The sequence below is a fragment of the Xenopus laevis genome, chromosome 7L (assembly GCF_017654675.1).
Source record: "Xenopus laevis strain J_2021 chromosome 7L, Xenopus_laevis_v10.1, whole genome shotgun sequence".
Lineage (NCBI taxonomy): Eukaryota > Metazoa > Chordata > Amphibia > Anura > Pipidae > Xenopus > Xenopus laevis.
Genome location: NC_054383.1, coordinates 111,290,396 through 111,434,574, shown reverse-complemented (window position 1 = coordinate 111,434,574; position 144,179 = coordinate 111,290,396). Strand labels below are relative to the sequence as shown.

The window sequence follows — 144,179 nt, the reverse complement described above, 5'->3', positions numbered from 1 at the left end:
TTAAGTTAGATTATTTTTCCATGTCTCCCCCCCCTTAATACAATGGAACCCTTTGTGAAATCTTCGACAGTTGCAGAAACATAATGCTGTCACAGCGAGACCTCCATGGTGCTGCTTCCTCCTGCCGTTAGCTCATTATAGTTAATGTATTTTAATAGGATGAAAGAGCTTGATGTAAATGGTTTAAAAATGACTAATGAATAAAGTTACATTTTATTTCTTTAGAAGAGTTATTATACATATTTACGTATAAAGGAAAACATGGAGGAAAATTAATCATCAATTAATACAACAGCAGAACTACTAGGGCTGATTTTTTTTTTTTTTTTGCCTGGTACCGTTTTGCCATTGGTGAAATATTTCATGAATCCAGTCTGTGCCTCTAGTTAGGAATGGCAAAAGTGCGATTTACTTGGTGCTACATGTACAGAGATAGATAGATAGATAGATAGATAGATAGATAGATAGATAGATAGATAGATAGATAGATAGATAGATAATGATAGATAGATAGATAGATAGATAGATAGATAGATAGATAATGATAGATAGATAGATAGATAGATAGATAGATAATGATAGATAGATATACATCTATTTAGCCTCTTTGTTTTCATAGAAATAAGTAATGGCCATGAAATAGGCCAAATGGTTAGAAGCAAGATGGCCCACTGACACCTCAGCCCACCGAGAGTTCTACTGTTATCCCGGTGGGCCATTCCAACACTGGAGTGAGAAGTCCCCAAAATATCAGAGAAAGGGGTTGAGCACAGTCACTTCTTTCAGGCTGCTACCGAGTCTACACAAAGTACAATAACCACTTTGGCTTGACCAAATTCACCCAGTCACCCAACCCAGGCTTGGTCTTCACTGGAACCTTCCATCCTAGGGCTTTTGATCTATTCCTCCATCTTGCTAAAGTGCTGTATTTCCCCTCTAGAGGGCAAAACAATATGGCACTGATGGAATATTATGTGCAAATAATATATCGTCTCTTTAATGGAAGATAAATGGAAGAAAAACCTAATAGGGAATATATCTCCTTTAAGTTGTGTTAGCGTTCTTATGCATTCTATGCATTCTTAATTACAGCCTAATGTGTTTCTTCATCATAAGCATTGTTCTACTGTTTCTTTCAGTAAATCCAGATGTACAAATGTGCATAGTCAGGGGGCATGTACAATAATGAAATCTGATTTTACCAAGTTACTGAGCAGAGTTCTATGAATAATGCAGCTCTAGCTCTAGCCACATGTATATTCTAAAGCATTTCTGTGCTCTCATTACACACCGGCACACACTGAGTCACTTCTAACCTGCACTAGCCATAAAGCAGCCTTAGATAAAGCAAAAACAGATGCATTGCTTGCTATGTATTTGCAGCTCATGTATTGAGGCTCTTCGCTGGCCCATCTTAGTCTTTAGCATTGGCTTTGTAACCCCTTTCCGTTAGCCTCCAACAAGTGGAGGCCTCTTCATCAACAGTCTCATTTTAGGGGTTTTAGAGGTTTTTGAAACCACAACTAAACTCACTTTCTCTAAAAACGTGAATGTCATGCAATTTATTAAAATATCTAAATTGATAAAAGCTTGAAAGAAAAACAGCACTGAACAATCCAACATAAAAAAATCTGAGTACCATTAAAAATTTGAGTTTTTCAGACAAATCTGGAAACCTCAGAATTGATTAAGTACATAATTGATTAAGTACAGCTCCCACTGACTTCTATAAGACCTCGACAACTTTTACCGGGCAAATCTTTGTATTAGAGTTTTTCGTGGCTTTACACTTAATAATACTCGAATTTTTAAAACTTTTAAGAAAAATGAAAACCATCAATATTTAGCGATTCGTGGAAAACGTAGAAGTTCGATTGTTAGTCAATCGGCTCCTTAGAGTCAAATAATACAGAAGGCAAGCTTTAGCAGCTAAACTAATATGATTGCATTCAACATATGCACTTGTCTCTGGGACATGCAGGAGAATAGTCATTATAAATTTTCCCTGAAAAAAAATGAAAACTGAAAAGTGCCAACATGAGTGAGACTCATCAGTCCTGGAAGAATATGTACATAGACATATCCTAGGGAAGAGCAGACTTTGAAGGGCCCAACTCCTTGTTTAGACAGGGCTACATGAACAATGGGACAGGTGGAGGTGCTGCAGAGATCCAGAGTCATATTTATGAGCAGGTCCTGTGGACCTATTTCTGTGATGATGAGCCAGTGTGTTATGAAGTATGGTGTTCTTTCCAATATTTAAAAAATGTAAACCTGGACTTTTTGGTGTTTTGTTGAGCTACCACAATCTTTTAGGTGTTTACAAGCCTAACTGGGGTGATGAGGAGCAAATAAAGATGTTCCAAAGATGCTATAGAAACAATACTTACAGTATCCGTAGCCTGCACACAGAACATACTGGTTACAATAAATAACTTCACCTGTCCATTCCTAATTTTTCATGACAGGTGCAATATATATATATATATATATGTATATTTGTAGTGTGTGATTAGTTGGGGTGTGGCAAATGGTCAGGCTGCACCACTTATCTAAAGGAACCTAAACCCAACATTTAACACCGGATGCCTTTTTTTTCGTTTTGTGTGTAGAGTCACAATCTCCTCCTTGAATGTATATATTACAGTCTTTCTCAAACTTTTTATTGGGGTGGTTTATCAATTTTTTACCCCATTATACACCAAATTTAACTGATATTTTCTATTGTTGGACACTATCAAGGTGGGGGCTCATCCTAAAACAGGCCACACATACTCAGATCTGCTTGCTTGGCAACGTTGCCTAATGAGCTGACTCACACAATGGGCCCAATAGGGCTGATCATACAATGGGATTACAGAGACCTATTGGACATGGACATCAACATGTCAATGCTGCCCTGGCCCTATGCAATTTTCAAACCTGCCCAGTCTGGGCAGGCCCTTCAGAAGCTGATGGGGCTAACTTGGCAGCTAATATCCGCCAGTGTATGGCCATATTAAGTTGCATGTTATCCCATTTTAGATTCTTGATCCATGGGTCTAATGATTCAAGTCAGGCTTGGTAGTTTGGTATTCTTGTAAGTAGTCGAAAACAAAGAACAATTCAGTATTTTCTGTAAGGTAATTGATTGTATACTCTGTTTTGTTGCATAATAACTCATTCCCATATTTTAATTGCAGTTAGTGTCTTGTATGACTGTATGAAATCTTAGGAATTAATTTCTGTACATTATCATAAACCAGAAATCCCCATCTCCAACCTTTTTATACCCGTGAGACACATTCAAATGTAAAAAAGAGTTGGGGATCAAAACAAGCATGAAATAAGTTTCTGCGGGTGCCAAATAAGAGCTGTGATTGCCTATTTGGTCATCCCTACATGGACTGACTCTGTTTGACAGTACACCTGTTTTTTTATGCAACCAAAACTTGCCTCCAATTAAAATAAGCACTTGTTTTTAGACCACTGGGAGCAACATCCAAGGGGTTGGTGAGAAAAATGTTGCCCCACAGTATATTGTCAGTATATATATTCTGCAAGGATTTAAAACGATCTTCCAATCTACTACTATGAAATCTTTTCATTCTGCCCTCTCTTATTTCAATGAATACAGTTTGTCACTCTCAAGGTCATTTATGAAGCCGGATACAGCAATTGGTGCATGTGGGAGCTATTAACCCCTTGCTGGCACTGCACTAATGATGAGCCAAAAGCTCCGATGACATTACAGCACCCATCCAGTTTATGACAGTGACGACTGCTGAGCAGCCACAAATACGACATGTTCCCCTGTGAGCAGTGCGTAGTGGCATAATCGCTGTGCCAAAGGGACAGAGGAGATGACAAGCATATATGTCATTATTGTTCAAAAGGTTACATAAGCCATTGATTTCTGAACTGGAAATATCCCTACCCAGAATTGTGAATCAATATTTACGTAGAAGTTGGACTAAAGTAACAATAGCAAACGTATTAATGTATCTGAGTGCAAGTTTCCCCGCAGCCCCAGGCATATATAAATTAACCCGATTGAACCATAGCTGAATACAATGGAAATTAGCAGCTTTCAGATTTAAAGGCATATTTACTAACCAGACGCAATGTGCCTATTGCAATTTTCAGAAACAAATTGCCATGTTTTTGCCCTCAATTCCAGCATCATTGCGGCCATGATCTGGTGCGATGGAGTGAGATCGACTATTGAACCCACTACGAGAATTATAGAATCCTACACTTACACTCGACTTACATTTGTAAGGAACGCCAGTCGGCGCTCCTTTGGCGCCATTGGCATTGGCAAGATGGCGGTGCCCAGGCTACACACATGGCACGTTCTGACGCCAATGCATCGAAACGTGCGCAGCGTCATGATGTTGGTGCATCAAACTTGGGCAGCGTCATGATGCTGGCGCGTCAGCACGTGACGCATGACATCATCACGCTCGTTTTGGTGTGAAAATCTGCCTATAAAAGACACCAGAGCCTTGCAGACCTTGCCCAATTATAGATTCAACTTATTGTGTTCCTGGGTGTGTTATACTACTTCTGACCTTGATTCCTGATCTTGACCTTGGCCTGTTATATTGACTAAGAACCTTGCTGCCTGAACTGACCTTTGCCTGGATTGACTACTCTACTTCTGAACCTCTTGGGTACCGTGAGCTGTGTTTGGAACCTGCTGCTTCCTTCTTGGTCCGCAACTCCTATCGGTGCCTTCGGGCCCTGACAACACTCGACTAAGAAGCAGGATAGAAGCATTGATGCTCAGTGCAACTTTACTGAAGCACAAACAGTATGCTTGGGTGCAAGTGTTTTTAATGAATAGAAATCATAAAGGAACTAGCTTTATACATGTCCATCAAGAGTAGAAGGGTGCTATCTCCAGCATCATCTAGTTTGCTCCAGCAATGGTCATTTCAGCAAATCATGGAGGTTAATTTACTAACAGAAAACACATTTGCACTAAACTGGTTAGAGGGATGGAAGATTTAAATGATAAGGGTAGACTGTGTCAAGTTTGGAGTTGTTTTCTCTCGAGACAAGACACTTGCAAGGGGACATGATTACTCTTTACAAGTACATTACGGGATATTGTAGACAGATAACGGGGGACCTTTTTTCCCATAAAAAGGATCAATGCACCAGAGGCCACCCATTTAGATTAGAGGAACAGCATTTTCATTTGAAGCAATGTAGGTTGTTCTTCATGGTGAGGACACTGAGTTGAATGATGATGTGATGATGCTGATTCTATTAATGCTTTTAAGAGGGGTTTGGATGTTTTCAAAGGTACCAAAATCTACAATTAGTATAGATATTGGTATATATAGCTTATGTAGGTGTATGGAGGGGTCGGTGGGAGTGTGTGTATGGATATGTACTGTATGTATGGGTGTTTTGATCCTTTTCAAACCAACTTAACCATGTAACTATTTAACTAGTGCAGCAACCAGTCGCAACCAATCAAACGATTAACTTAATTATATTTCCTGCATTGGCTTGTCAAAGCTCCTTAGAATGGATCTCCATCTGAATGTTGTCCTACAGCAGAAGCTATTAAAAGCTAATCGCTGATTGGTTGCTATGCATTACTGCCCAGGCACAAATCTGCTAGTAAATGAGTTTATTGTCATTTCAATTCCAACCCTGAGCTTGCAGTTGCACCTCCTGCGTTATAATCCCTGACATCTTTGCTGTGACTCAAGGTTGACCTGACGAAGGGAAGTGCAAACCGCCCAAAATGTTGCTCTGTACTTGGAGAGGAAAAAATAAAGGATCCTTTGTACATGAAGCACTGCCAATCACTTCTACTCCATCCAGTTTTCCATTTTAGACAGGTCCTAAGAGTTACTCTCATTTATTCAGGGGTGTATTTTGATAGCTGCTACTTAATACCATTCTTCTTTTTTGTATAGTGCCACCCTGCTATGCAGCAATACTCTGCAGGGAATCTATATTCATCCAGATCAGTCCCTGACCCTGTGGAGCTTACAGTCTAATTTCCTACATAACACATGCTAAGGTCAATATCATCAGAAGCCAATTAACCTCCCAGTATGGCTTAATTGCTAATTCAAAATAGTGGATTCGGTGCATCCCTATTATTAACTGAACAGAGTCTGTATATCTGGGCAGACTCACTTTTTGTATGTTTGTGACATCGCAGTGAATATACAGGTCACATTAAACACAGCCCCACTCTTTATCACAGGTGACTATGGGATGGGGATACAAATCATGGGCTTATGAAATACAGAATTCAATAAGGGCACAATTAAAAGGGCGATTCACCTTTAAGTTAACTTTTAGTATGTTATAGAATGGCTAATTCTAAGCAAATTTTTAGTTTCCCTTTATTTTTAATTTTTTGTAGTTTTTGAATGATTTGCCTTCTTCTTCTGACTCTTTCCAGCTTTCAAACGGGGGTCACAGACCCTAAAAACAAATGTAAGGCCACACATTTATTATTATTACTACTTTTGATTATTAGTCTTTCTGTTCAGTCCCTCTCCTTTTCATATTGCAGCCTCTCATTCAAATACATTCTTGGTTGCTAGGGTAGTTCAGACCCTAGCAACCAGATTGCTGAAACTGCAAACTGGAGAGCTGCTGAATACAAAGCTAAATTACCCAAAAACCACAAATAATAAAAAATGAAAACCGAATGCAAATTGTCTCAGAATATCTGTCTCTACATCATACTAAAAGTTAATTTTAAATGTGAGCAACCTCTTTAAACAGAGGCTGAATTTTATATTATACCTATGTAGATAATATTCACCAGAACCATATCTCAACAGTCATTTTTGTAGAGATTCTATGAAACATGTAGTCTCACAGTGGCTGTCTAAATTCTAGACAGCTCTCCTATATGTTCAAATGAAACTATTTCTGGTTATAGCCTTAGTTGATACAGAACTAAGTCAAGCCCTACTCATCACAAGCAAATACATTTATATGCCCCAGTCCAGAAGGACCAAGCATGGGTAGTTTCAATTTTACCTGCTTAGCATGAGAAACAACAAATGTCATTGTTTTTTGATTAAAACAATAGGCATAAATCATATTCAGCATATTGAAGACCTGTTCATTGTGCTAATGTTGAACAAGGGGGGTATACTGCCCCTTGAATGTCAAATCCTTCTTAAAAATAGTTACCCTTTAATGTAAAATGCCATATTGTTAGGTAATCTATATTAACGAATAGCGTACCGAATCCGAACCGAGGGGGAATAAGAACCATGCAGAGTGTGGTTAAAAAATGTTTGACTTCTTTGTTTGTGTAATGAAAAGTCGTGTTTTTATGGATTCGTATTCGGTTCAACCTGGCACTTGGACCCGGCCAAATCCAAATCCTTCTAAATAAGACTGAATCTCGAACCGAATCCTAGATTCGGTCTATCCCTGATCTATATAATACATAACCCATCATCTGATGTTCTTCTAAGGAAACTGCATTTATTTTTTTTCGGAATAAAGACCTTCTTTGGCAAACTCCCACCTGTGTTTTCTTAATATCACTGTGTTCCACGGTGACTAATTGCCTCAATCACTGTAACATTCAGCACATTAGCGATCGCTTGCCTCCCAATACTCTGTTATTTGCTGATGAATATCCTTGGGGTTCTAAATCATTCCCCACAGAGGACTGTTTTCAGTCATTTGTTTTATTGTGTTTGTGTGCACTGCGGGGAAGCGACTCAAGAACAACTGCTGTCACAGCACAAGATGCACTCAGCACCCATCTAGCAGAACATTAACTCCACCGGGGGGACAATAGACTTATCAGAGGAACAAGAGGACGTAACAATATGTGCTGGGAGAAGGACAGAAATTTATTATCACATTTATTATGTTTTCAGCATGTCCTCGGATGTATTTTATAGTATACCCCACAAACAGCTGGGACTGAGAATTCTTTTATCACACATTTCAGTGAGATGTTAAGGCATGTTAAAGGGGTGGTTCATCTTGACGTTAACATTTGGTATGTTATAGAATGGATAATTCTCAGCAACTTTTCAATTGGCCTTCGTTTTTTTTTTATTTATTGTTTTTGAATGATTTGCCTTCTTCTGCTGACTCATCCCAGCTTTCTTCACTGGCCTCATTTAAAAACAAATGGCTACAAATGTATTGTTATTGCTACTTTTTTTTACTTTCTATTCAGGCCCTCTCCTATTCATTTTCCAAGCTTTTATTCAAATCAGTGCATGGTTGCTAGAGTAATTTGGAGCCTAGCAACCAGATCGCTGAAATTGCAAACTGGAGAGCTGCTATAACTTAAGAACCACAAATAATGAAAACCAATTGCAAATTGTTTTAGAATACTCTCCACGTCATACTAAAAGTTAATTTAAAGGTGAGCACCCCTTTTTAAAGTTAGCTATGAAATCCTGATGGCAATCACTGTAATTGATAGGAGATACAGTTTATTGCATGTTGCCTATTGATCAATAAGGAAGAGGAATAGCTGGCTGGAGATCACACTCCCAAAACCTCAAGGTTTAACCCTTGAGAGATACTTGCATCAATGTATATCGTCCGTGGTGCTTACTGAAAAGCTAAATCCATCCCTAGAAGGAGTGTGTTGGCAGCAAATGCCAAAGGATTTGTAATAATGCGCAGTTCATACTATTATGGGTCCTTAAAGGCACTCCAACCTCAAGTATTTTCTTAGCACAACTGTTTAGTAGAATGGAATGCAGAAGTTGACTTATCAATGTAACATAATCAATGGCATGTCTTGTAGCAGTTGTTTCCAAAACTGTGGGGCCCAGAGCAGGGGGCCAGCCTAAAGACCACTATGAAAATTATTTGGGATCCATGGCAATGCTATTGCTCTGCAGAGAAAAGTTCAGTTTCTCTAATTTTGTGCAAATGCAATACGCAAAGTGCAAGGTTTAGAAGCAAATCTCTATGCCTTATGTTTTTTTACCCATAATGCAGAATTCTAGCATGATATAGAGAGTGATATTCTGAGACAATTTGCAATTTAATTTTTTATTATTTTTAGTTTTTGAGTTATTTCGCTTTTTATTCAGCAGCTCTCCCGTTTGCAATTTCAGAAATCTGGTTGCTAGTATCCAAAGGACCCTAGCAACCATGCATTGATTTGAATAAGAGACTGGAATATGAATAGGAGAGAGCCTGAATAGAAAGATGAGTAATAAAAAGTAGCAATAATAATACCTTTGTAGCCGTACAGAGCATTTGTTTTTTAAGATGGGGTCAGTGACCAGGCCCGGATTTGTGGAAAGTCCACCTAGGCCTAGGGCGGCTTGATTTTAGGGGGGCGGCATGCTGCCCAACCACATCCACATTGGTTCAAAAACACTGGGGATGCGCTGGAGATACAATAATTTTTTAAATTTCCTGTGCGCCAATCCCCATTAGTGATGGGCGAATTTATTCGACAGACGCAATTTTGTGGCGAATCCCGCAATTCCCCACAGCGAATAAATTTGCGAAACCGCCACAAAAATTCTCCAAATTGTCGTAAATTTTTCGCTGTTTCGCGAATTTCCCGTGAATTTTTTCAGCGAAGCGAAACGCCCCAAATTCGCCCATCACTAATCCCCATTGCTCCTGCCCAGATGATGAAAATTTTCACAAATAAAGGGGAGGGGAGACGAACGGCAGTGGGCCTAGGGGCGCCAATGATGTAAATCCGGCCCTGTCAGTGACCCCCATTTGAAAGCTGAAAGGTGTCAGAAGAATTAGGCAAATAATTAAAAAAACTATTAAGAACTAAAAACATGAAGGCCAGTTGAAAAGTTGCTTAGAATTGGCCATTCAAATGTAAATCACCCCTTTAATGGCGGAGAAACGGATGGATTAATATCCTTTTTAAAACCCCATTGCCTTGCTTTTGTCTATACAGTATGTTCCTTCCCTACATTTTGTTCATAGAGAGCAATATTACTTGAGTTATTTACTTTCTATTCAGGAACTCTCCAGTTTCAGCAATCCGGTTCCTAGGGTCCACATTACCCTAGCAACCATGCACATACTGTATTTGGTTAAGTGGCTGGAATATGAATAGGAGAGGCCTGAATAGAAAGAGAAGTAATAAAAAAGTAGTGATAACAATAAATTTGTAGCCTGCAGAGCATTTGTTTTAGATGGGGTCAGTGACCCCCATTTGAAATCTTAAAAGAGTCAGAAGAAGGAAGCAAATAATTTAAAAAACTTTTAAAAAATAAATAGTGAAACCCAATTGAAAAGTTGCTTAGAACTGGTCATTCTATAACGGGGATCCCCAACCTTTTTTTTTTACCTGTGAGCCACATTCAAATGTAAAATGATTTGGGGAGCAACACAAGCATTCAAACGTTTGTGGGGATGCTAATTTTGGGCGGTGATTGACTACTGCAGGCCCTATGGAGACTGACAGCCTACAGGAGGCTCTGTTTGGCCGTTCACCGGGTTTTTATGCAACTAAAACTTGTTTCTAAGCCAGGAATTTAAAAAAAACACCTGCTTTGAGGTCACTCGGAGCAACATCCATGGGGTTGGGGAACAACATGTTGCTCAGGAGCCACTGGTTGGGGATCACTGTTCTATAACATACTTAAAAATAACTTAAAGGTGAACCACCCCTCACAAAGACATCGACTGGCTCCCATGTAGATGTGAATAAAAAAAAACTACAAAACATGGCTTTAATATTGAGTAGACCCAGAGGTGCTCTAAGACTTGGCACAGTGTACTAAATGGGCAATTGCCTGAAATACGTAATACATTAAACATATGGGCGCTGCCAGCATCAAGCAGCATGTCAGATCAATGCCTTTACAAGGCCAAGCGTGGTTGTTCCTTGCAGTCATGCTCAGTGTTCTGTAGAGGGAAGGCTAATGCAGTGCCGTTACAGTGTGTCCTAATTATGTACCTTAATGAAGTGTAAACTGAATTAACACTGACTGCTCTACGCAGCGTTGTATAGTTAATTAATAAAGTCTTAGCGGATTCATGGGGATAATGAAAAATGTCTCTCTTTTAGGAGCTAAAATGCAAGAGAGAACAGGGCTCATTTATCACAATGGCACGATGCAAAACTGCTCCGGAAAGGCTCTTGCACTGAATTGAGGACAGAGTCAGGGAGGCAGTTTGCCTTAATCATTGGTGTCCAGGAGCTTAATGATCTATTATATTTAATATTTATTATTACCCTTTATCTCTAAAACACCCTCCTATTCTGCTTCGCTGCATAGTGTAATCGTGAGCCTTCAGCTGCTGCCCAGGTAGAACTTAAACTTCCCTCCCATATTAAATTCAGCTTCATCAGAAACCAATGAACTTTCTGTTATGTCTTTAGATCAGCCAAGGTAATCTCATGCAGACCTTATAGAGATAGAGCCTTGCTCAAACTCAAGAGATGGGAGACAGCAATGCTAACCACTGAGCCACACTGTCCCCCACAGACAGGAATACTGGGGTTCATTCACGTGCCAGCCTTTATACTTCTGTAGTGCAGCTACAACAATTGGACAGACTACAGGTATAGGATCCATTATCTCGAAATCCGTAATCCAGAAAGCTCTGAATTGCAGGAAGGCCGTCTCTCATAGACTCCATTTTATCCAAATAATCTAAATTTTTAAGAATGATTTCCTTTTTCTCTGTAATAATAAAACAGTACCTTGCACTTGATCCCAACTAAGATGCAATTAATCCTTATTGGAAGCAAAATAATCCTTCTGGGTTGATTTAATGTTTACATGATTTTCTTGTAGACTTAAGGTATGAAGATCCAAGTTACAAAAAGATCCCTTATCCGGAAAACCCCAAGTCCCGAGCATTCTGGATAACAGGTCCCATACCTGTACTAAATAACAGCAGTCTCACAGCATAAGCGTTATACACATATACACAACAATATAGCTTGGCTGTGCTCCCTATAATAGGCTTCTTTTAATGGGCAGGATAGAGGTTGGGTGCATAGTAATTAGTATTTCTCTGGTTGCTAGGGTTCCATTTACCTTAGCAACCAGGCAGACTGAAACATAAAAGATAATATTAAGGTAATATGTTTAGGATAAAAAAAAGTGTCTTCATTATGGACATATTAAATCTTTTGAGTATGCTTGGCACAACACCAAGGGAATAGCGACTTTTCGCTAGCAATACTTCTTCAGTTCGAGCATTTTATATCGAAGATTCGCTAGAGTTCGTTTTCGCCTAGCCAAAAGTCGCTAGTGATCTTATGCTTAGGTCAGTTTGAATAGGGCGGGTACATTACAGTTGTATGGACGTCTTTATTAGAGATGTTGGTGCAAATGCTTGAAGTGGCCACTGTTTATTACAAATGTAATGTGGAATCTTAATAAAGACAAAAGAGATCATATAATGCCCTAGACATGAGCCCGCTGTAAAATAAATATTCCATGGCCCTCATTTTCTGGGGAAAAATGTTAACCCAAGTTAAGTTAGGACTTTTGCAGGCAAAATCCCTCTTACAAAAGGAAAAGTCGCCAGCGTTTTTTCAACTTTAATGCATTTTCGGCAGATATGATATAAGTGACGTAAGATTGAGGAAGATCGAGCTTCATTTTAGCAGTTCGCCTGGTCTGAGGCGGTGAAGTCAACTCTGGCGAAAGAGGTAACGTTTATTAGTAAAATCTAAATTTGCGGAGCAACGACCATTCGCCTGAGCGGAAAGTCATTTGGCGAAAGAGTGTGAACGAATGCTAGTGACGGTCTCTTTCACTAGTGAATTGTCATCTTCGCCTGTAAGTGAATTGTCGATGTCCCTGCGGATGTGATTTCTGGCAAAAAGTCGCTAGTGTTAGCCACTTCGCCCTTTAGTAAATCTGCCCCATGGATGGGATTCAATTCAAGGAGATAAGTTTTTATGAATTACATCTCAAATTGAATCTTGTCCATGACTTTTCACGTCATAAACCTTTTTCACACTGAATTCAATCTGGCCCAATGTGTCCAATACCTGTACATGAATTAACTGTGTCCCAAAATCCATGTGGTGTGCAAGACCAAGGGCCCAAATTTAAGGAAAATTCCTAGAGAGGGCCTATATATGCTATCTCAGTAAAACACATTAATCCTGCTATTCTGCCCTGTTTATATTTATTCGTATACAGTAAGTGGCATGGGCCTTACTAGTTGCTCTGACGAGCATTTGAAATAACCTATAATAAAACAGCAGAGTCCAACAAACAAACTACAAACTATTGTTACTAATGGATGCTGGAAATTGTAGTACATGAAATGCTGGAGGGCAGCCTTTTATAAGGCAAATTGCAACTGGTTAAGCACACAGGACAGACATGTTTCTCCTCATCAGCTGAACAAATATAATTGCAGCCTGACGCTACATTCTCCCTAAGGAGCAGTAAATTTAAGCATCAGTTAATAAATCTGTTTTAATGTGCACAGACCCTTGTGCTGAGAGCGGAAAGTTTTAGCCGGATGAAAAACATGGTTAGGTAAGTGATAGATGAGGGTTTTGCTTCTCTCCAGGTGTTAATGCTGGTTTGATTTATACATTTATTTTACTGGGCAGCTGAGAGGGGGGCAGGGCAATTAAAGACTATTTTTGCTGTTTTGAAAGCTAAGACAGTAAATGCCTAAGAAAATGTATCCTAGTACAGGTATGGGACCTGTTATCCAGAGTCCTAGGGATTTCCGGATAACGGATCTTTCCTTAATTTGGATCTTCATACTACTAGAAAATCATGTAAACATTAAATAAACCCAATAGGCTGGTTTTGCTTCAAATAAGGATTACTTATAACTTAGTTGGGATCAAGTACAAGGTACTGTTTTATTATTAAAGAGAAAAAGGAAATAATTTTTAAAAATTTGGATTAGGTGCTATTAGGTGGAACCAGGTTTGCATTGATACAGCATACAAGCCAGAAGCCCACCCTGGCAATGGCCAGTCATGCTCTATTGCAACTCAAATCTCCTTTTATTTTCCTAGTTAGCAGCCCACTATGAATCGTGACTGTGGGCAGGGGTGTAACTACAGAGGAAGCAGACCCTGCGGTTGCAAGGGGCCTAGGAGTGTAGGGGGTTCAGTGAGGCCCTAATTAATGAGCAATTTTAATATATCTTGGTAGAATAGGCCAACTAACAGGCCCGGATTTGCGGCAAGGCCGCATAGGCCCGGGCCTAGGGCGGCAAAAATAGGGGCGGCATGCCGCCCAGCCGCATTATGGGGACGTTCGCGTCCCCATTCAACTACATAAGCTGCGCCAGCGTTTTTTCGCCTGCGTGCTGGGAAGGCGGGCGCTAGGACCGCGCGGCCACCTGGTCGGACCGCGCGGCCTAGGGGCGGCCGGAGAGGAAATCCAGCACTGCCAACTAATCAATATTTTGGAGCCCTAAATTGAATTTGTTGTGGGGCCCAGTAACATCTACGCCACTGACTGTGGGACCATTGGTTGTTAAGTAAACACCATTAGGCACCCCTTCTACCAATCACTACTTCGGTCAGTAAAAAGAAAGCAGCTGCTCACAAACCCGATAACACCATAATTAACCCGATAACACCATAATTCAATAGCACGAATGTCCCCAGAGCCAGAAAGTCCTGAAACATACACTGAATGGCATAGCATCGGACAACTGAAGCAATTATATCTTACATGGTATAAGGGAAGCTATGAGTTCACAAAATACATAGATGAAGATGAAGATGCATAACAAAGAAGAAGAGCCAGGCAGCCTAGTTCATTCCCGTGCCTCATGCTGCATGCAGGTGGCTGTGGGAAAACGGCGAGGGTTGGGCAGAAGATAAGGGCAAACCAGGTAATTATCATTTTGGTCAGGGGTGAACAAGGACCTTGTGAGGCGATTGTCTAAATAAGCAAAATAATTATCAATGATTCATCCTCTCATTCAGGCTGGTGTTTACAATGCTGTTCCAATTGCTCTTTTAAAGGAGAAGGAAAGGTTAAAAACTAAGTAAGCTTTATCAGAGAGGTCTATATAAATACACCAGTAAACCCTCAAAGTAATGCTGCTCTGAGTTCTCTGTCAAACAAAATATGCCATTTCTTTCCTTCTATTGTGTATACATGGGCTTTTACATTAGACTTCCTTCTTTGAGCTTAAACTTCCATGGCACGGGCTTGAGCATGCTCAGTTTGCTCCTCTCCCCCTCCCTCCTGGCTACTCCCCACCCTGCTGTAATCTGAGCCCAGACCTGTGAGTGAACAGGGAAAGACTCAGGCAGGAAGTTATGTCAGTTAAGCTTATATGGCAGCTGCTATCCTAAACAAACAGAGAGCTTCTAGAGCCGTTTGCTCAGGTATTTTAAAGCATTCTACAGAATAAATATAGTGTTCCAGCTTGCACTATACTGGCTAATCTATGGGTAATAAACTACCTCAGTAGCTTTCCTTCTCCTTTAAATAAACCCAATAGGCTGGTTTTGCTTCCAAGATAATTATACAGTAGAACCCCCATTTAACGTTTTTCAAGGGACCAGAATAAAATCATTTAAAATCAGGGAAAATGTAAAATCAGGGAAATGTATTATGCATAATATATAGGCAGGACCATCAAAAAACAATGTAAAGTGAGGGAAAACTTCAAATCAGGGGATGTAAAATTGAGGTTTTTACTGTATCTTAGTCTGGATCAAGTACTGTTTTATTATTACAGAGAAAAAGGAAATCATTTTTACAAATTTGCAATATTAGGATAAAATTAAGTCTATGGGAGATGGACTTTCCATAATTCTGAGCTTTCTGGATAACGGGTTTCCAGATAACAGATCCCATGCCTGTAGATTTATTCTAGTACACAGATAGGTAGTGGGCAGGGCAGGCTATTCTGCATATATATTTATTTGCATGTGTGTGTTTATTCATATGAGAGAGGGAGCTGCCATATTGATTGAAACAAAAACAAAATCTCATACCTTGGGGACTCTTCCTCCTCTAACCCCTAGCAACTAATCAGGAATTTGCTTTCATATTAGGCGGTTTGTAACAAATCCCTCATAAGTAGCTATTTTTATGCTCTTTTCTGTTCCATCCATATGCTCTGCTATTTGAATGCCAATGTTTAATTTCTCTCTTTATTTGAATAGCTTTCTACAGCAGCCTGCCAACACTCTGTGCCCTATTATAAAAGTCTTTCTGCATAATGTGTTACAGTGTAAGACAATGCTACGCTGTGCAGCAATGCTGATTAGACAGGTTTCTGTTGCTGGTCTATATTAGTTCATCCCCAACTGTGTGAGGGATGATGCATGTTGCATTTCTTTCTCGACACACTCAGTTGGATTCCTCTGCCTGCACTGTTTTCTGCTCTACAGTTATCCCTATACGTCCAGCCCTAAAGTATATTAGCAGTTTGCTTTACAGGGGACGTAAATAAAATATCAAAGTTTGCATAATGAAAGCACTTTTAAAGAGGTTGTTTACTTTTTAATTAACTTTTAGTATGACGTAGAGAGATATTGCAATTGGTTTTCATTTTTTATTATTTTAGGGATTTTTGTTATTTAGCTTTTTATTCAACAGCTCTCCAGGTTGCAATTTCAGCAATCTGATTGCTAGGGTCCAAATGACCCTAGCAAACACACAGGGGCAGATTTACTAAGGGTCGGATTTCGAAGTACAAAAAACTTCGAAATTCGACCATCGAATTAAAAAACTTTGAATTTGAATTCGACGTTTTTTTCAACAAATTTGGCAATCCTGCGGTCGAATAAAAATCGTTTGATTAAATCGTTCTGATTGAATGATTCAAACGATTTTTAACGATTGATCGAAGGATTTCTATTCGACCAAAAAAAACCTTCGAAAAGTGCTGTGGAAGGTCCCCACAGGCTAACATTGCACTTCAGTAGCTTTAATTTGGCGAAATATGAAGTCAAAGTTTTTTTTAAAGAGACAGTACTTCGATTATCGAATGGTCGAATAGTCGAACAATTTTTACTTCGAATCGTTCAAATTGAAGTCGAAGTACCCAAAAATTTACTTCGAAATTCGAACTTTTTGACATTCGAACCATTCACTCGAGCTTAGTAACTCTGCCCCCACATTGATTTGAGTAAGAGTCTGGAATAGAAATAGGAGAGGGTCTGAATAGAAATATCTGTAATAAAAAGTAACAATAGGGGGCCGATTCACTAACTTCGAGTGAAGGATTCGAAGTAAAAAAACTTCGAATTTCGAAGTGTTTTTTTGGGCTACTTTGACCATCGAATGGGCTACTTCGACCTTCGACTACGACTTTGACTTCGAATCGAAGGATTCGAACTAAAAATCGTTCGACTATTCGACCATTCGATAGTCGAAGTACTGTCTCTTTAAAAAAAACTTCGACCCCCTAGTTCGCCATCTAAAAGCTACCGAACTCAATGTTAGCCTATGGGGAAGGTCCCCATAGGCTTTCCTAAGTTTTTTTGATCGAAGGATATTCCTTCGATCGTTGGATTAAAATCCTTCGAATCGAACGATTCGAAGGATTTAATCGTTCGATCGAAGGAATAATCCTTCAATCATTCGATCGTACTATCTGCGCTAAATCCTTCGACTTCGATATTCGAAGTCGAAGGATTTTAATTCACAGTCGAATATCAAGGGTTAATTAACCCTCGATATTCGACCCTTGGTGAATCGGCCCCCAAATGTGTAGCCTTACAGAGCATTTGTTTTTTAGATTGAGGTTAGTGACTCCCATTTGAAAGCTTAAAAGAGAGAAGAAAAATGCAATTGTTAAAAAAACTATACAAAATAAAAAAAATGAAGGCCCATAGAAAAGTTGCTTAGAATTAGCCATTCTATAACATACTAAGGGTCTGGCCAAACGAGCAGATTCGGGGAGATTAGTCGTCCCAGTGACAAATCTCCTGTTCTTCGGGCGACAATCTTCCCAAACTGTCTACCCCAGGCACATGCGGCGCTTCTTTTTCCAAAGTCTCCCGAAGTTTCCTCGTGAGGCAACTTCGGGGGGAAGGCAGTTAAGGCCGGAATGGTAATTTGCCAAAAGAAATATCAAAGGTTCTGTCAGAAGCTCCTTATGTTTCAATTAAAAAGCCAGTAAAGCAAAGTAAACTGGACAGTTTTGCAGATACAGTGCATATGGTGCAGTTATGTTGCCCAGAATAGCTGCATTTTTGCTCTAATATACATGTCACATAAAATTTAGATGAACGTTACTTCAGCAGACCTTATCTCGCATTCAAGATGCCCATGAAAAAGTCATTTGCTGAGGCAGCACTTGCAGCCCTGCACTATGCATCTTTAATAAGTGGGTTTCCTTTTAATAAATTCAGGTATTGGCTCTTCCAAAGTTCTGACAAGCTTCGAGATTCTTCTCACTGACCATTAAAGCAAGGAAAAAGATAGCCAATCTAAACATGGCTAAAGTGCTGGGTTTGTAGGGAAATTTAAAGAGCAGCTTTAGTTAAATTACAAAGCAGAGGTTTTCTATAATATAATTCATATCTATATCAGATACTTCCCTAATAATTCTTTCTTACCTCCTTGGGAAGTGCAAATTCACACAACTCTCCTCCCCAAACTGAGTTGCCTTCAATAAATAAGGTAGTATACCCACTTTTGGACCTGGTTTCTCTATTGTACTGAATCTTATTTGCACTGTATGCCTTATACAGGTATGGGATCCGTTATCTGGAAACCCATCATCCTGAAAGCTCAGAATTATGGGAAAGCCATCTCTCATAGATTCCAATTTAATCAAATAATTCACATTTTAAAAAAATATTTAATTTTTCACTGTAATAATAAAACAGGACCTTTTTCCTCAATCCCAACTAAGATGCAATTAATCCTTACTGGAGGCAAAATAACGCCATTGGTTTTATTTGAAATTTAAATTACAGGAGACTAAAGGTATAGAGATCCAAATTACAGAAAGATACCTTATCTGGAAAACACCAAATGTAAAATGGCTGTAAAATGTTTTTGTGACTCCTTTATATTATGTTATTGTTTAACTTTGAACATCTAGGGCATTTTCCCTTTGTAGTCTATGGCTGATTTAGGGTGTATAAAGATTAAAAGGCAGATTTATCAACATTCTCATTTTAGTGGTTTAAACTCTCTCTAAAATCACAAATGCCTTGTGATTTATTAAAAGATCTGAATAGAAAAATCAGGAATGAAAAAGAAAATGCTGAATGATAAGATAAAAAGTTATTTTGACAAACCTAGCATAAAAAAAAATCAGAAAACCTCTAAAACGCTGAATGACTATAAAAAGGTCTGATAGGATCAGAGCAGCTCCCATTGACTTCTATAGGACCTCTGGTTAGTTTTTGTTGTGTCAAATGTTTCGATTTTTAAATAAAACAAATCACAATTTTGTAGAGAAAAGACAATCTGATTCTTGAAAAAAATAGAAACGTGAATGTTGGTAAGTAGGCCCCAGATGCCCAGGATTGCGTTGCATCAGAAAAATAATTGTTCCACTAAGAGATAGAACTAATAAATATTTTTTATTGCAAAAGGAGAATGTAAACCTTTTTAAAAAAAATGAAGGGGTTTCTGAATTCCCCTTGACTATTAGGTTGCATGTTTATAGCTATTAAAGTTCCCCTTAAAGTGAAAATAAACTCGACTTATATGGATAGAATATGCGGTGGAAAAAAATATCATAGCCCCGCTCTTGCTTTTCCGCTGCTGCGAGTATTATGTATGGAGCTTCCGCTTCTAAGAACAGAGTGTTTCTTCACTCCTTACTTCTTCCCTGGTTATCTATTAAGTAGAACATGGCTCTTGGGTATACATCTTGTTTATTACACATCTTTACAATATGCTTTCCTCTGGCCGTGCGTCTCTTTTGTGCCGTTCCACAGAATATAATGTCTTTGTGCCTCACTGTCATGCAAATGAGCTAGCAAGAAGAGAGGAAGGTGAAGTGCGAGCCATGTGAAGCAAGCAGAGTGATGTGCTAATAATGGTATGCTTTATGTATGTGTATGCAAGCATGAAACAGTCCATGCAAATCTATACATTCCCAAAAAAAGCAGAACAGCAGCATTGCCACTGATTCCCTCATCTCTCTGATGCCACACAACAGCTTCACTCAGATTTTAATTGTGTATCTGCTAGGCTTAGAGATTTCTCAAACAGCGTACGCAGTATTCAGAAGGAAAAATTCAGGCACTAGAAATTGTATGTGCCCCCCTCTTTTTTTTTAAACTTCATCTGGTTGGTTTATTAAAGGAGCATTAGTGATGGATTGAATTTTTATAGTCACATTGTTTGATATTCTGACACAATTCAGCAAAAAATTTTGCATTCATTAAAGATACTTGTATCAAAAGGTGCTCCTTGCACTCCTGCATAGTTTCACTCGCTACCTCTTGATTCATCAAGCCTCCTCTTATGAATGGGTACAGTGCGTCTATTGACACACGGGACCCTTAGAGCCATCTTCGAAGGTGCCAGTAGTTCTAGAATACCCTAGTGGAGTATGTCAATGGAAGCAGTGCACTTGCATCTGAAGAATACAGAGTGCTAAAATCCGAGTAATGCATTCAGAACACCTCTATGAGGAACAAATTGCTTCTGCTACTGGAGGTATGGGGTAATTAAGCCCCCCGGCCTAGGGAAACTCATTTTTGGAAAACAAAAATGCCTCCACCAGCACAATGATGCTTGCTCCTGATGCAAGCAGTTATTTTGGTGCACAAGCTCTGTTATTTTGCATAGATAGATGCCCTTTAAGGTTATTTTGCATAGATAGGTGCCCCTTAAGGCTTATGGCACATGGTCACAAATGTATTTATAATAATAATGCAGAAATGCAGAATCTCAAAATAAGTTACCCAAAAAAGTTAGCCCAAAAATAATCTAATAGTAAGAGGTAAAAAATCACACTTTACACTTCAGTACACATATTAAGTAGAAAGTAATTAGAAAAAGTCTTTATATCTGGTGAACTATCTGAAACCAACTGAACTGAAAAAAAGTGTTGGAAGGTGAACAACCCCTTTACTGTGCCAGCTGTGTGAGTCCCCAGTGAAAGACCCACCAAAGGCAGGATATTGGAGAGGTACAAGTGTGTGGCCCCTTTATGAGGACAGGTCATGTGCGTGAGCCTGCTACATGTTAACAACTGTCTTTGTTCAAGGAGAGGTACTTTGGGGAAGAAAATGTTGTTTGGGGAATAAAGAGCACTTGGGGAAGAGACATATTGCCAGGGACTGGTCTGTGCAATTCTATTTCCTAGTGGCGTTCCTCTGAGGTGTATTTCTCAGATTGCAGCAGGCATGCTAGGTTTAAGTGAGTGTGATCCTGATCTAAAGGAGTGTTCCAAGAAAGAATTACAACAACAAAAAACCTCAATATTAGAAAAATTCAAGATGGGGTCCTTTTTTTGCTGTGATTTCCCAAATTGCAATAAAAATTGTAATCTTGAATTTAAATAAAATTTATAAAATTCATTATGATAAATGTTATCATAACCATTTGTACATGTTGCCTCAAGCATTTTCACACTCGATCAGTTTGTTTTTCAGCTTCTCTCATCCTTGACAACAGAAGATCTTTCAGCTACTGCATTTTGCCATAAACTTGGTGTGGGCAATTTGCTGACTATTCTGAGAACAAAACATGAAATCCACAGCAAAGTGTCAGTTAGCAGAGAGCGTACCGGTTGATTCATTCTAAGAAAGTATTTCTCCTGAAGGCACGTACGGGAGAGAGCAATGCACATAGAGGTATTACAGAGCTTTAATGGTCTGACGTTTTGTCACTTTCTCTTCCTCACTTATAAATAATCTCTCTCTTTATACAGACTTAAATAGGGATGTCTCGTTCTCTGTTACACATGTCACTGTTTTCCCTTTTCAGTCTCATATTCCTGTTTAAGTGTAAAGTCCCTTTCATTCCATGGTATTTTATTTGTAGCAGTGGAAACCCTTGATCTTATATATACAGTGAGAGAGTTTGTCTTGATTCATGAAAAAATATTATTTTATTTTAAAGGTACAGTACGTATAATAACTAATCACTGCTGGTTTGAACACCACCATTTGTCTTTATCCACTCAGAGAATTTAGCCACTGACATCAATGCAATAAGTAGCTGTTCCTTTAAATGAGTCATATCTCCTACCTGTAATTAATGCCCATTCCTGTTATGGTGTCCCTGAGGAATCCCTTGTTCTGGGCAAAATGCAAATTAGGACTATGACTTTGGGATTTGTGGATGGTATTTATTGATTTACTTGCAGTTTTGGTGAGACCTGCTGTGGGTCTATGTCCTATTTGATCAGCGTTTTTTTAACATGTAATATAATAAGTTATATTCTTGAGTGGGTTCCTGAGTTTATTAACGACCTCAAGCTTACTTTCTTTTGTAAATAATCCTAGTATGATCTTCCAGCTGTAAATAACATAAAACCCATGTTTTGCTCTTATAAGTCCAAGGGTTCATGAGTTTTAAAAAAATTAGGGGAAGATAGGTCATACAGTATGCTTTTTTTCTAGGTAAAATTTAGCATTTTGCTCACTAGTTAAAGGTGTAGTTCACCTTTAACGAGATACTGACACTAGAAAGTATACATTTTTTACATCTAGCTTTATATTGGCCTTCCATGCTACTTATAATTTTGCTATAAAGTATTTGCCCGATGCTTTTTCATTACCTATCTGACTTCCTGTGTTTGTCTATGAGGGGGCTGCCATATTTGTTTAGCAGGAGTCCGTTAGCATTAGAAACTTTAACTGATGGGACAATCAGGTTGGCAAAACAGTCAGGTTTAGGAAATTCAACTAACAATAACTTACATAAACAGACTTCTCAGCAAAAAACGATCAATATGACCTATAGGTAACTTTAAATGTACATTCATATTTTAAAAAGTAGTTTTTTAGTGTCAGTATCACTTCAAGTTAACCTTTAATATGTTATAGACTGGCTTTTCAACTGGTCTAAATTTTTTCTTTTTTATAGTTTTTGAATAATAAAAAAACATATTTTCACATGCAGGAAAACCTTCTGTGAAAGATTAATCATTTTTTTTAAAAGCAATTCCTGACAACGGTTGGGAAAATTTAAGAAGAAAAGGTTTTTTTTCCCTTTGACATTTGATCACTCTACCTCGTAATTTTTAATGATGAGATTTACAGACTATAGCTGATTTACATTGGTCAGGTGACTTCATGCAGCAACCCTTTTGGCTATTCACAAATGAATCACTGGTAGTGATGGGTGAATAAATTCTCCAGGCGCGAATTTGAGGCGAATTTCCACGTTTTGCCGCCGGTGAATGAATTTATGAAACTGCTGGCCTCCAAAAATTTTGGACACGTGTCAGAAAAGTCGCACACGTCAAAACGGATGACCGTTGACTTTAACGCCAGCGTCAAAATTGACGAGAGTGTCAGTATTGATGCGGGTGTCGAAATTCGTGCGGGCGTCAAAATTTTCTTTTAGCAAATTTTTCGTTGTTTCACAAATATCGCAGGAAATTCGCAAATTTTCCGGTGAAGCGAAACGGGACAAATTTGCCCATCACTAATCACTGGTACACAATGGAAGCTCATGTGGCTCATATGGTGTTATAGTGCTGGCTAATCTTGTAGAAAGCTTTCATCCCTAAATGTAGAGATCTGTCTGTGTATTGTGACTATTCTAATGGCACCTTTGGGTCCGTGACACAAAAATACCTCTGAGCTGTTCCCGTTTTGGATTTCATTTTTAGGAACCTGATCTTTCAATTAGTTGAAAAGTGTCAGAATCAGAGCATTTCTGTGAATCAATAATCTTTTCAATCAGTGCTATTTGCCCTTAAATATTTCTCATGGGTGTGATCATTGCCTGAATACAAGGACAGGGAATTTTTTCTGATAACAACGCCTCTATGTCATACTACTGGGCGATCCCAAAAATGATGACATCACAACAATGTTCCGTTCTACACTGCAAAATGCAGACGCGTGAAGACTGAGCTATATATTAGACCTCAACACTCTAAAAATATTGGGCTGTATTCATCAACACAACTGGTTTGACTATTTTTACCTTTCCGTGGATGTGGATGAAATAATATTATGTATTGTTTGTTTGTGTCTGATGCACACGGGGAGGCACATTTATCAAGGGTCGAATTTTAGGTGGCGATTAGTCGAATTCGAGTTCTTAAAAGGCCAGAGTATAATAAATCTCTAAATTCTAATTTTCACTTCGACCCAAAATAAATGTAAACAATGTAAAATTTAAATGAACATTTCTGTCTCGAGACTCATGTTTGTTTCCGCCTGTTTTTAATTAGATTGAAATGAGATTGAGGGGCACATTTACTTAGGGTCGAATATCGAGGGTTAATTAACCCTCGTTATTCGACTGTCGAAGTTAAATCCTTCGACTTCGAATATCGAAGTTGAAGGATTTACCACAATTCGAAGGAAAAATAGTTCAATCGAACGATTAAATCCTTAGAATCTAATGTTTCGAAGGATTTTAATCCATCGATCAAACAAAATTCCTTCAATCAAAAAAAGCTTAGAAAGCCTATGGGGACCTTCCCCATAGGCTAACATTGAGGTTCGGTAGATTTTACTTGGCGAAGTAGGGGGTAGAATTTTTTTTAAAGAGACAGTACTTCGACTATTGAATGGTCGAATAGTCGAACGATTTTTAGTTCGAATCGTTCGATTCGAAGTCGAAGTTGTAGTCGAAGGTCAAAGTAGCCAATTCGATGGTCGAAGTAGCCCAAAAATCGAAATTCAAAGTATTTTTTCTTTTATTCCTTCACTCGAGCTAAGTAAATGTGCTCCTGAGTGTTTACATGCAGGTCAGAAGGGTTGTTCACCTTTAAATTAACTTTTAGTATGATATAGACAGTGACATTTTGAGACAATTTGTAATTGGTTTTCATCTTTTATTATTTGTGGGGTTTTTTTTTTAGTTATTTAGCGTTTTATTCAGCAGCTCTCCAGTTTGCAATTTCAGTAATCTGTTTGCTAGCAACCATGCATTGATTTGAATAAGAGATTGGAATATGACGAGAAGAGGAACTGAATAGAAAGATGGGGTCAGTGACCCCTATTTGGAAGCTGGAAAGGGTCAGAACAATTAGACAAATAATTCAAAAACTATAAAAAATAAATAATGAAGACCAATTGAAAAGTTGCTTAGAATGAACCATTCTATAACATACTAAAAGTTAACTTAAAGGTGAACCACACCTACTCTGGTAAGGGTTCCTAATTGTTACTAGTCAGAGATATTAGGAGCATCTTTGGTCTGTTTAGGGATACTGAAAATAGGGTGATTCAAAAGAAGAAGCAACAGCAGATAATCTGACCCCAAAGACGAAGCTCAATGCCATAGAAAAAAACATTATTGATAAAATATTTTGATGTGACCTCTTCATTTACTTTTACATGCCATCCTTGTAGCCAACATTTTCTAAAGAGACATAATAGGCACTTAGGTTACAGTCAAGCTGCTGCCCATTTTGTGCCAAAACTTCTAGTAACTAAAATAAATGTTTAATGAATGAATATAGTTTTGAAATATTTAATGTTACAAGTGTTCTACCTCAGCGTGACACATACTCTACTTGTTCCTGCTACAACTAACTGGCTCATGCTGCCTGCCAGCTTTGTATTCCAGTGTCTGACTCATGCTGCTGTCTGTTTGCTACATAAGGGGAATCATAGACCGACTCATGCTCCTTTATTCTAATAATATGGCACTAGTGCAGTCATGTGACTAATACTGCATCACACGTGCCTGTACATAGGCTGTAGAGACCCAAGAATGGCTAAAGAGGGCCCTTAAATTCCCTCTGGTTATCAGCAGAAGTGATAAAAGTCAGAGAGTAATTATGCAGAGCGATGCTTCATTGGAAATGCCACCTGCATTTTCAGTTAAATGGACTGTTCAACTTAAAATGGACTTTTAGTATGATGTAGACAGTGACGGAACTAGGTGGGGCCCTGGTGCGGGCCATGCAGCCGGGCCCCGCCCCCACCCTCGTCCGTGCGGCTGCAGCCGACTCCAGTGGGCGTGTGACTACTGGGGGGCCCTGTGGGGGTGCGGGCCCTGGCCCAATTGCACCCCCTGTTCCCCCGGTAGTTACGCCACTGGATGTAGAGAGTGATATTCCAAAGAAAAAAAAATTGTAATTGGTTTTCATTTATTTAGCTTTTTATTCAGCAGCTCTACAGTTTGCAAAATATGGGTGGTAGGGTCCAAATTACTCAAAGCAGAAAGAAAGGTTTAAACTAAGTAAGCCTAACTAGAAAGGTCACCTCAATTTACCAGTAAACCCTCAAAGTAGTGCTGCTCTGAGTCCTCTGTCAAAAGAAACACTGCATTTCTTTCCTTCTATTGTGTACACATGGGGGCAAATTCACTAAGATGCGAAGTTGCGCCAGGCGCAACTTCGCCGCACTTCGCCGCACTTCGCCGCACTTCGCCAGGCGTAGTTTCGCCAGGGCTCCGCAAATTCACTAAAATCCAAAGTTTCGCACAGGGGTAGCGTAAGGTTGCGGAGTTGCGCTAGCGTTGATTCGCTATATAAAGCGAAGTTACGCTAGTGAAGGCTAATTTGCATACGGCGCGAAATTCAAATTTCAATGGAGGAACACGTATCTGCAGTACAAATGCCTGGGAAACCTTCAAATCAGCAAATAAAAATTTTATTTTGCCCTACACATGTGCCCACTGTCTAGGTAAGTTGCCATGAGTCAGGAAATGTAGGGGGGAGGAAGGGGAGCCCCAAAAAATTTTCGATCTTTTTCAGCCTATCACCCGTCATGTAGAAAACACGCCAGCGTTTTTTGGGACTTAGAAAAAATGTTGACTTTTTTTGAAACAATCCCTATCTACTCTATTGCGCTTCGCCAGGTCTGAGGTGGCGAAGGAAGTCTAGCGTAAAAGGTAGTGTTCGCTACACTGCGCAAGTTAGTGAATTTGCGTAGTTTCGTCGCTAGTGAAATTCGCCTGGCGTAAGGTTGTGAAGTAACACTAGCGAAACTACGCCAGCGTTCGTTAGTGAATTTGCGCAGTAGCGAAAATGCCAAACGCTAGCGAATTAACGCTAGCGTTCGGCGCTTCGCGGCTTAGTGAATTTGCCCCACGGGCTTCTGTATCAGACTTCCTGTTTTCAACTTAAACCTCCTTGCCCTAGGCGTGAGCATGCTCAGTTTGCTCCTCTCTCCCTCTCCCTCCCTTCTCTGCTGTAATCTGAGCCCAGAGCTGGGAGAGACTCAGGCAGGAAGTGATGTCACACCAAGCTAATACTGCAGCTGCTATCCTAAGCAAACAGAGAGCTTCTAGAGCTTTTTACTCAGGTATGGTAAAACATTATACAGAATAAATATAGCATCCTAGCTTGCACTATTGCAGCTAATCTAATGGCAATAAAATGCCTCCATAGCTCTCCTTCTCCTTTAATTATTATTATATGAATAAGAGACTAGAATTTTAAGAGAAAGATGAGTAATAAAAAGTAGCAATAACAATACATTTCTCCTCATGTACCAGTACCCATATGCTTAGGGGCCAATTTGTGACTGCTTGAGCCCTTTAGAAACTTTGCGTGAGTTAGGGCTCTTACACATGAGCGTTTTTACCTGCGCTCCCCTGCGTTCCGTTTTTCGGCGTTCAGCCGCAGGGGAGCGCAGGAATAGACGCATTTCATTATTTCAAATGGGGCTGTACTCACACAGGCGCGTGTAAGCGCTGAACACAGGAAAAATGCAGCATGTTGCGTCTCAACCTGTGTTCGGCGCCTACATGCGCCTGTGTGAGTACAGCCCCATTTGAAATAATGAAATGCGTCTATTCCTGCGCTCCCCTGCGGCTGAACGCCGAAAAACGGAACGCAGGGGAGCGCAGGTAAAAACGCTTATGTGTAAGAGCCCTAACTCACGCAAAGTTTCTAAAGGGCTCAAGCAGTCACAAATTGGCCCCTAAGCATATGGGTACTGGTACATGAGGAGATGCCCATGATAAATCTCACTAACACAGGCGACTGATCTCCTTCAAATTCTTTCCCTCTGGCAATAATTTAAAATGCTGTTAGGAAAACCTATGCAGCATTGTGTTTTTTGGGAGGTGCCCAAAGATTCTGCGTGGTTTGAGTTTGGTTGGGTTCACCCCGAATAATGTCATGTCTAGAACTATTCTGCATTCAGTCTTTACTAGTTCCACTTAGAAATACATAGAAAATAGAAATGAAAGCACCTTTTTTTTAAAACAGAACAACACATCATCACGAATTATCCATCAGAAAATTAGGTTGGTCTATAATATAAGCTGATGCTTCAGGGCTGATTATTAAATTCTGATGCTAATTGCACTGGTTTCTGTGCTGCCGTGTAGTAATTATCTGTATTAATTACTAATCAGCCTTATATTGTGACATTTCTATTCTATGGGGCATATTTATCAAGGGTTGAATTTCAAATTGAAAAAACTTTGAAATTCTAATTCAAAAAGACCAACCGAAATAAAGTCAAAGGTTTTTTTTTTTTGATTGAATAGGTCGGTTTTCGATCAAATTAGTTTGTATTCGGCCTAATTCAAATCGTACCAATCAAAGTAATAACTTCGATTCAAAGTTTTCCCCAAAAAAACTTTGATTTTTCAAAGTCCACCAATTTACTCCAAATAGGTTCTAGCCCCATAGGCTAAACAGCAATTCGCAGGTTTTATATGGCGAATTTTTAAAGGGACAGTACATGATAAATTTCGATATTCAAATTTTTTTCAAATTGGAATCGAATTTGGACAATTCCCTAGTCGAAGTATACTAAAATTGGCTCTGTCCCTATGTGTACTGTATATTGTGAGTGGGTCCCTTAGCTCAGTAAGTGACAGCAGCACAGAGCATGTGCAGTGAATCAGCAGAAAAGAAGAATGGGAGCTACTGGGGCATCTTTGGGGGCACAGATCTTTACTGCTAAAGGGTCATAGTTGCCTTGGGCTGGTACAGAAACCCAAAACATAATGTACACCATTTTTAGCTACTTCTTTAGTTAAGCTTTAGTTCTCCTTTAATTAATATATCAGCGATGTGCATGACGCAAAAACTGTCCTTGGCTATGACTGCGTATGTTCCCTTTAACATCAACTTCCACAGTACTCCCACACAATAGTGCCTGCTGCTATCATGTCACTTTCATTAAGTGCCACAAAATAATTGAGCTCAAATGTGCCTCGTTACTACACTATCTTATATAACAGCACCCTGACCTGATGCCACATTCACCATTATTATATTATTCAAGAAGCTAGCTTTGGTATTTTAAGTGATCATCTCAAAAAATTAAAGTCTGCTGACTATTAAGTTAGTGAAGTATTTCATACTTTTGTTGGTGTATAGAATTTATATTTATATGCACCAATGTGCACAGTTTAGTTACTATAAATTAGACAGTGAGAAAACATTTGACTTTTAAATACATTTTTAGCTTAATGAAGACTCTGATTTTGCAATATTTGCAGTTCGGTAGCTTTTTGTTCAACGGCTCTCTAGTTAAACATTTCAGCAGCTATCTGGTTGCTAGGGTGCTGTTTACCAGGGACTGTTTTGAATTCTGAAAGATGAACTGGACAGAAAAATAAGCAGCTAAATGTAAAAGTTGTAGCCTTAAAATTGGTGTTTTGGGCTGCCCTGGCCAGTGACCCCCATTAGAAAGCTATAAAAAGGCAGAAAAAAACTATAAAAAAGGACAAATTAAAAGGTTGCTAAGAATAGGGGATTCTATAACATGTTAAAATTTGCCGTAATGGCGAAATACCTCTTTCATATTCATACATGTCATGAGGTTCCTGTACTGAAGAGCTTACAATCTATTAGTAAGAGGATACAGACAGAAACAAAATGGGGAGTGTGTAGGTCAAGGGGGTGAGGAAGATTAGCACAGTGCTTCCTACTTCCTTATAGCAGATCATTTTCTCACTAATTAGACTATAATGCATATTTTGACCAATCCGGTTCTATGTCGATTATGACTGATTTAATGTTTAAATATTTTTTTTAGCAGACTCAAGGCATAGAGATCCAAATTATGAAAATATCTGTTATCCAGAAAATCCCATTTCCCAAGCATTCTAGACAGTAGTGATGTGCTGGCCGGCCCGATACCCGTGGGACCTGCAGGTTCGGGCCAACCTCAACAAACACTTTTTGGGTTGAGCTCTTCTACCAGCTCTCCCCGCCCACGACCTTACACTGTCGATTTTCCGTTTCCGGCACTCTCTTTTATAGAGATGTCGCGAACTGTTCGCCGGCGAACTTGTTCGCGCGAACATCGGGTGTTCGCGCTCGCCGGAAGTTCGCGAACGTCGCGCGACGTTCGCCATTTTGGGTTCGCCATTGTTGGCGCTTTTTTTTGCCCTCTCACCCCAGACCAGCAGGTACATGGCAGCCAATCAGGAAGCTCTCCCCTGGACCACTCCCCTTCCCTATAAAAACCGAAGCCCTGCAGCGTTTTTTCACTCTGCCTGTGTGTGCTGAAGAGATAGTGTAGGGAGAGAGCTGCTGCCTGTTAGTGATTTCAGGGACAGTTGAAAGTTTGCTGGCTAGTAATCGTTTTGATACTGCTCTGTTATTGGAGGGACAGAAGTCTGCAGGGGTTTGAGGGACATTTTAGCTTAGGTAGCTTTGCTGGCTAGTAATCTACCTTCTACTGCAGTGCTCTGTATGTAGCTGCAGTGGGCAGCTGTCCTGCTTCTGATCTCATCTGCTGACTGCTGCAATAACAGTAGTCCTTGTAAGGACTGCTTTTATTTATTTTTTTGTTGTTTTACTACTACTACTACTACTACTATAAGAGCCCAGTGCTATTAGTCTAGCAGTGTTGGGGAGTGGGACTGGTGTGCTAATCTGCTGCTCCTAGTAGTTCAGCAGCACCAACTTTAATTTTTTTTTTTTAATATTCATTTTTTTTTTATTTTACTTTTTTTATTTTACTACCGCTGTAGTAGTGTATAAGTTGACCTTTTAGGCATTATTTGCCCTGTAGGCATTATTTGCACAGTGTTTTCTTCAACCCGCCATCTAGCTGTGTGAGCTTGTTCACATTTTGTCTAAATATCCATAATATTACCGTCTCCAGAAAAAACACCGGAGTGACTTTTTTCAAGCAGCCATAATATATTTTACGTAATCCGTATCCACCGCTGTATTAGTGTATACGTTGACCTTGTAGGCATTATTTGCACAGTGTTTTCTTCAACCCGCCATCTAGCTGTGTGACCTTGTTCACATTCTGTCTAAATATCCATAATATTACCGTCTCCAGAAAAAACACCGGAGTGACTTTTTTCAAGCAGCCATAATATATTTTACGTAATCCGTATCCACCGCTGTAGTAGTGTATACGTTGACCTTGTAGGCATTATTTGCACAGTGTTTTCTTCAACCCGCCATCTAGCTGTGTGACCTTGTTCACATTCTGTCTAAATATCCATAATATTACCGTCTCCAGAAAAAACACCGGAGTGACTTTTTTCAAGCAGCCATAATATATTTTACGTAATCCGTATCCACCGCTGTAGTAGTGTATACGTTGACCTTGTAGGCATTATTTGCACACTGTTTTCTTCAACCCGCCATCTAGCTGTGTGAGCTTGTTCACATTTTGTCTAAATATTGATAATATTATCGTCTCTAGAAAAACCACTTGAGTTACTTTTTTTCAAGCAGCATTCATATATTTTACGTAATCCGTATCCACCGCTGTAGTAGTGTATACGTTGACCTTGTAGGCATTATTTGCCCAGTTTTTTTGGCCGCAGCCACTGAAGCACAGAGGCCAGAAAAAATATGCCATATAAATGCTGAAAATAGTCATTTTTTGCCATACGTTGACTCAACGTATATGGCAAAAAATGACTATTTTCAGCATTTATATGGCATATTTTTTCTGGCAACTGTGCTTCAGTGGCTGCGACCAAAAAAACTGGGCAAACAATGCCTACAAGGTCAACGTATGGCAAAAAATGACTATTTTCAGCATTTATATGGCATATTTTTTCTGGCAACTGTGCTTCAGTGGCTGCAACCAAAAAAACTGGGCAAACAATGTCTACAAGGTCAACGTATGGCGAAAAATGACTATTTTCAGCATTTATATGGCATATTTTTTCTGGCAACTGTGCTTCAGTGGCTGCGTCCAAAAAAACTGGGCAAACAATGCCTACAAGGTCAACGTATGGCAGTTGTTTAAAGAGAACAGTAGATTACTAGCCAGCAAAGCTACCTAAGCTAAAATGTCCCTCAAATCCCTGCAGACTTCTGTCCCTCCAATACAGAGCAGTATCAAGCAGATTACTAGCCAGCAAACTTACTATCATCTGTCCCTGAAATCACTAACAGCTCTCCCCCTACACTATCTCTTCCAAGCACACACAGGCAGATTTTTCAGATACATTTTTGCCCTTGATCCCCCTCTGGCATGCCACTGTCCAGGTCGTTGCACCCTTTAAACAACTTTAAAATCATTTTTCTGGCCAGAAATTTTTTTTTTAGATGTTAAAGTTCGCCTTCCCATTGAAGTCTATGGGGTTCGCGAACCGTTCGCGAACCGCTCGCGTTTTTGCGCAAGTTCGCGAATATGTTCGCGAACTTTTTTTCCGACGTTCGCTACATCCCTACTCTTTTATACAGATATGGGATCTTTTATCAGGAAGCCTGTTATCTGGAAACCTGTTATCCAGAAAGCTCGGAATTACGAAAATGTTGCCTCCCATATACCCCATTTTAAAAATTACAGACCTTGTTCTCTGTAATAATAAAACAGTAGCTTGCACTTGATCCCAACTAAGATATAATTAATCCTTATTGGAAGCAAAACCAGCCTATAGAGGTTATTTAATATTGACATGACTGTCTAGTAGGCTTAAGCTACAAAAATCCAAATTATGGGAAGATCCATTATCCAGAAAACTCCAGGTCCTGAGCATTCTGGATAACAGATCCCATACCTATCCCTCTATATATAAAGGGGAGGTGGCGGGTGGGGGCAGGTGTCGGGAGGGAGGGGTGCAGGTCAAGTTTTTCTCAACGCGCACATTGATACTGGACAGGTATTGGACCTGTTATTCAGAATGCTCAAGACCTGGGGTTTTCTGGAAAATGAATCTTTCTGCAATTTAGATCTGCATGCATTAAGTCTACTAAAAAAAAATGATATAAACATGGAATAAACCCAATAAGGATTAATTATATCTTAGTTGGGATCAAGTACAGGGTACTTTTTTATCATTACAGAGAAAAAGGAAATAATATTTTAAAAATTGGAATTATCTGATTAAAATGGACTCTACAAGAGATGGCTTCCGGTAATTCATAGTTTTTTTTTTTGGATACCGGATAACGGATTCCATACCTGTACAATCAACAGAAACAAGAATATCATATAGAAGACCTCATGCTGAACTGTGAAGGTCTAGAGTTAGACCTAAAAAATGATAGGATTTTCAGAGACACCAACCAAATGGAATGATTAAATCCCATATTAAGGGAAGCAGGAGTCACAGCAACACACATAGGCATGGAAGTGCCTCTAAAAATCTCAGGAGGGTTCAATGATAATGATGCAAAATAATGTACAACCAACAGCAGGAACCTCTGCCTGTCACTTGCCCTTGTCCTTCACCATTGACTTGTATAGAACTGTACTGTTTTCACTTTCAGTCTGGGCCTTGCAGTTCTTCCCATAATACAGGAACCCTATTTCTTCATATTACACAGACTCTAATAGTCTATATGATCCGTATAGGCTTATCTGTTGTTTTCTTTATCCTGGGGACATTATTAACACACACTATTTAAATTGCAATCCATGGCTGTAAGATGGAATAGTATAATTAGGCTGTAAACTCTTTAGAACAGAACTGATCTATTTATGTTTTCTCTATATTTCACATTAGGGTTGTTCACCTTAAAATAACTAGTTGTTGTCAGACAGATCACCTGTAAGACAGATCACAGTGTAAAGTGTCCTTTTTCACCTTCTAAAGCAGCTCTGGGAGGAGGGGGTCGCAGACCCTGTAAACTGTTCTAAATTGATACATTTCTTATCTTTGTCACTGCGGAACAGAATATGTGGGTTTCATTAAAAGCAGCTGTTAGAATTGATACAATAGTTGCTAATACTCCACAGATGCTGCTGAGAAATGTATCAACTAAATGTTGCAAAATTGTAACCGTCTGAGTCTGAATTACTGAGCTGCCAGACTCAAACACCAGAGACACTAACATTACACTTTAAGGGGCAGATCAAAGGTCGAGGTGAATTTTTGAACAAAAAAATTAGAATTTCGAGCATTTTTTGTGTACTTTGACTAGGGAACAGTCCAAATTTGATTTGAATTTGAAAAAAATCGAAATTTATCATGTACTGTCTCTTTAAAAATTCGACTTTGACCATTTGCCATCAAAAACCTGCCGAATTGCTGGTTTAGCCTATGCGGGATCTCCTAGAACCTATTTGGAGTCAACTGGTGGACTTTGAAAAATCAAAATTTTTTTGGTAAAAACTTTGAATCAAATTCGATCGAATGCGCTATTCCTTCGATTTGTACGATTCAAATTCGGTCAAATATGGACCTATTCGATTGAAAATGGACCTATTCGACCACAAAAAAACTTTGACTTTATTTTGGTTGGTCTTTTTGAATTCGAATTTCGAAGTTTTTTCCATTTCGAAATTTGACCATTGATAAATATGCTCTTTAAAAATTCAACTTCGACTATTCGCCATCGAAAACCTGCTGAATTGCTGTTTTAGCCTATGGGGGACCTCCTAGACTATTTGGAGTCAATTGTGGACTTTGAAAAATCGAATTCGATCAAATGCGCTATTCCTTCGGTTTGTACGATTAAGAAGACGGACCTATTCGATCGAAAACGGACCTATTCGACCAAAAAAAAAACTCGACTTAGTTTCGGTCGGTCTTTTTGAATTCGTATTTCAAAGTTTTTGAAATTCGAAATTCGACCCTTGATAAATATGCCCCTAGATTTTGGAAAAACTGTAAAAAAAAATAATAATAGAAAGTAATTGAAAAACGTCTTTATTTCTGGGAAACAATCTGAAAAAAGTGTATGGAAGGTGAACACCCCCTTTAAATGTCTTTGCCTTCTATTGTCTATTCCCTGGGTGCTGCATTTCCCTAACTGGAACATTGTACAGAATATATTAGATACACACACACACATACAGGCAGGTTTGAGATATCACATTATACAGTTGATGGGGGTCAGGATTATTATAGAAAGAGCACACAGTGGGTTTCGCGGGATTGTAGATGGGAACATACTGTCATTATTCACTCGGGTTGATTCATTCATGAGTTGACTCCCAACGAGTGCGGGAGAGACAGATGCTTTAGTCAAATGATGGCTGTTAGTTTTCCAAGGCAATGTGTAATTCAGAAACATGTGTTGCTCTGGCTTCTCCTTAAATGTAAAGAAACACAAGATGCGCATTTGTATGCTAGGAGCTAATGAGCAGAAAATATTTCATATGATAAGGGAACATTTTTTTTTCTGAAAGGGAGCAGTTCTTGGAGTATAATTAAATCAAATAAAAAATGATTGATAGAGAGGCGGAATATATATAATAAAGTAACTACCATATACTGACCCACACTGTAATGAACCACACGCATTTAATTTCCATAATTACACCTTCTAGTTCATATTTTTCATCTAGACACACACTCCACAAACTACACAAAGTGCATCCTGCCATGAAACCAAGTACTTATCTCTGTGGGACTGGTTTAATAACAGAGGCTCTAAATTCAAGCAAAGCAGTTACAAAAAGAAACAGATTTTTTGCTTTAATTTTCAACCTTGAATTAGGCTGATCAAAACGGATTGCTGGCTGGTTGCTATAGGGAGCTAGCTAGTTAGGAAATCAGAATGAGCATTCTCCAAACAGGTTGTGGGTGGGTGGTCTGAATTATATCCTCAGAGCTACCCTGCCATTGACATCAGCATTCTCATATTCCTCTTACTTCTAATGGGCATTGCTTATATATATAAATATCGATATATGTGCCTGTGCCTACACCATCCTCTCCACTGACGTTAAAATGGGGTGGGGTGAACGATGGTATTAGTGATGTGCAGGCCGGCCCAAAACCTGCAGGGCTTGAGGGTATACCCAAGGGTCAGGCCAACTTCCCCACAGCTTTCATGGACTTCACTTTACCATGTGCCCACCCTGCCTGCGAACTTCCTACGTCCCGCTTCCACCACCAGTCGTTGGTTTTTATAACTTCACGCCTGTGTGCCCTGCCCCTTCTGTGACATCAGAGAAATGTGGGTGGGTCAGATGAAGATCTATAAATACTGAGGTTTACCAGATTAGGTTCAGGTCCAGGTAATTAATGGCTGAGTTAGGGTTGGGTACAGGTCAACTTTTCCTTGACCCACATATAAGCAGGTTGTATATACGTAGCATGCTGGTTGGTTTTGGGTTTGTAAAGTGCTGTGTGTATTTGCACCCGTGCAAGTTAACTATGTTAGTAAATCAGCCTCTATATCTACCCATGTGCCACTAATGCATATCCTAAAATAGAAAGCCTGCGCCTTTTTCTTTTGCCATCTGGGATAGGTGCAAAAGTTGGTCAGTAACTCTGGGTTCAGTTGGTTTTGGGACTTCAGTGTCCCAGAATCCATTCCACACTCTCTCTGCCTTCTTCAACTTGAGCACTAATAGTTCTTATGCATTGTTCTGGTAATAACCCAAATTGCAAGTAATTCACCCTAAAAACACAGTGCGGAATTCACAAAAGTGTTGGTAAAGGAAAACTTAATAAAAATGACATAATTGCGCCATATAATTCACATCATTTTGTCATTTTTCCGCCTCTATGGACAACTTTTCTTGAGAATTGGCTATAGCCACACCATTTTTATATACATTTTTACGACAAAATGTCTCTGCCATAATGAAAATGTTATGGAAATTAATTTGGGTGAAGGTTGCATAGAAACATTTTTTAGGGCAAAAATTTAATTTGCGCAAACATTGTTTACCGTTTACACCACATTTGTTAAAATTTGGTGGCATTTCATCAAATCCATAAAATAAGAAACCTGTAAATTTGTTGTACTTGCGCCACTACAATTTGGAAACCTACATTTTTCAGCATTCCCCATAGTTTTGGTCATTGTATAAGGCTTTTTGCAGCCCTACATGTGATTTAACTGAGACTGCACAATTATTTTTAAACTATTAATCCACAAATTTATGAAGGCGTATAATATATATTATACATTAGACACACTGAAAATGACTGCATTATTTTGCATGACATGAGATCTGGTGGTTTAAAGTCAATAGAACAAATTTGTGAGGCAAACCAAAGCATGAAAAGTGGTACAAAACGGTGTGTAAAAGCAACAGCATTAGTGATGGGCGTATCTGTGCCGTTTCACTTCGCCTAAAACTTTGAAAATTTTTCGGCAAAATTTCGCCAAACCGCAAGAATTCGCAAAGCGCATTGAAGTCAATTGGCGTCAAAATAATTTTGATGCGAGCAACAATTTTTATGCTTGCGACTGTTTGGTCCAAATGTGTCCTGGGTGCCGAACGCACTAGAATTTTACACTTGGCTGCCCGTTTGCAGAAAATCACTAGACAGGTTTATAAATATTCATGATGCTGCACTGTGATGATGGAAACTATATTCTAATGGTACTACTATCTTTATACAGTCTTACTCAGTAGAAGGGGAGTTTTTTAAGTTAACTTTTAATATGGTATAAAATCATACTTTTTTTAACTATTTGCCTTCTCCATCTGACTCTTTCCAGTTTCCAAATGCTCTGTAAGGCTACAAATGTATTTCTATTTTTACTTCTCATTTCTATTCAGGCTCTCTACTATTCATATTCCAAATCTCTTATTCAAACCAGTGCATGGTTGCTAGGGTAATTATGCTGAAATTGCAAACTGGTGAGCTGCCGAATAAAAAGCGTAATAACTCAAAAAACAATAATAAAAAAATTAAAACTAATTGTCAAACAAATTGTCTCAGAATATCACTTTCATCATACTAAAATGTATTTAAAGCTGAACAGCCCTTTAAATGCAAGAAGATATATGAAGAATTCCAGTTACTGTACAAGCACTTTTCTGGAGAGTTCACCAGCCAGCCAATCAGCAAATGTAAAGGCCAGTGGGCCGAACTTGAAGTCCTGAAGCCACGAAAAGACCCAAAGTCATGAAAAGAGCCGAACTTGAAGTCCTGAAGCTGCGGAAAGACCCAAAGTCATGGAAATAGCCGAACTTGAAGTCCTGAAGCCATGAAAAGACCCAAAGTCATGAAAAGAGCCAAACTTGAAGTCCTGAAGCTGCGGAAAGACCCAAAGTCACGGAAATAGATGAACTTGAAGTCCTGAAGCCATGAAAAGACCCAAAGTCATGAAAAGAGCCGAACTTGAAGTCTTGAATTCTTGAAAAGACCTGAAGTCATGAAAAGAGCCGAACTAAAGTCCTGAAGCCACGGAAAGACCCAAAGTCACGAAAAGAGCCGAACTTGAAGTCCTGAAGTTGCAGAAAGATCAGGAAAAAAGCTGAACTTGAAATCCTGAAGCCGCAGAAAGACCCAAACTCGCGAAAAGAGCCGAACTTGAAGTCCTGAAGCCATGAGTTCAGTTCTACTGAACACTTATGTGTCTTTTTTTTTGTTTTTTTAAAGCCCTAGCCACAAATGTATTATTTTAATACTCTACAAGCCCCTGCCACCAATGTTTTTTTTAACTTGTAAGGGGGGCCCTGGCGCCAACATTTTTTTATTAACTTATGGGGGGCCCTGACCACCACTGACTTTTGAAAAACTTTTATGGGGGCCCTGACCATCAATGGCTTTTTATAACTTGTGCGACGGGGGGGGGGGGTTTATCGTTTTTAGCTCTGATGTCTGTGTGGTCTTTTAACTGTTGTGTAGAGTGGGCGGGATCTCGGGTGTGGAAGCTTCACAGCCTGCAGGCTTCCCCCACTACTTTGCTATTTTAAGGGATTTAGCAAAACTTTGAGGGCTGGGGTGGACAAGGCCCAGGGTGCCCCAAATATTGCAAGCAGCACAAGTCCAAGTTGGTCACATTTTAATTTTATTTGCAAAAGTTCACTCATCTATAGATGCTTCTCTATACTATGCACCTTGTGTCACACCACCGGGGGCTTCCACATTTCTGCCTAAGGTGTAAAGTAAGCGAGTGCTTCCTTGTGGTGCTATTGCCAAAGCATCTGCAAGTCTATCTGATTTGCTTGATCATTGCTTGAAATAATGCGATTGGAACCTCAACTGACATCAGCAAAGCACTAAAGAAACTTGCATGTGATTTACCAATGTGGGCAGTCATTTGTTTGCTTATTCGTCTGTTGCAGCTCAGTCCATTTGTTTATCCCTCTGGTCTGGTACAATGAGAACCCTGCGGCGCCTCTGGACAATCAGCCCTGCAGAGTAACTGAGGGTTCATTATGTTGAGTAGCTAACAAGATTGAGGAAAGTACTACTGTAGGCACATGTTTTGCCAGTTTGGGTTTGGCGCTTCCTATTCTAAACAATGCAACCCAGTTTAAATATAGTTCAAAAGTTCTGTCGATATACAGATGCACATATATATACGTATTCTTCATCATGCCATTGAAGATACATTAATGCTGAAAGACAAGGTTATTTCTAGCACGTTACATCACAATATGCAAGCATGCCGTGCAGAGTAGGCAGTATGGATTAATGTCACAGTGTTGGCTCCGCGTGCTCACCCTGGAACATTATCTACAGAAAAATGCAATGAGCTTCATCCATCTAAGGGATAAGCTGGAGAACTTCTCATTTTTAGGCCAAGCAAATGGTGAAACACAAAGCTATTAATATGCTGCAAAGAAAAGCATGCGCTGAGCAAATAACATATTATACAGCTTTCCATGCAGTTTTGCTTGAATCCCCTAAAATAGCAAAGTAGTGTGGGAAGCCTGCAGGCTGTGAAGCTTCCACATATTGTCATGTAAAGGAAAAGTGATCCCATGTTATAAATGAACTTTATCTGATGTACTTAATGTACCCATTAATCAATAGTGTGATGGCATCTCTTTCTGTGTGCATAGATCATTCATAGGGGCAAATTCACTAAGATTCGTAGTTGCGCCAGGCGTAACTTCGCCACACTTCGCCAGGCGTAGTTTCGCCAGCGCTCCGCAAATTCACTAAAATCCGAAGTTGCGCACAGGGGTAGCGTAAGGTTGCGAAGTTGCGCTAGCGTTGATTCGCTAAGCGAAGCGAAGTTACGCTAGCGATGGTTAATTTGCATACGGCGCCAAATTCAAATTTCAATGGAGGAATATGTAGCAGCACTACAAATGCCTGGGAAACCTTTAAAGCATCAAATAACATTTTTATTTTGCCCTACACATGTGCCCACTGTATAGTTAAGTTGCCATGAGTTAGGAAATGTAGGGGGGAAGGAGGGGAGCCCCAAAAAAAATTTCGATATTTTTCAGCCTATCACCCATAATATAGAAAAAACACCAGCGTTTTTTGGGACTTAGACAATGCGCGTGTTAGTGAATTTGCGTAGTTACGTCCATTGCGCAAATTCGCCAGGCGTAAGGGTGCGAAGTAACACTAGCGAAGATACTCCAGCGTTAGGCGCTTCGGAGCTTAGTGAATTTGCCCCATATTGTCCCTATTACCTTCAGGGCCAGATTTATACATAGGGCACCCCTCAGTTAGGACAAATTGTCTTCCCCCCTTTCCCCCTTACCACCCCCATTTCATATGTGAGGTCAAGGATGCACAAGTCTTACCTCATTGGGTCTGGAGCATGTGGTTTGGCAAATGGGAGATTTAAAGAACTAGCGAATCTCCCACATGTCCCCATTGCTTCCAATCACATAGCGAAGAAGGCTTGGGTCTTTGTGGCCTTTACAAAAACTGTGCCTGAATGCCTTTCTTGCAGTCCATAAGCCATATTTGTACACTTCACATTCATTTAATGGGAAATAGATTGAATGTTTACATATATTGGGAGGCTTTTGAACTCTATTTATGATCTCAAGAGCAAAACGCTAAAATGGAGGCAGAGCTGAGTTTGCTTTGGGGATTAGGGTAACTGTCGCCTTGCTCTCTGTGTGCCAGCTGAGAAGACTAGAGTTTTCACAGTATTTTCAAGATAAATGTAGATCCAGGTATAGAACTTGTTATCCAGAATGCTCAGGACCTGGGATTTTCTGGATAACAGATATTTCCATAATGTGGTTCTTCATACCTAGAAAATCATGTAAACATCAAATAGATTCACCCGCTATACGGCGCTCACCAAAGGATTCACATGAGGGTCTGATGAAGTGCCGGGAGAGTTAGGGCACGGAACGCATAGATTTCTTTTCCAACCACTGCCTATGTTCACTTGGTGTGCACAATAAAGCCACATTTCTACTAAGCAACATACGTCTCATGTGAATCCTTTGGTGAGCGCCGTACAGCGGGTGAATCTTAGTGCAAGTGTAACTCCGGACTGAAGAGAGCTGCTACTGGAAGGGGAGACGCTGCTCTGCTGCACGGATGAGCTCTGATTAAACATCAAATAGACCCAATAGACTGTGTTTTCTTTCAATAAGGATTAATTATATCTTAGTTTAGAAAAAATACAAGGTACTGTTTTATTATTACAGAGAAAAAAAAATCATTTGTAAAAATTTGGATCATTTGGATACAATGGAGTCTATGGGAGACGGCCTTTCCGTAACTCGGGTTTCCGGATAACAGATCCCATACCTGTATTTCAGTAGATACAGCCTGCAACAGGGGCGACGTTCTGGAGGGTCCTTGGGCATTTCAGGAAAGCTGAAACCCAATCCAATGGGAAATGATTTAACTGAGGCATGTCCAACTTGGCAGCTGTTGGGGAACTACATCTTCCAACATTCCACCAACAGTTGAAAAAATTCAATTTCAAGGTTAACTACCAACAACCTTTAGCATAAGCTTTTTATTCACAATGCAAATCATGGGATTCTAGCACATCCAAAGCTGCCTGGCTCCATCCACGTGTTATCGGAACCCTGTATTAAAGGGTAATAGGTTCATGCATTTCAATTCCACACTGATATTACATAATGTGCATTTGAATCCACCATTATACAGTTATGGACTATGACAAAGCTGGCGAGCATATGAATAACAAAGAGCCTGCTTGAAAAGAGCTCTGAGTGCACAAGGCAAAAAAAAAGAATTAAATTGCATGTAGAGCTTGCTGATGGCATTCCTTAGCCCCCAAGCCCTGCTGACAATTATTGTGATGACTTTGATATTATATGGAGATACTGTTATAGGATTTGTCATCCCCTCTGGTTCTGCTAAAGACACTTCTCGCAGGGAGCTCTCCCTAAATATGCCCAGGCCCAGCTTTCTTATATTGAGCTGATACTTGCAATTAAGGTTAACCTTTTGAATTCTGAAACAGTCACCCATACTTTATCATCTGGTTTTAGAGTGGCGAGGGTTTTTACTGGAGGTCCCAAGGGTCTGGAGGGAGGAGGCAGATAAAATTACAAAAGGACATATTCTGTGTAATTATTTTTATATGTTCAGTATAGATACATCAGGGATGTCTAGCCTGCAGCCGTCTTTAGCTGTCAGTGGGATTTGGGACGTGCAGTTCAACAGCTTGAGGGCAGCAGGTTGGACATGGCTGATTAATGTCATTTTTTCCCCTTCCCAGCTTTTTATACTTTGTCAGGGCCTCCCTTGTTATCCAGCTCTAGCTCTACACATTTATTCATCTGTAATGCAATACAGCACATTTGAAATAATCCAAAATAGCACATTTGTACCAATATATCAGGTTTAAATGTGTAAAATGGATCTCATATAGGGGTACATTGGTAGGATTAATGGCAGGCACTATGCCCATTTGCTTTACTTCAGTGTTAATCTCCTCTTATTATTGACAAATAATGGTACAAATGGTTGCCATCATTTACTATACCCAGAGGACGCAATCCACCATATCTAGCCCCCCCACTTATCCTCTTGTTACATATGAACCAACTAATCCTTTTTAAGATCTGTCCTCCATATCTCTATCAATTCTACAGGTATCCGACTGACTGTGCCTCATCCCCAGGGAAATCTCCCCTGTCCCTTGAAGGTCATGATTGCTTGGGAACAATGTGATATTTTTCAGGAAAATATTTTGCCATTGTACTGTCCAACGTATTTATTTAATATATTGCTTGGCTGAGAGACAATTCTACAGTATAAGGTATAAAAATGTACATAGCATTACAATTATTTGAAAAATGTAACTTTAAATCAACCTACATTATCTGCTGTCTTTCACAAAACATACTGGAAAATGCAAAAAAAAAAAAAAACAGTTGGGGCCAATGCCTTGCTGCTGATATCTGTCAAGCTCACTCAGGTTCCAATTAAAGCAGATATTGGATAATGGGCCCAGGGCAATATCCAGGCCTGTCAGTCGCAGATAAATAATATCTGAATTTATCCAGGTCTCAGCAGAGTCAGAATACACCCTCCACATCCTCCAAAATATCAAGGTGTTAAAGCTGCGCCATGCACCACACTGGGGGCACAATCATGCACCCACTGGGTATTTCCAGCCATGTGCCTGTCTATAGTGGAGAACTGTAGTAAAAGCTTTTTCTCATGAAGATGATGGGCACTTGTGTCTATATTTCTACATGTATTTATGCCACAAAGATGCATTTCTAAGCCGCTTGTCCTACTAATCTGGCCACAAAAGCCCCAGTATCAACTTTAGGCTGTAATTTTGGCTTCAGATGTATCCCCCACATAGGGTTGCCACCTTTTCTGGAAAAAAATACCGGCCTTCCTATATTCTTGCCATTTTTTTCTATTAATAACTTTGGCATCATACATCATTTTGACCGGCCAGGACGATTAAATACTGGCCAGGTGGTAACCCTACCCCCATATCTTACTTACAATATGACCCAGTCTTGGGGTGCCTTAGTCCCAGGCCTTACATTACTGAAGCATTATTCTAATTACAACCCAAGGGAAACTTTTTCCACTGCTCTTCCCTATTAAACCAACCTCAGTAAAGGTACAAAAGAGCTGCTAATGTTAACATGGCACCCCTCTCCCAGCGATCTCTGTTCTTACACCCTGATGTCTCCACTCCTGGTCCAATCCCTATGATAAAAACTAAAGCCCTTAGAATGCCATTCTCTCCTCTAGAACCACCATATCTCCTATTATAGGCCTTCCATGTGCAATGTTCAAAGGCAGAAGTTAATAGCAGCATGAACACTGTGTACATGAATATGTGCAATGTGGTTGTTGTAGTGCAGTCCTTATGATTTATTATGGCACTCACAAAATGTATTTATTTTTTCATTTCTACCAAAACTTTTCCAATTGCCTTTTGAGTCTTTAGAATACCATTTCTGGTGGTGTTACCTTCAAATCACGCAGGTGTCTTATGAAGCTACTGAAACGCAAGGCATTTACTAAAGCATTACAATGATGCACAACCAATCCCTGTGTATAATAATATAATAACATAATAATCCACTGTATAAAGCAGAAAGAAATATATAACGAAGATTTGTTTCTTCTCATATTCAAGTTTTACTAACCTACTTTTATAGCCAAGGACTAAGCTTGATATCAAAACCACCCAAAATTTTAATGACATTTATTCTACTGGAACAGTCTCAGCCACCTGCCAAGTTCATTCTTTTCTTATTAGGGAGGGTCTTTAAAACAAAATGTAATTTCACTGTGCAATCATGCATTCTTATAAAACATGCCATGTACAAGCCAGACAAGCTGTTTAGCTCGTTCTGTGGGTAAGCTTGGGTTTCATTTTTCTGCAGTTTATATGTGTCACACACAAGGCCTCATTTACAAAATATCAAACTGGGGAAACCTGCAGGAGCTTATCTTTTTGATATTTTTCCTCTTCATCTAAACTTTCCCAACTGGAATTACTCAAACATAATTCATGTCAGTTCCTGTACATATTAACTAAACTTTTGTATGGTATAGAATGTCCTACTGTTCATAACAACTTATCAGTTAGTATTCTTTTTTTTATAGTTTATTAATTATTAGATATTATTATTTATAGCGTCTGCTTCTTTCAAGCTTTCAAATATGGCTCATTGACCCCTGGCAGCCATAAAACTATTGCTCCAGAGGCTACAATGTTATTGTCAGGCCCATATTCGTGGTGAGGCCACAAAGGCCTCGCCTAGGGCGGCAGAAAATTAGGGGCGGCATGCTGCCCAGCTGGTTTTTGGGGACCTGTATGTCCCCATTCTACTCCTGCACACCCGGGCGAGGGGAGGGGGTAGTGCAGGATGGCGTTAGGACAGTGCGGCCGGGTGTTTGGACTGCGCGGTCTATGGGCGACCGTCCCAAAAATCCAGCCCTGGTTATTGTCAATTTTTATTTGTCATTTTTCTATTCAGGCTGTGTTATTGCTAGGGTAAATCAGACCCTAGCAACCAGATAGATGCTCAATGTTCCAAACTGGAAAACCGCTGAACAAAAAGCGAAATTATTGAAAAAAACCACAAAAAAATAAACATAAAGACCAATGGCAGATTATCTATAATAACTGTCTACATTATACAGTCCTAAAGGTTCATTTGTTTGAGTAGTAGTTAAACTACTCCTTTAATAAAGAGTCTAACACGCCTGAAACCGAATGTTTTTGTGATGCGTTTCTTCAACAACCCCAAATGCCTACGTATTTATTACAATATTCAAACATAAAAGGCAAGAGCAAATAAAAACGAGGAACAAATATTAATAAGAATACGATAACTTTGATATCCTCATTCTCATCCCCCGAAAACATCTAAAAGCTCAGATTTTTTTCATATGGAAAAGCTCCCATTGACTTCTACATGACCTCCAGCTTTTAGATGGTGACGTTTTGTAGTAGAGTTATTTTGTGGTTTTTACATTGTGGTTTAGTTGTCATTTTTGTAATTGGTCTAATACAAGATTTTTAGTGTTAAAATTTTGTTTTTTTAAAACGTTTATATATTAGACCCTAGTTGTGTAATTCCTTCCATGGCTTGGAGCTGGGGCAACTGATATCAATATAAACCTTTTAGTGTCCCAGTTATCTGTGCCACAAGTTATCCTGTTAACTTTGGTGCAATACAGTGGACAGTGCTTCTAGTGAGTTTAGAAAACAGGTTGCATTATGGGAAAAACATGGGGATTCTAGTCTGAAAATTACACTTTGCACCAGGTGCCACATTCCTAAATGGGGCTTTAGAAGGCATTTTCTGAAAGCCTTTTGCTTTCAGGCAGAAAAAATGGAAATAAACGGCATGTTTCATAAAATATTTATACTTCAAAATCGAGGATGAGCCATGGTGCTATCAATTACTCCACGGAACTCTGCCAATCCACTGCATCGTAATTCCAAGGAAGAAAACCAGGGCAAGGAATGAAATGCCTTTTGAGAATTTCAATACATTTTGTGCTTGACTAGTTAGTAATGTATTTATGGGGCTGGAGACAAGCTGGACGCTTGTGTAGCTCAGGGGCAAATGGATATTACAGACACAAATATCAAGCAGGCAGGGGCCCCAATGATTTCACTCTGTATAAAGGAGATTTAGCTTTGTCCATCTGAGCAACATCCAGAAGAAAAGACTAGTGATGAGCGAATCTATTTCATTCGGGCGAAAAATCTACAAAAACAATGAAAATTTGAAAACAAATTGAAAGTCAATGTTTTTTCCAAGCAAAATGCATTGAAGTTAATGGCCGTTTCTTCACAAGTTTTTTCTTATGCCAAGTCGATTGGATTTTTTCTCTCTATCCAAATGCATTGAAGTGTCTTTTTCTTGCTTTCTTTTTTCAGCGAATTGTTGCTGCAGTTTCACAGTTTTTTTTGCCAGGGAAATGCAGAATATTATCTTGAAAACAATTTGCTCTTCACTACTGAAGAGATACCAAGCTGCTGCAGAGCCTCATGAAGGACCATTTGGACTGCAGCATGCAGTTCTGTAGTCTCCACCCATCAATCTATCAGTTTGTACCTTTCCAGCTCCATCTTTGTTTCTAATCCAGGCATGTCAAACCCACAGCACTCAAGCATTTGCGAGTCAATCGTCCCTGTATCCCCCCAGCAGCCTCTACATTTGGCAAAGCAACTGACCATCCCTTGGGGCCAGCTTTCTGGTTCCATTGTTTGTTTAGATAAACAGAGATGCACATAATTTGATGTCAGCTTTCCTGCAGTGATTGCAGGATTTTGTCAATAAGAAGCTCTAGGGAAGCTAATGGTGACCTTGGGTCAGCTCTATGAGGGCCTAGTATATAAGCTATTAGGGCTGAGGGGGAAATATCTTCTATAGTCTTTTTAATGATCAGAAAACCAGTTCTGCCTTCTACATATGCAGGGGTGTAACCTGACCTCCAAGGGCCCTTCCTTTATGCTCCCAACTCCAGACTCCAAGGGGATTGGTGGTCAGTGGCATAACTAGATGTTAATGGACCCCATCACTAATTCATTTTAGGGCACCCAACATATCCAGAGGTTTTTCTGTTTTACCAATATATATTGAAATTGCTAATTTATTAGGGCCTTATGGGGCCTCCTATACCTTCTGGACCCCCTGCAGCCGCAGGGTCTGCTTTCTCTGTAGTTACACCCCAGTCTTTAGTGGCCCTTGCCTTTCTACCAAGCCCCCTGCAACTGTGGTTTCTTTTTCCCTATTTTTACACCATTGTACTGACATTCATTGCTGGATTGTTTGGAGTTTTGACACAGACAGAGCACAGAGCATTAGATATTACAAATAATCCTTCAACGCAAGACTTTATATATCATGTCATAGTATTGAACTGCCTCACCTCCTTGCTTTGTAGTCAATGACAGCAGTTGTGAAAAGCCAGAGTTATCTTGCTATGGATCACAGTGATATCTTAAGCTCCATCTACATTCTAAATTCAGTCATATAGAGTATCCAAGGGAAAGGAGACTTACATTACAATATAGTAGCAGATTTGTGGGATTGTATGTTGTATGAGGTGGGTCATGTTAGGCCATGCCCCCTGCAGGCTTTTGTGAAGGGACCATAACACATTAGGAGGCTTTGGGATGACATAAGGAAGGTTGAGACAAGAAGGAAGAAACCAAATATAGCTGAGTGATTAGTGGTAGATTAAGGCTTAATGAAGACACCTTGAGGATCCTCTTCATAGAACATACACAGAGACTTAAACATAGCCAACAATATTCAGTATATATCCTTATGTAACTACCCATTCAGCCCATATAGCATGCAATAGTCACTACATGTAAACTGAACATCCTCACCCCAAAAATAAAGTTGCAGGGATGTTTGATTTTGGCACAGTGAAGGACAACAACGCTGACTGATTCCATGGAAAGTGTTTTTTTATGATTCAGCCTTTCCTGATCTAGTTAGCAGTTCATTTGACTTCATATGACCAATCAGATCAGCAAAAGTGATCATTTTGCCCAAGTGGGAAATTTAGCCCAGTAAAAACTTCACAGGTCCATGTTTGCATTTTGTGACTTTAGGAAGTTCTGTTAGGGAGAAGAAAAACCGTCCTGTTTAGATCAGGATGCTAGATTAATGGGTACTATTATGATAATACAGGTATGGGGCTTGTTATCCAGAATGCTTGGGACCTGTGGTTTTTTTGGATAAGGGTTTTTTTTTCTGTAATTTGGATAACATACCTTAAAAGTGTACAAAAAAATTAATTTACACATCAATTAAACTCAATAAGTTTGTTTTGCCTCCAATAAGGATTAATTATATCTTAGTTAGGATCAAGTACAAGGTACTGTTTTACTACTATAGAGTAAAAGGCAAGATTTTTTAAAAAATGTGAATTATTTTATTAAAATGGAGTCCATGGGAGATGGCCTTCCTGGAATTTGGATCTTTCAAGACAATGGGTTTCCGTATATTGGATCACATAGCTGTATGTGCCATTAGCTGGTTGATGGATAGTTGTACTACTTTACTACAGTAAAGTTTGCATGATGAGGGGTAAGGAGTATGGGTTGCTGCCACTATCCAGGAAAGTATGTCTGACTTGGGGGAGTCACTGAATTTGTGGGTGTGCTACAGAGTGTGTGGGGCACATTTACTTTGCTCGAGTGAAGGAATAGAAGAAAAAATACTTCGAATTTCGAATGTTTTTTTTGGCTACTTCGACCTTTGACTACGACTTCGAATCGAACCATTCGATAGTCGAAGTACTGTCTCTTTAAAAAAAACTTCGACCAAGTACTTTGCCACCTAAAACCTACCGAACATCAATGTTAGCCTATGGGGAAGGTCCCCATAGGCTTCCTAACAATTTTCTGAACAAAGGAAAATCGTTTGATCGATGGATTCAAATCCTTAGAATCGTTCGATTCGAAGGATTTAATCGTTCAATCTAACAATTTTTCTTTCGATCGTTCAATCGAAGTAATTGCGGTAAATCCTTCGACTTCGATATTGGAAGTCGAAGGATTTTACTTCGACCCTAAGTAAATGTGCCCTTAAATGTAACTATTATACATTATATATGTTGTGTCACAAAACTGATGGCATATCTGTTCATAAGGATATACATTAAAGATTATTCATGGCTTTTTGTATTATATGCGTGATATATTTTGTTCCTGCATTAATCAGAATACTACAATATATATATATATATATATATATATATATATATATATATATATATATATATATATATATATCTATATATATATATATATGTGTGTGTGTGTGTGTGTGTAACAGGTATGAGTATACATTGAAATACAATAGTAGGGCTATGTTTATCCTATTCCAAATGCTAACTGACAGTGTTTACGCAGGTCATGTCTAAGTGCTACTATGCTCCACTTCTACTCCCTGTCATGTTGCTAAGGTAACACGTAATTATGGGGACATTTTTCGCATTACTTTAAGTCTGCCTTGCTCTCACAGGCATACTATAAATGAGGATTTTGGACTTTGAGCTGATATAGATGATCCTTTGGAATGTATCAGAATTCTGTACCCTGGATAATACGCTGAACTACAACTTTCATCGTCCCCATCGTCTTCAGCTATCAGAGGTTGTCGGAGAGGTGCATTTCAACATCATCTTAATTGCTGCAGGTTGACTGGACTTAAGTTTGAAAATGTTGCCCTACTGTCGCCATCTTCATGCAATCCCTCTCTCCCTACCTTTGCAGTGACGTAACTAGATATTACTGGACCCCACAGAAAAATATTTTTCAGGCTGCCAAAATGTCTAGACGTTGACCTGTTTTACCAAGATTTATTGTATATGAATTAGGGCCTCATGGGGCCCCCCTGCAGCTGCAGGGTCTGCTTCCTCTGTAGTTACACCCCTGCTTAAATGGATGTGCATATAGTGTACAGTAATATTCACGTCGGTTCTAGACATGTTATACTTTTTATTTACTGTATTTATACATGATCCATGGGCTCCGAAAGCTGTCCTAAACCTAAACCCCTCTAATTCAGCTCTATTTCATGAGATTGCTACCACATGTATTGAACAATATTAAATTATTTAATGTAAAGCTGTTTTGTAGAAGTCTTAAATGTATATATTAAAAAAAAGAGAAAGAGAGAGTTGGCTGAAATGACTGCCAGGCCATGTATTGCCACAAAAGACAGTTCCCCTGGGAGTTAATAGGTGAAGCAGCTCTCTGGGATGGAAACATATATACTTGGCTGGGTCAGACAAAGGAAGAGCATGGCTTAGAATTGGGCTGGCTGTTCAGCTGTATTGTTATTTGAATGATAGACCATGGTTTTGCCTGCCTTAAATCCACCCTTCCATTCCTTGGCACTGGACTCAAACACAATGTGCATTTGTGCATATGATTCTGGGGTACAGCTATCTCCCTGTTACATAAAACTAGCTATCACGGTCTATGTACAAGAGCATACAGGTAGCTTAATTGGCTCCTGATAAAACTGACCATAGTATCTCCTCTATGATAAAGACCTTAGATTGTAAGCTCCAGGGATACACACACACACACACACACAAACACTATATATATATATATATATATATATATATATATATATATATATATATATATATATATATATATATATATATATATATATATATATATATATATATATATATATATGAAGAATTATAATATTGAGTCTCTTTTCTTCTGAGAGTTCCAGTCAGTGACCCCACATGCACTATATCACTTCTGATAAGTGATCCAGCAAGTCCAGCAAGTCTGCATTCTGCAATGGGCCAGATTTGCAATGAAATGTTCCTGGGGCAGGTTTTAGAGTAGGACAAGGAACGCATTTGCCCTGAGCAACACAGGGGCCCCAGGATATGTGTGAGAATGTAAACAGGTAACAATGTTTAATAATTCAAATACAGGTATGGGACCTGTTATCCAGAATGCTCAGGACCTGGGGTTTTCTGTAATTTGGATCTTCATACCTGAAGTCTACTAGAAGATCATGTAAACATTAAATAAACCTAAAAGGCTGGCACTGCTTCCAATAAGGATTAATTATATCTTAGTTTTGATCAAGTATTTGTAGTACTGTTTTATTATTACAGTGAAAAAAAGGATTTTTTTTAAATTTCAATTATTTTATTAAATTGGACTCTGTGGGAGACGACCTTTCCATAACTTGGAGTTTCCTGGAGAATGGGTTTCCAGATAATCCCATACCTGTACAGGCATATGATCTGTCATCCGCAAAATCATTATTGAGATAGCTCTGAATTACGGCAAGGCCATCTCCCATAAAGTCCATTTTAATCCAATAATGCACATTTTGAAAAAAAATGTTTCTTTTAATTCCTGTAAATTACCTTCCCAGCTAAGAAATAATTTACCCTAATTGCAGGTAAAACAATCCTATTGGGTTTAAATTATTTTTTTTTAGTAGACTCGGGGTTATTTACTAAGCTCCGAAATTCCCCGAAATCCGAAAAATTTGTGATTTTTTAAATAAAATCTGACTTTTAAAAAATCACGAATTTTTTGGAATTTATTAAACCCAGAGGGCTAAAAAGCCTGAATATAAAACTACGGCATCTCAAACCTGTCAAGGTTGCATAAAAGTCAATGGGGACAGTCCCATTGATTTTTGGTTGTGTCGGTGGTTTCGGGCAATTTCACAATGTTTTCAGAGCTTTCGGGTGAAAACTCTGAAAATATCTGAGATTTCGGGGAAAATTTGAGCTTTTCCCGCAAAGCAAATTTTCGGGAAAATGTAATATTAAATAAGTGTTAAAAACCCGAGCGGTTAGATCGGAGTTTGTAGCAGCCGATATTGAGATAAATTCGGACCTTGATAAATAACCCCCTCAAAGTATGGACAACCACATTTCAGGAAACCCCCATGTCCTGAACATTCTGGATAGACGGTTCCATTTGTGTTTTAAATATTCCTTATGAACCCACTAAGGATGTCCATTCTGTGGTCCAACTCCCTGACAACTCGGTGCTGTCGTTGAACAACATCTGGAAGTCCAGAGGGCCACAGACATCACTGAGTTTCATTAGTTTCTTATCTCTCTTTAAGACTGGGGGCCCTGGACTTTTGGCCCTTTTTAACGAAGCCCATCGCTTGTCAACAGGCCAAACAAGATAGAAGTTAATCAGTCTTCAGGTAGCATTCCTTATAATCTGTATATCGTTGTCTCTCTCCCCCATCACCCTCATCTGTCCATTCATTCTACAGTGCACCTAACCAATGCAAATGTGCCAGGCAGCCTGTAATGTTTCCATGGCAACCCACACTGTGCAAATGGCACCCTTCCCTCCCCCCTTTACTGCTGCTTTCGAGATGCTGTCTCTCTACTCTCTGTGCCCTTTCACTAACTGTGCACAATCTTATATCATCCACAGGCATTGACACATTACTGTATTCTGTGCAAAAGCAGCAAGTCCCGTACATGTTGCTAATGCCGTGCTGCACTATGGCACCTCCTTTCTATACAGGTATCTACACACCATCACTCTGTTTAAACATTCACACAATATAAGTAACAAACACTTTTCCCCAGTGGATAACTCCATTTATAGACAATGTAACACACAACCCCCAGTCTATAAATCCCCACTTGTATCATAAATAACAAGTTTTTTAGGGGCTGTAATAAAAGCCGCCTTGTTGCCATAAAAGTGATTATTAGTTATTATTATCCCAGGGTGCTCCCTTAAGCACCCGGCACCGTCTTATTTCATATTCCCCAGTATAAACAGCTATACAAATACAGCACCGTATAATCCGAAAAAAAAAAAAAATTATTACATCAGAGGGAAAAACATAACTAAAATAAAGCAAATCTCTGTGTTAGACAACGTGTATCTGGGGAGACAGGGATATTAGTGATGTTCTGAGACAATAATCAGAAAGCCGGTAGTAAAATAGGACATTTGCAAGTATGACCTAATCAGCTTTTAAATCAGTCGATGTGAAAGCAGCAACAGCCGCACTCTAGTCTGTGATGTGACTACTGAACCGGACTCGGAGCACAGCCTGTGGGATCTTATCCGTGCCCTAAACACCTAAAGCAATAACCAATTCCAAAGCTTCCAATTCCCATACACACCGGCAATGCCACACAATGCAGGGACTTACCTTCTTTATCCCCCTGTAGAAAAAAAAATCCTCAGGTATAAAATCCAGTATTGGCGTGAGTACTTTTCAATTCCCAGTGAACAATATCCATGGAAAAAAATGTAGAAAAATCTGTTGCTGATATTTCGCTCTTGTTGCTGTTCAGTTATTTCCCTTTGTTTTTGTTTTTTTTTTTAAAAAATCTTTGTGGCAGGAGTTTGGTAGAAAACACACAGACCATAAAAATTAAGCACTTGTTTTTATAAAAATGAATTTCTTCTGTGCTTTCTCCAAAAAAAAAAAAATAAACCTTGGGGAAAAAAAACCGAGACCTGATGTCTATTTGATTCCATTGGATAAGACAAGCCACCCTCGACCAGCCTGATCTTGTCATTGGCTGCAAATGACTAGGAAGGGGGGAGCTTTTTCTCTATCTACCCACCCAGTCCTCTCCTCATATCCAATCTATATCTTCCCTTTCAGTTAAGAAACAGTTAATTCTCCACGTCTGGTTGGTTTTGCAGAGAAGACATAAATAAATAGCAGCCGTGTTAACCTTTCTCATCCTTTCTGCATTACCCCAGGGCATCCATATCCATGCACCCCTGATACCAATGTTTCTATATCAGTCTACGGTGTGTCTTTATATTTCTTCCTGTTTTCCTCCATCTATCCATCACCTCTTTACTTTCGTTCATTAGCCTCTTCTTGTGCTCTCTGCCAGATGTCAGGACAATAACTGCAGCATTGCTCCTCTCAGAATATTGATTTAGGGACATCACATGGCTGGCTGAAAAATTAAAGATTAGGGATTTTGTCTGGGAAAAAAATAGTTTCTTATTCCTGTTGTACAGAGGGATATGTTGGCACTTGTGTTATTATTTTATTATGAAGAAGCACCAACATATTCTGCGGCAGTGTACAATATAAGTGTGCATACAGATTACATGGAGGCAAAGACGGCCTTATAAATGCTTGGTCATCCCTAGTAAATAACCTGTAAACTGGTTAACCATATAAAGTAATTTGGGCATATTGAGCCCCTAGGGGCCCAGGACAGGTATTCTTTCTTCCCTACCCTCAAAACAGTTCTGCCATGAAATAAGCAGGATAACAAATTAGCACTGGGATTTTTTTAATTTTGTTTTAAAAAAGGAGCAAATTCAGAAAGATTCTTTAGAAACAAGATCCCGTTCCTGTGCCCTCTGCCTTTCATTATATCCCTAATAGCACAGGGCTGTAACTGAGCCTTCCAGCGATGCAAAATGACTGCAGTCTTGTTACTTTGTATGTGCGGCATGTTCCTCACTGGGCACACGCTTGCCTCTATTGTTTTCTATTACCCACTTCTTCTCTCTTGCTCAATTTCTTGCATATATTTTACATTTTTCTCTGATGTAGATATTCCGTAAATGGAAGGTTATCACTCTGAACACCAACACAGTAAACAAACAACAATGATGTTTAACCCCTTGAGTGGGGGAATCACCACTTACCAGGCCACTCGCACTCTACATTGAACGGTAACCTACAAAGATGGCATCTACTGTGTAGCACTTTGTAATTCTATGATCTGTGGCCCATACAGAGTTAAAAGTAGGGATGCACCGAATCCAGGATTCGGTTCGGGATTCGGCCTTTTTTAACAGGATTCCGATTCGGCCGAATCCGTCTGCCCGGCCGAACCGAATCCAAATCCTAATTTGCAGGGGAGGGAAATTATGTGACTTTTTGTCAGAAAACAAGGAAGTAAAAAATGTTTTCCCCTTCCTACCCCTAATTTGCATATGCAAATTAAGGTTCGGATTGGGTTCGGTATTCGGCCGAATCTTTCGCGAAGGATTCGGGGGTTCGGCCGAATCCAAAAAAGTGGATTTGGTGCATCCCTTGTTAAAAGTTGCAACCTAATGGAAATCAGTTGTTAATCTGATTTTTATTTCCTTCTAAATAGAGTGTAGTACTGGCAATATGAGGTTAGGGCTACCAACACTGTAAAACAATTAAGATTAGGAGCTGCCATATTGCTTCCCAGGATCTATAGGATCTATCTATAGTGCTAGTGGTTCTGGTTTAGCAGCTGTTATATAACTGAACTTTGTATCTAGTGCTGCCTATTGCCTGAGGGGCACAATAGAGTTTCTTCACCTCCCCTCTGCATGAACCTGCTACTCTGTGCAGCCCTTGATCTTAATTCAGTACCTATTTGAAGGCAAATAAAGAGCAGATAAAGAGCGCCTATAAAAAGCCTGTATTACCCTTTTAACTAAAGTGGAGATGAGGCTTAATGCCGTTATAAGGGAGTGTTGTGTTTGCCCACTGTGCACAAAATGACATTTAGTTACATGCACAAGGGGAAATAACTGCCAGCATTGGGCTTTTCCCAAAGTACTTTGTCTGGCAGTCGGCCAGGAAACAACATGCAGTTGAATGCATTTACCAATTAAGGGCCCAATTTGGTGTGGAATTAAAATCAACGTTTTTTGCACAGAATCCTAAGAAGTTTTCAAGCTGTTTGCCCATATGGGGTTAATGGGGGGAGGCATGGAACCAATTCTGCTCCCTGGAGCTTCCTCGGCACAAGCAGGTTTTGGGAATAAGGCTGATTTTAACTGCAAAATGTGGTATTCAGTGTACAGTACTGCAGGTAAGGGTATATCAGGATGCATGAATGCCATGTGAGTGCTGCATGGGCTGCATTTAAAGGGGTGGTTCTCATTTAAATTAACTTTTAGTATGTTATAGCATGGCCAATTCTATATGCACATACCTTTAAAGGGTGGTTCACCTTTAAGCTACCTTTTACTATGTTATAGAATGGCTATTTCTAATCAACTTTTCAATTGGTCATCATTGTTTATTTTTTTTAATCATTTTTTAATTTTTAATTCTGACTCTTCCCAGTTTTCAAAAGGGGGGGTCACTGACCCCATCTAAAAGACAAATGCTACTTTTTATTACTTATCTTTCTATTTAAGCCCTCTCCTATTCAGATTCCAGCCTCTTCTTCAAATCAATCCAGATTGCTGAAATTGCAAACTGGAGAGCTGCTGAATAAAAAGCTTGGTCTTTTATTATGCAATGTCTGGGCCCTTAGGAAATACTGCCCACCTGAGATCTGGCTTATAATTGTAGGTTCTCATTATATTCTGATCCTTGGCCTGGGGCTCCCAGAAGTCTTTGGCTGGCTAATTAGCTTACATATCAGGCCTCAGTTATCTTTTTCTTTCACTGGCCCTAAGGGCAGAGACACACGCTCAGATTCGGGGAGATTAATCGCCCAGCAACAAATCTCCTCTTCTTAGGAGCAACAAATCTCCCTGAACTGCCTCCCGATGGCTAGAGTGTAAATCGCCGGCGGGATGGCAATCGGACGCTTTGTTTCCGAAGTTGCCTTCACAAGGAAACTTCAAGCGACTTCTGAATACGAATCTCTCTGAGTGCCATCCCTCCGGCGATTTAGATTCTATCCAGCGGAAGGCAGTTCGGGAGATTAGTCGACTAAATCGACTAAATCTTCCCGAATTTGAACATGTGCCCCTGCCCTAAACCATTGCCTTTATTTTCCGGAGACGGGTTTATGTAGAGGAGCACTGTTTGGACTTAAGTAAAATTGGTATTAGTACTAAACACTACTGCCCTATAATGAATATAGTTCTGCTAATCTATTCTCTGGAGCAGCGTACAAGGACTATATCTCATGTTCTATTTATTACTATAGTGTAGGTGTTCTAACAGCAGCTGTATAATAGCTAGGTTTATTTTCTTATGTAACTGTAATACTGTGTAACTTTGTAAACTGACCACTCTTTTTTTAACATGCATGTTAAATAATAGCATTCTGGATAACAAGTCCCATACCTGTATAATATTATATTAGTCTCCATGAATAATATTAATATAATAATATAATAATATTATATAGTCTCCATGAAGGTCCCAACTTTAGCCAGTGGCAACTTTTGGTCAGGGCACAAATACAGAAAAATGTAAGTGTAGCAGCCATAGAACTATGTATATTTCCATAAGGAAGGCAGTCGATCAGCTTCTAGCCTGAAAAGTTTTAGTGTCACAATAAAGCATTATTATCACAGGTACAAGATCCATTCAGAAGCCCTTTATCCACAAAGATCAAAATTATAGGAAGGCCATTTCCCACAGCTTTCCTTTTCCTCTGTAATAATACAACAGTACCTTTTGGGTTTACTTAATGTTTAAACTTTAGGTATGGAGATCCAAATTAAGGAAAGACCCCTTATCCGGAAAACCCCAGGTCCCGAGCATTCTGGATAACAAGTCCAATACCTGTAATGCATTGTGAGTAAATATCTTTGTAACAGTGTGGTGACCAGGGGAAACATATATCTGGGGTCCTTTCTTGCTAGTTTAACAAAGGTAGAATCGTCTAAATATTATATTCACGTATACTGCTAAACTTGCTTCCCTACCTTTCTTATTCTCTATGTAATGTCTAAGCCAATTAAGCCAGCATATTTCGATTTCTATTTTGTTAAAGTCCGACATTTCTTTTCCTGACCCACCTTGCTCTCCACCAGGCCCGGACTGAGAATTAAAATATGCCCTGCCATTTCAGGTACATGGAGGCCCAATCAGCCCACACAGAGGCCCAAACAGCCCCCACCAGCCCACTGAATACTGACTTTCTATGGCACCTTATGGCAGCCCCTCTGGCATTTGCCAGAACCCACAGATTGCCAGTCCAGGCCTGCTCTCCACTGTGGCATGGCTTCGGCAGCTAATGAAACAGTGAGTGCAGGATATAACTATGTGATATCACAGAGAAAAAGAGAAAATCAGAGAGTAACAGAAGATAAAAAAAAAATCAGCAGTAAAAGGTGCATCAAACACATAAGAAATTCTAAATGTATAGTAAGTGCAGGAAACAATAAATTGCTTTACCTTCCGTTCTGAGCCTCAGTTCTTTTCTAATGGACTCTTATTGCATTGCAATTTAAGGCTCTCTGTTACTAAAAGCTGTAATATTGTCTGATTTTTCTTTTTTTTCATTTTTTATCGACAGTGAATGAATCGGGCATAATATCAGCAATACAGTAAAAAAGAAATAGAAAGCTTAATAAAAGTCATTTTTATTCGGAATGTATTGTATTTACTATTAGACCTTATTAGATGGCCATGTGCACTCAGAATGTATTACTTTGCCCCCATGGCAAACACACCAGTTTTACCAGTGCAAAGCGACAGTACATTAAGGGGGCTATTTACTAAACTCCAAATGCAAAAATCACAAAAAATATTGATTTTTTTTTTTTTATAAAATTGGACTTTTTAAAATCACAAATTTTTCTGAATTTATTAAAAGAGAATGAAAGGCTAAAATTAAGTAAGATTTATCAGAAAGGTCTATATAAATACACCAGTAAACTCTCAAAGTAATGCTGCTCTGAGTCCCCCTGTCAAAAGAAACACAGCATTTCTTTCCTTCTATTGTGTACACATGGGCTTCTGTATCAGACTTCCTGTTTTCAGCATAAATCTCCAGGGCTAGGGCTTGAGCATGCTCAGTTTACTCCTCTCCCCCTCCCTCCTCCCCTCCCTGCTGTAATCTGAGCCCAGAGCTATGACTGAGCAGGTAGGAAGGCAGGAAGTGATGTCACACCAAGCTAATATGGCAGCTGCTATCCTAAACAAACAGAGAGAGCTTCTAGTGCTGTTTTCTCAGGTATGGTAAAGCATTTTACAGAATAAATAGTGTTATAGCTTGCACTATTGTGGCTAATCTATTGACAATAAACTGCTTCGGTACCTTTCCTTCTATTTTAAACCCGGAAGATGGAAAAGTCAGAGTCAGAAAATCCTGCATCTAAGACCTGTGGAGGTTGCATATAAGTCAATGGGAAAAAAAAAGAGCGGATTTGATTGGAGTTTATAGCATAAAATATTGAGATAAATTCGGACTTTGATAAATAACCCCATATATTTTAATTACTTTGGTACACTTAGGGAGTTATTTATCAAAGTCCGAATTTATCTCAATATTTTGTGCTATCTCCGATCAAATCCGCTCGGGTTTTTTGCGCTTATTTATTATTACATTTTCCCGAAAATTTGCTTTGTGGGAAAGTATCAGATTTTCACGATTTTTTGGGGATTTGTCACACGAAAACTCTGATTTTTGCCCAAAAACTTCGGGGTATTGTATGAAACCCAGCGCACATCAAAAAATCATTGGGACTTCTCACATTGACTTATATGCAACCTCGACAGGTATGAGATGCATGATTTTCTGATCCTGACTTTTCCATCCTCGGGGGTTTAATAAATTCCATGATTTATTAAAAGTCCAATTTTATAAAAAAAAAACCACTTTTTTTTTATTTTTGCATTCAGAGTTTAGTAAATAACCCCCTTTGATTTCTTTTGGTGTTACTGTTCCTTTAAGGTTAGTCTACCTGTAAGGGGGTTCTTAATCCAAAACATCTGAAGGCTTCTGCAGTACAGTAAAGGTGCAGTTTTAATGTAAAGTCATCGCGCATCTGATCAGCCCTAGAATCCGACGTTCATCTTCTTAATTATTTACTTTCGTCGTGACGCAAGCGAAATACTAATTTTATTATCACTCACATTCATTTAAATGCTGATTTAAATCATAGACTTATAATTATATCAGCATAAACCGAACACAAGACTGACACAAGTACTGTAACAAACAAAACCATTAACATATATTAATGAAATGTAATTGTTCATCTCAAGCAGGAAATATTGTGATTGGGCTAATAAAGCAGATGACTTTGTCTATGGTTAGATTCTCGTGTCTCGCTTTCATTTCCTTCCTAATGAATTAAAGCAAATTATGCACATTGGAAGGGATTTTCTAACGGAGCCAAGCAGAATCCTGTGTGGAGTGACAAGGAGACAAATACAGGGATGTACATACACATTTACAGCAGCCACAGAGGAGTGACATGGACGCAGACATAATAGTGACACAGCAGCAACATGGGAGACAATAAACACACGCAGAAAGTGACTGATTACTGTAATCATAACAATTGATTGCATTTATTAAATGAGATATCATGGCAGTACTGAGAGTGACTGTACATACAGTACTCCGTGTCCTAATTTAACATCAGTTATTTTGGGTACGGTTGCTTGGCATTGCATAATGATTGTAAAGGGAGCGGCACAGACGAGTGGCACCAAGACGAGACCTGCAGCATTACAAGATGATGGGATCAAGAAAGCCATATGTTTGGGACTGATCAGAATGATATATTTTATACAGGTATGGGATCGGTTATCCGGAAACCCATTATACAGAAAGATACGAACGATGGGAAGACCATCTCCCGCAGACTCCATTTTAATCAGATAATTCCATTTTTTTTTTAATTATTTCCTTTTTCTCTATCCTAATAAAACAGTACAGGTATGGGACCTGTTATCCAGAATGCTGGGGACCTGGAGTTTTCTGGATAATGGATCTTTCCATAATTTGGATCTTTAGTCTACTAGAAAAACATGTACACATTTAATAAACCCAATAGTCTTCCAGTGAGGGTTAATTACTGTATATCTTAGATGGATCAGGTACAAGGCACTGTTTTATTATTATAGAGAAAAAGGAAATCATTTTCAAAAAGTTGGATGATTTGGATAAAATGGAATCTATGGGAGACAACCTTTACGTCATTTGGAGCTTTCTGTATAACAAGTTTCTGGATAACGGTTCCTATACCTGTACCTTATATTTGCTCCCAACTAAGATATAATTATTGAGTATCAGTAACGTTTCAATGTTTTTATTAGTAGGGGTGGTTCACCTTTAATTTAAATTTTGGTATGTTATAGAGCAGCCAATTCTAAGCAACTCTTCAACTGGTCTTCATTTTTTATTAATTTTTTGTAGATTTTCATTATTTGCTTTTTTCTTCTGACCCTTTACAGCTTTCAAATAGGGGTCAAGGACCCAACTAAAATGTCCTGCAAGGCTAAACATTGCTATTGCTATTGCTATACTTTATTACGTATCTCTCTTTTCAGGCCCTCTCCTTATTTCAGGCTCTTATTCAAATCAATGCATAGTTGCTGGGGTAATTTGGACCCTGGCAACCAGATTGCTGAAATTGCAAACTGGAGAGTTGCTGAATAAAAAGCTAAATAACTCAAAAACCACAAATAATATAAAATGAAAACCAATTGCAAACTGTCTTAGAGTATCAATCTCTACATCACACTTGGGGGACGGATTTACCTAGGGTCGAATATCGAGGGTTAATTAACCCTCGTTATTCGACTGTCAAATGTAAATCCTTCGACTTCGAATATCGAAGTCGAAGGATTTACCGCAAATAGTTTGATCGAACGATCGAATGAAAAATCGTTTGTTTTGAAGGATTTTAATCCATCGATCGAACGATTTTTCTTCGACCAAAAAAAGATTGCAAAGCCTATGGAGACCTTCCCCATAGGCTAACATTGACTTCGGTAGGTTTTAGGTGGCGAACTAGGGGGTCGAAGTTTTTTTTAAAGAGACAGTACTTCGACTATTGAATGGTCGAATAGTCTAACTTTTTTTAGTTCGAATCGTTCGTTTCAAAGTCGTAGTCGATGGTCGAAGTAGCCAAATAAAACATTCGAAATTTTAAGTTTTTTTTATTCTATTTCTTCACTCGAACTAAGTTAATTGAAAAGTGAAAAACTCCTTTAAGGTACGGAGCTATAAATGATGGAAACACCCCTTATTCGGAAAATCTCATGTACTGAGCATTCTGGATAACAGGTCCCATACCTGTACTGATATAGATGTTGCAGGATATCTACTTCGGCTTGATGGACAAGTTGACCATTAACCTGTTTATGAACAGAAGTTGCTTCTTGGGTTAATGAAGTGAGTTATTAGACATCGCTGTCTGAAGACCATCTTTTGTAGATGGACATTTAGCTTGCCAGCCACTGGGAACTGCAGTTCAGCTCCACTATAGAAGCATTTCTGCATTGTATTCATCCATGATTCATTTCTTATATACTACTGAAAAGGAAGCAATTTGCAGCAAGGTATCCAGTTCCCTATACCTGACTGCAGGAGGCATCTGGTTTGACATCTCAGAATGACCATTGTGTGCATCGCATTTATTAAAAAAATTAATTATCGAAATGCAAATATTGAATAAGTCTAAACAATGAAAGTCATTGCATCACAGTAAAGGACAAATGCACCATTGTACATTGTCCTAAAACCACTTGTGTTCCAAAGGGTGTTACAAAAAAGCTCACAATGTAAGATATGTAGACATCAAGCAAAGGACTATGCTTTGTAAAGAGCACGGGAGCCAATTGGAGTTGTTCTTGAGACTGCTCCTGGTAATGCAAGTGAGGTTTCATTAAGGACAAAAATAGTATAGATGTGTGGGCAGAGCATGCGTTGCCTTCTTCCGCTTTGTTCTAGAGCAGTCAAACGGTTCTCTGTTCATCATGAGCACTCACATCCACAATTGACATCATTTATTATGAGCAAAGGCAATGACTTGGATGGGATTGTAATAGTGCCATATGAATATGATAAAAATAGCAAGGCCCGCTCTCTGTTTTATGAAGCACGTTCCACCAGATTGGATGTCACGTTTTAGTGTTTCCAGTGCACTTTCAGGAGGACTATGCGCCAAATAAAGGCTGATACTAGAAAAAAGGACAAGGTATCAATAAATGTTTCCTTGGCCACTAAACCTTAAAAATGAATATGGCTAAAAATGCCATGTTTTATACACTCAGCTTATTGCACCAGCCTAAAGTTTCATCTTGTCAATAGCAGCAATGATCCAGGACTTCAAACTTGTCACAGGGGGTCACCATCTTGGAAAGTGTCTGTGACACTCACATGCTCAGTGGGCTCTGAGCAGCTGTTGGGAAGCTAAGCTTAGGGGTCGTCACTAATTATCCATCAGAAAATGAGGTTTGTCTGTAATACAGTATAAGCTGATGCTACAGGGCTGATTATTAAATTCTGATGCTAATTGCACTGGTTTCTGTGCTGCCATGTAGTAATTATCTGTATTAATTACTAATCAGCCTTATATTGTGATATTTATATTCTATATGTACTGTATATTGTGAGTGGGTCCCTAAGCTCAGTAAGTGACAGAAGCACAGAGCATGTGCAGTAGTGATGTGCAGGTTGGGTTTTCCTGAACCGCACCCGACCCTAACCCGCCCTCCTTCAGCCCACGCCCGCACTTCCAGGTTCCTTTTATAGACCCGCGCCGACCCACCCCGCTGCTGAGGACGTTACAAAAGGGGCGGGGCGAGCAGGCGCGTGGCTATAAAGCCAGAGGCTGAAAGTCAGAAGCCGGCATTTGAAGGTGGTGGGCGGGGAGAGCAGGAGAAGATCCCGCCACCCGCGAAGAGCAGTGCGAGGTCGACCCGAACCCATCCGACCCGCGGATAAAACTGCGGGTCCCGCAGGTATCATGTCAGCCCGCTCATCACTAATATGCAGTGAATCATCAGAAAATAATATGGGGAACCACTGGGGCATCTTTGGAGACACAGATCTTTACTGCTAAAGGGCTGTTGTTACCTTGGGCTGGAGCAGAAGCCCAAAACATAATGTACAACATTTCTAGCTATTTCTTTAGTTAAGCTTTAGTTCTCCTTTAATTCCCCATTTTACTGAATCAAGGCTATTGAAAGGGACAAGAACACATATTTATTTTCCATATTTTTATGCATAGGTATCTATTGGGCAAAATGACAGGGGCTCGGGGTTTGCTTACAGATATACTTGGAGCCAGGAAAGAATAAAGGTTGAACTTGATGGACGTGTGTCTTTTTTCAACCCACTATGTTATTCAGAATTATGTACAATCACTGGCAACCTCTTAATGTATAAAGAAGGGGGGAGAACATACTTATTTTTACACTTTTGTAGACCCCCCATAAGAAGCTTTGCTAAAGGTCGCTATGAAACTTGCAATACATGGCCATCACGCCCCCTTTAAGGCAGCACCCTGCAAATGTGTATAACATTATTTTAGTAAATAGATTTTATACCCTCATAGAAGTGCCACAATCATAATGAAGATAATGATACCTTAAGATCCGTTATCCGGAAACCCATTATCCAGAAAGCTCTGAATTACCGCAAGGTCATCTCCTAAAGATTCCATTATAACCCTATAATTCAAATATTTACAAATGATGTCCTTTTTATCTGTACAGGTATGGGATCTATTATCCAGAAAGTGTTGAATTACAGGAAGGCCTTCTCCCATAGACTCCATTTTATCTAAATAATCCAAAAGTTAAAAAAATGATTTCCTTTTTCTCTGTAATAATAAAACAGTACCTTGTACTTGATCCAAACTAAGATATAATTAATCCTTATTGGAAGCAAAACCAGCCTATTGGGTTTATTTAGTGTTTACATGATTTTCTAGTAGACTTTAAGGGATTCTGTCATGATTTTTATGGTGTAGTTTTTATTATAAAATGTAATTCCTGAACCAACAAGTGCAGGGGCGTAACTATAGAGGAAGCAGACCCTGCGGCTGCAGGGGGGCCCAGGAGGTATAGGGGCCCCATGATGTTTTAGTTCATATACAATTTCAAAAAATATTGATAAAATAGAACAACCTCTGGATATGTTGGGGGCCCTAAAATTAATTTGCTGTGGGGCCCAGTAACATCTAGTTATGCCACTGAACAAGTGTATTTTTTCTAGTTGTGACGTTGGTGTGTAGGCAGTAAGTGGTGTTGGTGATGGTGACAAACAGTCAAAAGGAAAGGTTATTAATCTGGTACAGTGAGTAATGCATGCGCGAGACTGACAGAAACACCGAGTATCTCAGCAGCCTGTCTTCCACCTATCTCATCATACTTGTTAACGGGACATCTGTATATTTTATGCAGCTAAATCTCATACTCTTTGAAAGACAACAAATAAAACAGCCTGGAACAGCCTCTTCCATGCCTCTCTGGAAATCATGGCATTTGCCATAAGTATAGATAATTAATTTCTGACTCACACTGAGTGGAAGTTGGACTCTACTCGTGTCCCTCTACTTTTATTAACCTAATTTGGAGCAGGAAATAAATTCATCCATTGGCTTGTTCAGCCTATAGCTCCCATCTGCACTACAACTCCAAGAATGACAGCTAAAGGCCGAAAGATGTGGCTGGCTGGGATGTGACAAAAAGTTGGGGCAGCCCGTGCTAAGTTACATATTTAGATCTTTTTTTTAAAGGAGAACTAAAGCATAATGTCACAATATAAGGCTTACTATCAAATGATTAGATTAGAAATGAGCACAATTAACATCAGCATTTAATAATCAGCCCATCAGCATCATTACTTTATTTCCGTTGCATCCGACGTGACGGCTGCGTTTCATACAACCTGGCATATGCCACATGTCAGAGACCCTAGATATGACTCTGGAGAACCAATTGCTTGTTCAATGATTCATTTAATCAGAATTACATGACATGTTTCGGGCCTAGTGGCCCTTCCTCAGGTGCTTGTACCTGAAGAAGGGCCACTAGGCCCGAAACATGTCGTGCAATTCTGAATAAATGAATCACTGAACAAGCAATTGGTTCTCCAGAGTCATATCTAGGATTTGTGAAAGTTTGAAGGTCTGGCGGTGCCTTACACTGAAGGTGAACCACATCCTACTAAATAACAAAAGGATTCATAAGAATATATCTTTCACATGTAAGAGACTATGAGATGAGATTGCACACTGCCTTGCATGGATCTAAGCCTACTGCACGGCATAAAGGCAACTCAAAAAGCTATAAAATGGTGATAAATGTTCAAAGGCATCACCTTAATTTACTGTAACATTTATAGGTCACATATATCAAACCCTACCAGAAATAACTACAGGGCTGTGTTAACATTTCTTTTAATGACATCATGTGCGCAACACTAATTAAGTAGATTAAATTAATAGAAAAATTGCCACGAACATGATTTTTAATTTGTTTTTAATTTTCCCATTTTGTGAATAAGCAGTGGGGCTGATCTTCTATGATGCCGCTGCTTGGGATACATTGGGTTTCTTGGTAAGCAGAGCACTACTTAAAGGGGAACTATAACAAAAATGAAAAATTAATATATGCTTCAGCATATTGAAGCTTTTATCCATGTCTCTCTACATGCAGGATTTGTTAAAAAAAAAAAAAAGGCAGTTATTTTGTTAGTTTTTGTTTGTACTGGAATCAGATATTTGGGTGAGCTCTAATTCATCTGCTAGGAAAGGGAGCCCCCCTCTATAAGGAAGGAACTCCACGGATGACTTTGGAGCGATCCGACTTGCTACGCAAAAATGCAGGCGTCAAATCGGATGCAACGGAAATAAGGTAAGTGAATGTATTGTCGGATGGTGTCGCATCGTTGATCTGACGCGGCATAACAGTAGGATCAACACTGTGACTTCATCCGACATTTCCATTACTTACCTTATTTCTGTTGCATCCGACATGATGCCTGCATATATTCGAATATCGAAGTCGAAGTTTTTTTTAAACAAATTTGGGCATTTTCGGTTGAATGAAAATCGTTCGATTGTACGATGAAATCCTTCGAATCGAAACGATTCGAAGGATTTCATCGATCGAACTAACGATTTTTCCTTCGACTTCTAAAGACTTTGGGTTCTAGGAGGTCCCCATAGGCTAACATAGCAATTCGGCAGGTTTAAGATGGCGAAGTGTTGAAGTCTAACTTTTTTAAAGAGACAGTACTTTTTTACTTCTTATTGAAGTCGAATTTAGGCCTATTCGATGGTTGAAGTACCCAAAAAATTGTTTGAAATTCAAAGTTTTTAACTTCGAAAATTCATTTCGACCCTTAGTAAATCTGCCCCCGGGTGTTTAAGAAAATTAGAGCAAAGTTTATCTCCCTGAGGTGCAATCCTAGTGTCATTCAGACACTAGGAATCACCAGGGACCACAAGAAGCTGTATTTTGGTCCCAGATTAAAGCCACAGTTCAAACCCAAATCGATCCCACTGTGATTTAGCAATGAGCACAGCTCAAAATAATCTGCTTTGCAAAGTAACATATGCAGAGTATATATTAAAGGGGTGGTTCACCTTTAAGTTAACTTTTAGTATGTTATAGAATGGCGCGACTATTCAATACGTAATTTTTTTTATAGTTTTTTAATGATTTGCCTTTCTTCTGACTCTTTCCAGCTTTCAATGGAGGTCACTGACCCCATCTAAAAAAACAAATGTTCTGTAAGGCTACAAATGTATTGTTATTGCTTCTTTTTATTACTCATCTTTCTATCCAGGCCTCTCCTATTCATATCCCAGTCTCTTATTCAAATCAATGCATGGTTGCCAAGGTAATTTGGACCCCAGCAACCAGATTGCTGATATTGCAAAGTGGAGAGCTACTGACTAAAAAGCTAAATAACTCAACAACCACAAATAATAAAAAATTAAAACCAATTACAAATTGTCTAAGAATATTGCTCTCCACATCATACTTACTGTTATTTCAAACACTTGCAAGCTCTAAATGGATTTATAGCATGACTAATTCTCAAAATGAATTTTTATTTAGGAGAAGTAGCAGAAGAACAGAAGAAGTAGTTTTCATTCTATACCTTTATATGTGACTGGGATGACCTTGCCTTGAGTATCCAGGCTGTATATAGGGAAGAAGCACACCAACTCATATCGGCATAAGCCTTTGTCACATTTTTACAATTTGAATTCTGTAAGTCGTTTTGAAAGTCGTTTTTTGATTTAAGGAACAGTAACACTAAAAAATGAAAGTGTTTTAAAGGAATGACAATATAATGCACCGTTGCCCTGCACTGGTAAAATTGGTGTGTTTGCTTTAAAAAGGTTAATATAGTTTATACAGGTATTGGACCTATTATCCAGAATCATCGGGACCTGGGGCTTTCCGGATAACGGGTCTTTCTGTAATTTGGATCTTCACACCTTAGGACTACTAGAAAATCATGTAAACATTAGATAAACTCAATAGGCTGGTTTACTTCGAATAAGGATTAATTAGATCTTAGTTGGGATCAAGTACAAGCAACTGTTTTCTTACTATAGAGAAAAAGGAAATAATTTTTAAGATTTTGGATTATTTGATTATAATGGAGTCTATGGGAGACGGCCTTTCCGTAATTCTGAACTTTCTGGATAACGGGTGCAGCACGGCAGTACATTAAATTTTCATTATGTTAAAAGACTTTAATTTTTTGGTCACTGTTCCTTTAAACATGCGACTGGGATGGGGTTAAATGAATCACGTTTCCATCCCAAGGGTTTGTGTTCACTAGTGTGTATTGCACCTGAGGAAGGGGTTGGTCCCCAAAAACTTGTGCTACAACTTCAACAATAAAATGTGGCAATGTCTTATGCTGATATAAGTTGGTGTGCGTCTTCCCTATACACAGTCTGGACACTATAATTTGACTTGGAAGCAGTCAGGGAATTTAATGCACCCTATAAAGTGGTACTTGCCTTGAGTATCACATTCCGGTTTGATGCTCTGATAAGCAATTATATCATATGGCATATACAGCCTAAGTCTCTCTAGATCAGTCGTTCCCACTGTGGGGCCCAGCGCCGTTTCAACAGGCCCAGCCTAAGAGCAAGTTAGGGTGAAATTGGGTCTTCTGTTAATCCAGAAAGTTAATTTGCGGTAAACAATCTTCTTGCATTGCGGTTCAATGACTGATAAAAGAACGGCGTCCTACTTCGGTCCTACTGAGACCACTATTAGTGAGGCAACTTCAGGCAACTTTGGAAATCCGAAGCGATACCACCGGCAACTCGTATTCTTGCAGGAAGTCAATATGGGGAGATTAGTCGCCCGCTGTAGAGGAGATTTGTCGCTGGAAATCTAGCTCTCAGATTTGTCGCTGAAATCTAGCTCTCAGCACCCAATAGCCAGTGTTGTGGATGGACGATTTCCTGCATCCCTCCAATAGTTGTAAGGGTCTTGATGGCCACAGATTTCCCAAACCTGAAATGAAAAAGATCACTCTTAAACTGTAAGACACCTTTTATTAGACAAGGAAGAGGGTTAAAACTAACGGAATCTTTATAAAGCCGCAGGGAGGAAGGCATGGAGTTCATACAAGAAAGCCTTGCTTTTCAGATAGAGAAATACATACATGGAATAGGAGATGAGGATTGGCTATAGCTGGGAAGCATATTTGAAACAGGACAGACAAGACGATAGAGGTCCCACTCCAAGCCACATTTCCACCTCAGACCCATAAAACACCCAAGTATTGCCCCACACCTAACCAACCTGTGATGCTTCAGTTTATAGTTACTCTTACTGTATATAGCTTATTTCTTTCTACTCAGGTCTTCTCAGATTGTCTTGGAATAATAATATATACGTCAAACTAAACTAGACATCATTTCAACTTGAAATACCCCTTGAAGCCCATAAAAAGGCACATTAAATAAACATAGTCATGGACAGACAAGATGAATTAATTGGTAATTTCCTGCTCCCAGCTCCTCATTCATCCATCTGCAACCGAAACGGGAGAATCAAAGCCAACTCGGCATACTGTAATGCAATACTGTCTAAATGTTCTACCCACAAATGATCATAAATATTTATCTGCTATTATGTCAAGCGGAATGGAATGACACGGCGAGTCTCAATGTCTGCACGTCATCAGTGCCACTTACATACAATAAAACACTTCTGGCTGTTTTTACAGTTTATTCCTTTCGCCATCCTCCCCGGGTTCCTTGCTAAATGTATGTACATTACATGCGGATCATCTACCTAAGAGACTAAGTAATTAAAACCCCAGGCGAAAAGCAGCTTGAAACATCAGGCACTGGAATCTGTCCACAGTCTCTGAACATCTGAAGCTGTAAAAGGTTTACATTTCGGGCTGTAGACATCTGAACACAGAGGTCATGCATTCTGCTGTGGCAGATGTTGTTTTATAACACAACAGAGCATAATTCTATATGGGATCCCTTTATTATGGCATGATGGTGGAGGACAAGGATGCTATGTCAGTCATAGGCTCCCAAATACTGATGCAGGGAGTGCCAAAATATGCTGTGACGATGCCTCTGAGATCAAAACACTGCAGACGCATTCAGAATAGGAAAGATGTTCTTGAAGGATTAATAATACTCACATTTAAAGGACCAGTAACATCAAAAAAAATTTTCAAAAATTCGTTAGTATACAACGAAAAAATAACACCAAGACAAATTAAAGTTTAAAATAGCAAAGCCCTTATTAAGAAATGATGTACTCCTCGAACTGAGTGCAAAGTGCTGCACTTTGCTTTGAATTTAGTGCTATCTGCATTTAGCAGTGCGGCATTCAGAGGGAGTGGATGGTTTACTGCATGTGGGTATCCCCTTGAAACACAACTTGCACAAATGATTGTAAGGTCTCTAGTGGTTGCAAACCCCCCCCCCCCCTTAATGCTTTTTTACTTGCATCCAGAAATGTAATAAATGAGCTCTATGATCTCTGGTAACCCCACCCAAAATTATAGCCTAAAGGTGGCCATACACGGGCCGATAAAAGCTGCCGGCAGACCGAGTCGGCAGCTTATTGGCCCGTGTATGGGGCCCTCCGAAGGGCTTCCCCGATCGAGATCTGGCCGAAAGTCGGCCAGATCTCGATCGGATGGGACAAAAAATCCCGTCGGATCGCGGCCGCATCTGTTCATTGATGCGGTCCCGCGATCCGACCAGCCCGTTCCCGTTCGTTAGGATCTGATCGTTGGGCCCTAGGGCCCACGATTGGATCAGCCCGATGTTGCCCACCTCAAGGTGGGCATATCGGAGAGAGATCCGCTCGTTTGGCGACATCGCCAAACGAGCGGATCTCTCCGTGTATGGCCACCTTTATACTGGAATCTCTCAGAATTCTCTATGAATGAATGTCAGGTGCTGAAAGGAAACGACCTTGTATAATGAAGTATAATTAAAACTATTTCTATTTTAGTCATTATTTATTCAATCTCTCCAGTTCATCGTCTGAATTATTTACTAATAAGAAGAACAAGAACATACACAAGTCTAACACACACACACATTGACAGTTATGGACACTGATTTACATTGCTTTACATTACACACACACACAGATTTACTAAAGGGCGAAGTGACTAACGCTGGCAAAGATTCAGAGATTTCAGGGACTTCGCCGATTTATTTACAGGCGCAGGCGTCACTTCGCTAGTGAAGGAGATAGACGATGGCGTTGATTTGCACTCTATCGCCAGGCGAATTTTCGCCTTGGTGAATGGACGTAACTGCGCAAATTCACTAAGATGTAGATTTTACTGAATGTTAACTCTTTTGCCAGACTTGCCTTCACCAGCTCAGACTAGGCGAAGTGCAATGGAGTACATAGAACTTCAGTTACTTACATCATATTGTTGAGTGCAAAAACTTCTAAATTTAAAAAACGCTGGCGTCTTTTCCTTTTTTCAGGGGGATAGGCTGCAAAAGTCTTAAAAATGTTTTTTTGTGTAACTCGTTTCCCCCATACATTTTATAACATATGGAACATTATTTTACACTGGAGTTATGTCTAGGGCATTATAACTACACTATTGACCAGGGTCGAACTGGAGGGCCCGGGCCCACGGGGACTTCTGGTCCAGGGCCCCGCTGGCCCCCTACTGTGCTGCGCCACGATTGGCATTACTGTGTGATGTTGCCGCTCAGAGCGCATGCATGAACGGCGCCATGCGCATGCGCGAGCTGCATCGCTCAGCGCGCATGCGCAGAAAACTTTTTCCCCCCAAAATTTAGATAACGGGAGAGGGGTCTGGCCCGCCAGTCCGACACTGCTATTGACTTTATTAAGGTTCCCTTGGCATGTCTAGTTATCAGTGTAAATGTCATGTATTAGATGCATCATGTAACATAAAGAGGTGCATTCAACTTTAAATTTGGCGCCATATGCAAATTAGCAAGACGTCTAACAAAGTTGCGCTAGGCAGAATTGAACACTGGCGCATCTTTGCTTTGATTTGCTCGCACTGCCGAAGTAACAATAGCGAAAATTTGCCAGCGTTCTTCAGCCGGAACGAAACGTTGCATCTTAGTAAATTTGCATTGTCTGAGCGAATTTTCACCTGGCAAAGTGTTGCGATGTCTGCGAAGCTGGCGAATTTTCGCCCCTTAGTAAATTTACCCCATAATCTACAGGTATTGATATACATTATAAAAAATACAGATAGTACATATAATTCAGGATCAGTGTAGAGGTCATTGATTCCCAGTTTTGTCTTTGGCACCCAGGTTAATGGTCTAAAACTGTCATCGAGACCCTGGTAAAAAAATGGGTGCATGGACATCCAGTAAATAGAGAGAATATGGGCAGATCGGGGTTTGGTCTGGGTAGAATGGAGCAGAGGCAAAAGAATGTTGTTTTTTTAATGGAAAAACTCTCTTATAATATCCTTCTTATAATATTGAACTACTTTTGGCTTGCTCTCTCCAACTTTTTTATTGGGGGAAAAGCATGGAGAAGCATGGGTTTAGCACCACTTTATAAAAATGTTCCATAAGTAATGTTTGCCCAGGCAATTCCCGGGTTCACCTGGTATGTATTGTGATCCAAACAGATGTTGAATATTTAAAGGTTATCTTTTCAAGGTTATATATTAAGAAGCATTATAGTATGTGAACTGCAGTGTTCATTGTGACAGTGTACAGCAAATTCACTATGTAACTGTCAGTTAAAATGAATCACTAATTGCAGGTACCACTATTTATCTGGGCAGTGACAGCTGCGACTGTATTGTTTTCTATACATTTCACTGTAGCAGGTAAAATCCCAAATTTCACAGCAAACCCCCTCTAAAAAATTTGGACACACCACCAACTAGGTTCGCTCTTCTTACCATTGCGGTGCAGTTTACATGTGATATCCATAGCAACTAACTCCTCAGCAACAAAGTCGTTATTTCTGCTTTCTTCTCTCAGGACACATAAACTGTAGGTAAACCAACACAATTCATCTTACACAGTAACAAAAAGACAGTTTTATAAAGATAATCACAGTACAAACACACACAGCAATATCATATAATTGACAGGACTCCAGTAAGGTTGCTGACTTTTTTATTGATATCCCTAGAATTAAGCTCGGAGCTATATCTATCTATCTATCTATTGTATCTATTGTATCTATTGTATCTATAGTATCTATCTATCTATTGTATCTATAGTATCTATCTATCTATCTATCGTATCTATAGTATCTATCATATCTATAGTATCTATCGTATCTATAGTATCTATCTATAGTATCTATCTATATATAGTATCTATACTATCTATCTATCTATGGTATCTATCTATCTATCTATCTATGGTATCTATCTATATATCTATCTATCTATCTATCTATCTATCTATCTATCTATCTATCTATAGTATCTATAGTATCTATCTATCGTATCTATCTATCTATCTATCTATCTATCTATCTATCTATCTATCTATCTATCTATCTATTGTATCTATAGTATCTATGGTATCTATGGTATCTATCTATCATCTATCTATCTATAGTATCTATCTATAGTATCTATCTATCTATCTATCTATCTATCTATCTATCTATCTATCTATCTATCTATCTATCGTATCTATCTATCTATCTATCTATCTATCTATCATATCTATCTATAGTATCTATCTATCGTATCTATCTATCTATCTATAGTATCTATCTATGGTATCTATGGTATCTATTTATCTATAGTATCTATCTATAGTATCTATCTATCTATCTATCTATCGTATCTATCTATCTATCTATTTATCGTATCTATCTATCTATCTATCTATCTATTTATCGTATCTATAGTATCTATCTATCGTATCTATCGTATCTATAGTATCTATCTATCTTATCGTATCTATCTTATCGTATCTATCTATCTATCTATCTATCTATCTATCTATCTATCGTATCTATCTATCGTATCTATCTATAATATCTATCTATAATATCTATCTATCGTATCTATAGTACCTATCTATCTATAGTATCAATAGTATCTATCGTATCTATCGTATCTATCGTATCTATCTATAGTATCTATCTATCTATAGTATCTATCTATCTATAGTATCTATCTATCTATCTATCTATCATCATATCTATCTATCATCTATCTATCTATCTATCTATCTATCTATCTATCTATCTATCTATCTATCTATCTATCGTATCTATAGTACTTATCTATCTATAGTATCAAAAGTATCTATCTATCTATAGTATCTATCTATAGTATCTATCTATAGTATCTATCTATAGTATCTATCTATCTATCTATAGTATCTATCTATCATCATATCTATCTATCTATCTATCTATCTATCTATCTATCTATCTATCTATCTATCTATCTATCTATCTATCTATCTATCTATCTGTCCAGAGGAGGCCCAGTATGGCACAGCCCGCGGCCAGGCAGTTGGGGACCCCTGAATAAAACCTACCCAGACCCTTATTCCTCTATCATTATATACTACAGTTGCCATTGTGCATTCCGGCATCGGCATGTTATGTAGGCTTGCGCCAAGCTTTTCCATCAGACTGCTGGATAGTGACATTATATCAGTTTCTCCAGATAATGGGTTTTTACCCTTCCAGGTGCCAATGCTGTTCAGCATTACACAAGCAGGGCCGGATTTAAATAGTGGGCGCCCCTAGGCCCACTGTCGTTTGTCGCCCCTATCCACTCCCCTTTTTTCGTGCAAATTTTCATTATCTGGACCAAAGTGGGTGTGGTTAGACAGCATGCCGCCCCCCTAAAATCCTACCACCCTAGGCCCAGGTTGCCTTTCCACAAATCCGGGCCTGCCTCTGATCAAAATAACATGTAGCAAGGGGAATCCAGGCAGCTTTTACAAAAACCGGGTTGTCCAGGTCAAAACCAGACAAGTACCAATTCTACACCCACTGCTAAATATTAATGGCTGCTAGCGGCTTCATCTTGACCTTCCAAGGGGACCCTTTTACCTACATGTCGTCATGACTACACACTACTGTTTCTTGGATATGCCAGTTGTTGCTAACTTGCACTCCCGTCCTTAATTGACCCAGAGAATTGTTGTCTCTGTTCTGTAAAAAAAAAAAATAAATAATCAAGAACCTCTGATACTTCCCGAATCCAGCACATACCTCCCCACATTTGAAAAATGGAAAGAGGGACAAAAAGATCTGTGGCCACACCCCCTAAATACCATGGCCATTTTATAAAATGTGTCAGGTTATACAAAGTTTGAACAAATATCTCTGGATTTTAGGTTTTATAACAGTTAATGAAGTTGAGAGTCCCCTTAAAGCTGCAAGTCACTGTTCTCCCAAAAGACCTGCTTATCTTAAATAGTTACAATTGTATCTAAATGCAGGTGCTGCGTATTCTGTGCTCTCTGCCAAAAGCTTCTTATTTAATTGCGTTTCAGAAACATTTTTTCTGGCTGTTCAATGCAGGAGATCAAAGGGAAATGTAGGACATTTCAGTAACATTTCAGTAACAAACCTGGACTGTGTGCTGCCAGAAGGCTCAGAAGGCCAGAAGGCTCAATTAGTTCTTGTTTGCTGGCCTGTCCTGTCCTGTTTATGTCTGAGCACAAAGGTGAAAATTGCTTTTGTGCCTTTAAAAAAACAAACTTTCTTCTACCCCGGGTCACCATCAGGAGAGTACAGGAGATACTGCAGTCAGGGCTCAGTCAAACAGAGGCCCAAAGGTAAAAAGCACAATGGGCAGGGTTTGGGTGGTGCAGGGGTGGAGTTTTGTCATACTTCAGGGATGACCAAAGTAGATCTAGGCATGGCCATAGATAAGAGGGGAATCCTATGTTTCATTGAGGCCCCATTTTGCATGTATATATTGGAAATTCAGATCATCCAGGGGGCCTAGGAGACTAGTGGGCTAATAATTGGGGCACTGTAGGGTGTGGTCCCTACTACATTATTAGTATGTGGCCCAATGATTACTGATGGTGGCCACTCTTTTACCCCCTACACCCCCTGTTCTTTGCAACTTCTTCTCCTAATATTGTATCTCTCTCTCTTGTGAGCAAATTCATAACGTAAGGGAATCAAAACACATTTTTTGTATGATTTTTTTTTGCAAGATTAGGACCTTGCAGGAGGGGTGCAGAGGCTTTTCTGATCTAAATGTACAAGGAGTCATTTTACTGGCAAGGTGTATAAGGAGCTGAACTAAACCTTAATGAATAAATGACATAAATGCAGGTAATTGGTATACAGTCGGAGGTGAGAATTCGAAAAAAACCTTCGACTTAATTTTGTTAAATGAGATTAAAAATCAAAATCATAATTATGAGATTAAAAGTCATAATTATGAGTTTTAAAAGTCATGATTCATTTTTTTGAATGGCCCCAGTGCTCTTCCGTAGAAATGAGAATTCATCCATTAATAAACATATAAAAATCAAATGCTAGTGCCTTCATTTTCCTGCATTCCACCGCAGGACAAAACACAGCCTAGTCTTTGTTATGGGCCTGTACTAACAAAGGTGCATCCAAGCCCCAAATGCAGGTGGAATGGAACACAATGCAATGCGTCCACTTTATAGTGGCAGTCTTTCCATCATGTATTGGGTATATTTTTATACATATGCTCCTTGTTCTGTAAGGAGGGAAATAGTGTTCAATACCACAGCCAGATTTGTGGTGAGGTTACAAAGGCTCGGGCCTAGGGAGGTAAATATTTCAGGGGCAGCATACCATCCAACCGCATTCTGAGGAGCTCCAGTGACCCACCACATGTGCGCACGCCTGCGTGGTGGTGGGGTATCGGGTGCATGTAAAAGTGGGCGGGCGCTAGGACCTGGCAGCCTAGGAGCGCCGAAAAAGGAAATCTGGGCCTGAGTAAAATACCACCTTGAAGATACTGATAAAAGACACTTTTAGGAAGATGCATCTGCTGTTGAAGATCACAGAAGGACTGTAGTACCCCCTTTATACAGACATTGAAATGGTACATGTCTATAAGAACCCCATCGGAAAAGCTTTAAATGCCAATTTAATCGCTCAAACATTGAGATTTAAAAGGGATACTACAGGCGCTTTTAGTTGCTATGCTATCAATACATGGGATACTGTAGGTGGGACATGGTTTACATTCACATGCTTAAATGGGTGTTAGAGATGCCATTATTTGGGGGATTGTCACAGGATAGAGATAACCTTGTTCAATTTATACCCAACATTTACCTATATCAAGAGTGTAACAAGATTTAACTTGTTCCAAAGCAGCGGCATTATAATAGTTAATTATGATTAAGAAGTTTATTCCCCTTAAAGGGGTTGTTCACCTTCATACAACTAGTTGGTTTCAGATAGATCACCAGAAATAACGACTTTTTATTTTCTATGTGTCACCATTTTTCTAATATTGAAGTGTAAATTGTCATTTCTCTCCTTCTGAAGCAGCTCTGGGAGGGGGGGGGTCGCCGACCCTGTAAACTGCTCTAAATGGATACATTTAGTTGATACATTTCTTATCTTTGTCCCTGCTGAGCAGAATCTCTGGGTTTCATTACAGACAGCTGTTAGAATTGATACAATAGTTGCTAATACTCCAGAGATGCTGCTGAGAAATGGATCAACTAATGAAGCAAAATTGTAACAGTTTAGAGTCTGCACCTGAATTACTGAGCTGCCAGACTCAAACACCAGAGACATGAACAATCAACTTTACACTTAGATTTTAGAAAAAACGTAAAAGATAAATAATGGAGAGTATTTGAAAAAAAGTCTTTATTTCTGGGGAACAATCTAAAAACAACTGAATTGAAAAAAGTGTTTGGAAGGTGAACAACCCGTTTAATATGTCTAAATAACATAAGTACCTAAATGTTCTATGAGTGCTGCTTTACCATATTTTAAATCCTTCTGGATTCCCAGTTCAATCTCTAGTAAATCTGTCTGATAATAAAGGGCACATTCCCATTAATGATGTATTATACATACAGTAATGTCATTCCCTGTACTGATACCCATAATAATGAATGAATCCCCTCTGATGATATAGTATAGAGCACATACAGTAATGGTGCAATTATCATTATTGATATATTTCAAATGCTGTACAAATATCTGGGCCATTCTCTATACCTGTGTGCTACTTATGTATTATACCTCCATACTTTATACATTTATATATTTACACTGTCTACATAAAAATAAAAGGGTCAAAAAATAAGCAAACAGCATTTTAACCATAATCCTCTTTGAAATAATTGTTGAACTATGTGCAGTTTTTATGCTCATTTTGTATCCTCTGATCAGCAGCCAGTCATGTGACATATCATTGTGATGTCATAATGGACATTATCACAGCTGTTCATAACCAGCCCAGACTGTCTCATTCTTGATCAGGAGACTGAGGTGAGTGGAGCTCATGACACGCTGGGGACATTTTTAAAATAACAATATTAATATAAATATAAAGGTAGCTGCTGGATAGGCCTTATTAGTGTGTGCTAGTGGGGTAAATGCAGGGGGGCTTGCTTGGCCCAACAAACAACAATGGTGACATTGCCTGTACTAATAGCCTATATATAATATTAGCACATTCCTTATTTTCATTTAACATACATATAGCAATGCAATAGAGTTATTATAATATCATAGCGCCACCAACAAAAAGACATATTACATTTTAAACACAATCTCAATACAGTCTTTCTATTTGCATTCATTTCTAACTGTCCTTAAAAGAGCAGATTATCTGCTAAGTCTGAATTTCCTGACTGTAGTTTGCAGGTGTGATGTCATAATGGGACACATGATACATTGTGATGTCACAGTGCACACAGAGTTAATGTTTGAAAACAAGCTCTAACTGCCTCATTCTGTATCAGGCAACTGAGGTGAGTGGAGCTCATCATCATACACTGGGGAAAATGTTAGAAAAATTAATATTCATATTCATATAGCTGCTGAGTAGGGCTTAGTAGCTGTTAGTGGGGTAATTGCAAACCATTTGAGTTTGAAGGGGATGAAGTGCTTGGCCCTACAGACAATAATGGTCGCATTCCCTTTACTAATGGTATACATATGTACATATATTATACATTCCCTATTTTCATCTACATATAGCAATATAGCAGGATATAGTTGTTGTGTAGGCCCAAGTATCTGCTAGTGGAGTAATTATGGGGATCTGAAAAGATATTAGTGTGCTTCAAAGTGCTGTGTCATTAATTGTCACTCTAATGTTACCTTAATGTTACTGGCCATTCATTTTCAGCTACCTGTTAAAAAAATTGATCAACCTTATTTATAACCAATTCATAGGATTATTACATAGTGTGTAACCAATGCTTTTTCTCTCTCCACAGAAAGAATATTCTACTTACAAATTTACCAAAAAGAATTTTTGACAAACAAATCGACAGAAAGAATTTTTGACATATAAATCGACAGAAAGAGTATTTGACAAACAAATCGACAGAAAGACTTATCGACATACAAAAACCATCATGTTTCGACGCATATGCAGTATTTTCAAATGTTTTACGAAAGTAAGGGTTTTTTTTTTATACTCATATCCTAGATTTTTCGTTTGTATGGAAAAACTGTGTAAACTGTTAATGACAAACTAAAATGCATGTGATTAAAATGAAAATTTCATCAAATATACCTTTGAAAACGAAAATGCTATAAATGTTATTTTCCTGTTAACTCAGGGGTCCCCAACCACGGGGCCAGTCCTGAACTGGACCGCTGAATAATTAACCCACGCCCAAATTGGATGCCGGCGGGCCGAAATAGGACACTTGCACACCCAAATTGGACGCCGACCCCTCACAACCCATCTGACCACTCCCTGACCCCTCCATACTTGGAAAAAAAATTGGCTCTTTTTTAGTCCCCGACCAAAAAAGGTTGGGGACCCCTGTGTTAATGGATTCAAATTTCAGTTCACTGGCATAACTAGAGGAAGCATACCCCGCAGTCGTGGCCCAAGGAACAGGGGGGCCCAGACCATGGGGTATTTCTGGGTAGGCATAGCTCTGCGCTGGTCCCTCCAAAGATTTATTTGCAAGGGGGGGGCCCGGTGCCAGAAAAATACATCATTCTTTGAGCGATTTAGTGAATTTGTTTCCCCATGTTGAAGCTATAACTGCTCCATGGTGGGATGTAGCTTTACTTTATGATAATTTTGCATATCTAATAGAAAAATAATATTACAAATAGAGATGCACTGAATCCAGGATTCGGTTGGGGATTCGGACAGGATTCGGCCTTTTTCAGCAGGATTCAGATTCTTTCTGCCTGGCCAAATCAAATCCAAATTTGCATATGCAAATTAGGGGCGGGGAAGGAAAATGCATCACTTTTTGTTATAAAAAGGAAGTAGAAAAATGTTTCCACTTCCAACCCCTAATTATATATATATATATATATATATATATATATATATATATATATATATATATATATATATATATATATATATATATATATATATATATATATATGCGCAAGTGCAAATTAGGATTAGGATTTGGTCCGGTATTTGGCCGAATCTTTCACAAAGTATTCGGGGGTTTGGCCGAATCCAAAATAGTGGATTTGGTGCATCTCTAATTACAAATTTCATATATCGTTGGTTTTGGGTAGATCTAAACCAAATCCTTTCATTACTCACTGTAAGAATCAGCTTATAATAGCCTTATATTTTGTACACTTTCTGCATTTCTAATATTAAATCATACCTTGTTTTCTGTATTGCTTTATAAGGAAAATGGTCTTAGAGGTTGGGAACGGCTATGTTTCCTAATTCTAACGTCTAATGTACCTATTCATTTAGTTACACCTTGATCATTGCCTCTAATATTCAAACCTATTTTCTTTTGCCAGGTTAAAAAAGAGAAAAATGAAGTCATTTTGGTAAGTAGAGAAACTTTTCATACATAAATGTTTTGTTAAAGATGGAGGATAATGTAACAATGTCGTAAAATATAATAAAACTTAAAACACTCCAAACCTTCTAGCAGATATAACACTCTTCTTGAACTATGATGCATAGCCTAGCATTTTTTACTCCCAAGGGGCCACATTTGTTCAGTTTGTTAATTAGATTTTGTTAAATTACAAGTCAGACTTATCTGTGGATCAGTAGCCTTAGACACCAACTCTACACAAATGTATCTAACATTTCAGTTGATTTACAGATTGACCATTGCCACTTACATACCAACATTGACCTGATTGCTAAGAACCCATTTCATTGCTAATGTATAATTATCCTTTTCTTTTCCAGCAAGGGGCAGTCCAGTAACCCCTTGCATTTTTATGAGAAAATAGATGCCAACCCAGCGCCGGATTTCAATGTGCGGCGCCCCTAGGCCGCGCGGTCCAACCAGGCGGCCGCGCGGTCCTAGCGCCCACCTCCCCTTCCCAGCGCGCTGGCGTTTTTTCGCCGGCGCAGCTGCTGTAATTGAATGGGGACGCACGCGTCTCCATAGTGCGGCTGGGCGGCATGCCGCCCCTATTTTTTTGCCGCCCTAGGCCCGGGCCTATGCGGCCTTGCCGCAAATCCGGGCCTGTGCCAACCCTGTATTCATTTATACTCAAAACTATATCTCATAGTATAATGTGTCTTTTCTTTATCTTGATCAATAATTTTTTTTTTATTTTAAAAACAGGTACTACCGAAGATGTACACAGAAATGCCCTGTTTGGTAAGCAAATAGTTTATTATCAGTTATGTTTCAATAATATTAAATTAAATAAAGCAACATTACATATATGAACTGTTCTACTTTTAGTTCTACTAAACAGGTGCAACCGACTGGATATGGCAATCTCCTCTGCCATGTAAATATTTAAAAAAGGCTAACTCAATTAAAACAAACCAATATTTCATGTAAAGTATATTTTCGCATTTTCCAACAAATAATTTTTTTTTTTTCTTTCAACTAGGAACCAGTAGAAACCAATGTTAATAATATCAGTGAGGTAAGTAGGAAAACATGAAACTTTGAAAACACTTTGTTACTTTGCCATATGCAATAGATATTAGTATAGCAACAAATGGATTAATTGTATGTTTTTATTCTTAAACAGAAACAACCTGAGGAAATCATTGCCCAGGACATCTGCCAGGAGACAAATATTGGCCCTAACAGCTGCCAAGAAGAACCTGATGAAAACAATGGTCATGACATCTGCCAGGAAGAAGCTGAGGACAATATTAGCCATCACAGCTATCAGGTAAGTAGTTTTAAATGAATTAAAAAAAAATACAACAACATGCCTCTTCCCCAACAATATATGGCTTTTTGCTTAATATATTTTAAATCCTTAAAGCCTTCATTCTTTGTAGAGCTCAATTAATTATCTTACATTTGCTTAACAGAATCAATCATGTGTTCCATGTGATCAATAAACTTCTATCTCTTTTCCAGGAGCAACCTGAGGAGCCTGGCACAGAGATCAGCCAGGGTAATGCCTCAGAGGAGGAAGAAAGTCTAGAAGAAGAAAGTCTAGAAGAAGAAAGTCTAGAGGTAGAAAGTCTAGAAGAAGAAAGTCTAGAAGAAGAAAGTCTAGAAGAGGAAGAAGAAAGCAGTAATGATAATCCGTTTCCATTTCTTGAGGTATGGCTTTTTGCTAAATATATTTTAAAGCCTTCTTTGTAGAGCTCAATTAATTATCTCATATTTACTTAACAGAATCAATCATGTGATCCATGTGATCAATAATCTTCTATCTCTTTTCCAGGAGCAACCTGAGGAGCCTGGCACAGAGATCAGCCAGGGTAATGCCTCAGAGGAAGAAGAAATTTTAGAACAAGAGGAAGAAGAAAACAATAGTGATGACATGCTTATATCTAGTGGGGAAGAAGAAAGCATTAGTGATAATCTGTTCCCATCACTTGAGGTATGATTTATTATCAAGGACATTAAGACATGATCAACTGATTGATTTATTGGGACATGTTTAGCGTAACGTTTATTTAGTATGGCTTTGTTTAGGCCCACTAATGTCTGGGAACCCAAAAACTAAATTGCAGTTTAAATCACCAGTCCAGCTCATGCTAAAACTCTTTAAGAACTATATATTTTTGGAGTGTCCACATACACTGCAGTGCCCAGAGGGAAGCCATCAATGCTTATCACTACAACACCGTGCTGCACACATTACATGGGGAAACCCACAAACGGGTAATTTTTTTTTCTTTGCAGCCCTGGAATACATTGAAAACTTTGAAAATACATTTTACTTTTATTAAAGTTGTCTTTGAGTTAGAACTCCTGTTATATCTCTCTCTTACCCAGGGGAAACCAGAGCAGAATGTAGAAATTGCCATCGACAACTGCCGCGTAATTGAATTAGGGGAATTATAAAAAACATTTACCTTGTCATAAATGCATGTTTTTGGACCTTCTCTATAAATCAGAATTAATCTGAAATGATCTTTGTCATTCACTCTCTCTCTTAAGCATCACCAACCAGATAATCACAGTATTGATGCTTGAGAGGAAAACATACGGTAGAGATGAGCGAATTTTTGACGCCCATAGACTTTAATATATTTTGGCCAATTTCCACTGCCGGCAATTTTTGGCGAAGTGAAATGGGTCGAATTCGCCCATCCCTACAATCAAGATATTCACATAACACATTACCAACTTTATTTTCCAATACTGTGTCATATTTCCATATGCAATAGATATTAGTATAGCAACAAATGGATTAATTGTATGTTTTTATTCTTAAACAGAAACAACTTGAGGAAATCATTGCCCATGAAGAACCTGAGATAAATATTGGCCAATTCCAGGAGCAACCTGAGGAGCCTGGCACAGAGATCAGCCAGGGTAATGCCTCAGAGGAAGAAGAAAAGCTACAAGCAGAAGAAGAAAACAATAGTGATGACATGGTTATATGTAGTGATGAAGAAGAAAGCATTATTGATTATCTATTTCCATCACTTGAGGTATGATTTTCTATCAAGGACATTAAGACATTTTGTGCATTGAACTTATTGATTTATTGGGACATGTTTAGAATAAAGTTTATTTAGTATGGCTTTGTTTAATCCCACTAATGTCTGGGAACCTTAAAACCAAACTGCAGTTTAAATCACCAGTCCAGCTCATGGTAAAACACTTTAAGAACTATATATTTTTGGAGTATCCATATAAACAGCAGTGCCCAGAGGGAAGCCATCAATGCTTATCACTACAACACCATGCTGCACACATTACATGGGACATTGTAGGGATGAGCAAATTTTTAAAGCGCTAGACTTTTATGCATTTTGGCAAATTTTCACTGACGGTGGATTTTTGGCTAACGAAATGGGTCAAATTCGCCCATCCCTACAAACAAGATATTCACATAACAGATTACTAACTTTATTTTCCAATACTGTGTCACATTGCCATATGTAATATATATATTAGTATAGCAACAAATGGATTAATTGTATGTTTTTATTCTTAAACAGAAACATGACAAGTGCCAGGAAAATCCTGAGACAAATATTGGCCATTTCCAGGAGCAACCTGAGGAGCCTGGCACAGAGATCAGCCAGGGTTATGCCTCAGAGGAAGAACATAATCTACAAGAACAAGAGGAAAACAATAGTGATGACATGGTTATATATAGTGGGGAAGAAGAAAGCATTAGTGATAATCTGTTTCCATCACTTGAGGTATGATTTGCTATCAAGGACATTAAGACATTTTGTGCATTGAACTGATTGATTTATTCGGACATGTTTAGCGTAATGTTTATTTAGTATGGCTTTGTTTAGGCCCACTAATGTCTGGGAACCTAAAAACCAAACTACAGTTTAAATCACCAGTCCAGGTTATGCTAAAACACTTTGGGGTAAATTTATCAAAGAGTGATAAATCTGCCACTAGAGTGAAATTCCGCAGCTCTCAATTCATTTCTATGGGATTTTGAAAGGCGTATTTATCAATGGGTGAAGCGAAAGTTCACCCTTTGATAAATACGCCTATAAAAATACCATAGAAATGAATGGAAAGTGGCGGAATTTCACTCTGCCTGAGTTTTTTTGGGCAAAAATGTTAATGTTTAGAGGAGAAAAAAACGCTCACTGTTTCAAACCTGTCACTGTTGTGTATAGGTCAATGGGAGATGTCCTTTTTACAATTTGAAGGTATCGTGGTCTGCTCTGGATTTTGTTTGGTAAACCAAAAAAATTGGGGTTTTCAGGCAATAACCTGAAAAAAAATTAAGCAATTCAGGATTCAAATCCAAATAATTTGGGTTTTTCCCCGATTTTCTCAATTTTTCCCCCCGACCTGACTGTTTCAAGTTATTTTATTGATAAATCAGATAAAATTGTGGATAGGAGTTTAGTTTCATACAAATATGAGAAATTCGAGTTTTAGTAAATAACCCCCTAAAAGTCTCACACACATTAGTTCTATTAGGACAAACCATAACCCATATACATAAGAATAATAATCTTTGTAATAGTTATGTCCACCATTAACAACACTGTTTGGGCACAAGGCCTCTCTGCTATACTAAATATAAATTAAAAAACTGCTTAACAAGGAACACAGTGAGGAATCTTATGGGAATGCTTCTCAACCTGAACAAACTAAATGAGCAACAAACTAAAAAGAAAAGCTTGCAATATTTATTCTTTTTGACTATTTACTGAGTTAATCTAAAAAAACATTTTCCTCTACCAGGTCTGCAATAAACATGGATTTGACAAACTATACCCGGTATGCAAAATTTTTTTTTCATTATTATTCCTGTTTTCAGCCTTCTCCCTCTATTCTCCCCCCACCACCTGCCATTATATTGTCTTATTTTCAACTTTCGCATTTTACTTTTTTTTAGGACCCAACTGGCTGGATAGACCTCGAACAATGTGTTGGATCAGGAGGATTTGGAGTAATCCATAAGGTCAGATATGAGATTTAAAAATTGTAAGGGCGGGAATGACCTACCTTTTGTGGCCTTTAACATCTCAATGTAATTCTATATATTGTATATATTTATCTATCTAGTATATAAATATTCATACAGGGAGATATAAGTATTTTATGCCACATTTTAAGCAGGATTCATTTTTCCTTTTGGAGTTTGTTTTTTGTTTCTGAGACTGCAAAGGCCCATGTCGTTATACCCAGGTACTTTATCAAATTCAAGTCAAAATTCACCACAAATCTGTTTTCTTTCAGGCATGGCATTTTAAGGAAAAGAAAGAAGTGGCCATAAAAGTGATAAAAGACCTTAGGGTAATGTATATTTTTTACTATTTAATGTATTATAATGAGAATACTGCAGAAAGTGTTGTGTTACACATACAAATCAACTGCCAGTAAAAAGAGACTTTATAAACCTTGATTAGCAAGTCGCCCCCTTATATAATGGATAGTCATAATGCAAAATGGAATTTGTAATGATTAGAAATGGACTTCTTTAAATGCCCCAAGCTCTGCTCAGCCCGGTGAAATATTCACTGGAGGTTTAATTATTTAATTAATGCAAAATGAACTATATCAACCGCTTGTAATATTTGCAGCTTATAAAAGGCAATCGTGTGATTAATATTCATTAATCTCTATGTAACAATACTATAAAGTAACCACCCCTAACAGAAGGGGATTTAAATCACACCAAATCATAACAAAAATCATAACCCAGTTCAACACATTGCAAGTAAACACATGGTGGCAAATTCACTAAGATTCGTAGTTGCGCCAGCGCTCCGCAAATTCACTAAAATCCGAAGTGGCGCTCAGGGGTAGCGTAAGATTGGGAAGTTGCGCTAGCGTTGATTCACTAAGCGAAGCTACGCTAGAGATGGTTAATTTGCATACGGCGCCAAATTCAAATTTCAATGGAGGAATACGTAGAATCACTACATATGCCTGGCAAACCTTTAAAACATCAAATAATTTTTTTTTTTTCCCTACACATGTGCCCACTGTATAGTTAAGTTGCCATGTAGGGGGGAAGGAGGGGACCCCCAAAACATTTTTCGATCTTTTTCAGCCTATCACCCATAATATAGAAAAAAACGCCAGCGTTTTTTGGGACTTAGAAAAAAATTTGAACTTTTTTTAAGCAATCCCTATCTACTCTATTGCGCTTCGCCTGGTCTGAGGTGGCGAAGGAAGTCTAGCGTAAAAGGTAGCGTTCAGTACTATGCGCGCATTAGTGAATTTGCGTAGTTAAGTCCGTTGCGCAAATTCGCCAGGCATAAGGGTGCGAAGTAATGATTGCGAAGTAACGCCAGCGTTTGTTAGCGAATTTGCAAAGTAACGAAAATGCCCAACGCTAGCGAATTAACGCTAGCGAATTAACGCTAGCGAATTAACGCTAGCGTTAGGCGCTTCGGCGCTTAGTGAATTTGCCGCATGGAGCGGCATAGAACAGAAAGATGGGAAGTTAGTATCTATGATTGAGATAGATTACAGCACATCACAGAGAGACTTGAGAGAACTGATAACCTTTACTAGCTTTACGCATTCAGAAGCTTCTGATGAAGTGACTCCAGTCACGAAATGCGTAAAGCTAGTTCCCCTGCCCGCTTACACTTTTGTATTCCTTACATGGATTTATAAAAATTAACTGGTTTTATCCAAGTTTGGTTTCCTTGAGTTCTGATCGGGTGAGGTCATCCCTACTATCAAGTTTGTTTGGGAAGTTAGTATCTGTGGTGTTGGCACTGTGGTACACTGATAGCAAAGTAATGAATTCCATGTTTTACAACAAGGATTAAATAGTTATCAAGACTAATTTAATGATCATTATTTCTGTATCTAGGATAATGAAGAGATCCTTGCTGAACTGTACGTACTTGAACGCGTTTCTGGCCACGACAACTTCCCTGCCTTTTATGGAGCCTTTTATCTACGGCCCAGCATTTCAACCGAAGAGGCGCTATGGGTAAGATAGATAGATTTTAGGCAACATATATATATATATATATATACACACACTATAATATTTATATTTATATACACTATAATATTTATATTTATATACACTATAAATAAAAACATTTTATTTCTATTCTAGATTGCTATGACAATGTGTGCTGGTGGCTCCGTAGACGCCTTAATTAGGAGCACGCCCAATAGATCCTTGGACGAGACCTGGATTTCATACATATGCAAGAAAGTTTTACAGGTAAGACAGATATTAACCCCTTCATTGCTTTTCATAATCTCTGCTCACCGATTTTCTATCCTATTAATTCTAGAATATAAAAATATGTACATGTTCATGTTTGCTTTATTCATCTTTCTAGGGCCTGGATTACTTACAGGAACTGAACGTGATCCATCATGATCTCAAGGGCGCCAATATAATGTTAACTTCTACGGCCCGTGTGAAGATAAGTAAGTGACGTTTATTATCTATAGGAAGAATGGGTGCCACAAAAGCAAAGGGTACATTTATTGCTCATCTCAATGCCTAGCTTTTCTTAGGCATCATAAAACTTTAAAGGGGATCTCTACCCAAAAACGGCACCTTTGCCTAATTCAAAAATATCATTGTAAGCAACGTTCCAATGTCATTAAGAATGTTCAGTGTTTTCTTTGTCTCTGTCTTTACACTCTCTTTGCACCTGGTTCAAATCAATAGTCAGCACCAGACAAAAGAAAATACTGCTTCAAAAATATATTTCCATTTGTGATAACTGTAGCACCTTTCTGTATTGTCATAGATGTTATTACTGCGTTGTAAAAAGTAAATTCATGCTTGTTTCTTTCAATTGCAGTTGATTTTGGCCTTGCCACAATAGGGCCCATCAGTACAAGTAATGCAGGAACCCGCTGTTGGATGGCACCTGAAGTCCATGAATGTTTTACAAGAAATGTATATTATAACTACAAGGTATAAGTAATAAAATAGTTGTCATTTAGTTCAGTTTTCATTAAAGTGATTAAACAAAATGCACTCTTAAGGCAGGAATAACAAATCCATGTCAAATGTCATTTGTAGAGCTTTTTTCTCCCAGTAGAGACTCTTGAAAATGTAAAATCATAAATGTTTATAGTTGAAGTCGGCTACTGGAAATGTTTCATAGTAATACAACGTAGCTTGGTTCTAATGTATTAGTCATTTAGCATCCCATATTGACCCTGAGACAGGATGAGGAGGGATAGTCAGTAGAAGTATCTTTATCATCAGTAACAATGATTATAATTTGTTTGCTAAATGGGTGTTGCTTTTTGTTTTTATCTTCTAGGTTGATGTGTGGTCTTTAGGAATCACAGCCATAGAAATGGCAGAATACGATCCTCGTAAGTAATCTTAAATAACATTTTGCGCGCATTTATGTTCATTTATGGAGGAGTGTTTTTAGGAAGGTCAGGGGGTATCACCTATTCTATAACAATGAAACATGTCAATTGGCCATGAATCAGAGAATCTTTTCTGTGCTTTTATTATAACGGTGTCTTCTGTAATTTGCATTAGTTACTTTTCTTTTTAGTGATACACTGGAAAGCAAGATATAACTTCTTGTTTCAGAGACAGGAGCAATCAGATAAAATATATAGGGGCCGATTCATTAAGGGTCGAATATCGAGGGTTAATTAACCCTCGATATTCGACTAGGAATTGAAATCCTTCGACTTTGAATATCGAAGTTGAAGGATTTAGCGCAAATCCTGCGATCGTACAATCGAAGGATTATTCCTTCGATCGAACGATTAAATCCTTCGAATCGAACGATTCGAAGGATTTTAATCCAACGATCGAAGGAATATCCTTCGGTCAAAAAAACTTAGGAAAGCCTATGGGGACCTTCCCCATAGGCAAACATTGACTTCGGTAGCTTTTAGCTGCCGAAGTAGGGAGTCGAATTTTTTTTAAAGAGACAGTACTTCGACTATCGAATGGTCGAATAGTCGAACGATTTTTAGTTCGAATCCTTCGATTCAAAGTCGTAGTCGAAGATCGAAGTAGCCCATTCGATGGTCGAAGTAGCCCAAAAAATACTTCGAAATTCGAAGTTTTTTTACTTAGTGAATCGGCCCCATAGACTGTGTCTTTCCTGTATACCCTTAGGCTAATGGCAAATAATGTGTTTTCTCTGCTGCTGAGAAAATGCAGATACAGCCATTTATACTGCCCTATATGTCCAATATCTGTCTGTCACTGTGCACACGCTACAATAATTCCAACCAGACTGCATTTATTTATTTGTTATGTATGAGGGCAAGGCCACTCTAGGAATTTTGGGGAGATTTGGTCGCCTAGCGACTAATCGCCTCGTCTTTGTGGCGACCAATCTCCCAAAACGCCTTCCCTCAGCCTCACTGCCGCGTGTGGTTAGCGCCGGCGTTTTTTCATTTTAGCCGGCGCAGAATTAGGGAAGGCGTTTGGGGGGAGATTGGTCGCCGCAAAGACGAGGCGATTAGTCGCCAAGCGACCAAATCTCCCCAAGATGACCAGTGTGGCCTTACCCTTAAAGAAGGAAATTATTATCTCAAAAAGTTAAAATAAATCATCGATTGGTTCCGATAATAGAAACTCATCAGAATTTTTGATGTAGTCACCCTCTACTGTAGAATGCTGCAAAATATGTTGGCCCCTTGTAAATTTGTAAGAATAACAATAATAATATTGTGTTCTCTTACACTTACAGCACACATTAAACTCCGTGGTACTGAGCTTTCCGAAAGGATTATGAATGGTCCAGCTCCAGCTCTAAAAGAGGATATATGGTGAGTCATTTTTTTTTTATACAGAAATAGGACTTAAGGTCGCCATAGATGTTACAATTACAATCTTTCCTGGAAAAGATCTTTTTGATCGATAAGCCAACCCATATCCAAGTCTTCTGCCAATATCGGTTGGCTCGTTTCCCACCATACACGCACCGAATATGGTACCAGAATTTTTTTTGTACAATATTATTGATGCGTCTATGGCCACCTTAAGCAGTGAGGTTGGGGGAATGGGGAAAGAGACACTGAAGCATAAGGACGGGGAAGGTGTTAAAGTGGGAAAGAGATAAGTTCAATGAGCTCAAATGTAAGTGTCACTACTGTATCCACTCTATCCATTGCTGTGATAATGGGCTGTGTTCAAGTTATTAGTATTCTTTAAGAGACATCACCCTTTTTATAAATTCAAGAGCTTACACTTTGTTGGCCCAAATTATTCAATGAAAAGAAACATCTCCCATTTTAATTCCCTTTAATTCACCCAACAGACTTCAGTGTCCTTTTTGAATAATTCTGGCTCTGTGTTTTATTACAACATCAGTAACACTTCTGCCTTGTTTCTTTCCCCCCAGGAGTAATAAATTCCAGAGATTTATTTCTAAATGCCTTCAGAAGGATCCGGCCAAAAGACCATTCGCAAAGGAACTCCTATTAAACAGATTCATCACATATAATCGAGATGAAGACGAGGTGCAATATAGCATAGCAGAGCATATACATAAAGGTAATGCAAATGACTCATATTCTCTACAATCAAAAAGCAATTACTGGGAAATCTTTAATGCCTATGTGGTTATTCATGGCTTTATGGCCAGTTAAGGAATCACATTATGACCATTTTTACAAAGCCCAATCATGTGCATACATATAAAACACAGATCTTCTTGTCTAACATTAAAAACATTTTCTCCTAGGAGCAAAGAAATAAGACATTCAAGTTAAAGATTCTCTTGCAACACCTCATTAAGAAGACTGTCAAGACTTAGGAAGGAAATGGAAGAACAATATATAAATACAAAAATGGATTCTACCCTTGCAAGAACTGAAATGTGGCTCCTTCATTATGTTCCCAAAAGGGAAAGGAGGGAAAGGGTTGGGAACACAATGTAGGAGCCACAGTCCATCTACTTTGGATACTTTGCCAAATGTTTATTTTTATATAATCTATTTAAATGTATATTTATTTTTATATATTAATAAAAATAATAAAAAATAAGCTGATGTTTGACGTTTGAATAATTAATATATTGTGTAAGAAAATGGGCTGTTGAAGAGTTGCATTAACTGTAAAGGAGAGGGAAATGTTTTAGAAAATATCAACTGGGAAAAAATCAATTAGGAGAATATTATTGTGGATATAAACAACTGCTAGTACTTGTTTCATAATCTTCGGGAAAATGTTGTACTTTCAACAGCTTATGATGATAGTTATCGATTTTATACACCTTCTGTAAATTATATAGTAAATTAACTTTTTGTCAATTGGCGCAAGAAAGTGCAACAATTTTTGTGCTTGGAAATAAGCCCTAATGTTTTAGAATTGATGGGGTAAGAATGATAGCTCTTTGGGTGTAACTCACTGAGCCAAAAAATTCTAACATTAATGCATACACATGTAACACTAGTAGTAAATTAAGTGTCACGATTCTCTAACTATGAGCTTTACCCCAATACTTTGCTCTGGATGAGACCTCAATTCTCAGGAGTTAAGACCTCACAACAGTGTGGAGTCAGGGTGTAGTACAACTGTAAATAGGTGCAGTGCACAATAATTGGGCACCAGTGGTTTTTGCAACTTAACCAGAGAACATATTTATTGAACAGGATAGTCCACAAAGAAGTGTACATAACCAAGCAGGAACATAGAGCAACAGTTGATAAGCATATACTCATAACACCAATGGTCAGTATTAGTCCCTGCAGGGAAGAGAAGGGGGCAGGAAGACAGAAGCCGCTTCTGGCTTCCTCCAAGGATCAAGTCTGGACCAGCAGGGCCCACGAGAGCTGGAGCCCACTGGAGTTTTTTCCTGGTGTCCTGCCGGCCCAGTCCGGCCCTGCACTCAGTACTTACACTGGGCAATTGGTACCCGGGATCTTAATCCTACTTACACTCCTCGTCTGAGCCTCAGGCTGCTCAGCTAAATAGCCTAACTATCTGTGACTCCTAGAGTGACCTCTTAAGGTGAGTAGCCTATCCTTTCTAGATCTGACCTTTCTAGGTTCCACTTCTCCCTTCCTGCCTGCTCAGGCAAGGGATTAACAAAATGGACCCTGATGAGGGCGCTGCCATGTTTGTGCTGCAGTGGTCCATTAGCATTAGAAACCCTAACTGACAGATTGAGAAGGGACAGTAAGCTTGTCAGACCTATCGGCAAAAAAACAAGCAACATGAGTTTTATTTTAATTAATATTGTGAAGTGTAGTTTTTTTATTGTCAGTATAATTTTAAAGAGTTAGTCAGACAAATAAATGTTATGAAAGTACCCAATGAATGAATGAAACACATGTTGATGGCACTGGTATACAGGCAAAATAGGTAGATGATAAATAGGTTGATAAAGTGTTGATACAACACTTTTATGTGCAAAGTGGCAGCTCCTCTTAATACAATGACTGAAACATACAGGATGGCATCATTTATCATGGAAAAATACAAATAAGATTTTATGGGGCATAATTACTTGTATATACTGGGTCTCACTTCCCACACTAGGAGGCAGCCAGCAGCAATTCAGGGGCTGAGATGCCACCACCCCCTGACCTAGCAGAGCCGAATGTGTGTGTTAAAAAACAGAAATCTGGCTCTTAAATTTACCAGAGGTGGCTTTTTGCCGCCCCTGGTATTTGGCCATTCCATGTTGCCTGAGGAAAGTTTCTCACCTTGCCTCATTGCAGGAGCGGCCCTGGAGGCAGCAAGCAAAAACAAGTAACAAAAAACATAAACTTAATTTATGTTTTCTCATAACAGACATAGTTGCTACACTTGAAGCTCTAAAGACCAAAATGCAGTACTGCGCAAAACATGTAAATTAGTCCCTGATCAAGAGATACCAATAGTCTCTCTGTACAAGAGGTTGCATGTGCAATGAGCCCTTACAAACATGGAGAAGTTGTTTCGGATGAAAAAAGGATAGTCCGTGTTGGCTCAATGAGTAGCACTGTTGCCTTGCAGCAATGGGATCCTAAATTCCAACCAGGGCAATATGTGCAAGATGTCTAAATGTTCTCCCAGTCCTCATGTCTCCGTGGGTTTCTTTCCCATACAGGTTTATTGACTCCTGATCAACTTGTCCCTATTGTGTGTGAATGTGATAGGGGCCTTAGATTGTTGGGGCAGGGACTGACGTAAAGGGTGTACATTTGTCACCCATGTTTACACCTGACACATTTCCTTGAATGCTACTGACAATAAAGTAAGTTGCTGATGGGAAAACATATGCTGCATTTCAATTTCCAAAGTAGCCCAAACTTTCCTTGCAAGTTTATTTGACTGAAACAGACACGGTACAGTCATTGGACACACTTATGTTCCTACAGTTGTGAAAAACACCAAGGGCTCTAACTTACTAATATGTCTTATAAGATCCTACCATTAGCTAGTCCTCATGAAGAGGGTTCTGATTTCCATGGCTTTCACTTAGGTCTGGTTTTACCCCAGGGTTCTATGTTCACTGTAGCCTGCCCTGTACCAGGCTTGAACATATCTACCCCCTACAGTAATGAGAGCAACGAGACCCTGCCCTGTATTTAATGAGGCAGATGGACAAGGCAGGTATTAGGTGTAAGATTTCAATGAGCCGGAGCAAATTGTGCCTCGTTCTTTAGAATACAATGTACACAGCCTAAGTACATTTTGATGAGAGCACTATTGTAATGCTGTGGACAGTGAGAGTAACTAAAACCCCATGTTATTACCATCCCTTGATTGAGGTGAATTATCTGTGACAGTGAAACATTTGCTTTTAGGTTATCCAAAAATCTGAAAAAGATTGCTTAAGTGGATTCTTGAACCAATTTACATTATCCACATTTCCAAAGCCCTGGTTGAACCTTTTTTTGTCCTATATAATATTTAATCCAGGATAAAATGAGAACAGATGTGTCTGGAAAGGACATTTGCTCTCCACCCAAGCAATTGCATTTAGACATTTACACGTTTAGCTGTAAAGTCACTGTGTACAGTTTTTCCTGTAGAATAAATTTTAGGTGGCAGTAAATTTTAAAAGGACCAACAAAATGGTTCTTAAGTGAAACAAGTGCACTAAAAAGAGTAATTTACAACAGTTGATCCTGGATCCTATGAACTGTAATCAGTAACAATGGGAGAGGCATAGCATAGTAATCCCTGAGCTACAGAAAACATAAATGATGTTTAAATGGAAATATTATGGTCCAAAAAGCAGGATTCTTAATTTGTCGTAAACTTTAAGGCAAAACATCAAGTAAATTTCTGTGCCATATTGGTAGCTGACAATGTAGACTCCCAAGCCTCCAATATAAGGATTGGATACCAACTTCTACTCCAAGTTCATCTTCTCCATCTTGATCCTCAGTCATATCATTTGCAAGTTGCAAGACTTAGGGTGAGACAAGGGTTCAATGAGTAGGTTATTTTGACTCTCTGAGCAACAAAGGGAACTTCTAGAAATACATGCTACAGAATTTGGAACAAATTGGTGGAATGGTTTTCGGGTTTAAGTGAGAAACTGTAGGATTTATAGACTTTGTACAATCCGGTCTGGATGGAGGTCTTATTACAGGTGCCTTTAGAGTAGAGACTATGAATTTTTGCCATAACAGACAAAAGTCTGTTGACCGCCAAACGTATTAAAAAATCGGGCATGACAATGGAAAAGCTAAACCCTCCATAGGACTTGATAACAATATTTAAGTTATTACCAGAACTTCGACTATACCATTACAAGATGTTCACACTAAGTTACCAAGGGACATAACTTTCTACATCGTTATTGTGTCAGCTAGACTAATCAGATGTAAGGGCACAATTAATAGTCAGTGCTATGTCTACTTCTTGGGTGGTTAAAGGGGAGGAGGGTTCCTTTGAGGTGGTAGTAGAGCTGCAACATGGTCCTGAACAGACACTTCATCTCTCTCTTTAAACAACGTTAATAATACTCTGTCCCTTAGTATAATCCCAAAATAAGAAAAGATATAACCACACTGACTCAACGCGACCTGGCAGCACTTAGCATTTATCTGGGTGCAGGAAACGGTAAGCGTCCCAGGCCACACAAAATAGAGGAAGGAAAAAGGGTGAAGTTCTGCACGCCAGATTATTGGTAAAAATCTGAAATCTTTATTAATCCATATTAAGAACACGCTGCATGTTTAGCTTGACACGTTTCGCCCTCAATCATAAGCACAAAAAAACAATGGTAAGAACATCAGTTTAAATCGTTAGACCTCACAGTGACCTCCAATGGCAGAATTAGGTATTACATTACAAACTGTATCTACCTGCTCTAAAAGGAAATGTGATTGGATACAAAATCACTGTACAACCATATTATCAATAAAACAATGAAACATGATTAGTTACAAACACATTAAAAATTCTTGGGAATCAAATGCAAAAAAGTAATTCATATGAAATGTATTTATACATGGGTTGGTGGGAACGGATCCATGTCATTGGAGATGAAAATCCCAGTAGCGACTGTCGTTACATTGATGACCTCATATTTATATGTTGTGGATCACAGGCTAAACTGGATGTGTTTTTGGAATACACTAATAATTGTGCTTATGATTAAGGGCAGCTGTGCCCGAAACACGTCAAGCTAACCATGCAGCGTGTTCTTAATATGGATTAATAAAGATTTCAGATTTTAACCAATAATCTGGCGTGTGCGGAATTTCACCCCTTTTCCAATCTCAAGCTAATTTTGGTAATTTCTATGGTGCATGCTGTTTATGCATAGCAGGAATGAGGGAAAGGAAGGCAGCCTGTTCTAATTGAAATTGATTGGAGATCAGACCATTGTGTCTGCCCTTTCTCCAGAATCCTGGAAAGAGAAATTACACTACATACAAAAAGTATGATCGAATTTTCCTAGTTAAAGGGATACTGTCATGGGAAAGAATGTTTTTTTCCCCCAAACGCATCAGTTAATAGTGCTGCTCCAGCAGAAATCTGCGCTGAAATCCGTTTCTCAAAAGAGCAAACATATGTTTTTATATTTAATTTTGAAATCTGACATGGGTTTAGACATATTGGCAGTTTCCCAGCCAGGGCCGGATTTACATAGCGGGCACCCCTAGGCCCACTGTCGTTTGTCGCCCCTAGGCCCACTGTCGTTTGTCGCCCCTATCCACTCCCCTTTTTTCTAGCAAATTTTCATAATCTGGACCAATGTGGGTGTGGTTAGACAGCATGCCGCCCCCCTAAAATCCTACCACCCTAGGCCCAGGCCTAGGTTGCCTTTCCACAAATCCGGGCCTGTACACAAGCCAATATTAAGTGTGTGCAGGGCTCCTTGCCCATTAAAAACAGTTTCGACCAGTCTGCTATTAGCTAGAAAGCGAACACTAAAATTGGATTGGTTGCAATAAACTGGTACAATTTAGAATTCTTAAATGAGGTCCTGTATGATACATTGTTCACATTCAGCTCCCACAAAATAAAACAATATGATATATACTAACACAATATAAATGAAGCAAACTTCCCCATGAAACTTAATTTTTAAAAGCGGACCCTTGTATTTGTCTAATGTGAATATTAAGGGGTTTATGTGCATTTATATTTATATCCTGAGTCTTTCATGTCAGGATTGCTTATGCAGCTTGCAGGTTTTTAGCTTTGACCAGTGGTGTTACTATAAGGTGCAAAGCCCCCCACCCTCAAACCAGGCCCAGACTGGCAATCTGTGGGTTCTGGCAAATGCCAGAGGGGCTGCTGCACGTTCCAATAGACAGTCACTATTTTTTAGGCTGGTGGGGACTGTTTGGGCCTCTGTGTACTTGAAATGCCAGGGCCTATTCTGATTCTCAGTCCAGGCCTGCCACAAACAATATACGGAGGTGCAAGCATCCACTGCAAAACCTTCCCTGCCCACTCGAGCCCAGGTAGGAAAGGGACAGGCTAAGGGGGGATTTTTTAGAGGAAGCAGATCCCACAGCCTGTGCTCCACTGCCCCCCCCCCATGACCTTGGGATCTGCTTCCTACAGTTATGCCACTGCCTTTGACATGATCTCTTTGCCTGATTGGGCATATGGTCCTATAGCATTTCTCAAAGCAGCACACAACCTCTTAAGTGAGACCGTGATTCTACGTTACCGCAATTCTGCAGAACAATCTGGGGTGCAGTCCCTTACCTACCTCACCCTAATATATTTGTCTATCCCATCTCCCTCTTTTTGCCCTTCATAAAAGTTCTGGAAATAGACTGAGCACAAGTCATGCAAAATGTAATGTGTTTCCCTTTTTAGTCAATTTGCAGATTTCCCGGGGGGAGATATAACCTAAAATCTCTCCTCATTCAATCATCTCCCATTCATTCTTCACTGGTCTGGGGCCCAATTCACTTATATCTTTCATGACTGCATTAGCGGTCAGTGAATTTTGCCATGTGACTGCCTTTTCAGAACAAAATTGTAGGCTTGTTTTGCCAGCTAATGCTTAGGATTCCTCTGCTGTTTAGCTAATGGTGGGTTATATTGCTGAGAACACTTTGCTGCCCGCTAGATACAGAACCTTATTTAGAATTATGCTTTTATACATAGGGCTGTGTAAGGGAGTGGTATCGTGGGTGCCAATTGGAATATTACTGGGGAATATTTTTAAAAACGAAAAGTGATGAAATAGCTAATATTATAAGAATTCAAGCTTTTAGAACAGCCCATTTTGAAATGGAATATTTTGGAAGTTTACATAGGTCCATTTGAACCCAGTGCTCTGATGTATATATAATGCACTGCTGTATATAGCATAGCCCTCTCCCATGGAGAATGGGTGTTCCCACCATAAAAAGCATAAGCCTCTCCCATCAAGAAAAGGCGTTCCTTCCATAAAAAGGATAGGACTCTACATAGAAGATAGGTGTTCCCACCATATAAATAGGGTTGCCACCTGTCTGGATTTCATCTGGACAGCCCAGTTTTTGGAAGGGCTGCCTGGGTGAAAATTAGAAAATCGGGACAGGACATTGAAGTGAATGACATGGCGATCAGTCAATCGCTAATCGCCACATCATCAGTCCTGCCCCTGACGTCACCGGCCCCAATGGCCTTCCCCCTGCCCATTTTTGCTAGAAGAAAAGGTGGCAACCCTACATATAAAGCATAAGCCTCTCCCATGCAGAATAGGCATCCCTACCATATAAAGCATAGGCCTCTCCCATGGAAAACAGGAGTTCCCACCATATAAAGCATAGGCCTCTCCCATGCAGAATAGGCATTCCCACCTTATAAATCATGGGTCTCTCCAATGGAAAATAGGCATTCCCACCATATAAAGGAAAGACCTCTGCCATGGAAAATGGGTGTTCCCACCATATGTAGAATAGACCTCTCCCATGGATAATAGGTGTCCCCACAATATAAATGAAAGACCTCTTCCATGGATAATAGGTGCACCCAACATATAAAGGAGAGGCCTTTCCAATGGATAATTGGTGTTCCTGCCATATAATGGATAGACCAATCCCATGAAGAATAGGTGTTTCCACCATAAAGAGAAAAAAACCTCCCACTAAATAAAGGCCTTCTTCCAGATTAAAAATGCATCTAAATGCGTGAGGGCTCATTGCCTAAATAATTATACTCTTTAACACCTTTAAACTGGTTTCCGTTTTGAAAAGCAGTTATTAAGATATTTCTATGACTCTGACTCTTTTAATGGGAATGAGAAGAGAAAAATCACCGGCACAACAGGATATTTCAAGCAGGGAAACTCTTGCTCCTTTATTTGTGGATGCAACGTTTCGGGGCGTAACCCCTTTGCCAAGCATGTTACACCCCAAAACTTTGCATCCGCAAATAAAGGAGCAAGGGTTTCCCTGCTAGAAATATCCTGTTGTGCCGGTGATTTTTCTCTTCTCTCACTGTTGTGGAGGTTGCCAATACCTCCTTCATGGAGCACCAGGTGTCACGAGATTCCAACGGCCAGGGTGTGCGAGGTGACTCCTCTCTTCTTTTAATGGGAATATCACAATGAAAAAGTTTCAAACATGGGTACTCAACCTGACAGCCAAATCTTAGATAGTCCCATTTTAGGCAACTCTGTAAATAAAATCAACTTTTTTAAAAAGACAATGGTATACAATATTTGTGATGTGTGTGCTTAAGTCAGAGACGTCAAACAGGCAGCCCATCAGATGCTCTACAACTACAAATGTATCTCCGTAATGTCAAAGGCTTTTAGTTCAGGGTACCTGTAGTCTTCTAGAAAATTCTTATTAGACTTTTATTCTTGTTAATAAAATTATTGCATTTAAAGTCTAGAACCTGCATTCCCCTTTGTGTCATAATGGGCATCGGACTGTCTGTCTGTCTGACTAGGAAGATCTCTAGTAGATAATAAACAAAGACCTACCCTGGACAAGGCCGAAGAAAGGGTCACAATTCCTGCAATAGAGGTCGATCTGCTTAATTAAATTAGATCTGATGGTCGAACACCAATAATCCAGCTAGCCCCTAGGGTCCCGGACGTGGAAGTGAATCACAGCTCATTGTCCAGTTAGATGAAATCATCAGATCGAGAGAGCAGCAACTATTGGCAGAATGTGGACAAAGGATGGAATGACAGTGCTGGGGTCAATACAATCAGGTTTATGTGCATGCAAAGCTTTAGGGTAGGGAAGAGAGGGCACATCTCATGGGACCCAACATCAATGGGGCACTTTTAAGGCCTTTTAGATGGGCGTCCTTCCTGCATTCCCCTGTGGTGGATCTTTCATGCATTCCACCACAAGGGGCATGAGGTTGTTTTCATTTTCTATATTATACATACTCCAACATATACTTTCTATGAGTGCTTTAATAATGGCCTGCATCGTAATGAAATTTTTACTTATGTGCTGCATATGCACTAAATATATTTAATGCACTTTATTTATATATGAAGAAAAAAACTCATATCCAAAAAACCTTATCAAAAATTGTGACTGTAATGTTTATTTTAATATTATTTTTCTTATTTTTTTTGGTTTCTATTATTCATAATTTTACTTATTTTTCATTTCTCTATAATTTTCACATATATATCTTCTTTTCATTATTGTTCAGTTTTTGTTTGAGGTGTATCTGTTGTATTCTGTATTTTTTGTAATATTGTTTTGTGCATGTATGTATTCATTTTCTTTTTAACCACTAGGTGGAACGTCACAATTTGTAACATAAGTGGTAACACATGTGTGCTTTGTTGTGATTGGGTACAGCCCCTTTATAAGATGTGTACAGGGGTGTGCCATTTAGCCTATGAGTAAGTGCCCTATCAGGCACGAAACGCGTTAGGTTTCATGTCCTAATAAATTTTCTACTTTTTTACAAATATATTTAGTTCTTGATTATTGGAGATCCTCACATTTTTCCTTTTGGATTCGGCGTCTTAGATTTTGCACCTTGGGACTGAGGTGAACTGTGAGTGAATCTCCTGGTTTATTTACTTAATTACGATATTTTTGGTTTATCAGAGTGGTACCATTTATACTATACTTTTTTTGTGGCAGCACTCAAATTTTTCTCACATCTCCTAGGACCCAACATCAATGGGGCACTTTTAAGGCCTTTTACATGGGCGTCCTTCCTGCATTCCCCTGTGGTGGATCTTTCATGCGTTCCACCACAAGGGGCATGAGGTTGTACTCACTTTGTTACAGGAAAGCTCCAAACATAGGTGGCAGGGCCAGAACTAGGGGTAGTTAGAAGAGGCACATGCTTAGGGCACAGCAATGGGGGGGGGGGGGTGCTGGGCAGGTACCTTTTGAATGTTCTTCTGCATACCCCTAGTCTGGGTTCGTTTGCTCCCTCTGCTCCTTTCTCCTGTTCTCATTGTGGCCTCCCACGTGATATTACTGCACATTCGCGCACATTGGGGGAGCAAGGTGGCCACCGGGTTGCCTAGGGCTTGGCCTGTGAAACACAATATTTTCAGGTACAAATGGATGTGCAATTGTCCGTTCTCCAGCTATTGTTGAACAGCAACTTTTGAGGGTGGGATGCTGAGAGATGCAGTTTAATAATGAGCTGGCTAGACTATAACATATTTAATGAGTAGACTGTATTATAATATACACAGTCAGGATACACAATAGCATACATAATGGACAGGCTGGGAAGGTGGACTATATGTACAATGGCCAGACTAGTTAAATACAGATATCGGATCTGTTATTCAGAGTGCTCGGGACCTGGGGTTTTCGGGACAGGGTATCTTTCTGTAATTTGGATCTCAAATAATTTATATCTCAAATAATTTACATGGTAATTTAACCCAACAGGATTGTTTTGCCTACAATAAGGATTCATTATATCTTAGTTTGGATCAAGTACAAAGTACTGTTTTATTATTACAGAGAAACATTTTTAGAATGTTTAACTATTTGATGAAAATGGAGTCTATGGGAGATGCATATCCTATAATTCGGAGCTTTCTGGATAACAGAACGGACAATGTCCAGGTTACATTATAATGTATGTAGTTGGCAGGCTACAGTATAATATAAATGGGCAAGAATATTAACTCTATTATGGATGTGGAGCCGCATGGGGACTGATTCTCTGCATCCTCTATACATAGCCATAGTTGTATAATGTTATTGTTGTTACACAAGTCAATGATAACAATGACTCCATTCCATAAATGATGAGTAATTCCAGCCTAGTTTTGCAGTATTTTACATTTGATCAAGTATGATATAGATATATGCATACATTTATTATTCTCTCATTGTATCTAAAGACGATACTTAATTTACGCAGATTATAATTTCTTCTTTCATCTTTCCCCTTAAATAATTTTTAAATTCCTTAGCCCTTCTGAGCCCACATTCATTGCACGTAGTTGTTTCCCTTATTAAGTTTTACTGAAAGGCAACTTACGCTCCTTTCATAGCAGAACCATCCATTTTCCTTTTATTATCTCTGAAATCATAATTTTTCTGTTAACGTATTTAACTTTACATGTTGGAGCTGCTAAGATTCCCTATTAAACTGTCATTTAACTTTCTCTCACTGTTACATAAGAATTATCATTATTCACTCTGCTTTCCTATCGTTACATCTCTTACTGTTATTATTCCTCAGCTACTTAACACATTCCTTGCTCATTCTTGATGATAGGAATGCACTGAATCCATGATTGGGATCCAAATTCGCACACGATTCTGCCTTTTTCAGCAGGATTAGGCTGAATCGAATACGAATCCAAAAAATAATGACTGTTCATCACACAAACAAGGAATTAAAATTAACCATGAGCTGGCACACTGTTCTTATCCCCCTTTCCCTCTTAATTTACATATGCAAATGAGAGCTTTGATTTGAATCTTTCACAAAGTATTCAGCCAAATCTTTCACAAAGGGTTCGACAGAATCCTAAAATAGTGTATTCGATGCATCCCTACTTGATGATCACATATGCCTGGCATTTACTTTTTACTCCTAACTTTCATTTGCTTTCACCCTTACACATATGCATAAGAGTGAGGCAACATACACATATTAGTAGCACACACATGGAATATAAGCACACTATTGCCCATATAACAGAGTTTGATTGCAAAAAACAACAAATATTTGCAAGATTTAAAGGAAACGTAAACCCTCAGAATTCTTTCCTTTGACGATCTTTTTTACAGTTCCTCCACTGGATCATCAAAGCAAGATACAATTAAAGATCAGCATCGCAGGCTATGGAAAATAACAAATAACAGAACCTAGTGCAATATTGTTAATATCACCAATCTTTACAGAAAAAGGAATACCCTGGAGTTGATATTGATGTGCTATTTTGAAATCAGGAATCTTGTAAGTTGAAGACTGATTGAAGAAAACACCATTGCACCTTATTTTACCTTTTGAAGCAACCAATAAAAACACTTTGTTTGACTTAATTATAATTTTATTTTGGAGATAGCACCTTGTAGAAATCACTATAGCACTTTAAACGACACACAAAAAATCTGTGCATAGACTTTCTATGGTTCAAGACACACACAGATTAGTGTTGTAACACTTTGGTAATTGCACTGAATATTAACAATATTGCACTAGGTTCTGTTATTTGCTTTTTTTTCAATAGCCTGTGGCACTGATCTTAACAATATTGCTCATGTTGCTTATAGAGTGCAATGTCAGAACCTCTGAATGGATTTTATCTGTAAATAGGAAAATAGCAGATTACAGAAATTAAAGGGGCGTTGCGGCTCCTCTCATTTTTCACTGCACTATACAGCGTCCAACATAGACAGATGAAAGGGCTCATTTACAGTGGACAGAGGACAACTTGTGTTTTTTGCTGCAGTGAGTTTTGCCTAAAACCACTTTCATTAAAGGGGTTGTTCACCTTTAAATTAAACTTTTAGGGGCCCATTTACTCTATTTACTTTATTTCGAGTGAAGGAATAGAAAAAAAAAATACTTCGAATTTCGAATGGTGGAATATGGCTAATTCGACCATCGACTTCGACCTTCGAATCGAACTAAAAATCGTTAGACTATTCGACCATTCGATAGCCGCAGTTCTGTCTCTTTAAAAAATACTTCGACCCCCTACTTCGGCAAATAAAACCTACCAAGGCCAATGTTAGCCTGTGGGGAAGGTCCCCATAGGCTTCCTAACAATTTTCTGATCGAAGGAAAATCCTTTGATCGATGGATTTAAATCCTTCGAAACGTTCGATTCGAAGGATTTAATCGTTCAAGCGTACGATTTTTCCTTCAATCGTAGGAATTGCCGTTAATCCTTCGACTTCGATATTCGAAGGATTTACATTCGGTAGTCGAATATCGAGGGTTAATTAACCCTCGATATTCGACCATATGTAAATCTGCCCCTTAGTATTATGTAGAGAGGGATATTCTGAGACCAATTAGTTTTCTTTCTTTATTATTTGTGGTTTTCGAGTTATTTAGCTTTTTATTCAGCAGCTCTCTAGTTTGCAATTACAGGGTCTAAATTACCCTAGCAACCATGCATTGATTTGAATAAGAAACTGTTATATGAATAGGAGAGCACCTGAATGGAAAGACAAGTAATAAAAAGTAGCAACAGCAATAAATTGTCTTACAGTGCATTTGTTTTTAGACGGGTCAGTAACCCCATTTGAAAGATGGAAAGAGTCAGAAGAAAAAGTTGAATAATTAAAAAACAATATAAATGAAGGGCAGTTGAAAAGTTGCTTAGAATTAGCCATTCTGTAACACACTAGGGGGGTTATTTACTAAACTCTGAATGCAAAATCACAAAAAATTCATGATTTTTTTTTTTAAAAAGTCTGACTTTTAGAAAATCACAAATTTTTCGGAATTTATTTAACCCTGAGGATGGAAAAATCAGAATCAGAAAATCCGGCATCTCAGACCTGTCGAGGTTGCATATGTCAATGGGAGAAGTCCCAATGAGATTTTGATGTGTGCTGGGGTTCATGCAATACCCCTAAGTTTTAGGATGAGAATTCGTGAATTGTGAAAATTGGATGAAAAAAATCTGAATAAATCGTTATAATCAGATTTTTTCCTGCAAAGCAAATTTTCGGGAAAATGTAATAATAAATAAGAGTAAAAACACTTGGGTGTATTTTTTCTTTTTTTATAACTTTTGAATTATTTGCCTTCTTCTTCTGACTCTTTCCAGCATTCAAATGAGGTTCACTGACCCCATCCATAGAAACAAAAGGCTACAAATTAGCTTTTATTGTTACTTATTATTACTCATCTTTCTATTCAGACCCTCTCCTATTCATATTCCAGTCTCTTATTCAAATCAATGCATGGTTGCTTGGGCAATTTGGATCATAGCAACCAGATTGCTGACATTTCAAACTGGAGAGCTGCTGAATAAAAACCTAAAGAACTCAAAACTCCCAAATAATACAAAATAAAAACCAATTGCATATTATTTCAGAATATCCCTCTTTCCATCATGCCAAAAGTTAAATTAAAGGTGAACAACCCCTTGCAATCAATAATACCATTAAATATTCTACATGAGCCTTCACTTGGTGCTTTCTCTGCTCTGTCGCTACAGAACACTGAATTTTAAGGCTCCTAAGAGCTCCTGCTTTGCAATTTATCTTTAACTACCTGCAAAAGCAGAGGAAAAGCACAGAAAACAGCAAGCAGTAGCTGTTCAGGGAGCGAGTGTGCTTCAATTTCTAAATACAAGCACAAGGTTATGTTATTGTATGCAGTTTTTGACCATTAAAAGAATTAAATACAAGGTTCTCTAGGGGGAATCTATTTGTTTTTGTTGACAGCAGCATCAGGCAATTTTTTGAGGTTCTGCTATTCATATGTTTTAGCACTGGAGATTCTCGTTGACCCCAAAGCACAAGAATTTTCAGGAGATGTGTTGCCTGTCCGTAGTATAGGTTCCGCTGGACAACACATCCCATTTCTCCCCTCCCTATAGCTTTTACACTTACTAAACATGCAGATGATCCATCTTTTACAATGTTGGATGTCACAACTCCACCCCCTCTGACATCATAGCCCACCCCAATGATGTCATGCCACGCCTCTTGTAGATCCGCCCCCAGCCTCGCTTGTAAAATTATTCTAAGAAGGTGGAAACTCTAGTGGCAAAAGAAAGGCCGCCTCAGTGTAGGGGTCTAGAAATGCCCCTAGCTGCTATCTTGTTACCGATTGTTCTGTTGATAGACTGCTGGGGAGGGGGGTGGTAAAAAGCAATTGTTCAATATGTCCTGAACAATATATTGTATTAGCAATCATTTTGTCCCAATGCTTGGAACATTCAGTTGTTCATCCAGACAATGATTACTGATCTTGGGTAAAATGATAAATCCTGTTCAGCCTTGCATGGAATCCAGATTGTTTATGGTAATTTCATCATTGGACTTCTATTTTATACGTCTGGTAATCACTTCCTCCGCTGCCAAAATGCAGCATAAATGGTTAATGTTCCTAAATGCCTCTTTTCCAGCGTGGCATTCATCGTATGCTTCACTAGTCTCACCATTTGTGTTAAGCGAAGTGCTAAACCTGGAACAGCCACCCTGCCATTACAGAAAAGCCCATAGTGCCGTCTTATCTGTTTAGCCACTTATTCTTCTTCAATAATTCACTGTGTTCCTTTTGAAAGTTTTTCGGTTATGTTCTAAAGGTATTAACATCGATAGAATTAGCGTTGTAAAGTTTCTCTGTAAAGTTCCGGTAATAATCATAAAAAATACATAAGTTCACGGTCCCTCAGACTGTCGGGGGGCCGGACTATAGTATGAAAAAAAACATGAACGAATTCGTATGCGCTCAGGAATAGCACGCTGGCGGCCGGCTGTTCTATGTTGTTGAACTCTAGGGTTGCCACCTGTTCAGGTCTGAACTTTCTGTTCGGTTTTCAGCCTTGTGAAACCCGAACAATAATCTGGCCAATACTGTACATGAAAAGCATTTAAAGGAAAACTATACCCCTCAAACAATGTAGGTCTCTATAAAAAGATATTGCATAAAACAGCGCATATGTAAAATCCTGCGTCATGTAAATAAACCATTTTCATAATAATATACTTTTCTAGTAGTATGTGCAATTGGGTAATCATAAATAGAAAATTGCCATTTTAAAAAATAAGGGCCGCCCCCTAGGATCGTAGGATTCACTGTACTCACAAACATACCAACAAACCATACATGTTAGGTCACATGAGCCAATTAACAGACAGAGTTCTGTCTTTTGCTTCCTCACTTCTTCCTGTTACAGTTAAAGTTGAAGTATTTCTGGTCAGGTGATCTCTGAGGCAGCACAGAGACCATCACAAATTGGTGGCTCAAGGCAAGAGATGTAAAAGGCCAATATTTACTTAAATATATATTCCAGTTTGGCAAGATTCTTTAATATGCCACTTAATATGATATGAACTCGCTGTTGCTTAAGTGTTGATTTTGGGGGTATAGTTTTCCTTTAAATACTATAAAAAAAGAACAAATCAATCAAAAATAAGTGGGGTTTTTCTAAATTAGCATTGCTGTATCTCAGAGCTTTCTGGATAACTGATTTCTGTATAATAGATCTCATACCTGTAATTAGAGGATTGGACTTAATCATCAAGCAGAACATAGCTAGAGATAGGGTTGCCACCTGTGTGGTTTTGAACTGGGCATCAACACTTTTTAACTGTGGATAGAAATCCAGCCAGTTGCATCTAAGTGATGCAATAACCTTTCCATGGTGTCATAACTCCACCAACATCATTGTGCTCACCTCTGATGTCATCATACCTGTTCCTAGATCACTGCCTCACCCCCAATGTTATTTGCCCACCCCCCGTGTTTGGGTTTAGCCATCAGCAAAGGTGGCAACCCTATCGAACTCCCATCATGAAACTGCAAAACCCATCAAAGCATTGGGGGGGGGGGAATTATAAGACTTCTCAATGGTGGCCAGGCCACTATATAACACATTGCTGGAAACTTTCAGCTGTGGCCTCCTTCAAGCTGAACTATATCTCCCACTGCTATCCAGCGTGCGAGTGTTGTAGTTCCAGTAGCTGGGAATCAGTCAGCCTGGACTCAGGCAGAGGATTAGAGACATAAAGAATAGCGGGCAGAGTGACAGATAGATTCATAGAGATCATGTATACGTTCCTCCGCCCATTAGTTGCAATGGTTACGTAATGCAAGCAGTTGAGAACCATGGAATATTTTTACATGCAAGTGACAAATGAATATATTGCCTTCTTGCAATTACTGGTCCTTCAGTATGCTCTGCTCTTGCTACTTGATATAGTCAATTGAGAACCATGCACGAGGTTGTGCCCTCCTGGAAACTGACTAAATGAGTTTTCCCAATACAGGTATGGGATCAGTTATCCAAAAACCCGATATCCGGAAAGTTGCAAATAACAGAAACGCCATCTCCCATAGACTCCATATTATCCAAATAATCCAAATTTTTAAAATGATTTCCTTTTTCTCTGTAATAATAAAACAGTACAGGTATGAGACCTGTTATCCAGAATACTGGTTTTCCAGATAATGGATCTTTCCATAATTTGGATCTACTAGAAAATCATTTAAACATTAAATAAACCCAATAGGCTGGTTTTGCTTCCAACACGGATTAATCAAATTAGTTGGGATCAAGTACAACGCACTGTTTTTTCAACATTCAGATTATTGGATAAAATCGAGTCAGTGGGAGATGGCCTTCCTGTAATTCGGATCTTTCTGTATAACAGGTTTCCTGATAACAGATCTCATACCTGTACCTTGTACTTGATCCCAACTAAGATATAATTAATCCTTATTGGAAACAAAACCAGCCTATTGGGTTTATTTAACGCTTACATGATTTTCTAGTAGACTTAAGGTATGAAGATCCAAATTATGGAAAGATCCGTTATCCTGAAAACATTTGTCGTGACTGCACCTAGGCGTTGAGTCTGTATATGACCCCCCTTAATTTTTCAAATTAAAAATGGACTGATTAAATTACATTCAATATCCATCTGCAAGACAAGCCCTACTTACTGAACTCATGTTGATTATAAGTGTATATTATAGATAAAATGACATTTGCGAAACGAAAAGGCCTCTGCCATCCGATGAAATCTTCTAATACATTTTTTAATTAAGAGCAACCCGCAACGTGAGAACATCCTAGAGCTGAATATAATACAAACAGTCATAATCTTCTCAAGGCTTACAGTTTGGCTTGGATCTCATTAAGTCAAGATTGGATTCTAGAAGTGGAGAAATAGCGAAGACATTTGAAGAACACTCTGTGCTGAAAAGATTTGGGCATCTGAAAAGAGACAGAAGGTCACTGTCGGGAGCTGGCTCCATTATAATCTTTTGGACCTGGAAGAAGAAAAGAAAGATATGGTCCGTAAGGCCTATTATATTACCGCCTCTCTGTTTCCTTTGTCCTGCAGATCTCAAATAAATATCATTTTCAAAACATAAAACTGAAGCAGCAGGGAAGCTGCTGAATTAGAGGAGACATAAGGACAGGGAAAAGTCAGAGCGGAGAAGAGAATGGGCAGAGATGCCAAAATCTCAAATAATGATCACAAATGAGAAACTCTCAGCCTAATAAAAAGCATTTAGAGTAAAAATACAGCTCAAGAGTCAAGGTAAGTTCAAACAAGCAAGTATTTCAGGAATCCTCAGGATAAATGATAACTATCATCTTTGCACAAAATTATATTTCCCCTCAAATCATGTACAGCGTAGATATTGTTCACTAGATTAAAACAGAGTTTAGTTATTTCTGAGAGATGCTTCCTTTAAAGGGGTGGGTCACCATTAAGTTAACTTTTGGTTTGTTATAGAATGGTCAATTCTAAGCAACTTTTCAATTGGTCTTCATTATTTATTTCTCATAGTTTTTTAATTACATGCCTTCTTCTTCTTCTGACTCGTTCCAGCTTTCAAATGGGGGTCACTGACCACGTCTAAAAAACAAATGCTTTGTAAGGCTACAAATGTATTGTTATTGTTACTTTTCATCAGTGTCAGACTGGCCCGGCGGGATACCGGGAAAAAACCTGGTGGACCGACCCTTAATGGGCCCCCGCCGGGCCAGACCCCTCTCCCCATCAGCTTGTACAAAAAGAGCATTTTCCTTAGGCGACGTGCGCGTGCGCGCAGGGCCATTCATGCAGGCGCACCGATCGGCGCCTTTCACGCAGGAGCGCCAAACGTTTTCCTCACGCAGGCGCCCCGAGCACGCTCGCTGCACCACAATAGGGGGGCGGGGGTCAGAGGGGGCCCAGTCCGCTTTTTATTACTCCTCTTTCTATTTAGGCCCTCTCCTATTCATATTCTAGTCTCTTGTTTAAATCAATGCATGGTTGCTAAGGTAACCTGAACCCTAGCAACAAATTGCTGAAATTGCAAAGCATAAATTATAAAAAATTAAAAATAATTACAAATACTTGCTACATCAAAAGTGAACGCAAAGATAAACACCCCCCTTTAAAAGATGATTAATATTCTGTATATATATATATATATATATATATATATATATATATATATATATATATATATATATATATATATATATATAAGGGATGCACCAAATCCATTATTTTGGATTCGTCCGAACCCCTGAATCCTTCGCGAAAGATTCGGCCAAATACCGAACCAAATCTTAATTTGCATATGCAAATTAGGGGTAGGAAGGGGAAAACATTTTTTACTTCCTTGTTTTGTGACAAAAAGTCACTTATTTCCCTCCCCAACACTAATTTTCATATGCAAGTAAGGATTTTGATTCGGTTGGGCCGGGCAGAAGGAATCGGGCGAATCCGAATCCTGCTGAAAAAGGCAGAATCCCGAACTGAATCCTGGATTTGGTGCATCCCTAATATATATTTGTATGATGAAAACAGTCAAATAAGACGTTACCTCTTTAAATTTTGGGTGTTTAGCATCCCCTAAAAGTTGTAGGAGTACGCCTTCACTGGTGGTTAGAAGTGCTCCACTCTGTCTCATCTGGGAGAGGCCAATGAATCGGTGACCTGGCTGGCAGAAAGAAGAAGATGACACTAGTACAAAAATGCCTGCTAACAATTCTGCTGTAATGACATTCTTGCAGCCTGCATAAAAAAATACATTGGCCTTGGTAATGAAGAGAGATTTAATTGATGCAATTAAGTGCAGGTCAGAGCATAGGAAAGTAATGTTAGTCTTGTACCATATAGTTGTGCTTCCTGCCAGTTGTTAAATCAATTATCAGGATAATTTATTACATTGTAACTTAGTCCAGTTGGTGTTATTTCCAACTTTAAAGGGATTCTGTCATGATTTTTATGATGTCGTTTTTATTTCTAAATTACACTGCAAATAATTCACTCTACCGTGTAAATTTCATTCCTGAACCAGCAAGTGTATTTTTTTTAATTTATAATATTGGTGTGTAGGCAGCCATCTCAGTTCATTTTGCCTGCTCATGTACTTTCAGAAAGAGCCAACACTTTAGGATGGAACTGCTTCTGGCAGGCTGTTGTTTCTCCTACTCAATGTAACTGAATGTGTCTCAGTGGGACCTGGATTTTACTATTGAGTGCTGTTCTTAGATCTGCCAGGCAGCTGTTATCTTGTATCAGGGAGCTGTTATTTGGTTACCTTCCCATTGTTCTGTTATTAAGCTGCTGGGGAGGGGAGGGGGGGTGATATCACTCCAACTTGCAGTAAAGAGTGACTGAAGTTTATCAGAGCACAAGTCACATGACTGGGGGAAGCTGGAAAACTGACAATTTGTCTAGCCCCATGTCAGATTTCAAAGTTAAATATAAAAAAAAATCAGTTTGCTCTTTTGAGAAATGAGTTTCAATGCAGAATTCTGCTGGAGCAGCACTATTAACTTATGTGTTTTGAAAAAAAACATGCTTTCCAATGACAGTATCCCTTTAAATATAAAAGAGTGACATGTGCACCCATTTTCCTTCAGCCCAACCACGCTGTGGTGATTAATGCACGTCTGGTTAGGAGGTGGTAGTTGCTCCAGGGTTCCTTCATCCGGGTTCCCCTGCGTTAACAGGAACAACTGGCAATATCTGTAACAGGAAGAAGGCAGCTGGGCCGAGTGCAACTATTGTATATGGAAAGTGAGAAGCACATGTTAAAGGAGAAGGAAAGCTACCGAAGCAGTTTATTGGCAATAGATTAGCTGCAATAGTGCATGCTATAAGACTATATTTATTCCGCAGATTGCTTTATCATACCTGAGTAAACAGCTCTAGAAGCTCTGTTTGTTTAGGATAGCAGCTGCCATATTAGCTTGATGTGACATCACTTCCTGCCTGAATCCCTGCTCACTCATAGCCCTGGGCTTAGATTACAGCAGGGAGGGGAGGAGGGAGAGAAGCAAACTGAGCATGCTCAAGCCCTAGCCCTGAAGGTTTAAGGTGAAGGCAGGAAGTCTGATGCAGAAGCCCATGTGAACACAATAGAAGGAAAGAAATGCTGTTTCTTTTGACAGAGGACAGAGCAGCATTACTTTGAGAGTTTACTTGTGTATTTATATAGATCTTTCTGATAAAGTTTACTTAGTTGTAGCCTTTCCTTCTCCTTTAAAGTATCTTTAATGAATATGATTTCTCACCCAATGGACTGTGGTCAAGCACAACTACACTTGGGGCCATAAATGACCCCTCTAATATGGGGATATAATTTAAGAACATCACAACGATATTTTCAATCAAATGTTTTCTTCAGTTCCTGCCTGACCTTCAAAGTAGATTTTCTTATACAAATTACCATGACACTAACAGTCGGTTCCATCAAACACATCCAGCTGCTTGGGCTGATACAGAAGAACTTCTGCACATGTAACATGCCAGTCCCATCCAAGGAAATTGCAAATATGAGCTCAATCCTGGACTACAACTGGAATAATGCTTTACAGTCACCTTGGATTATAAATACATTCAAGAAAAATTACACTTTATGAATCCATCTGAAGCAGGAGGTGTTTAACTCTGCCATCAAATGCACATTTCCCTTTATTCACACGCTGATCTGTTTGTTTCTGTCTCTCTCTCTTTCCATAATAAGGAAATAATTCTGTTTGTTGAATAAAGTGAACTGTAAAGAAAAGCCGTCCATGTTTCCAGGAGCGAATGATGTAAGACAAGCCCTGGGGACAGTAAGCAAGCTGGGGGGGGGGGGACAGTTTTTTCCCCTCGCTGAACTGCCAGTAACGGAGTGCCAAGTGGGTCAGGGAATGACTGCTCCGAGACGCTTTTTGACCCAAGGGTGGTTTTTAGCTGCACATTGTAACATTCTGTGGCAGCAGAGAAAAAGGAAATCAATGCGGTTAAAACTATTTCCCCTGACTGGCTGGAAAGCAAGACGTCAGCTTCATATATCAGCTTCTATCAATCAATGGGAACATATATCTGTACTGTTACAAGTTCTCATGTGCTGCCCGCGCCTTTTATTTATACCAATTTAGAGTTTTATGTTGTTTCAAATTTACCCCAGTACTAAAGAATATATCAATGGCTTAAAGAGGTGGTTCTCCTATAAATTTTAGGGGCAGATTTACATAGGGTCGAAGATCGAGGGTTAATTAACCCTCGATATTCGGCTGCCGAATGTAAATCCTTCGACTTCGAATATCGAAGCCCAAGGATTTAGCGCTATTCCTACGATCGAACGATCAAAGGAATAATCGATTCGAAGGATTTTAATCCATTCGACTAGAAAATTTTATGAAGCCTATGGGGACCTTTCCCATAGGCTAACATTGGCCTCAATAGGTTTTAGGTGCCGAACTAGGGGGTCGAAGTATTTTTTAAAAGGACAGTACTTCGATTATAGAATAGTCGAACAATTTTTAGTTCGAATCGTTCGATTCAAAGTCGAAGTAGCCCATTCGATGGTCGAAGTAGCCACAAAAAACATTCGAAATTCAACGTTTTTTTCCTCTATTCGTTCACTCGAGCTAAGTAAATGGGCCCCTAAATATGTTATAGAATGGCTAATTCTTAGCAACTTTTCAATTGCCCATCATTTGTTCTTTTTTTACTCTTTCCGGCTTAAAATGGGGGTCACTGACCCCATCTAAAAAACAAATGCTCTGCAAAGCTACAAATATATTGTTATCGCTACTTTTCACTGCTCATCTTCCTATTCAAATCAATGCATGGGTTGTAGGCTAATTTGGACCCTAGCAACCTGATTGCTGAAATTGTAAACTGCTGAACAAAAAGCTACAAATTATAATAAAAAATGAAAACCAATTGCAAATTGTCTCAGAATATCACCCTCTACGTCATATTAAAAGTTAACTGAAAGGACAAAACCCCCTTTAACATCTCAAATGAATTTCAATAAATGGTCACTTGTGGCTCCTTGACTTACTTGGCTATATTGAAATGTCAAGGGATCACAAGAGACCCTAGTAACTAGGGTCTCTCATGATCCCTTGGCATTTCACTATAGCTCTCTGACCTGCCAGCATCTTGTCTTAGAAATATGGACCCAGATTAGTGATGTGCGGGCAAGGCCGATACCAGCAGGACCCACAGATTTACCCGCGGATCAGGTGGGCTCAGGTCAAGCTCACACTCCTCTTCAAATGAAGATTTCCAACTTCCGTCTTTATAGCCGCGGCCTGCTCGCCGCCCCTTTTGTGAGGTCATCGGCGGGGCTTTAAAAGGAAACCGGAAGTTGGATGCGGGTGGGTGGGCGCAGGCTGATTTAGGGTCGGGTGCGGGGTGGTTTTTCCCGACCCGTACATCACTAGCTCAGATTAACCCCATTGGACTTCCTGAACAACTGACGGGCAATGATGTGCCCCAAATGATAACAAAAGAAAAACATAGTAAAACCCTAAGCCTAAAGTTATCATTACAAAGGTTCTTTACAATCCTATGTTTTACAAAAGTATAAAAAGCAGAATTATAACTTTGTATTATTAATGGTTGCAGTTTGTCAATAGTTGAGGCTTTTAATCAAGTATCTTTATAGACTCAATGTTTGTCGAAATCAACACTTCCATATATGAGCTAATTCAAGTATGAGAACTTTTATCCAGGCTTTCCGTGTTAATGGATCTTTCCGTAATGTGGATCTACTAGGAAATCATTTAAACATTAAATAAATCCAAATTACTTCCAATAACAATTGATGATATCTTAGTTTGGATCAAGCATAAGGAACGGTTTTATTATTACAGAGGAAAAGGAAATCATTTTTAAAAATTTGTATTATTTGGATAAAATGGAGTCTATGGGAGATGGCCTTCCTGTAATTCGGAGCTTTCTGGGTAACGGGGTTTCCAGATAACAGGTCCCATACCTGTATTTTTAATATTGAACCAGCCAAACTGTTGGTCGATGGGTCACAAACTATACAATTCTATTGCTCATAACCTCCATAAATAGAACAGATCCAAAACATTGGCTAATTTCTTGGTTTCCTATTACAAATCGCGTGCCAGAGGTGTTCATCAATCAAACTTGTGTTTTGGTGCAATGGCATTTTCATGTTAAGACACCACACCATGTGATTCTAGTTACCTTCAACTCCAGGCGGGTGTATCTCTTCTTCAATGAGGCCTGGGGTATTGTACTTGGAGGTGACACTTTGCCATGTCCCAGGCATCCCCAGTGCTTTCTGAAGCTAGGCACATGCACTGTACTGAAATCAACAAGAAGTTCTGTGCTGCCCATGTGCATGTTAAGAGCAGCACCGAGAAGACGGGGACATGGAATAAATAGCACTGTTATGCTGAAAGTAGTGTAACTAGATGTTACTGGACCCCACTGCAAATCAATTTTAGGGCCCCCAAAATATCCAGAGGTTGTCCTGTTTCCAATATAGATTATAATGGCTGAGGGCCCTGTAGTAACCTGCTTGTGAAGAGCCCCATGTATTAGATATTTATCCAAACAGCCAAATTCACAAATAATTCAGCAAGCAATGTTCTATCTTCAGAGAAACCCAGATTAGACATTTTCACGTCCTTTTATGAATGGGGCTGAAAGCAGAATCCTTCTATGTAGCAATAAGCCCGGGAGAGAAGGCTCATAGTACAGGATCTTAAATAAAAGCACAAAATCTTAAAAGGCTCAGCTCGATGGCAACTAACAGGGGCCCTGCCAATGGCTTAGTCTAATGGGAGAAGCAGTTAGCTCACCAGCCGACACAAGATCAGAGAATATATTCATCTATTCACTTTCTAAGGGTCTCGCTGCTGTATTTAATATACAGCTTTACTCTCCTCACCTAACAGCTGCCACCCTCCCCCTACACAGTACATGTTTAATAGGATAGAAACATAGCAGTGTGTTGAATTAATTAGAGTCGCCCGCAAAGCACCGCACTCCTTCTCCAGCTGAGAATTGCATTCGTACTGCATTATTATTCTTATATTAATAAGGACATTATTTCACACGCATTAAAGAATATACGGGAATGTGGAACTACAGGGTTCTGGAACCTGTTGTCTTTGCATAAAGTTACAGATAAATGAAAATCTCACTGTAACGGTGACCCTGTCAATGTCTAAGAAGGCTGGTATCCCTTGAACTAGACCCATTCCCTTTATCCATCCTAGGGAGCATGGCCAATAGCTCAGGAATTTATGCAGGGCAGCAACCGATGGAGACGTCTGGTATAAAACATGCTTTTTCACTTCCTAATGTGTTCTAACAGAATCCTTTATGGTTATTAAATAAAAGGTAATAGGTTGTTTGCAGCAATGATCACTATGGGGCAAATTCACTAAGCCGCGAAGCGCCGAACGCTAGCGTTAATTCGCTAGCGTTTGGCATTTTCGCTACTGCGCAAATTCACTAACGAACGCTGGCGTAGTTACGCTAGTGTTACTTCGCAACCTTACGCCAGGCGAATCTTCGCTAGCGACGAAACTACGCAAATTCACTAACTTGCGCAGTGTACTGAACGCTACCTTTTACGCTAGACTTCCTTCGCCACCTCAGACCTGGCGAAGCGCAATAGAGTAGATAGGGATTGTTTAAGAAAAGTCAATTTTTTTTCTAAGTCCCAAAAAAACGCTGGCGTGTTTTCTACATGATGGCTGATAGGTTGAAAAAGATCGAAAATTTTTTGGGGCTCCCCTTCCTCCCCCCTACATTTCCTTACTCATGGCAACTTACCTAGACAGTGGGCACATGTGTAGGGCAAAATAAAATTTTATTTGCTGATTTGAAGGTTTTCTAGGCATTTGTACTGCAGATACGTGTTCCTCCATTGAAATTTGAATTTCGCGCCGTATGCAAATTAGCCTTCGCTAGCGTAACTTCGCTTTATATAGCGAATCAACGCTAGCGCAACTTCGCAACCTTACGCTACCCCTGTGCGCAACTTCGGATTTTAGTGAATTTGCGGAGCCCTGGCGAAACTATGCCTGGCGAAGTGCGGCGAAGTTGCGCCTGGCGCAACTTCGCATCTCAGTGAATTTGCCCCTATGAGTTAGGGATGCACCGAATCCACTATTTTGGATTTGGCTGAACCCCTGAATCCTCCGTGACACATTCGAGCGAATACCGAAACACGAATCCTAATTTGCATATGCAAATTAGGGTTGAGAAGGGGAAAACATTTTTACTTCCTTGTTTTGTGACAAAAAAAAAGTCACGAGATTTCCCTCCCAGCCCCAAATTTGCATATGCATATTAAAATTTGGTTCGGCCGGGCAGAAAGTATTCGGGCGAATTTGAAACCTGCTGACAAAGGCCGAATCCTGGCCGGATCCCGAACCGAATCCTGGATTTGGAGCATACCTACTATGAGTATTGCATATACACATATAGGATCGGTTATCCGGAAACCTGTTATCTAGAAAGCTCAGAATTACGGAAAGGCCATTTCCCATAAACATTTAAGCAAATAAGCAGATTATTAAAATTATTTCCTTTTTATCTGTAATAATAAAACAGTACCTTGCACTTGACCCCAACTAAGATATAATCAATCCTTACTAGAGGCAAAACAATCATATTCTGCTTAAATTAATATTTAAATTATTCTTTAGTAGGCGTAAGGTATGGTGGATCCAAATTTCGGAAAGATCCCTTATTCGGAAAACCCCTAGGTCCCAAGCATTCTGGATAAACAGGTCCCATATCTGTACTACAGATAACATGTCCCCTGCTTGGGAGAGCACTAGAGCAGGATAATGGATACGCTTTGAATATAAAAACTATATGCGCATAGAATAATAAGGGAGGCAAATGAATCTTAAAGGCAGTTTGTGAAGTGGCAGTTTTGGGTAAAAGATAAAGGCTTTAAACACATCATGCTAACAATACACAAAACACGCAAGCATCGGGATGTGGATGTCCAGAACGTACACACTCAGCTGACACCACAAAGCAAGAACATTAAATTGTGCACAGCTGGCTCTTTAATAAATGCAGTCCCCCACTGTTCCTTTAAGGAGGCAAACACCTACCTGAATGCAAAGTAAGCTCTCTCCATTATCCAGCTTCTAACTAATAATTATATTACAAAGGAAACTACATTATTTATTACACAATGCAGAGAGCATCCCTGTGATCCCGATGCCGGTTTTGCCCCGTGGCGCATTTACAAAGCCATCAGAAGGTCACCTATGCACGTAAATGCTATATACACTACTGCTATCTGGCAGAACAATGAGACCACGTGAAAGAATAAGCAGTATTATGCCGTGCTTTAAACCCTCATTTAGTCAAATTGTCCCTTCTAACAGAAATAATAGACGGAGGCTTAATGTGGTAAATCAGGAATTTAGCTGGGGAATAGGAATACAGGTATGGCACATGTTATCCAGCATGCCCGGGACCTGTGGTTTTCCAGATAAGGGGATATTTTCCATAATTTGGCAGCTGGGAAACTGGCAATATGTCTAGCCCCATGTCAGATTTCAAAATTAAATATAAAAAAATCTGTTTGCTCTTTTGAAAATGGATTTCAGTACAGAATTCTGCTGGAGCAGCACTATTAATGGATGCATTTTGAAAAAACATGTTTTCCCATGACAGTATCCCTTTCATTATTCATTTGTTTAATTTTCAATTCTAGAATTCACCCCAAAAAATGGAGCTTCGCACCGGCACATAAATGACTTTATGAATGTTTTATTCTTAAATCATTTTATTGGTGGGTTATATACATAGAGAACAACAGAGGGGTAGTTACACACCCAGGTACCGGATGCAATAAGAAAAAGGTGAAAAAAGGTTGGCTTCCTCTATAGTTAACCACAAACAAAGAAGACAGCAGAACCACTCATGCCTTTAATTACCCCACTGAATAATAAAATACATTTAGCGGCTACATTTTTGCAGTTATCTTAGTGATCATTAGAATCTAAACATTCTGTGGATCTGACTGTGTAAAAGCTGGCCAGGCCTCTCGACTGGTCTTCAATACTGGTCTGCTATTTAGCAGACCATTACAATATTCTGCATTGATGTCCAGGGGTGGTTCACCTTTAAAGAGATACTGACACCAGAAATGAAACGCTTTTTTTACATCTATCATAATATTGCCTTTAACAGCTACTTATAACTTTGCCATAAAGAACTTGCACAATGTTTTTACCTGTCTGATGCCCCATGTTCCTGTATGAGGGGGCTGCCATATTTGTGCAGCAGGAGTCCGTTAGCATTAGAATCTCTAACTGACAGGCTGAGATGGGACAGTCAGGTTGGCAAAACAGTCAGGTTTAGGAACTTCAACTAACAATTACTTACAAAAACAAACCTCTCAGCAAAAAACGATCAACATGACCTATAGGTAACTTTTAATATACTTTCATATTTTAAAAAGTAGTTTTTTTAGTGTCAGTATCACTTTAAGATAAAGTTTAGTATTTTATAGAATCGCCAATTCAAAGCAACTTTTTAATTGGTCTTCGCTATTAATTCTTTTTTTATTGCAACTTTTTATTACTCATCTTTTTGTTCAGGCTCTCTACTATTCATATTCCAGTCTCTTATTCGAACTAATGCATGGTCGCTAGGGCGATTTAGACCATAGCATCCAGATTGCTGAAACTGCAAACTGGAGAGCTGCTGAATACAAAGCTAAATAACTCAAAATCCAGAAATAACAAAAAAAGAAAACCAATTGTAAATTGTCTCAGAATATCACTCTCCACATCATACTAAAAGTTAACTCAAAAGGTGAATAACCCCTTTAAAGGAGAATTTTAATTCTTCACTCACCCCTCCGTGCAGATTCTGGCCTCGGAGTTCACTGGCGCCATCTTCTTTCTTTTGTCTTTTTTGGAAATTTCGGCGCATGCGCAGTTGGGAGTAAATTTCTGGTCCCGAACCATTGCGCGTGCGCTGAAAATCACAGAATTTTTGTTCGGGACCGGAAATTTACTCAAACTGCGAATGCGCCGAAAAAGCCACCAAGACACTAAGTTTACCGGAGAAGAAGACGATGGCTGCTGTGAACTCCGAGGCCAGCATCTGCACGGAGGGGTGAGTAAAAAATTAGGGGCATTTGCCTGGGGGGCAGGTAGGCTGGGGGGTCTTTTTTATTACAGGTTGAATTCTCCTTTAAGTGAAGCTTTTGGACTAGTTTCATCCATGTTTAGAATAACTACCATGTTGCAAGCCTGTGTTTCAATGCCGCACAAGACAATGGAGCGCAGGTCAGGAATTGATTGTAGCTCCTCTTCTACTTCAGGGGTCAGAATGGTAAAGGACATCTTTTCATATTTCTTTAAGCCATCTGCCCCAAGTTCCGAGTTCTTTTGGGTGTTGCTCTGTGATAACGACTGGCATCTCCAATTGTTTGGCAGCCTAAAAGTGAATCAACAAGAATTTGGTTGTACATAAAAAATGCATGTCATGGTGGCTGTAAATGTATAACATGGCGAACCCTATGATCTGGATGCTAAACTGCCCATGCAGGATTTACTTATACTACTGTTCTGACTCTGTAGTCTCTTGTAGTGATCACAATGCTGCTGGTGTGTAGAATATTCTCACTGTAGATCCCTGCTTTTTTGCCATCTGGGCCAACCGTTGCTTGAATACAATTCACAGAGTCTCTCTGCCTCATCTTGTTCTTGCCTTCTGTTTAATGGTTCTGCTTGGCTGTAACTCAAAACTGTCACTCAACCATCAGGGCACTTTTCTTGGAGGAAACAGTTACAGATACAGGGTCTCTTATACATGTACTGGAGGCATGTTAAAGAAAAAAATCCTCTCTTTTTTAAAAATTTAAATGATTTTCAGTAGGCTTCAGTAATGCTTGGACTTGGTATATAGTGGTGAATGCAATTGTAGTACAGGTACTTTGCTGAGCAATGGATGTCAAACTTTTATGGTTAAAGTGCCCATTGGATGCCCAACCTTTGTTCAGCCCCTCTAAAGTTTATATTAAGGTTACAGAATGCTCGGGACCTGTGGTTTTCTGGATAACAGATCTTTCCGTAATTCAGATCTTCGTACCTTACCTTGAATGAACTTTCAGTATGATGTAGAGAGTGATATTCCAAGACAATTTTCAATTGTTTTTCATTTTTTGTTATTTGTGGTTTTTGAGTTATTTAACTTTTTGTTCAGCATCAGTTTGAAATTTTAGCAATCTGGTTGCCAAGGTCCACATTACCCTAGCAATCATGCACGGATTTGAATATGAATAAGAGGCCTGAACAGAAAGTAGGGATGCACCGAATCCACTATTTTGGATTCGGCCGAATCCTTCACAGATGGGGTCAGTGACCCCCATTTGAAAGTTGGAAAGAGTCAAAAGAAGAAGGCAAATAATTAAAAAACTATAAAAAAAATTAAGTCCAATTGAAAAGTTGCTAAGAATTAGCCATTCTTTAATATACTAAAAGTTAACTTAAAGGTGGAGCACCCCTTTAATATATATAATATATATATCATTTAAAAACTATAAAATCATGTAAACCTTAAATAAACCCAATAGGCTGGTTTTGCTTCCAATATGGATTCATAAGTACAAGCTACCGAGAAAAATGAAATAATTTTTAAAATGTGGATTGTTTGGATAAAATGGAGTTTATATAACTCACAACAAACTCAGCACAGTGGTTCTGAGGCTACAGGATTATTTTTTATCCCTAGCGCCCATCTATCCCCACTGGTTTGTTTCAGGTTATCATCACTGATGCAGTTCTTACTTGTTTTTCACATGCAGCCATCATTTTTAGCACATGAAATATTTTGCCATTTCTGCGAAGAACATACCAGCAATTCTGGAACCATGCAGCCTTTCAAACTCATTCAAAATCTGCTCCATCATTCTCAAACTAACAAAATACACCTCCACTCATTTGGCAACATCAACAAACCAGCATATTCTGTCCAATATGCCACCTATGTGCTGGGCCATGTCTGGCTGATCTGATCATTCGGCTCGCGGGCCAACAATAGGATCATAAAAGTGCCAAGGAACGCCGTCAGAAGAGGACTGCATCAATATGCCAATGAGAAGACTTTTTTTGGCCATAAACTGTATCTATTGGGGAGAAAGTTGTAGGGGCCCATACACGAGTAGAAAAGGGACAAATTGCAGCTTAAATCTACCCATGTACAATATTATTACAAGTATGGGATCTGTTATCTAGAAACCCATTAACCAGAAAGCACCGCATTACAGAAAACCCATCTCTCATACCCTCCATTTTATCCAAATTTTTAAAAATGATTTCCTTTTTCTCTGAACAAATATGGGTCTATTATCCAGAAAGCTATCCTATTGGGTTAATTTAATGTTTACATGATTTTCTAGTTGACAAAGTGATACTGAAAAAACTACTCATAGAGGAACATGGGGGATCAGACGGCTAATGTAAAAGCATCGCGCAAATACTTTTATGGCAAAATTATAAGAAACATGCAAAGACAATGCTACCATAGATGTAAAAAAGGTTTAAATTATGGTGTCAGTATCTCTTTAAGTTAAGATCCAAATTATGCAAAGATCCGTTATCCGGAAAACCCCAGATCCTGAGCATTCTGGATAACAGGTCCCATACTTGTTTTGGAATTTTGTATGTCCACTACATGTGTGTGTGTGCCAATTAATTAATATTTTTTATGGTAGAAAATGAATCAGTAGCTTCACAACTAGGACTCTGAATGTCTACAGCTAAGAAAGCCTTGTTCCTAGAGACCAAAATAAAAACGATTAAATATAGTGAGTGGTGGTGGTGGGGGGGGAAAGGCTCTTTGTTTGATACAAAGCCATTTCCCAGAAAGAGTTTATGTTTGCCAATTAAAATGACAGCCTGGCAGAGATACGGAAGAACAGGTGTCCACTTTGCATAAATAATATTTATTTAGAAGGAGAGGGAGGCCAGGCTAATTGCAAACAGAACACCATGAGAAGCTCTTCCTTTGCTGAGCATTCTATACTGGGCAATTCCTTGGGAAGAGAATTCAAATCTGTTTTATTGACTATTGTCAAGGTTGTTCAGGCCTTACTGCACATTGCAATTGATTCTCCAGGATAATGATTCTCTGAGCTTGCTACCATATACCCAATCGTTGACTGTCAGGGTGACTAAACCCCGGACCTTCAGCCACTGCCAGTTTTGCACACAGATTCTCAAGGAACATGATACCCAGGAGCTTACCCTTTATCCCTAATTGCCTCAGTCCCTCATCCCTTGGGAATTCATTGCCTGTTCTTGGTAAATCGAATTAATCATCATCAAGAACTTGTCCTTCATCATCTGTCCCTTCTTCACAGACACTGGTCTTCAAGGAGACTCATTCCCAGTTACTAATTTTCTGCTCTTGCCCTACACAATCACTGATCATTACAGAGATGGATCACCATTGCCTCACATCACCTCTTACAATCAATTATCCTCACTCTATGTATAGTCCAAGTTTATGCTGTGCAATGGCAGTGATCCTCACTAGCCTCTCATTGCATACAGTGATCATTAGCAAGGCTAGTGGCCAATACCTCACACCCTCCGTGTAGAGTTATTGCTACTTTTTATTACTCAGCTTTTTATTTAGGCCTTCTTCTATTCATATTCCAGTCTCTTATTCAAAGCAATGCATGGTCGCTAGGGAAATTAGAACCCTAGCAACCAGATTGCTGAAATTGCAAATTGGAGAGCTGCTGAATAAAAAGCTAAATAACTCGAAAACCACAAATAATAAAAAATGATAACCAGTTGCAAATTGTCTCTCTCAATATCACTCTCTGCATCATACTAAACTTAAAGGTGAACAACCCCTTTAAGAGCCCCACAGACAGGATCTTGCCAAGAGCAAGGTTTGTAAATGACCAGTCCAATCCTATTCACCAACCAGGAAAATTCATCATACAAAAAAAAGTAGCATTTACACAAATCCAGCTTTTCTGTCTCATACTTCCATAATGGTTTTAGCAACCACCTTCCTATTAATCAAAATGCTTAACCTCTCTCTGCTTGCCTCGCTTCCACTTAATCATATGAAATATTTGAAATAAATTCCCTTTCCTAAACCCATCCTCATCAGCATTTCTATCCCTTTGCTTTCTCTGCCTCCCCATCAATTCATCTCTAAATTTATTCATCTAAACCTTAGTGACCCCCTTGTTATTTTTCATCCAATCTCATTTGCTGGCAGTGTAATGTATGTCTTTTAAGTATCTCCAACAGAATTACCCCCATCTCCATATATCACTCTTGTATATGAGGATTCACATGTAAAGGATTTTTGATCAGGGTGGAATGGAGAATATAACAAACAAAGTTTTCAGTAAGCCATCCGGGGCAGACCAACACAATAAGATGATTCAAGTAAGCAGTAAGAAAAGTAACTAGTAATAATTACAGGAATGTTTCCTTTTCAGTACAGGTACAGGACACATTATCTAGAAACCTCTAATGCTGAAAGCTCCAAATTACAGGAAGGTCTTCTCCAATAGACTCCATTTTAAATACATTCAAAATTTTAAGACAGGTTTTCTTTTTCTCTGTAATAATAACACAATAGGTATGGGACCTGTTATCCAGAATGCTCGGGACCTGGGGTTTTCCGGATAACGGATCTTTCCGTAATCTGGGTCTTCATGCCTTAAGACTACTAGAAATTTATTTAAACATTAAATAAACCCAATAGGCTGGTTTTGCTTCCAACAAACATTAATGATATCTTAGTTTGGATCAAGTACAAGCCACTGTTTTATTATTACGGAGAAAAGGGAAATCGTTTTTAAAAATTTGGATTAATTGGATAAAATGGAGTCTATTGAAGACAGCCATTCCGTAATTCGGAGCTTTCTGGATATCGGGTTTCCGGATAAGGGATCCTATACCTGTACCTGATCCTAACTGAGATATAATTAATCCTTATTAGGGTTTATTTAGGGGGTCATTTATCAAAGGTTGAACTAACTCACAACTCGAATGGTTACTTAGTAGTGAAACTCGAAAACTTGAATTAATCGGGTTTTCGGCAGAAAAAAACATTTACGTTTTGACCAAAAACTGGAAACTTGAATTTTCATGTAAACACAGCTTGAACCTTAATAAATAACCCCCTTAATGTTTAAATAATTTTTAGAAGACTTAAGGTGTTCCAAATTACAGAAAGACCCTTTATCAGGAAAACCCCAGGTCCCATACCTGTATATGTTTTGTGATATAACCGTCCTGTGCTTTGAAAGGTGTCAACAAGATCGTCTCAAAACATAATGGAAATTAATGAAATGGAAAATTGCTTATGATGAATGGAGATAGGAAACACTAATCTAAAATTGACATTATTTCCCTTTCAGAATGGATAAAAATTGTTTTAGTACAAATCATGAGAAACTCCTAGCAGAAGGTTAGTTGGGGTTTCAAGACCTATTCAGTACTCTGCTCTCATAAGTCGGCAGGATTGGGATGCCACCTTGTGGCTGATGTTTACCATTCTTACCATTTTAAAGATAAAAAATTTAAAGTGCATAGGAAATATATAATCAGTAGCATTCTTTCTTTCATCTGCCAATATATATATATATATATATATATATATATATATATATATATATATATATATATATATATATATATATATATATATACATACACACATACATATATATATATACATACACACACATTTATGGACCTCTGTTATGTTTTGGTTAGCCAAGGATGAGTATAACAGTGCTTTATTAGCAGTGTCAGGCAGCCATTACACAACAGTAACTTTCACTTTTAAGCTGTCAGGAAGTATGCACAGTATAAATCTGGGCACAGTGAAATCTACAGGCAATTTGTCTAAACATAAACACCACAACCTCCATACAACTTTTTAGAGTTCCCTTGTGCCTACTGGTGTAGTTTTTGGCCGAGAGACCAAAATGGTAACCTTGGATCAGACGTGTTCTATCCGCCATACATGATGCCCCACTGCTTTAATCCCACTCCTGTTCTCTGACATCCCTGGCCCTCCACTCAATGTTTTTTTTTGTCAGTCCCTGGTACAGTTAGTATTTTCTCTGGCTGATGTGCCTTCGGCCAACATCTAACAATTTGTATACAGTGAAAAAATATACAATATGCATCTTTACCAAATCCATGGTCTACCCCTGAACTGTTCCTCTGTGAAAAAAAACTGCCAATCTACTCATAGGTAGAATTTCTACCCAGAATGCAGAAGCATGCATTTTCTGCCCAAATTCGGGCACATGTGATAGACAGATGCCATAACTGCTAGCATTTTCTCAATCAGTAGAAAAAAACACACCCGATAGTAGCATTAATGACTGTCATTTAAATGCAATACCAATAAATTGAGTGATGGAAAAATCATGGTGTTTAGTTGCTGGAGAAAGGCTATAGTAGCTGCCCAAAGCTGCTGCTGGGTTTTCATTTATCTCTCCACTACAATAATGAAGGGAATAAAGAATGATATTAATGATAGCAAAGCTTCATTCAGTGCACTCGGATAGCATACACTAGATCAGCATTATCCCCTGGATGCAGCCTGGGGCACAGCTTGGCTGACACTGCTTCAGACTGTGTTCAGATTAGGCCGCCCTCCTCTTGTTGCAGTTTAGGTACTACCCACGGGCTCCATGCAGGACAACTGACACAGAGTTCCCTAGAGCAGAGAACAAGCAGCCTTGAGGGGCACTAGGAGATTTCTGAAAGCACAAATTACATGAGCTTGAACATGAAACAGATCATGAATAATTTAAAACAACAAAAGTAGGAAAGCTACGACACTAATCAAATGAAACCGGGGTCACTGTTTAAATAAAGAGCCTGGATTTCAATCTTTAAAAGGGGTTGTTCACATTTAAAATAACTTTTAGTAAGATGTAGAGAGTGATATTCTGAGACAATTTGTAATTGCTTTTATTTTTTTATTATTATTTCTAGTTTTTGCGTTATTTAGCTTTTTATTCAGCAGCTCTCCAGATTGCAATTTCAGTAATCCAGTTGCTAGGGCTCACATTACCCTAGCAACCATGCACGGATACGTATAAGACACTGGAATATGAATAGGAGAAAAAGCGGAGTAATAAAAAGTATCAGTAACTATAAATATATAGCCTAACACAGCATTTGTTAATTTAGACGGGTCAGTGGCCCTGATTTGAAAGCTGGAAAGAGACAGAAGATGAAGGCAAATAATTGAAAAAAAAAAAAAGAAAAAAGATTAGGACCAATTGAAGCTGCTTAGAATTAGCTATTGTATAATATACAGGTATGGGAAGCTTTATCCAGAATCTCGTTATCCAGAAAACTCCAAATTATGGAAAGGCCATCTCCCACAGACTCAATTTTATCCAAATTTTAAAAAACTTTCGCTTTTTTCTGTAACAATAACACAGTACCTTGTACATGATCCAAGCTAAGATCCAAGCTAAGATATAATTAATCCTTACTCAGTCTATTGAGTTCATTTAATGTTTGCATGATTTTCTAGTAGGCTTAAAGTGTGAAGATCCAAATTATGGAAAGATCCGTTATCCGGAAAGTCTCAGGCCCCCCGAACACTCTGAATAGCAGGTTCCATACCTATACTAAATGTTCACCTACATGTGAACCACCCCTTTAAGGGCTAACTTTACTAAAATTCAAAGTGTGGAATTCTGAAGCATTCCCAGCAGTTCCAGTCAGGAATTGGGATATATATGGCACGCAGGCCTGGACTGGGATTCAAAATATACCTTAGCATTTCAAGTACAAAGAAACCCAAACAGCCCACTAAATAGTGACTGTTTATGGCATCTTACAGCAGCTCCTGTGGCACTGCCAGTCTGGTCTGATGGTACTGAATCAGATTTTACCTGGAGCATGTGGGCAGCAACAGACACAATCTCAGGGAAGAGTATAATGCTCTTCCTGAATCCTCCTGCATGTCACACAGGAACTAAGTACCATTTTAATGAGATGAAAATGTGCTAGATGAATGTTTACACTTCCCCCAAGTACTTACAAATTCTCAACCTAGTGTGGCCAGTTTGATTCATTTGGGCAACGGGTATTGTGGGCAGCCCTCAACCACTTTATTTGCTTCATAAGATGTCATAAAAAGTATTCGGTCACTCAATCTGTTCCATCTGCCTTGTAGGCAAAGATTCCAGGGCAGGTATAAATGGCTGAAACATTCTTGTGGCAGGTGATAATTGTAATCATGTTCCATGATGATACATTTTCCAATTTACCATCCCAGCAGGCAAATGTTCCACACACAAGGTAAAACCTACCCCATTCAGTCTCCATGATACTCACTTGTCTGTTTTACCTCACCACAATAACTGTAACATATATAAGTTCAATAATTTCTAGTGTATACGAGGCAGTTAATTCATTTTAGGTTTCAGACTGGCAAAGAAATGTATTATGCCCCAGGGCCAGGATCTTTAAAGGATTTTTGGAGAGTGCCATAGTTTAGGGTATTTAGCCTGGGGTGTTTAAATAACAATACCCAGCTGCCACTGTCAGCAGGTCGTCTGGGTGTACAAGGAATTCAGGGGGACTGTGGCAAAGGGTGGGCCAAGATATGGGAAGTGAATGGGGCATGTACAAGTCTGAAGGTATAGATATGTGTGATATTTTGTTTATGTTTTTCAATAGCACGCCATTGAAAAAATTCTTGGTTTGTGACATCACATACGTTTGCTTCGCTGACGTCACTGCAATGTTCTATGCATACACACACTGGATTTTTGCCTGCAAATAATTAGAAATCGGGGGACAGTGGAAAAACTGGTAACTTCCCAAAAAATCAGAGGAGTTGACAGCTGTTATTATCCTGGGCCCCTGGAGGGGGTAGGAACGCCCTGCTGTGTAGTATGGGGCCCCTTGATTTCTGATATTGGCCCTTACCAGCATTTCACCAAACAAAGAAAATAGGAACTTGGGGCAACACAAGTTAGGAAGGTGAAATTCTTATAGCCACATTTATTGCAGAAAAAGCATAGTGCACAATGTTTGGGGTGAGACCCTTATTCAATTTGGGGAAATACTGCTACAGCAATCCAGGACACCAGTTAAAGTGGATGGAAGGAGAGTGTATTTGGAGGTGTGCTTATTAGAATACATTTATGTTGTTGCTGACTGGCATTTCTACATTTTGAATAATTACTGCTGTCACACAAATGATTATGCAGGCGGATAGCAGGGCTATAGCGGACTATGAAGAAGGCAAGATACAGAGGGAATATGGTTAGCTAGTTACATTTTCGTATGTTTAATTGCCCTTTCTGCTTTGGAAATTCTAAACTTGGAGAAGTAGAAAGAGCTGGGTATCCTCAGTCTCCTCACAGAGGGTCCGATAGGAGCTTGACAAAAGGAATCAGAAGGGACTGGTGTAATATCACCAACTAGCAGGCCATTATGTTCTGACAGAATTACCTCGGTGAAACACAGGCCATTATAGTCAGGTGTAAAAAACCCACAAGTTGGGCCTCTGTTATTAGAAATGCAGTGGACTCAGGATTGGGTTTGGGATTCGGCTGAATGAAAGCGCACTTTTTGCAGGGATCAAATTTGGCCGAATGGAGTCTGAACCATTGTACCAAATGACTCTAAAGCTCTGGACAACGAAGGTGATACTCAGAGAAGATGTAAATTTGTTAATTTTCCCTATTATGAATATATAAATTTGGTTTGGTAATGATCCAAAAAATTATGCATTCAGTGCAGCCCATTTCTACCCCAATGCCGCCAGACCCTCTCCCCCTCCAAACCCCCAGATGATCTGTCCCAATACCCCACTGCACCTCCCCCCAGTACGTCTGGGCCCGCCTTTTGGTGGCAAGTCTAGTGATGGGTCAAATCACACGGTTTCTGTGCAACAGCATGAAAAGGGGTTAAATCACAGGGATAAAACAATATTAGACTGACAGCAATCTATTTTAAAACTCATAGGGAACCGTGGCATTGACTTCTGAAGGAACCTATAGCAACGCTTACTGAGCGAGACACATATGATAATTATCTGGAACGCAAATCCCAGCAATTTACCTTCCTGAACTCACCTCCACACTTCCGGCATGAGAAATGTCCCCGCCCACTCGGTAGTTCAGCCAATTGAACGCTCCGCTCTCGGCACACCTCCGCTGTCTCCCTCCCCTTTCAGCTTCCCCACTTTCTCCATTTAGGCTTGCGACTCACCGTGCCCTTCTCAGTCTCACATTTACTCCTCGCTGCTCCGTCCCCATTATTTAACAGACTTCCTCCTGAAAGCGATGTCGTCCCTTATAGCATATAAATGCCCCGGTACACTACACCAAGTTTAATAATTCTGCTATGCGACGTCATCCTACCCTCAGCTCCTCAGTGGCTGCACTGGATGTCCATCAATTCCTTTTATCCAATTTAATTTAAGTAGGGCGTTGCCCTATGTTTAAACCAATCAGAATAGCTAGATGTTGTGCTGTTCACGCTCTTCCCAGTATCAGTTCTACTCTCTTTCATACTGCCCCAATATGCGCCCTGATATCATTCCTGCTACTTCCCAGCATCTGCTCTAACATCATTCCGCTGCCCCAATATCTGCTCTGATATCATTCCTACTACTTCTCAGCATCTGCTCTAGCCTCTAACACAGTTCATTCTGATCCTCAATATCTGCTCAGATTTTATTAATACTTCTTATTAGAATTTGCCCTATCATTCCTAATACTTTCCAGCATCTGCTCTAACTACCTGCCCTCTAGGCCACCATCAGAAATCACAGGCCCCATACAGCAAAATGTTTTGTGGCCCCGCTGGTCCCCTCCCACCAAGCCACCAAGCCCCACCCACACAATAATAAAAGTCTACACGGACACCAGCGCTAAAAATGGTAAACCCCCGCACTCACTTTCTAAAAACGCCATTAGTGGTCAGGGCTCCCATTATAATTTAAAAAAAAAAAAAAGGAGGCCAGGGCCCCTCAGAAACGTTTTTACAAAAACATTGGTGGTCAGGGCCCCTTTAAATTTAAAAAAATCATTGGTGGACAGGGGCCCCCATATAAATTAAAAAAAATCATTGGTGGCCAGTGGTTCAATAAAATAAAAACATTGGTGTTCAATGGAACTTACCTTACTTTCTTCTTTAGCTTCTTTCTTATCTTCTGGTCTTTTTGCTCCTTCAGGACTTCAACTTCGGCTTTGGGTCTTCGGCGGCACATGAACTTTGCAGCACAGCCTGGGCCCCCCTTTAGGGCCTGGCCCAGTACAGCTGTGCCCCCCTGATGACGGCCCTGCCTGCCCTAATATCATCCCTGCTACTTCCCAGCATCTGATCTAATATAGTTCATGCTGATCCTCAATATCTGCTCAGTTATCACTCCTGCTACTTCCCAGAATCTGCCCTGATATCATTCCTGCCGCCCCAATATTTGTCCTGATATCACACCTGCCGCCCACTATCTGATCTGATATAATTTCTGCTGCCCCAATATCTGCCCTGATATAACATCTGCTGCCCTAATGTCATTCCTTATGCTCCTCAACTTCTCGCTCTGGCAATCTGTGGAGAGCTCTCTCTCACCCTTGGATACATATGCTCTTCCAGTGGTTAGCACTGCCGGGCCCTGAGTTTAATTCTAGCCTGGACACTGTGCGCAAGGAGTTCTTTTGTTCTTCCTATGCAGGCAGGTTAATTGGCTACAGGTAAAACTGACTATAGTGTGTTTATATAAGAACTTAGATTGGGCTGGGACTGATGTCAATTTGCATGTTGCATTGTGGGCAGAAAATATGGCATATGTTTAATCTCTTTCAAATGCTGTAGATCATGTCAGCACTATATAGATATGGAATAATAATAAATCAGAACTAAATGACTACCTGTCGGTATACCTGGCTTGTGTCAGAAAAGGAAAAAATAAAAGTATATACTTGTAATCACAACTGTATAGAAATCAACAGTAGATATCTACAATGATCTTGTGCTGTATTTGGCGTGGCATAGCTGATCTACTTTCTCTTGCTGTTATGACAGAAAAAGTATACTGGGAGTTGTAGTTTAACAATGGCTGAAGGAAGGTAAGCTGTACATCCTACTGACAGTGCGACACTTGCCTAGGTGTTGGGATAGTACAATTAAACAGTTAATAGCAGCATGCAAACCGATCCCTTCCACCACCCCTTTGTGTTCCTAAACCTGTTAGACCAGTCCTTTCCACTTCCCCACAATCCATTTGAATTGCACACTTGTAAGCACACGCATAGAGCCCACACGGAAAAACTAATACTACCTGGCTATGTCACAGCAATGGCTTCAAACGCCTTAGATCGATGTCGGCTAGCCCTGCTCTTTGCCATTTTAATGGACTTGGCCGGCGTGGTCTCCCTCCTGGTTGGCATCTTTGCAGATCTGCAATTGAATGGTCAAGATTTTGGTGACCTGCTGATATACACCGGAGCAATACTCGTGTTCATGAGTTTAATTGGCTGGATCTTTTGGTACACCGGGAACATTGAAATATCTCTGGAAGAACTGCAGCAGGACTATGTCATTAAGGATGGCACCCTTGCCCGCCTGGCACGTAAGATCTCGCGCCACATTTCTAGCCGGGGTACAAATCGCGGAAGCAGGAGGTGGAAAATTGAGGGATCTAGAAAACCAGACACCCTACAGCTATCCAGAGCCAAGGGCCCAAAGCCAGAGCTGCTCTCAGGAGCTTCTGAATCTTAACAGGTGAGTAAGTGAGGAAACCAAGGAAAAATAATGAAGTGTTCTGAAACTATCCTTTAATCTAATGTTCTTGTGGTCTTACTGAACACACTGAGAATGTACTAAGGAGGTGCAGTGTGGAAATTTATATTTTTCAAATGTCTTTCTGAAATTCCCCCACCAAGTATGTAGCCATTGCATATATGCTGCTGTATAAGCCTTTTTTTGCCCTCTGTGGACAGAGTTTTAGTATTTTACTATAAGGAACTGAGAGAGGGGACTGCTTGGATTTCATACTTTCACAGCCAGGTGTAAATAAGAGGATCAACAGATGTCACTGCATCTCCTAATAGTCCCGCCCTGATATACTATACGCCACCATGCGCATAGTGCAGTTTCTGGTGTTTAATGATTAAAGCGATGGACTTGACATGGAAACAATCGTTAATAGATTGTAAGCTCCTTGGAACAAGGACTTCATCCCAACTGTGTATTGAAAGCTCTACTTAAACATAGATTTATCTATTGTTACTGTATAACTTAAGATAACTATACCCCCCCCCCCCCTGTTTGTGTTCTCACCCTATAAAGCACTGCACACAATTGTGGTGCTATATACATAAATAAATACATGCATGCATATATATGGTTGCTAATATTTGAATCAAAATAGAGTATTGGCACTGCACTCAGCTTTTTTTTTTTTTTGTTTTTTTTTTAACCAGCACTCTGTGATTAATTGGCACATACAAGTCAGAAAAATCGAAATTCCTGATTATTTTTTATTAAAGAGATGTTTGCAGATTACCTGATATAGAGTTACCATATCACATTGCCGGCCAGACATACCAGTGCCAATATGGCTTACTGGAAATGGATGTAGACATAGCCGCTCCTTACTTGAGTGTGCTACACTGTTGAAAGGTCTTAAGTAGATGGTTGATCAATAAGAAAACCACGTATTTAATAAATATGCTTAAGTGAGTACTTTATTTGTACTTTTTGGTAGCACATCTCTTTATAGGTGCCACAAGGAGACAATTTGTTTGCAAAGTGCAGTGGTTCGTAACAAAAATTCCAAAATAGTTAATCACTTACAGAATTACAGAGAGTAGCCAGTGCCACTCCTTTGTCTGGTTTTGGTAGTCCACAGTTAAAATGCAAGTGCCTAATGATGAAATCCCTGCTTTTCGTGCAACACCCATTATAAAAATGGGAGGAACTTCCCAATATCCATCACTTCACAATGGAACAAGGAGAAGGAAGGGGTTTAAAGACTCTTTGAGCCAAAATCCACTTTTTTTGGCGAGGTCGTGGTGTCCTCTCAATCAATATATATATATCTATATCTATCTACTGTATCTATCTATATATTACAATTGAGATGTTCAGTGTTTATACACCTTTTTTGCATAAGCCCATCTTATTGTCAAAAAAGCTGGGGGGTATTTTTTAATTGAAAGTGCTACCCCTCAGTGAGCTTTCCAAAATGAGAATAAATTTGCCTGATTTGACTACCAGTGTAGAGACCAGACGAGGTTGCCTTGGTATCTATTGTCAATGTGTGTATGGTCTTCTAAACTCATGACGCACAGGGCGGTTTGCCATCCATTAGAACACTGATCCCCCACTAGTGGCTCGTGAGCAACATGTGCACCAACCTATTGGTTGTAACTCCCAGTGGCCTCAAAGCAGTCCGCATAGGGGTTACCAATAGCTAATCACAGGTCTTATTTGGCATCACCAGGAACATTTTGCATGCTTCTGTTGCTCTCCAACTTTTTACATTTCAATATGACTCATGGGTAAAAAAGGTTGGGGACCCCCTGCATTAGAAAATAACGATGGTTATAATGACCCAGTTGTCAGTGATAGTGTTGTTATTAAATAAGAAGCACCCAATCTTGGACATGTGTATAGCAATAGCATTTAAAGCGTTACATTTTATATTCAATGCAGGATACAAGATATTCATGAGTAATATTTGCATCCTACTATAAATCAAGTGCCAAGCTCATGAGCATCAATATGGGCATCACATAGCCGTGCTGTGATCATTCTCTTACTCTTACATGCCTCCCATTTGCATAGTATTCAGCTGGTGCCAAATAATTTGCATGCTGCAGAGGGCACCAAATAGAGCCCAGGACCTAATGCTCAGAGTTGAGGCCAATAACATTTTGAGATATATTTGAAGATCCTTTGATCCCTAAGCAATTAGGTTAATGACACATGTGGCATTTTGTGCTGCTTTTTCTCATGAGGCAACTTCTGGCGACTTCGGAAAACAAAGCGCGGCGTGTGCCTTCCCCCAGGGATTTTCATTTTAGCCGGCAAGGGGAGGGGAAGGCAGTTTGGGGAGATTGTCACCCCGAAGAAGAGGAGATTTGTCGCTGGGGCAACTAATCTCCCCAAATTTGCTTGTGTGGTACACAGGTGTGGAATTGCCCCACCTCCCCCGAACCTGTTACTTCTCACCTAGGGCCAAACCTGACCCAAAGTTGAAAAGGGGCATAATAGCCAACCTACCCTCTCCAATGAAGACTGATATTACATTAGAGAGGGCAGGCTACTAGTGCACCTTCTGAAGGACTGTGAAGTCAGATGAGCCGGAAACGAATGCAGAAGGGGGAGTTATCACAAATAAGGGGAATCCAGGCTTGCCTGGCTCATAACCAAACCCAACATACATTTCAGCCTGAAAATGCTTGACCTTTGGATTTCAGGCAAGTCTTTAGATCTCTACATCTGGTCATCTGGCAGCAACTGGCAGGCACAACTTGGCAACAACCTGTGTCTTCCATGAGCAGAGCTTTACTTGAGCTTCTTAATGGAAAGCAGTATATGGAATATTGACCATCGTCATTCTCCCTGAGTATATACAATGTTTGACTATTGCTCCTAAGGCTTGATGGAAAGGATCAGAACAACTGCTTTGAAATAAATGTAAAATGAAGACCACCCAGAAGAGCTACAGTGCTGCAGCGTTCAGATAATTTCACAAACAACGTATGAAGCACAGCTGTAGGTTAATAAGAATAAACTGAAATATCAATGCTGGGTAAGATAAAGAATATGCTGACCTTGTCTTTTATTACACTTTCTCTCTTTGTTAGTATTCTCTTTCTTCTCCTCTCCCACAGACCTTCTGAGGCTTTTTACTCTCTCATCAAATTTGAATGGTTTGTTTTTTGTCATTGTGCCCTGTAACCCAAGCTTGTTACCTTTCCCATTGTGTCTGCCAGAGACCACCTGCCTTTTGTTTTATAACAAAGGAGGCTGATCTATGATGCTGCATCTATGATACTGTCACTTTTTCATAGATGCTATGATTAAACATATCTAGTATACCAATCGCAATTCAGATGAGTCCATTTAGCTGTGTTGGTGAAGCTAAATTTGATGGACCTTTGACGTTAGGTATAAGACAGAGAATCAAGAGTCAAAGTAACTATAAAATCAGAATCTTTTACATTTCTCTGGGCTCTATCCAGCCATACTAAATCCCTTTATTATTATCCAAACCAAGTATAACGAAAAGGTAGTTTGCTCTCCCCATTGCTAGCCTGGCATGGAACAGGTTTATTTCAATATTGGTGCAAAATTGTAGTCGTAGTACAATAAAGTTCATTTACTTGGGTTGCTTTACTGATCACGATGTATCGTCGGATGATTTATTTGGTCTGATATGTGTGCACCAATAAAGATATTTAAAAAAGTCACTATTTGCCTGTACAGGTTTGGGATCCGTTATTCGGATGCGAATTATGGAAAGGCCGTCTCCCATAGACTCCATTTTATCCAAAAAATCTAAATTTTAAATAAATTTGCTGTGATAATAAAACAGTACCTTGTACTTGATCCCAACTAAGATATAATTAATCCTCATTGGAAAAACCAGCCTATCGGGATTATTTAATATTTACACAATGGTCTGGTAGACTTAAGGTATGAAGATCTAAATTACAGAAAGATCCATTATCCGGAAAACCCCAGGTCCTGTGCATTCTGGCTAACAGGTCCCATACCTGTATTACTATACCGTGTGAAAGCTAAGGGTATTATTTATAACCCCAGAAGGATTAGACAGCAGAGATACACACCCACATTACTCATCAGCTTTGCTTGTTATCTTGTGTCAGCGATTATTTAAAGACAATTAGCCCTAACTTACTCATAAGTTGATGTACTGTTGTCAGGTTGGGCCTAATAGCCTGCTAAAACCTTTCTGCATCTTTCTTCTTTATTTGAATTTTCATTAAAGATGCCAAATCAAATAATTGAGGGTGTGGGAAGGTACTAGGTTTTAATTAGGTCTAATATTAAATCTGATTTCAAGTTTTCCTGTTTTTCTTTTATGTTTAGGTTTTGTAGAAAAGAATCTCAGCCGCTCTGATGAACTGCCCAGGATCCAGCTGCTGCTGAAGCTCTTGGCTGCCATGATGCTCTGAATGACTGCTTGATGTACCCTCTTTAAGGCTGCTGAAACATTTCAATCTGGGGACCATGTGTTGGTTTCACAAATACAGAACAGATGAAAGGCAAACCGTAAAAATAACAATGTTGCATCTTTATGAATATTTTTTAAGTTTAATTTATAGTTCCTGTTGTAGAACTTGGGAACACCCCAGCAAACACATGTACACAACACAGAATGCCCATCATTTGACTGGTCTATTGCAGGGCTGTCCAAAGTTTTTTAGGTGCTCAGCAGATGTCCCACATGTACCGTTCACTTCCACCGGCTCTGATTGTTCAGGCTTTCAAGCCAAACAATAGAAAGGTGGTCATACTGTCTATGGGCCCCTTATGTATAAGTTTGGTAAGTATATGGCTGCCTTAAGCCAAACAAAATCACCAAAATGTTTTCAGGATCAGAAAATGCAAATGCTACTTGCTCCTTTAGGTACTTTTACTATCTCTCCACCAACAGTCAAAAATGTTTTTATTTCTGTATATTGTGTACATATGTAAATATGATCAAAAGGAAATATGTGTTTCTATTATTTAGTTTAAATGTTACCATGCCACTTTAAAAAAAAAAATCACTATGGATCCCATTCTCATGAAAGGAGGCTCCCTGCAACAAGCACAAAGCAAACTGTGGATGAAGAATTCAAGTGGCATTGCCCTAAGGCAGTTTCTTAAGTCATTTATCAAAAGAAAATTTGAAAAATTGTGTTTGATGTTGATGAAAAAAAATTAGCTTTTTAAGCAACAATAAATATTGCAACATGAAAATGTGGAGACATGTTCTGCGTATTTCTCACCCCTCTTCATTCCTTTTTTTATGTACATTATTTTACCTTTAAACATTTCTGTTAGATTTTTTCTTTCTATTTTGTATAGATGTTTTTGGTTTGCGCATAATAATAATAACAGCGTTTAACATCAAACTTTGCATGATTTTATGTAATAAATAATTTTTCAAAATCTGAAGTTTTTTTACTAAATATTATTTGCTCATTTAAATGCCAATGACATAATAGGTGAAATACGCCATTGATTTTGCATTTCATCTTATTGTTACAGGTACGGTACCTGTTACCCAGAATGCTCGGGACCTGGGTTTTTCCGGATAAGGGGTCTTTCTGTACAGGTATGGGATCCGTTGGCCACCTCCCATAGACTCCATTTTAATTAGATAATTCACATTTTTAAAAATGATTTCCTTTTTCTCTGTAATAATAAAACAGTACCTTGTACTTGATCCCAACTAAGATATAACTAATCCTTATTGGTGGCAAAACAATCCTATTGGGTTTATTTATTATGTATCTGATTCTTTAGTAGACTAATGGGGATCCAAATTACGGAAAAATCTCTTTGTCTGAAAATCCCATGTCCTGAGCATTTTGGATAACAGGTCCTATACCTGTATTTTGGATCTCCATAACTTAAGTCCACTACAAAATAACTGAATAAACTTAAATAAACCCAAAAGCCAATTAATTATATCTTAGTTGGGGAAATCATTTTTAAAAATTTGAATTATTTGAGTAAAATGGTGTCTAGTGGAGTTGTTCTTTCCCTAATTTGAGCTTTCTAAATAACGGGTTTCCAGATAATGGATCCCATACCTGTATCAGCTTTTATGCTTTTGTAAAAATATTTTCTTAATGATACCCCTCCCAGATTTCCTACATTCAGTGGCCTTGTGAGTAAGCAAGCTCTCTGAGCTGGTTCATCTCTACCTCTGTATTGGTAGCTTGTCTGCTTCTGTATATCACCCAAGTTCAATCCAGGTTTCCATCACCTGCCTTTACTATCTTCCTCCCTACTATAAAAAAGCAAGTTAGTTACACAATTGCTGCTTTAAATGAAATGTAAAGAAACCCATAATGTACTGATATGGTTGATGGCTCCCATGTGCTACAAAAAGTGCAAAAGAAGGGATTCTGGGTAGTCTAAAAAAAAAAATATTACAGGACACAAACTGTTTATTTCCATGCTGCTTGCCTTGATCACTCAATCCACAAACTGGTAAGAAAGAACACTGGGCAACACAAAAAGGGAAATTACAAGACATGCTGGGGAACGTAATAAAAGTCGGTAACGGAAAAACTATTTGCAATGTAAAAAGTTATGCCTTTGTGCGAACAAATTTTGCTTTGCGCGAATTTAATATAGCTTTTGCGAACCCGGAAACTGTTTATCGACCACTTCCGACAGTGGAAGACCGATTGCGAATTTTATAGTTATAATGTTATAAGACTTCTTTCAGAAAAAGTCGTTATGTTTGCTCCAAAAGATTACGACACTTTCAAGCACTTCTGAAGAGTGCGCAATTAAAATTTGCAATGCAATAACAGTTTAAGGAACAATATTACATTGCGAGATTATTTTTCTCTTTGCGACTTTAATTACATTCCCCCATGGAGCCTTAATTATTTAACTTTTCAGGGCGAATGTTCTTCTTCTTTCACACCTGCAGGAGGGTCCTACTCTGAAAGTCCGTGCACTAATTCTATCAAATTAATATATCTGCATGCCTCATGCCTTCCTTTTTTTGTTGTCCCATGTCCCTAAATATAGGTACTAGATTTGGCTCTACGTGCACAGTGTATGACAATGTTTGAACTGCAAAATAGCAGTTAAAATAGCAATTACCAGATTTTGAAATAAATTGGGACCAGTCATTTTTAAAAACGCATTGAACTGCTAAAACGTCACAAGAAAATACACTCTTTGCAGTTCTGAATATTGTCTAGTCTCTGTTTACACGAGCAGGACATTAGATACAGCCAATGTTAATGCTCAACGGGTGTCCAGTTCTCGGCATATAAGGCACCTAGGGAGGGTACTAATCATTTCTGCTCACCTCAAATGAGCTATATCAGGTGCTAGGATATTATATTTTTTGTTACTGAGTCCACAAACAAATCCTTACCCCATGCATTAGCACTGCAGTTCAGACCATCTTTGGAAGGGCACAGAAGCCAAATGGCACCCACTATGAGCAACTTGCACTGATTGAGCTGAAACTTTCTCCTATAGTTTTTTTCAGCACACAAAATGCCTTTAAGCATGGGATCCAGCATGTGGAGGAACCCAGAGGAAGGTAATTAGGTGGCATTAGGAGGAGGCCAGAGGAAGGCATTCATTTGGCAGGTGGAAGGTGATGGAGGAAGATAAAGATGTTTGGTGGGTGGAGGACATTCTGGGGCACAATGACTTAGTGTCGAATATCGAGGGTTAATTAACCCTCGATATTCGACCGTCGAAGTTAAATCCTTCGACTTCGAATATCGAAAACGAAGGATTTATCGCAATTCGAACAATCGAAGGAAAAATCATTCGATCAAACGATTAAATCCTTCGAAACGAAGGATTTTAATCCATCGATCGAACGAAATTCCTTCAATCAGAAATTTTTTAGAAAGCCTATGGGGACCTTCCCCATAGGCTAACATTGATGTTCGGTAGGTTTTAGTTGGCGAAGTAGGGGGTCGAAGTATTTTTTAAAGAGACAGTACTTCGACTATCAAATGGTCAAATAGTCTAACGATTTTTAGTTCGAATCGTTCGATTCGAAGTCGTAGACGAAGGTCGAAGTAGCCAATTCGATGGTCGAAGTAGCCAAAAAACACTTCGAAATTCAAAGTATTTTTTACTCTATTCCTTCACTCGAGCTAAGTAAATGGGACAGTGGTGTGTGGAAGGTGGAGGCGTGTGTATGTGGCAGGTATACTGGAAGACCACAAGTCTGCTCTATGGTGACACTGATGTGGGTGTGACTGTGGGAATATATGTTCAGGCAATGGTGACTGAACACGTGCAAGCCTCCTGATGAGCTTTTGGGAAAATATAATAGAAAGTCATTAACAGAAAATGAAATTACATAAATGTTTAATTGCTCTGTGCTCTCACACAGTTTATAGTAGCATTCTAGCAATAATGCAACAGACACAATACACAGGACAGCACAGCTGCCTAAATGGCCTTAGTACTAAATTTGTCTTTTTGGAAGCTGCCACACTGATAGCTGTGGTATCTCACTGTATAAAACACTTCCGTTAACTGCCATATAGGATACAGATTATATTATATAAAATGCTGCCTTTATATCAAGGAGACCTTTGAGTTAACTTTTAGTATGATGTAGAGCGTGATATTCTGACACAGACAATTTGCAATTGGTTTTCAATTTTTATTATTTGTGATTTATCACTTATTTAGCTTCTTATTCAGCAGCTCTCCAGTCAGCAGTTTTAGCAAGCTGGTTGCTAGGGACCAAATTATCCTAGCATCTGTGCATTGATTTGAATAAGAGACTGTAATAGGAGAGGCCTGATTAGAAAGATGAATAATAAAAAGTACCAATAACAATAAGGGGCAGATTTATCAAGGGTCGAAGTAAAAAATACTTTGAAATTTGACCATCGAATTGAAATACTTTGAATTCGAATATCGAATTCAAACTTTTTTCATTGAATTTGGATATTCTGTGGTCGAAATAAAATCGTTCGAACGATTAAATCCTTCAAATCGAACGATTAGAACGATTTTACCGTACCATCGAACGATTTTACTTCGACTTAGAAAAAATGCTGTAGAAGGTCCCCATAGGCCAACATAGCACTTCGGCAGGTTTAATTTGGCGAAGTATTAAAGTCGAAGTTTTTTTAAAGAGACAGTACTTTGATTATCGACTGATCGTATATTCGCACGATTTTACTTCAAATCGAATTCGAAGTAAATTTGAAGTGGTAGTATCCTATTCGATGGTCAAAGTATCCAAAAAATTACTTCGAATTTTGAATTCTTTTACTTCGAAAATTCCCTCAAATTCACTTCGACCCTTGATAAATCTGCCCCTAAATGTGTAGTTTTACAGAGTGATTTTTAGATGGGGTCAGTGACTCCCATTTGGAAGTTGGAAAGTGTCAGAAGACAGCGAATAATTAAACAAAATTATACAAAATATATAATGTTGACCAATTCAAAAGTTGCTAAAAATTAGCCATTCTATAACATACTACCCTTTTAATCAGTTACAATTTGAACAATGCATTTCTCAAACATGGGGACACCAGTGTGTTTCTCAACATTAAAGGAGAAACAAACCCTTAATAAAAAAAACCCTTCCCCCCACCACCTTACATAGACCCCCCCTCCCTCCTCCCCCCAGCCTAGCTGCCGCCCCGGGTAAATGCCTTTAATTTTTTACTTATTGCTTCATGCAGATTCTATCCAGCGGAGTTCATGGCAGCCATCTTCTTCTCTTTGGTAATCTTCGGAATGAGACCGGCGAATCGTCGCATGTGCAGTTTTTTCTGTCTCGCGATAACTGCGCTGTGCCAAAACTCACAAAAATTGCCAAAGCGCCGGTCTCATTCCGAAGATTACAGAAGTGGCTTAAAATGGTGCTATGAACTCCACTGGACTGAATCTGCACGGAGGGGTAAGTAAAGAGTTAGGGGCATTTGCCCGGGGGGCAACTAGGCTGGGGGGGGAGGGGGGTCTATATAGGGTAGCAGTGTGGGACTGGCCCAGTGGGATACCAGGAAAACTTCCAGTGGGTCCAGGTGTCATTGGGCCCTCACACTGCTAAACAATTGGCCTATTTCATGGCCATTCCCTATTTCTATGAGAAAAAGAGGCTAAATAGATGGAATAATGGATTATAGTATGTAAAGAAAAGAGACTGGGAGAATAGAGGTTGAGTGAATG

General features: G+C 39.1%; 1 protein-coding gene, 1 long non-coding RNA gene and 1 other non-coding gene across 5 annotated transcripts; 2 read left to right on the top strand and 1 right to left on the bottom strand.

Annotated features, from left to right (window-relative positions):
* Nucleotides 1-68,736: 68,736 nt before the first annotated feature.
* On the bottom strand, nt 68,737-133,133 carry LOC108696686 (isochorismatase domain-containing protein 2-like). Of its 3 annotated transcripts, none has more exons than XM_018226272.2 (5): nt 132,428-133,133; nt 121,515-121,713; nt 111,845-111,961; nt 110,137-110,290; nt 68,737-69,556 (listed from the first exon to the last, which is right to left on the bottom strand). In XM_018226272.2, exons 1-5 carry the CDS (start codon nt 132,514-132,516, stop codon nt 69,441-69,443), a joined length of 675 nt encoding a protein of 224 aa, XP_018081761.2. In that variant the 5' UTR covers nt 132,517-133,133; the 3' UTR covers nt 68,737-69,440. The 3 variants fall into 3 exon arrangements, with proteins under 3 accessions (XP_018081761.2, XP_018081762.2, XP_018081763.2); XM_018226273.2 differs by lacking the exon at nt 132,428-133,133 and adding an exon at nt 131,514-132,173; XM_018226274.2 differs by lacking the exon at nt 132,428-133,133 and adding an exon at nt 131,378-132,165.
* On the top strand, nt 86,423-88,460 carry LOC121395606. Its single transcript, XR_005962587.1, has 3 exons — nt 86,423-86,503; nt 86,782-86,838; nt 88,373-88,460. It is a non-coding gene; the product is annotated as an uncharacterized LOC121395606 (long non-coding RNA).
* Nucleotides 133,134-133,540: 407 nt separating the features above from the next.
* LOC108696685 lies at nt 133,541-139,251 on the top strand. Its single transcript, XR_005962586.1, has 2 exons — nt 133,541-134,030; nt 138,372-139,251. It is a non-coding gene; the product is annotated as an uncharacterized LOC108696685 (transcript).
* The last annotated feature ends 4,928 nt before the right edge of the window (nt 139,252-144,179 follow it).

Excerpts from the sequence above, each read along its gene's own strand:
- LOC108696686 (XM_018226272.2), bottom strand. The coding sequence starts at position 132,516 with ATGTGCCGCCGAAGACCCAAAGCCGAAGTTGAAGTCCTGAAGGAGCAA. Across the intron at positions 111,962-121,514 it reads AAACACAGGCTTGCAACATG|CCAGGTCACCGATTCATTGG; the intron begins GTAGTTATTCTA and ends TCTTTCTGCCAG. Across the intron at positions 69,557-110,136 it reads AATGAGATCCAAGCCAAACT|GTTTGGGAAATCTGTGGCCA; the intron begins GTAAGCCTTGAG and ends TTTTCATTTCAG.